At 42.4% G+C, this 144,179-nt stretch overlaps 1 protein-coding gene and 1 non-coding gene across 2 annotated transcripts; both read left to right on the forward strand.

Moving 5' to 3' along the window:
- The first annotated feature begins 19,210 nt into the window (after positions 1–19,210).
- Positions 19,211–102,792, forward strand: LOC139317567 (paxillin-like). The gene is made up of 5 exons (XM_070944663.1): positions 19,211–19,384; positions 32,152–32,325; positions 61,938–62,019; positions 65,707–65,855; positions 102,485–102,792. Exons 1-5 carry the CDS (start codon positions 19,211–19,213, stop codon positions 102,749–102,751), a joined length of 846 nt encoding a protein of 281 aa, XP_070800764.1. The 3' UTR covers positions 102,752–102,792.
- LOC139317770 (U6 spliceosomal RNA) lies at positions 86,775–86,881 on the forward strand. The gene has a single exon (XR_011600473.1). It is a non-coding gene; the product is annotated as a U6 spliceosomal RNA (small nuclear RNA).
- Positions 102,793–144,179: the final 41,387 nt, after the last annotated feature.

A 144,179-nucleotide genomic window follows, 5' to 3' on the forward strand; every position in this document is an offset into this window, starting at 1 on the left:
ACATACATGAAAAAAGGAAAGCATCCATATAGGTTTCACATTCTACAATTTACAGTAAATCACGTGAATTCTAGGAAAGCAAAAGTTAAGGAAAAACGAAACTCAATTCTCCCAGCATCTTCTTCTTCTAGCTGAGAGGCCCACCTCTCCGTTATCAGAGATTACCTCAATCCTCAGGAATGTTATACAAGGAGATGTCTCTGCCTTGCAAGTCTCTGCCTTGCAAACACAGCCTATGTTATGAACAAAGAGAGAGCGAATAGGGCCCTTCAGAGATAATCTAGCTGAACCCGCTTTTCATAGTCACCTGATTCCCACAAGTTGGTTCTGCAATCCGACAGACAGCTTCCTTCCTCTCATGTCCTATCACTCTCTGTCCTTGGCTTATAGTGTAACCTAGGTATTTAACCTGGGGCTTCACCAACTGGGCTTTCTGCCTTGAGGCACGATATCCCTTATCCATTAACAGATGAAGCAGTTGGTTGGTATTGTCCCAACACGTTTCCATCGTTTGCCCAGTTACTAATACATCATCTACATATTGGAGTAGTACATCTCCATCTTCGCAAGGCTGAAAGTCTTCTAGGTCTGAGACTAAGGCTTCACCAAAAAGGGTAGGTGAATTTTTAAAAGGGCGCCATCTCTGACTATTGGGGGCGAGTCGTTGGCCCCCACAGATGGGGTTCGCAACTTGGGCGTCCTCCTGGACTCGCGGCTGTCTTTAGAAGAGCATATGGCGGCCGTGGCCAGGAGGACTTTTTATCAGGTTCGCCTGATTCGCCAGTTGCGTCCCTTTCTGGATCAGGACTCGTTACGCACGGTCACTCATGCCCTTGTCACCTCACGCCTGGATTATTGCAATGCTCTCTACATGGGGCTCCCCTTGAGGAGCACCCGGAGGCTCCAATTGGTCCAGAATGTGGCCGTGCGGGTGGTAACGGGAGCGATGTGGCGCTCCCATGTGACCCCCCTCCTGCGCGAGCTGCACTGGCTCCCAGTGGTCTTCCGGGTGCGCTTCAAGGTTTTGGTTACCACCTTTAGAGCGCTCCATGGCTCAGGACCAGGGTACTTACGAGACCGCCTTCTGCCACCAGTAGCCTCTCACCGACCAGTTCGCTCGCATAGAGAGGGGCTCCTCAGGGTGCCGTCGGCCAAACTGTTGCAGGAAATGAAACGAGACTAGGCCCAGCTCTCCAATGCAGGAAAAAGTTTATTGTGCCCAAAGGCAAACAAAAAGTCTGAACGCCAATGGCTTCTTCTGGCCATGTATTTATACAGTTTAAAGGCAAAATTATTACAGAGAGTGATGCATTTCACACGTAGAAGTTACCCTTTAATCTATCTCTAGGAAAGACATAACAGCCCTGTTCCCACAGGCTCAGGTTTCCAGCTCCGAAGCTCAAGACATAAGAAAAGGAGATAAGGAGCTCAAAGGCACCTCACAAGCAGTAAAGAGGACAGTAAGGAAAGCAGTATTTCTTCTCTAGAATCTACATGACATTTGGGGTGCAATAAACATTAAACAACAGGATGTATCTGTTTAGGGTCAGTTTGCCCTTTTACAATTCTGTACCTACGTCAAATACCGTTTGTCATCTCAGCACTTGGCACGGAAGAGGCACTTCTGTCTTGACCAAAGATTTGGATTTCTAATATTTGAGTTTTATCCCAATATCGAATCTTAGCCTGGCTCATACCCCCCTTTGTGACTCATCTGTTTATCCAGACGAGTCACACCATAGGTCCTCTTCCTGCTGGAGCCGTTTGTAATCCCACATAGCCATCACCTGAGCAGTTGTCTTACGTTCCACCAGCAAGGATAGACTTTTAGAAATAGTCTTAACAAACAGAGGTAAGAGACATGGGAGAAAAATACACCCTACAGCTATTAATCCCACCAGGCCAAAAATGGCCTGCAGGCCAGGTAACTTTGGCCACCATCCTGAAAACATGTCCTGTAAATTAAGACCTTTCCAAGTCTGGACTGGCACATGAGCTATTTCAACCATTTCGCCTGTTATTTCCTTAATAGCCTTTCCGCTTTTATCAACCTCTATACAGCAGTTAATCAAATTAAACTTTCCACATACCCCTCCTTCCTTGGCCAACCTATTCTGCATAATATATGTCCTCGATTTGACACTCTCCCTAGCTAATTGAGTAAGACCTGTTACAGTTTCGTTGGTGATGATTTCAACCACCGCTTGCAGACGAATTAAACGGTTCAGAATGTATATAGGGGTCCAATAGCCATACATGCCATCTTCCACCCATGTAGCTGGTCCATAAACCTCAATAATTCGCTCTGCAGGCCATTCTTCACTTCCCCAACTACGTCGGTTACCTCCAACCCTAACTTTTCCTATTGCAGATGTATCTACATGTCTTCTTTGTCTTAAGTTTCCCACCTCATCAAATACCGAGACACCTAAAACCTGTCGAGTTTTAAGGGGAAGCAAAAAGAATCCTGGGCCAATTATTCCCAGGACACAAGCTCCACACCAAGATTTCGGTAGAACCCCATATGCCATTTTACCACATATCCAGTATAGTCCATCAGGAGCCAGCCATTCAAGGGCCTGATTACCTGGACACTTTAAAAAAGATAACCCGTTTACCTTAAACAGGGCCATTTCATCAGTTCCCTCTGTGGCATTACCTCCTGACCACCATACCTTACTTTCCCATTTTCCTGTACATATGAGGTTTCCTACCTGATGACAGCCTGCCACAATTTTTCTCTGGAAACAGACATTCCTCACCAGACTAGTAGTCAATGTCCAGTCTCCATCCTTACCCTTATTATATGACAGATTACCCTTATGGTCCATTTCTAAGACTTTGGAATAATTTAATTCCTGGGCTTCCCATGGCCATTTCTCTCCCATGTTAGTTCCTCCACATACAAAACAATTCGATACATTCAGAGTGTGGGCTATGTCTTCTGCCAATTTGACAAAGGTATTTGTTACATAGCTAGGGATTCCGGGTATATTCAGCTTCTCCCTTTTCAGATAATATTACAAGGGGACTTCTTCAGGATTTATTACCAAATAATGTACTAGCACCTCCTCTATAATTTTCACGTCACACTCTACCTTACAGCTCATACATAAAACACAATCAATACAGTGAGTGCAACAACAACACTCACACCCACAATTACAAAACCAACACATTTAAAGAAAATTCTCTTGTCTGTTCTTTTGCATCAAAAGGCAGCTTCCAGGGTATCCTAAGCAGGGACTTCTTTCATCTGTAAGAGGTTCACACTCCGCAGCCGGTTGGGGAAATATTAGGGATCGGAACGACTGAGAAATCAAATGGGTCCTGGTTGTCCACAAAACCATTGCTTATATCTGTAAAACACAATAATCAATAAAGCTACTACCCCAATTACTCAAAGTGCCCACACCCAATTTTCCTCCCACATGAATCCGCAATGATCTTCAATCTTTCATCAGGATCCAAGTTCCGGACTAATTCAAGAGAGCAGGTGCTCCATCCTCTTTTTTTTTTTTTAGCTTACAGCGGGTTACATCGGCAGATATACATCAAGGTAACCTATATATAAAATACAAAAGCTTTCTTCAAGCACATTCAAATGTCAGTTCTGTTGGATGTTGTTTGTCCACGGACACTTTCCAGCTGGTGTCAGCTGCTGCTTTGACTCGTGTCCGATGGATCCATGATTTTGATCCTGCAATCTTAATAGCAAGTGGAGAAGTCATAATACCAATAAAAGATCCCTTCCATCTTCCACTTGGTCCCCAGGTTCAAATGAGTGACATTAAGTTACTAATCTAGGGGGTACTTATTCCATCACATATCGTTGGAATCTCTCAATTTGCTTATTAAGTTCTTGTACCATCTCCATATTCCAAACCCCCCCTTTATGACCTAAATCAGGCCACCTAACATACATATTTACCTTATTTACATGGTCGGGTGGAATAAACCTCCAATACCTGTAAACAATCATGCTCAGAAACAGACTCCATAGGCAACAAAGTTGCTGGATTTAATCGGTTAGACACCACCAGACACACCTGTGGATTCTCACTCCTAATTGCCTGATATTTTGTCAGCCTTTGCCCACTAATCCACAAATGTCCCTTAGTATCCAACACAGACTGCTCCTCATGAGGGGAGTGCATGAGTATAGGACAAGAAAAAGTAAGTTTATTACAATTCTGAATCAATTCTGCACTTGCAGCCAGCACCTTCAAACAGTGGGGCCAGCTTTTTTGGCCCCCCCTTTCCACTCAAGAGGTTCCACATTGGCTCCTTTGGTGGCTCATCAAAGCAAAGTTAGGGATCCAATTACGGCAAAAGCCAGCTAATCTTAAAAAGCTTCTCAGTTGTCTTTTTGTTCGGGGCCCTGCCAGCATCAGGACCGCCCTTTTCCGCCCTGGTCCTAAAGCTCGATGACTCTTATATCGTATCCCAAATATCTAACTTTCCTTTTCACCAACTGAGCTTTCTTTCTTGATACCCAATAACCACACTCTAATAACAAATCTAACATCATTGTGCATTCATCTTAGTATTATCCCATCATAAATCCTCTGTCAGTCCTGTTGATCCAAACATCATCAACATATTACAGTATTGTGTCTCCTGGTTGTTGAGGCACATAATACTGTAAGTCTCTAGCTACCGCTATTCCAAACAACGTGGGGGAGGTCTTAAATCCCCGAGACAGCCGAGTCCCAGTATATTGCATTTTCATTCCTGTATAAGGATTCTCCCACTCAAAATGCAAACAGTGACTGGCTTACGGGGTGAATGGGAATTGGAAAGAATGCATCCCTTAAATCAACAACAGAAAACCACTCAGCCCGGGTGGAATTAAACTTAACAGGGTATATGGATTTGACATGGCCGGGTGTAAAGTTACCGTGCCCCGGGCGGTAAGACCCATCTGACTGTTTAATTGGGATAATTGGAGTATTCCAGGAGAACTAAATAGGCACCAAAAACCCCGCTTCCAAATCTCTGAATGCTTTCATAAATAGCACAAATAGCTTCCCAAGAAACGGGACGCTGCCTTCTACTCACAGACGCCACTCCAGGTTTTAGTTCCACCCCCACTGGAGGGTGGCGAGCTGCAAAACCCGGCAGGTTATCCTCAGTGCACATCAAACAACCTCCAAATCTCCTCCGGAGAATGCCTTATGGTCATTCTCTAACTATCTTCATCAAAAGAAATTGTTGCCCCTAATTTGCTCAGCATATCCCTGCCTAGCAATGGAATAGGGCACTCAGGAATGTACAAAAATTCATGCTGGATTTCAGCTTCCTTAAAATCACACATCTCTGATTTCAAGACCTACCACCCCATAATCTGCCCTGATACCCCCTGAACCTGGATTTTATGGGATCCGGGGGGCTGCAATCTGCTTATTTACAACTGATCTTCCTGCTCCCATATTTACCAAAAACGTTCTGTACTGACCCCCTATTTTCATTGTAACTAATGGCTCAGGCGGGGGTTCTTCCAAGCCTGGTCCCCCTTAATCTGACCAAGTCATGTCTGCCAATCCAATACTTTCCGCTTTCTGCTGCCCTGCGCCCTCTCCAAATCCTCTACCAAAACCCCAACCTGAACTTGTCTGTCCAACCTTCTACTCAAACCTCTCCTCTGTCCTCGCTCTCCCCTTCTCCCAGAGAGCTGCCCACGCATCCCTGACCCAAAATCCACTCTTCTCATCCTTCTACTTCTCACCATCTGTCTTGGGCATTCCTTTTCCCAAGTAATTTTATTTCTATACCACCCTTCTCCCGAAGGACTCAGGGCGGTGTACAGCCTATTTTGTTTTAAAAAAACAAGACAAACACCTATTTAAAATAATTAAAAATATTAAATGGATTCGGCTCAATTTAAAACCCCAGAAATTTAAAACATCCAATGTAAAATTATGTTGCTAACCCAGCCTGGCGAAGCAACAGGATCTTGAGTACAGGTTTAATTAAGCGTTGTTAAACCTCCAAAAATTTCCAGAAAAGAAAAAAATAAAAATAAAACGTATTCAGAGCAGAAAGGAGAATGTATCTGCATAGCTTTGATATGTTAATGAAAGAGGCTTCACAGAAAGAGGAGGAGGGGTGGGGGGTGAGAGAAAGGAGAAAAAAGTTTTTTTTTTTAAAAAGCATCTCTTTTCCTCTTTCTTCCCTTCAAAGGAAGGGGGGGGGAGAGAAAAAAAAAACCCTTGCATCCCACTTCGCAGTGCCCCTGCCAACAAACCAGCCTTTTTATTCATCCGTGCCTCCTGCTCTTTCTTCTCCACCTACAGCCCCCACAGCCTCCAAATCATCCTCCTCCTCATCATCCCCCTCTCCCGCACTCTGACTGCTACCTCTAGGCGAATGACTCCCCTTGACTTCACGCCAGGATCACTCATACGCCTCTGATTTCCTCCTCCGCTCCCTCCAGCAGCCCGCTTACTTTTCCTGCCTGCTCAGATACACATAACCCGACTGTTTCAGCCCTACATTGCAATAAATCCTCAGCTTTTTTCAACAGGGCTCTCACCCATTGATCAATATATTGAAATTGATCAGGATATTTATCCTGATTCACTACAATCACTCCCCACAACTTATCCACTGTTCCTTCCCTTAACCATCCCTGAGGGGGAGGGGGTCAGCCCATCTCCCTTTGTGGCCACACATGTTTACATAAGAATTTTAATTGATCCTTTGATCCTTTCGGATAGGAAGGGTTGCTAAAATACTTGTCAAAACCTTTTAACATGCATGCCAACGGAGTATTTGGCACGCTCTGAACCCCATCCCTTCTATCACACTGCCGTCGACTCATAGCCCCGGAAACTCACGGCCACTAATGAGAAATGCGATGGCTTAACCACCCACACAACCTGACATGGACTTCATTAGGGTAGCCACCCCGAGTCCGAGGGAGTGATCAAATCCCTCCGTCTGTCTTCAAATGAGACAGGTACAATTCTTTTACAATATACTCACTTAAAACGCTCCCACTCCGTAGATTCCTGGCCAGGAATTTGTTCAGACCACCTTTCCTGCACCGCAGGGTTCTTGGACTCGATCAGAGCACCGTCGGGGCCATAGGGATGTCGCTGCTGTCTCCCGGAGACGTATCTCCGCGGCGCCTGGAGAATGTTCAGGAGCGACCTCCCAATGGTCCTGAGGGGTCGAAATGGCCCTCAGCGAAATATCGCCTTGCACCTAGTCCCGGCCGGAGTTGCCAGCTGTTGCAGGAAATGAAACGAGACTAGGCCCAGCTCTCCAATGCAGGAAAAAGTTTATTGTGCACAGTTCAAACAGCCCAAAGGCAAACAAAAAGTCTGAACGCCAATGGCTTCTTCTGGCCATGTATTTATACAGTTTAAAGGCAAAATTATTACAGAGAGTGATGCATTTCACACGTAGAAGTTACCCTTTAATCTATCTCTAGGAAAGACATAACAGCCCTGTTCCCACAGGCTCAGGTTTCCAGCTCCGAAGCTCAAGACATAAGAAAAGGAGATAAGGAGCTCAAAGGCACCTCACAAGCAGTAAAGAGGACAGTAAGGAAAGCAGTATTTCTTCTCTAGAATCTACATGACATTTGGGGTGCAATAAACATTAAACAACAGGATGTATCTGTTTAGGGTCAGTTTGCCCTTTTACAATTCTGTACCTACGTCAAATACCGTTTGTCATCTCAGCACTTGGCACGGAAGAGGCACTTCTGTCTTGACCAAAGATTTGGATTTCTAATATTTGAGTTTTATCCCTGTCAAGTATTTGCAAGCCATTGGCACATATATCATACAGATACTAGTGGAGGCAGAAAGTGCCCCCACCCCTATGTGGAGAGGAGGGGCTTACACTGAGTATAAAACCCCCTCTAACCTTTCCACCAAGCTCTCTTTTACGTTTGTTCTCCATGAGACATGATCTTTGATAGGGGTAGCCACACACGCTGTGTGCCCCCTATCCTAATGGATATTAAGACAGCCTTTGTACATAGTTAATATGTTTTGTTATATGAATAAATACATTTATCACATTTATTCATGCATCTGCCTTTGGACTCTTCTATGCTCCTGGGTGTTTCTACGATCCCAATTTCCACAATCCCAATATCGAATCTTAGCCTGGCTCAAAACAATGTCGACTGGCGGCCCCCATGGGGAGACCCTTCTCTGTGGGGGCACCTGCCATATGCAACGAGCTCCCCCTGGAGATACGGAGGATCCAAGACTTACGCATCTTCCGCCGCGCCCTAAAAACATTTTTATTCCAACAGGCTGGTCTGGCCTAACTCTCCCTTTTAAATTGGCTTTTAAATTGGGTTTTAAATGTTTTTTAGATAAATTGGATGTTTTAATTTGTTTTTGAGCCTAAATTATTTAATCTATTTTTAATAGTTTTTTAACTTTTGTATGTCGTTGTATTTTATTTTGGCTGTTCACCGCCCTGAGTCCTTCGGGAGTAGGGCGGTATACAAATATGATAAAATAAATAAATAAATAAATAAAATAAATCCCTGGGGAAGCCTGGTCCAAGCATACTGCCTCTTTCGACCTGTTACTGGGTCTTCCCATTCAAAAGCAAACAGTTTCTTACTGTCTCTATGTATTGAGATGGTAAAGAAGGCATCCTTCAAATCTACCACTGAGAACCAACTGGCCGAGGCTGGAATCAAACTCAAAAGAGTATATGGGTTGGGCATAATAGCATAGATAGTGACCGTGGCCTCATTCACAATGCGTAAGTCTTGAACTGGCCTAAGAGAACCATCAGGTTTTGGTATGGGTAGAATTCGGATGTTCCAAGGGGACTGTATTGTTCTTAGAATGCCTGCTCTTAAATATTTGGTAATATGATCTTGTATTGCCTTTGTAATGGGGCGAGGATAACTTTTCTGCCTAAGACGGACGGGCACTGCTAGAGGCTTCATTTGTATAATTATTGGAGCATGGTGTGCAGCATGTCCTGGTGGGTTATCTTCTGCCCATAACTCCGGTACTTCAAACTCCTGCCAGGTATTGGGGACTTGACCCTCTTGAGCCAACATTACTCACCATATTTCATCTGGGGGGGTGCCTCATTATTAATGACATCTTGTCTTCATCAAAGGACAGAATAGCTCCCATCTTTTTTTTTTTTTTTTTAATTTGATTTATATGCCGCCCTTCTCCGAAGACTCAGGGCGGCTTACAATGTGCTCAGCAATAGCCTTCATCCTTTTGTATATTTATACAAAGTCAGCTTATTGCCCCCACAACTGGGTCCTCAATTTACCTACCTTAGAAAGGATGGAAGGCTGAGTCAACCTTGAGCCTTGGCGAGATTCGAACCCTGCAGTAATTGCAGGCAGCTGGTCTTAATAACCAGCTTAATAACAGGGTGCCTTAAACCCCTGTACTACCAAGGCTCTTCTTACATAGGATGTCACGACCCAGAAGGGAAACCGGACACTCAGGCATATAGAGAAACTGGTGTTCTATATTTCTTCCATCTAGGGAACATTTCAGGGGTTTCAGCATGGGGCGATGATTTATGAAGCCATTAACCCCTTGGATATTTATTACATCATTAGAAAAGGGAGCCAGCAGCTTTGTAATTACAGATCTAGATGCCCCTGTGTCTACTAAGAAGGTTACATTATTGTCCCCCTATTTTCATTTGGACCAAGGGTTCGGGGGGGGGGGGCTTGACTTAACCCTGGTCCCCTTCAGTCTTCAGGCCTCTCATCCACTGTGGCCAGGCCTATGGCTTCCGTCCATTCTTGGAAGCGACTTTGCCCTCTGCCTTGGAACCCATGGGGATGCACTCCTCTTCCCTTTCCTCCTCTCTGAAAATCATCTTTATCTTTCTTTATCTTTTATTGAATTTGTATACCGCCCTACTCCCGAAGGACTCAGGGCGGTGAACAGCCATAGAATAAAACATATAAATACAAAATTTAAAATAGAATAAAACAAATTAAATAATTTGGCTGAACAAATTTAAAACCCCAATAATTTAAAACCAAATTTAAAATTTCCATTTAAAAAGGGGAAAAACTTAGGTCAGGCCAGCTTGATGAAATAAGAATGTCTTGAGCACGTGACGGAAGGTACGCAGATCCGGGATCCTCCGTATCTCCGGGGGGAGCTCGTTCCAGATAGTAGGTGCCCCCACAGAGAAGACTTTCCCCCTGGGGGCCGCCAGTCGACATTGTTTGGCCGACAGCACCCGGAGGAGCCCCTCTCTATGGGAGCGTACTGGTCAGTGGGAGGCTATTGGTGGTAGCAGGCGGTCCCATAAATAACCAGGTCCTAAGCCATGGAGCGCTCTAAAGGTGATAACCAAAACCTTGAAGCACACTCGGAAGACCACTGGGAGCCAGTGCAGCTCGCGCAGGAGAGGCGTTACATGGGAGCGCCATGTTGCTCCCGTCACCACCCGCACGGCCGCACTCTGCGCCAGTTGGAGCCTCCGAGTGCTTCTCAAGGGGAGTCCCATGTAGAGAGCGTTACAATAGTCCAGACGGGAGGTGACGAGGGCATGAGTAACTGTGCGTAAGGAGTCCTGATCTAGAAAGGGACGCAACTGGCGGATCAGGTGAACCTGATGAAAAATCCTCCCGGTCACGGCCGTCTTCTAAAGACAGCTGTGAATCCAGGAGGACACCCAAGTTGTGAGCCCTTTCCATGGGGGCCAATGATTCGCCCCCAATAGTCAGCGATGGCACCAACTGAATATATCGGGACGTCGGAAACCACAGCCACTCGGTCTTGGATGGGTTGAGCCTGAGCCTGTTTCTCCCCATCCAGATCCGTACGGCCTCCAGGCACCGGGACATCACTTCAAGGGCATCGTTGGGGTGGTCTGGGGTGGAGATGTACAGCTGGGTGTCATCAGCGTACTGGTGGTACTCCACCCCGAAACCACGGATGATCTCGCCCAGCGGCTTTACATAAATGTTGAACAAAAGGGGTAAGAGGACCGATCCTTGTGGCACCCCATATATAAGGGGCCTTGGGGTCGACCTCTGCCCCCCTGTCAACACAGACTGCGACTGCTCGGAGAGAAAGGAGGAGAACCACCGTAGTACGGTGCCTCCCACCCCCAACTTTTCCAACCGGTGCAGCATGATACCATGGTCGATGGTATCAAAAGCCGCTGAGAGATCTAACAGGACCAGGACAGAGGAGCACCCCCTGTCCCGAGCCCTCCAGAGATCATCCACCAATGTGACCAATGCCGTTTCCGTGCTGTACCCAGGCCTGAAGCCCGACTGGAATGGATCTAGATACGTCCTTTCATCCAGGTACTGGGGGAGCTGTCGTGCAACCACACTCTCAACAACCTTCACCACAAAGCGAAGGTTGGAGACTGGACGATAGTTAGCCAATACTGCCAGGTCCAGGGAAGGCTTCTTGAGGAGAGGTCTCACCACCGCCTCTTTCAAGGCGGCGGGAAAGACACCCTCGCCCAATGAAGCATTTATAATCCCCTGGAGCCAGCCTTGCGTCACCTCCCGGGAAGCCAGCACTAACCAGGAGGGGCATGGGTCCAACAAACATGTGGTCGCGTTCAGTCTACCCAGAATCCTGTCCACGTCCTCAGGGGTCACAGGATCAAACTCATCCCAGATAACATTCTCAGGACCTGCCTCCGTCATCCCCGCTGGATCTACCCAGTCAGAGTCCAGATCTTCCTGAATCTGAGTGATTTTGTCATACAGATACTGAACAAAATCCTCGGCTCTTCCCTCCAAGGGGTCCTCCCTCGCTTCCTGGTGGAGCAGGGAGCAGGTCACCCTAAACAGGGCGGCTGGGCGATTATCTGATGATGCAATAAAAGCAGCGAAATGGGTGCATTTTGCTGCTTTTATCACCACTAGGTAATTCTTAATATGAGATCTTACCAGTGTCATAGATCATAACCTCCCGAGTCAAATGACCACGACCTCTTCCTCTATTTTGTCCACATCCCAGTCCTTTTATTTTGACTTCAAGTGTCTTGGGACATTCTTGTTGCCAGTGGCCCTTTTCCTTACACCAATTACACCTGTCTCTTTCCCAGGCTTTGGAATTGTTTGACAAAGCAACTGCCAACAACTCAGCCTTGCGTTGCATCCTATCATCCTCCTTCTTTTCCTCCACTTTGTCTCTATTCACATAGACTTTACGTGCGATTTCCATCAATTGGCTCATGCTCATCCCTAAGGTGCCCTCTTGCTTCTGGAGTTTCCGCTTTATGTCCGGGGCACTCTGGGATATGAAGGCCATGGCTAACATGCGGGCATTGTTGGGATCCAGGGGATTGATTGGAGTGTATATCTTATAAGTCTCAACAAGCCTTTGAAAGAAAGCCTCGGGGCTTTCCTCAGTCTCTTGTATTACCAAGGAAGGCTTGGACATGTTTACTGGAGGTTTAGCAGCTTGTTCTAAACCTTGAAGGATCAGTGCCTGATAATCTTGGAGGTAGACCATGTCATTATAGGGGTCCCACTGTGGGTCCCATCTTGGAAACCGTTGGGCTAATATAGCCTAGAGGTTTCCCCCGTCCATGGGTTTTAAAATTTTACCAATGGCACTACTTAATCTCTCTCTCTCTTCACCATTAAGGAGAGTGGTCATCAACTGTTCCAAGTCCTGCCAGGTAGGATTGTGGGTCTTTATAATGACTTTAAACAGGTCCACAACCTCTTGAGGTTTAGCTGACAGTGGTCCATAATGTTGTTTCCAATTTAATAGGTCTGTTGTAGTAAATGGGACGTACTGGAACAGAGGCTGGATCTCTGCCTGGCCCTGACCATCTATGATTCTTTGATCTACTTGATGGAGTGGGGCCAAGAACTGGCTTCTGGTTCAGGCAGCAATGGGAGAAGTCCACTGGGGTGACAGAGGAGGGAATTTACAAGAAGCCCTTTCCAACTTAGGTGTCTCCCTCTGTCCTTCATGCTCTACTGCCTTTTGGACTTGACTATTAGGTGTCTCCTTCTGTTCCTCATGCCTTACTGCCTCTTGGACTTGGCTATTATCATCGTTGACATTTGGCTGTTGTCCTGGTTGATAAAGGGGGGCATATGGAGGGGGATTCTCCTCTTCATAGGGTGAAGTCTTTAAAATAGGTTTCTTTTCAGGGTGACTCTTTCTGACCTGACATTTGGGATTTCCTCTCACTCGAGCCATGCAGACTCGCATGACTTCTATTCGGCATTTGTGAAGTCAGTCAGGGTTCTGTTTCACTACCATTTGCCACTGGTCAATATATTGGTACTGGTTTGGGTGGCCACTTTCTGCGTCTGTTACGATCTGATGTACTTTTGAAATGATGTCAGGGTTAAAACTACCCTCAGGCTTCCACCCCACATTAAATGTTGGCCACTCATTTTCACAGAATTTCTTTAAGTCACCTTGATTGGCCTTGGGTTCTCCATAATCCCCACTGAAACCTTTCTTAAAATTCTTCAACATACATTGAAGAGGTGTTCGGGGAACACTTCCTTTGCCACCCATTTTCTAAGACACTGCCACTGACCTATGGTGTCGGATGTTCCAATGGTCACCAATAGGAACTGCAATGGCTTAACCACCCACACAATTCTAGAGTTTCATTAGGACACGCCGGTTCCATTAGGAAGGGACGTTCCTGGACCCAGGGAGGTGATCAGGCCCCCTCTTCCACTCTCAAGGAGCGGGCCTACAATTCCCACAATACTTGCCTGCAGGCATCTTCTTTTCTCAGCCAGCGTTATTTATAGGCTTGTCTGGATCTTGTCTAGTTCTTGGATCGGTTGGAGCCACCGAGTACCCCAGAGGGGGTTGTCTGCCTCCTTCCAGAGAAAAACTCTCAGTGTCGCCTGAAGGTTGGGCAAGACGGCCTCTCCTGGGCACCGGCTGGTCTGTGCCGTCCTCAGCGAAATATTGCTCCAACTCCTGCCTGGCTCGCCAGAAATGTTGCAGAAAATCAAAGGAGTCAGATTTCGAAATCAAGAAAAGCTTTTATTTTGGCCAAAAAGGTTCAGACAGAAATATAATCATCTAACATCTGAACAAAGTTCTGTTTAAGACACACATTCTTATAGTCTCCAAAGCAGCAAAACACGGAAATATGTGAAATCAGTCCTAATGGCTAGGCCCCTTGTTGCTGGGCAGAAAAGCTGATTCATGCTGATCCATGTGGTTTTTAGTTCTGCATTTTGACATGGAAAGAGAAAGTTTGACTTTTTGAACTCAGCAACTGTCTCTTACAATAACAAGTCAAGGGACCTTTAGAGATCATCCAAGCCAACCCCGTATTATTTCACTCTTATATCCAAATTTCACTTTACATCCTACTTTATAAGGAAACCATGACCCCCCCCCCCCCCCGGCAGCAAGTTGTCTGAATGTAGTTTCTGTGTGACCTCCTTTGGGGGCACCTCACAAACACACACAGAGAGACAGCTTCTTTTTTGCTCCCCTGCCCTGGCAGTGATTACCCACCCACCTCTCCCTTCTTGATCCCACATATCTCACACCAGGAAGGTGTAAGTTAACAGTTATGAGTTAACTGTTAAGGCACCGGATTGCAGCCCTTGGAGCAGTGTTTTTCAGCCTTGGCAACTTGAAGATGTATGGACTTCAACTCCCAGAATCCTTGACTGGGGAATTCTGGGAGTTGAAATCTACAAATCTGCAAGTTGCCAAGCTGAAAAACACTGCCCTGCGGGATGGTGAACCAATCTAACACCAACATTGTCCAAGAGGCCCTTCCCAACTCAATGCTTTCCAGCTGAGTTGGATTTCAGCTCCCATAATTCCCAGCTCATATGCAATGGGAGTGAAAAGCTAGCAGGTCTAGAATGTAGGACTCGAAATGGAAGCTGGTTCTGGATAAATGGATATTATGCAGTGGTGGGATTCAAATAATTTAACATCCGGTTCTCTGCCCTAATGAATGGCTGGGTAGGTGTGGCTGGGTGGTCATGTGACTGGGTGGGCATGGCCAACGTTACCATGCCTGGCCCCGCCTCCTGGCTGCTCGCCTCAAAGGCCTCAACAAGATACAATTTCCCTCTTTATTTACTACTACTGAACATCACTTAACAATGGTGGCAAGGAAAATAAAAAAATGGAGCAAAACTCACTTAAATCTTGCTTAGCAATGGAAATTTTGGCTCAGTTGTGGCCATAAGTCAAGGACTACCCCTAATGAGAATGTAGGATAAGGAGCCTACTTTGCTCACCCCTTTGGGGTGACTTTTAAGAAACATTTCAAGACTTGAAAAATTTTGGGCGCAGGTAGTGGTGGTGTCACCGAAGCGGGTCTGCTGCTCTCCTAGGTTGGTGGGGCAGCTGCGCTCGGCCAAGGGCCACCAGAGGGAGGTGGGGAATCTGAATGAGGGTGGCACTCCTGGCGAGAAGGCCCTTTGGTCACTTCTCACATGAGGAGACGGGATGCTATAAAGCCTCTACGGTCTCGTGTGGTGCTACCCGGCTGCCTCGGGAGCGAGGGGGAATAAAGAGGCTGTCAGCCCCAGCCCTGCGACGGTACTTGGGGCCGCCATTCATGTGAGGATCATCGTTCCGCTGCTGCACGCTTTCACTGACAACCCTTCCTGTGTGCCTGCTGGGTTGTCAGCCCTGAGGCATGCCTCTCACTTCGACTCCCCAGCCGCATGCTAGATGACTTCAGGGGCATGCACTGAAGCAGTTTCTCACCATCCATCACTTTAAGGAAAGATGGAGCAGCACGGAACTGGAGCGGCTTGCGATGGATTGGGGAGGGAGAGGGAGGATACAGGTTAATTGGATAATTGAGTGATTGCACTGGGGTGGAGCTGTATGCTGCTTAAAGGGTGATGGGGAGCATGGAGCGTCAGCTCTAACAAAGATTCCTTTCTGTAACACTTTAAGGTGGTCAGTTAGTACCGATATCAGGATAAACAAACTTGGTTACTGCTTTTGCATGCTGAGGGGTTTTTTTCCATACTTTACAGAACCTGACAGATTGTTGGAGCTCACTTCAAACAGCAATGGCTGAGGGAACTATTCCAGGTCTGGAAGCAGCAGACCTGGAGGAATATGTTGCAGCAACAGAGGTAACTGTGGTGGGCATGCCGGAGGATGGGGCAGAGGCTATGATGGATGTGCAACCAAAGGAATGGCCAGCTGTGGCCCAGGGGCCGTTGGAGGCATCAGAGAGGCTACCTGAAGGCCGCGGGGTCGCTGGGACATGGTGGTTGGGCTCTCTGGAGCATTGCGAGCCCTGGGTCTCGACTGCTGCAGGTCCTGACCTGACACCATCAGGCACACATTTTTCCCAATGGAGGGAGAGGAGAATCTTGGAGGAGGACAACTGGAGCTACTCCACGGCTGTGGGTAGCCAGACCATTGAGGTCCTGCAAGAAATGTATGGGGTTGCTCGGTTCTGGGGTCTGGGGCCAAGTGGTGGTTGGCATGTTACCCCTTCTGCACCCCAGCTTTCGCCTCAACCACACCAACTGGGAGAGAGAGGTGTCCGGTCCCCTGGTGGTGTCCAGCACATTGGGCCTTGACCTCAGCGGGCCTTGACCTCAGTGGGCCTTGACCTCAGCAGGCCTTGACCTCAGCAGGCCTTGACCTCAGCAGTCCGTAGGCCAACCGTGGAACAGGCACGAGTTGGCAGGGAAGGTCGTGGTTTAGGTGGGGAGGGCCTTAGGGGCTACCGAGACCATCAGATGCATCAACCAGTAGCGGGACTGGGACCAGCTCTGCAAGTACTGGGCCGCTGGGACCCAGTGGCTATTAGAGTGACCTTCAATAGAGAGTCAGGGAGGGTGGCTTTGTTTATTGGCCAGGTGTTGAATCACATGGATAGGTATGGACACCTTTATCCCTCCCAGTGGGACCATGTAATAGCAGTAACAATTGTAATGGAGGATGAGGGTGTAGAGTGGGTGGCCAGCCTCTATGGAGAGCGTGCGGTGGAACTGGGGGACCTGGGCCTTTTCCTGGGCGCTCTGCAAGAACGTTTCGAGGATGAGACTGTAGCATTTCAAGCTGAAGGAGACATTTTAGGGATTAGACAAAGGGGTCGGCCTGTTAAAGACTACATCCAGGACTTCCGCTACTTGGCAGGTCGGGTACAGGGCTGGCCTGAGCACTTATTAGTGCACCACTTTAAAGGGGGACTTGACCGAGTACTGAGACAGGTGTGCATGTGCCGAGGCTTACCACACTGGTTGCAGGCATGGTATCAGGCTGCTATAGAATTAGACACTGAGTTTAAGGAGGACCGTTTGCCCAGAATGTGGGTCTCTTGTGCTCCAAAGGGCTCATTTAGGCCTAAAGAACTGGTAGTAAATCAGCCCCTGGAATCAGGAACTAAGGCTCTGGTTACGAGAACGGGGACAGATACTCCGACCAGGCCACAACTCACATGCTTTCGCTGTGGGAAGCTGGGGCATCAGGCGGCAGAGTGTACTACGACGGCCACAAGACCATCACCCGGAACTCCCAGTCTGAAGCAGAGTACCTCTTGGAAATCCATCAAATCCTGGTCGGAGACGTCACGAGGGACTCAGCAAACTACGCCATCGACCCCAGGGAACATGACAGACCCTATGCAGGAGGCTCCAGACATGAGTGGCAGCGAGGAGGATGGGGAGGTAGATCCCATGGTGAGTAACCCCATCCAGCCGTTTGTGATCCCAGTGGTACTTGAGGCTGCTGGGAGACGCAAGTTTACAGCTCTTGTAGACACTGGCTGTACCCGATGCCTCATAAGTGCTGGGGTGGCTGACAGCCTGGGGGTTACTCTGTACCTGTTGGCCCGACCTATTAGATTCCAACAAACGGATGGGTCATTATTGGGGGGGCCGATCTGCCACACGTTATGGGGAGGATGGCCCTAGAGATAGGAGCCCATCGAGAGACATGACGCTTTGTCTTTGTTCCAAAGATAACTGTGGATATAGTACTTGGACTTTCGTGGTTAGATAAGTGGGGCCCCACTATATGGGGGGGGGGTTGCAGGCATCTGAAGCTCAGCATAGGACCCACACCACCGGCACACGAAGACAGATGTTTGTTCCCAGAGCAAATCACCGAAGGGGAGAGGAATAGGATGCCAGTAAACACCACCATGGAAGTGGGTTATCCTGTGGAATACAAAGACCTGCAAGTGATCTTCAATGAACAGGAGTGTGACAACCTACCTCCTCATAGGGCCACTGACTGTGGGATAGAAATCTTCCCTGGGGCTGTTCTCCCGAAACCTAAAATGTACTCAATGAACCCCCAGGAGATGAAAGAAATGAGGACCTATATTGACAAAAACCTAAAGAGGTGGTTTATTCAGCCTGCCAGGTCCAGGGTGGCTGCTCCTGTCCTGTTCAGGGAGAAAAAGGATGGAGGGCTTCGTTTATGTGTGGATTTCAGGGACCTTAATGCAGTTTGTGTAGAGCATCCTTATCCCCTGCCACTCATGAAGGACATTTTGGCCAGGTTAGCAAAGGGTAGGATTTTCACGAAACTGGACCTCCTGGAGGCATACTATAGGGTGAGGATTAGGCCCAGGGATGAGTGGAAGACCATCTTTAACTGTCCCCTGGGTAGTTATCAGTTCAGAGTAATGCCTTTTGGGCTGCAAGGGGCTCCCACCGTGTTCATGCAGCTGACCAATGAGGTGCTGCATGAACACCTGTATAACGGCCCGACCCCCCACAGCCAACGGTGGCGTCGCCTGGCGAGATCTGTCCGCAACTCTTTTATAGTCCTCCTTGGCTTTCTCCAGATACCATCGCACCAACTGATGGATGGCCTGCAACTTGGACAGATAGTCTTTAGCTGCCGGCACCGGGGAGTCAAGTTGCATGAGGGGAAAGAACTGAGGATGATATCCCACATTGGCCAGGAAAGGGGTCGTTTGCGTGGAGGTGTGCTGAGAGTTGTTGAACGCGAACTCTGCTACTGCCAAATAATCCAACCAATTGTCTTGTTGCTGGTTCACGAAGCAGTGCAGGTATTGCTTCAGAATGCCGATAACTTTCTCAGTCCCGCCGTCAGTTTCCGGATGATGTGCCGCCGACAGGCAGATTTTCACATCCAAGGCCATAATCAGCCCTTTCTAAAACTGGGCTGTAAATTGAGCCCCTCTGTCCAATACGACCCTATCAGGTAGGCCGTGCAACTGGAAAACGTGTTGGATAAACATGTGGGTGGTGGCACGATCCCTTGGTAACCCACAACATGGAATGAAATGCGCCATCTTCGTCAGCATGTCCACCACCACAAACACGGTCGTGAATCCAGAAGACAGAGGCATATCCATCAAGAGGTCCATGGAAATGGCACCCCAGGGTCTCTCTGGTGTCGGCAATGGCTGGAGCAGCCCTGGGGCAGGGGCCTCCTGTTACCGACTTGGCCTGTCGGCAGCGAACACAGGACATGACGTAGGCCTGGACATCATGTCGCAATCGGAGCCACCAAAAAGTGCGAGAAACTAGATTCAGTGTCTTAAAGAGGCCGAAGTGCCCCGCCGCAGGATTATCATGGCACTGTGACAAGATAAGTCCCCGGAGCGGCCCCACCGGCACGTATAGCCTGTCGCGGTACCGCAAGAGTTCCTCGGTAAACTTTCATGGAGAGGCGGGCCCTATCTCTTCCTTCCGTTGCTCCACGTAAGCATCGTGCCGCTGCGCTTCCTGTATCTGAGCCCGTAAATCCACTGGTTCCTGAACCACAGAGAAAGACTCTACAGGCAACACTGTCCGGAGCGTAAGCGGGTCTTCGAATGTGGGAATATTCTGGTTTCCGCGAGAGCACATCTGCCCTTTGGTTGCGACCACTGGGGATGTATGTAACGCAAAAATTGAACTGGGCAAAGAAGATGGACCACTGAATCTGGCGTTGGTTCAGTTTCCAGGTGGTCTGCAGGAACTCCAAGTTTTTGTTGTCCATCCAGACTTCAATTTGATGCCGGGCCCCCTCCAGAAGATGTCTCCAGGCCTCAAACGCCGTCTTTTTTTTTATTATTAAAAAGTTTTAACAAGTATTACAGCAATTTTTCCCATCCCTCCTCCCCCCACTTCCCTCCAACCCCCCTCCCCCCACCCCCACCCTAGACTTCCCAGAGCAAAAACAGGGTATAGCATAACAAACATAAGCTAAAATAAGCTAACTTTCTGTAGTCCCCAAACTCCCTCTTGCTCTTTAACTCCCCTTTCAACTAACAAAACATAATTCAAAAAGAAAATATTGGTTTCATTCATAAGCTATTTGGAACTTTTTAGTCTGATATTTGTTTTGAATATAGTCAATCCATCTTCTCCATTCCGATATATATCTTTCGTTTGAATGGTCCTTCAAATACGCTGAGATTATAGCCATCTCTGCTAAGTTCACTACTTTTAGTGTCCATTCTTCAATAGTAGGCAAGTCTTCCTTCTTCCAATACTGTGCCACCAAGAGTCTGGCTGCTGTTATTAAATTTAAAATCAACTTAGTCTCTATAACAGTACAATCTGTAATTATACCTAACAAAAAGAACTGTGGAATAAATTTTATCTTCTTTTTGAGAATATTTTGGATAATCCACCATATTTTTATCCAAAATGCCTTAATTTTTTTACATGTCCACCATATATGATAATACGTGGCATCATCACATTCGCATCTCCAACACTTAGGTTGCAAACTTGGATACATACAGGCTAGCTTTTTGGGATCTAGATGCCATCTATAAAACATTTTATAAAAATTTTCTCTTAGGTTTTGGGCTTGCGTAAACTTTACATTTCTAACCCATATTTTTTCCCACGTTTCCATCATTATTGGTTCTTCAATATTTTGTGCCCACTTTATCATACAGTCCTTAACTAACTCCGTTTCTGAATCTATTTCTACCAATGCATTATACAACCTTTTTATATGCATTTGACTTTGATCTCTAATCTGTTTTACCAAATTCTCCTCATTCTGCAAAATACCAATTTTCTGATCTTCTCTCCATCTAGCTTGCAACTGTACATATTGAAACCATGTTTGAATTATCCTTTCTTCTCTTAGTTGATTCAAAGATTTTAATTGTAGTATACCTCCTTCCTTATTAAGAAGCTCTTTATAAGTAATCACATCTTGTTTTTGCTCTACACTTATATTCTCTATCACGTGTCTGGGTATTGCCCATATTGGTAACTTATAGTTGAATTTATACTGATACTTTTTCCAGACACGCAATAAAGCATTCCTTAATATGTGACTTTTAAAAGCCTTATCCACTTTCTTATCATATAATAAATAAGCATGCCAACCGTAAACCAAATCATATCCCTCAGTATTCAATATTCTTTCTTCTGTTAAGTTCATCCAGTCACTAATTGCTGACAGAGCAGCTGCCTCATAATATAGTCTTAGGTTGGGCATTTTGAGACCTCCTCTTTCACGTATATCCTGCATTATTTTTTGTTTTATTCTCGGTCTCTTCCCTGCCCAGACAAAATTATTAATACCCTTCTGCCATATCTTCAAATTTTCATCTTTTTTAAGTATTGGTATCATTTGAAAAAGAAACAAAAACCTAGGCAAAACATTCATTTTTACTGCTGCTATTCTTCCTAACAAGGATAATTGTAATTTTTTCCAGTTTTCCATCTCTCTCTGTATTTTTTGCCACAACGGATCATAATTATGCTTAAATAATTTCGCATTTGATGTCATAATATAGACCCCTAAATACTTAACTTTTTTTACAATTTCAAATCCTGTTAGTCTTTCTAATTCATCTTTTTGATTTGTAGTCATATTTTTAGTTATTATCTTAGTTTTCCCTGCATTTATTTTAAATCCAGATACTTGTCCATATTGATTATGTCCATTAAACCTACAACCAACTGTAATGGTTGGGTTAAAGTAACAACCAAGTCATCTGCGAATGCTCGTAATCTGTAGTCATACTGCCTAATTTTAATTCCATTTATTTTGTCCGACCCACATATCTTACTTAACAGAAATTCCAAGGTCAAGATAAACAATAATGGAGACAAAGGACATCCTTGTCTCGTTCCTTTTTCTATGTTAAAAGTATCTGTTAAACTACCATTAATTATTATTTGCGCTCTTTGTTTCTGATATATTGCATTAATAGATTGTGTAAAATATTCTCCAAACTGCATCTTTTCTATTATTTTCAATAAGAATTGCCAGTTCAATCGATCAAATGCTTTCTCCGCATCAAGAAATATCAGCACCGCAGGGATTTGGTTGTTCTTCCCCAAATACTCCAATAGGTTAACAACTTGCCTTACATTACTCTTCATTTGTCTACCATTTATAAAACCAGTTTGATCATTATGAATCATTTGTTGCATGACTGTCATTAACCTATTTGCTAGTATTTTAGCAAAAATCTTGTAATCTGTATTTAAAAGTGATATAGGCCTATAATTTTTTGGCTGAGTATGGTCTTGCTCCTCCTTGGGAATCAGAGAAATATAAGCTGTCCTCCAGGATGGGGGTACAACTCCTCCCGATTGTATGTTGGTAAATAATTCTTTGAGTGGTCCCACCATTTCTGACTGCAAGTGTTTATAATAAGCGGCTGTCAAACCATCCGTCCCAGGAGCTTTACCCACTTTCAACTGCTTAATTGCAAGCATAATCTCCTCGGAAGTTATTGGTTGATTTAGACCCTCCCTTTGCTCTTTTGTAATTGTAGGAATATTCTCTTTCTGTAAGTATCTATCTATATCTATACTTTGAATTTTATCACTAGCATACAACCTCGCATAAAATTCTAAAAATGCTTTTTTAATCATATTTTGCTGATAAACCTCTTTACCTTTATATTCTATTTTCTCTATGGTCCGTGACTTTTGTTTTTTCCTTAACAAATATGCTAACCATCTCCCTGGTTTATTAGCATTGCAAAAAGTATTATGTTTAGCATATTGCAAATTAGTTGCGACCTGATCTGCCATTAACATATTAAATTGCCTTCGCAATAAGTTAATTGCCTCTTTTATTTTCTTGTCTACTGGGTTCAATATCAAAGCTTGTTCTTTTTTTTTAATTTCCTCTTCTAAGTCCTTCCTTTTTTTTTCCTGTTTACGTCTATGTTTATTATTCAAATATATCAAAATACCTCTCATATATGCTTAACTTGCATCCCAAACCATTTCCATAGATGTACCCTTATGCATATTTATAATGAAAAATTCTCTCATAAATTTTTTACATTCTTTTACATTTTCCTCATATCTAAACAGATTTTCATTTAACCTCCAAGACCTCTTAAATCCCTTTCCATACTCTAATTCCATCCAAACTGGACTATGATCCGTTAAAACTCTTGGGCAGATCTTCGTCTTCTTCACCCTAGAAAAAAGATCATTAGTAATTAATATAAAATCAATCCTAGAGAAAGATTGATGTCTATCAGAAAAAAAGGTAAAGTCTTTTTCTTCGGGGTTCCTCTCTCGCCAGATATCTCTCAACTCCATATCATCCATCATTTCAAAAAACGATTTTGGCAATCTTGAACGCATTGAGATATTCTGCAAGAGCCCCTTCTTATCTTTTTTAGTGTCCAAAACTCCATTCCAATCGCCCAGTAAAATACATGATTTATAATCCCATTGTAATAACTTGGAATGTAAAAGCTTATAAAATTTTTCCTGTTGTTGGTTCGGTGCATAGACTCCAATTAAAAGTATTTTTTCTCCTTTTATTAAAAGTTCAATTGCTATAAATCTTCCTTGATCATCTGCTTCAATTAATTTGGCAATTAAATCTTTTTTTAGGTATATAACTATACCATTCTTCTTCTCAGGAGCAGATGCAACGAAATGTATACCTAACCTTCCATTTATTAAATATTTTTGATCTTTACTTCTAATATGAGTCTCTTGTAAACAAATTACATCATTTTTAAACTGTTTCAAATAATGAAATATTTTTCTCCTCTTTTGTGGAATATTTACGGGACCGCCTGCTACCACCAATAGCCTCCCACCGACCAGTACGCTCCCATAGAGAGGGGCTCCTCCGGGTGCCGTCGGCCAAACAATGTCGACTGGCGGCCCCCAGGGGGAGAGCCTTCTCTGTGGGGGCACCTACTATCTGGAACGAGCTCCCCCCCGAGATACGGAGGATTCCGGATCTGCGTACCTTCCGTCGCACGCTTAAGACGTTCCTATTCCAGCAAGCCGGTCTGACCTAAACTTTTCCTCTTTTAAATGGGAATTTTAAATTTGGTTTTAAATTATTGGGGTTTTAAAATGGTTCAGCCAAATTTATTTAATTTGTTTTATCTCTATTTTAAATTTTGTATTTATATGTTTTATTTTATGGCTGTTCACCGCCCTGAGTCCTTCGGGAGTAGGGCGGTATACAAATTTAATAAAATAAATAAATAAATAAAATAAAATTTAGGCCATTAACATTCCAAGTCAAAAATCTAGTTGCCATTCTTGGCCCCCTGAAGCTTTTGGAGCATCTGCTGGAAATCTCCATGCATTTTACTTTTTGGTCTTGCTCCTCCCACTGCTTCTGTTTTTGTAGTGTCTTGAATCATCTGAAGTTGCTGCACTCTTAATTCTTCTTGACGCTTGGCTGCCACTCGGGTCTGTCTTTGATCCTTAGGTTCTTCTATCTCCAAGACTTGAACAGTAGTCGAAAGTTGTATTAATTCTTCTTGAGTAATCAAAGCTCCCTTTTGGGCCTGTGCCAACATTTCTTCCTTCTCCCCCTTTCTTGCCCCCTCTGCTTCCGTCTTCCTTCTGGCTTCTGGGGGCTGTGGGCATCCAGCCTTTAGTACATTGGTGTAAAAATCTCTTGCCTTCCACACTGAGTTAAGACAATATCTTTCTCCTGAATAGTTCACCACTAGTCCAGCTGGAACTTCCCATCTGTACTGTATCTGACGGTTTCTCAGTTCTTCCACCAGAAAGGCATAATCCCTTCTGGCTCTCAACATTTTGGGGGGGATCTCTTTCAGTATTAAAACCTCCTGCCCCTGCACTTGAAGTTTATTTTTAAAAGTGACTTGTAGGATTTCATTGCATATTCTCCTTGTTGTAAAATAGACTACAATGTCTCTTGGTAAATGTTTCTGTCTGGCAACCCATGAATTGACACGATAAATTTTGTCAATTTGCCATTCAAGATTTGCTTTTTGATCTCCCATTATCTGTGCAAATGCTTCTGAAAAGATCTCTCTCAAATTCTGTCAAGTATTTGCAAGCCATTGGCACATATATCATACAGACACTAGTGGAGGCAGAAAGTGCCCCCACCCCTATGTGGAGAGGAGGGGCTTACACTGAGTATAAAACCCCCTCTAACCTTTCCACCAAGCTCTCTTTTACGTTTGTTCTCCATGAGACATGATCTTTGATAGGGGTAGTCACACACGCTGTGTGCCCCCTATCCTAATGGATATTAAGACAGCCTTTGTATATAGTTAATATGTTTTGTTATATGAATAAATACATTTATCACATTTATTCATGCATCTGCCTTTGGACTCTTCTATGCTCCTGGGTGTTTCTACGATCCCAATTTCCACAGAATGGTAGCAGAGGGAATGGTAGCAGAACTCCACTCCAGGAGCTGTTGAAAAGGCGAGATGCCCTCCAAAATAACCTGTGAGAGAAGTTCCCCTGTTGTGACCAGAGGCCTTCAACGGAGGAGAACTTCACAGCAGCCCCAGACTGAATCAACGATGGAAAACATTGAAGGGGGTTTCCATCCAGCTACACCCTGGCAGCCAGAGGCTACCCAGATGCAGCAAGAGATCCCAGGGGCCGAGCCAGGCAATGTTGGAGAAGGCTTCTTCAGCTCTGACGAAGAGGGGGCAGAAGGACCAGATGAAAGCCTGGACAGGCAAGTGGCTGAGATGTCAGAAGAGGAGTGCAGAGCAGCGCTCGCCTGCCTCCTGAAGACAAGGGCAGCAGCCAGAGAGAGGCCTGAGGAGGCAGCACCAGAGATGCCTGCCATCCCGGTAAGGACTCCCCTGCGTGATCTCTCCAAGATGGCGCCTGCCGCCAGAGAGACTGCCCCCCACCCAGTTTCCCGCCAAACAAAATGGCCGCCAGGCCACTTCCGGAGGCAACTTCCTCCAAGATGGCTGCTCCCCTGGGCACTTTGCCAGCACCACGAACCAGGCCATCCCCAGCTCCACAGCCCAGGCCTACAAGGCCAGCCAGCCAGTTCAGCATTCCAGCGGCCCAGAGGACCACTCCGAACCCACAAGCCCCTTGCCAGGCCCCGCCTGCCATGGCAAACATCAAAGAGGCCATAGAGGCCCTGGTCGCTGCCCTGCAACTTATGGAGCAACCACCCACTGGCCCCCCCGAGGTCCCAGACCCAGCTGCCCACTCAAGGAGGGCCCCAAATCCAACCTCCCACCTCCGGAGGAACCCAGCTGGACCTGCAGCCTCCCACCCCCCACTGCAGAGGCGCTCACCATTCACTGAATGCTCCACGGAGGCCCAGGCTGAGGCCTCCGCACCTTTCCGGTCCTGCTGGGATGATCCGGAGCTGCAATCCTGCTCCTCTGATGGAGAAGAGGAGATCCAGAGACATTTCCAGGCCTACCCAGCCCATGGACCTCATCTGATGGGCCTCCAGTCTCCAGAAAGATCTCCAGGCCTTCTTCCCACTCCTCCAAGGTTTCCCCGCCACCCAGATGATGTTCGGGCCTACCCTGAAGCTCCAGCCAGACCTGACTTCAGAGCTCAGAGAGGGAGATCGGAGCTCCAACAAGAAAAGGCTTTGGAGCATGCTCCATTTCCTGCATGTGCCCAGTTGCTTCAAACTACAGAAGGACTACAAAAAGGAGCCAGACCTAAGCAATCGATCCCAGGCTTAGGGATCCCAATGCCATTCACAACAGGCTCTTTTCAGCCATTTGAACAACTCCCCATGCAGTTTAATGGCAATAATTTTGTAACTTTGCCAAATAATTTTGAAAAATTACATTTAAGTGGTCAGAATTTTAAAAAATGGTGTAAAGAGATTCAGATAATTCTCTTAAGAGAAAATACTCTGGACATGATCAAAAGACCACCCCCTTTACCTTGGAGCCCTGAAATTGAGTTCCTGCATAAAAGAGCTTACACAACCCTGTTAAGTTCTATAGACACAGCTCTGTATGCCAGTCTTTCAGACGGCCTCACAGCTCAGGAAGTTTGGACTGCCCTATATAATTTGTTCCATAGTGACAATATGGCTGCAACCAGCAGATTGTCAAGAATTTTCCACAACGATAAACTCAAACCTGGTGTCAAAATGGGGGAACATTTGGCAACGCTTAAAGCCATGAGGGATGAGCTTATACAGAGGGGGGAGCCTGTTTCTGAATCCATTTTAATTAGTGTGATGTTGAACTCCCTAGACAAATCCTGGAGTCCCTTTATTATTTCTCTAGAAGGGGTTTCTAGGGAACAAAGAAATATAGAATACTTTTCTGGCCGCTTTATTGAGGAAGATTTAAGGCGCAGAGATGAGGAACAACAAGAAATGAAGGAGGCATATCACAGACCTAGGCCTCAGAGGAGGCGCCAGGACACAAGTGAAAGGATTAATACCCTTCCCACCTGCTTTGACTGTGGCATACAAGGTCACTTTAAAAGGGAGTGCCCTCGCTCTAGGGCCAACACGGCTGGACTTAAGCACAATAAAAATAAAAGAGGCCGTGGAAGAGGGGGAGGTGGTCATAAAGGATACCAATTCTGTAGTGTCGCTAGTGAAAATCACACCTCCCAGGTAAAGGATGCTGAGGGGCTGTGGCTTCTTGATTCAGGTGCATCAACGCATATAGCCAACACGAAGCAACGATTTAAGGTTTTACACCCGCTCAAGTCCTCAGTAAAAGTTGCCACTGGGGACAGGGCAGAGGTAACTGGGGAAGGCGTGATCAATGTGCCTGGTATAGGAGATGTCACAGGGGCACTGTATGTTCCCTCAATCAAGAACAACCTTTTAAGCATCTTAAAATTGACTGAGGATAAAAATGTAAAACTGGTTTTTGAGAAGGGTGGAGGTTATGTTTTCGAAAGTGGGGGTGTTGTTGGCGATATTGTAAAAATCAACAATTTGCCTTATTTTCCCCCAAAAGCAAAGGTCAAAAGGCACAAGAAACCTAACAAGAGGGCTCAGGGAGCTAACGCCCAGATAGAGCAGAAAGCTTCTGTGCCAGCCCCCAGGTGGTCCAAACCCAAGGACCCTGGACCTAAAACCAATGAAGCTTTTAAACCAGCTCCTAGGACATCCAAAGCCATTAAGGCTGAGCCCATTAAGGTCACAACTCCTCAGCCAATCCTGAGGAACTCTAAGGTGACCATTAATCCAGTGCCTACTCTCATTACTGAACAGACCAAGGCTTGTAATGGTAAGATACATAAGGTTGACAAAGTATGCATGGGTAAACCTTTACATTTGGATTGTGCTCATATATTACACCGCAGGCTTGGCCATGCCAGCTTCCCGGTTATTAAGAAAATGCAAGATTTTTCTGATGGGCTTAAGATAAAGAATTGTAATACCTATTTGGAATGTGCCATCTGTAAGGCAGCAAAATCTAAAACTGCTGCTATACCTAAGGTCTCTTCCCGTCGTGCAAGGTACCCTTATCAGCTGGTACACATGGATTTGGTTGGTCCTTTTAGACCCTCCCTTGGTAGGGGGCGTTATTTTTTAACGGTAGTAGATGATTACTCTCGTTATGGCCATGTATTTATTTTAAAGGACAAAACTGAAGTCTTTACCAACTTCAAATATCTTTACAACCAGATCCAAACGCAACACAAGGTGTGCATCGCTCAGGTGCAGAGTGATAGGGGGACTGAGTTTACATCCAAGATTTTTGAAAAGTGGATGAAGGAGAGAGGTATCCTCCATTTTAAATCATCCCCTCGAACTCCGTCCGAGAATGGCATTGTAGAAAGGAGAAATGGCGTGCTGCAGAATGTCATGAACTGCCTACTTGCAGATGCTGACATGAGCCAAGTTTTTTGGGCAGAAGCGGTCAAAATGGCTAATTATCTAGTCAACAGGACGTGGAGTAGTGCCATTAACCAAACCCCATACTTCCTGGTCCATGGAAGGAAACCTAGCCTCTCACACCTGAGAATTTTTGGTTCCTATGCCTGGGTCCATATTCCCAAGCACCTCAGAAGAAAGGGGGGCAAGGCATCAAGGAGGCTCAGATTTATAGGTTATGCAACCGGCAGCAAGGCCTCTAGGTTTGTAGACAAAAATAACCTTGTCATTGTCTCTAGATCAGCTTCCTTTGAGGAGGGGTCAAATTGGTCAAAAATTCATTCCAATGAACCCGGTTATTCCCCTATTAGAAGCGACACTGAACAAGCAGCACCACCTGAAGAGGATGAACCAACAAACTCCAAGCAACTGACCAGCGAAGATCCAGATGGTGATGAATCCCTACCTGACTCTGACGATTCAGACAAGGAATCCCTGGGTGACTTCACACCTCCTGCCTCACCTAAACGACCATATCTTCGCAGCGCCTGGGACAGAGGCCCGCCCCATTTTGATTGGAAAGATACCTCCGGCAGCTCCAATTCTGACACCGATGCTCCGGATGACAATGATGATGGTGAGTAGCAATTTCCCAGACGGTCAAAACGCTCCAATAAAGGGGTGCCACCCAAAAGGTTGGACATTGGCTGTGTTGCCTCGGTCAACAGCGTTACCATGGCCCCTAAAACGTACTCAGATGTCCTCCAGCTTCCCGAGGAAGAACAGCGCAGGTGGAGGGTGGCAATGGAGCGGGAAATGGACAGTCTCAAAAAATTGAAAGTCTTCATCCCCATGGAAGTCCCCAAAAAGAGGAAAGCAATTGGCACCCGTTGGGTCTACAAGGTCAAGCCAATGCCCAACAACAAACTCCTCTATAAGGCCCGGCTGGTAGCACAAGGCTACGCACAGCGCTACTTCCAGGACTTTGATGAAACATACTCCCCCACCGTGAGAGCGGAAAGTGTGAGGGCTGCTTTGGTCACCGCAGCAGCACATGGGGAACACATTTTTCAATTTGATGTGCAAACTGCTTATTTACACGCACATCTAAAACAAGAAATTTACGTCAGAGGTGCCCCTGGATTTCAACGGCAGGAAGGCCACACCTGGCTTCTGAAGAAAAGTTTGTACGGCCTCAAACAATCAGGCAGACTGTGGTACAAATGCCTGACCAAAACTCTCAAATCACTGGGTTTCCATCCATCTCCAGCTGATAAATGTACCTTCACAAGGGATACCAAAGGGGGGCTGGAGAAAGTCCTAGTGTATGTTGATGATCTTTTATATATAGGGCCTGACAAGGGGGGAAGTATTATATTTGCCAGGACCCTACAAAAAAAGTTCACTCTAAAGTCTTTAGGATATGTGGACAAGTACCTAGGCGTACAAATCATCACTACACCAAAAGGTTTTGCTCTCTCCCAAAAGGAAAAGATAGAGGAACTCTTGGTGAAATGTAAAATGGAAGATAGCAAGCCAACGGCTATCCCAATGCAGACCGACTATTATGGATTGGCACACAAGGATAGCCCAGAGTTCCAAAATAATACTCTATTTAGGTCAGTGATCGGCTCATTACTATATATAAGTAACTGGAGCCGTCCAGATATTGCCCTGGCCGTAAACCTGCTATCTAGACAAGTGGAACATCCTACCCAGTCCCACTGGTTGGCCATTAAAAAGCTATTAAGGTATCTCAAGACCACAGCAGATTACGTGCTTCGCTTGGAACCTGAGAATAGAGACAAGGCCCAATTAAAATGCTTCGCGGATGCGGACTGGGCCGGAGATACCAAGACACGCAGGAGTACTTCGGGCTTCTTGGTACTATTAAATGAGGCAAGTGTTGTCTTGTATGTGGGTCAGATACCTGGGTAGATCTGATGGGTACAAGCAGAAAAATCAGGAAGAACCAACCTTGCATCTGGAATTAGGAAGACATTTGCCTACCAAACTTTTTCCCTGTTAGTGAATTTTTAACTGCTGTGGAATCCTTCTCCACCTTCCCTGTCCTTCTGAATTATCACAGAAGGCTGAAGGAGAAATTGCTGACCCTATCTGTTCCTGTAATTTGAATTTAGGCTTAAATTTAGACTTAGGTTTACGTGTAGGGTTAGATTGAGGAGGCTAAAACATATAAAGAACGGTTGCTGGAATTGGATAAGTCTAGTTTAATGAAAAGAATATTCTGAGTTTTAACTCATTTAATCTTTGTTCATTTTAATATTTAATTTTATACTTCTGTTTTTATAATGTAAGCTGCCCAGAGTTGCATGACACTGAGAAGGGTGGCAAATAAATTTAATAAATAAAATAACAAATAAATAAACTGCAGTCCCTGGAAGAATAGAGGAGCAAGAGTCTTTTGGGAGCAGAGATCTTTCATAGAGTCAGTTTGATCTGGTGGTTAAGGTGCTGGCCTAGAAACCAGGGGACAGTGAATTCTAGTCTCACCTTAGCAGTGAAAGTCAGCTGGGTGACTTTGGGCCAATCACCAGGAGACTGTGAGTTCTAGTCCCACCTTGGGTATGAAAATCGGCTGACTGTCTTTGGGACAGTCAGTCTCCCTCAGCCCAGCCCACCTCACATGGTTGTTGTTGTGAGGAAAATAGGAGGAGGAACGTATGTTGGATATGTTCACCATCTTGAATGCTTTGTAAAAATACTAAAGGTGGGAATTACAACAAACAAACAAACAGATTAATAAATAAATACAGGTAGTCCTCGACTTATGACCACAATTGAGTCCAACATTTCTGTTGCTAAGTGAGATATTTGTTCAATGGGGTTTCCCCATTTTACAACCTTTCTTGCCACAGTTGTTAAGTGAATCACTGCAGTTGTTAAATTAGTAACACAGTTGTTAAGCGAATCTGGCTTCCCCATTGACTTTGCTTGTCAGAAGGTCGCAGAAGGCGATCACGTGACCCTGGCACACTGCAACCGTCATAAATATGAGCCAGTTGTCAAGCATCTGAATTTTGATCATGTGACCATAGGGATGCTGCAACGGTCATAAGTTTGAAAAATGGTCGTAAATCACTCTTTTCAGTGAGCTGTAACTTCAAACAGTCACTAAACAAACTGTGAGTCAAGGACTACCTGTAATGTCACCGTCTGATGGTCAATGTGCCGGTTGTTAACGTGGCCTTCTTTCTACCACTTTTTCCTCATCCAGGTGGTAACCGCCTTGGGGAGTACCTGGCACCCGGAGCACTTTGTCTGCACTTACTGCCAGAAGGAGATGGGGGGCAGCAACTTTTTTGAGAAGGATGGTGCCCCCTACTGTGAGAGAGATTACTTTCAGCTTTTCTCTCCCCGCTGTGGATTCTGCAACGAACCCATTCTGGATGTGAGTTTTTTCCCCTACTGCCTGAAAACGTTCGGTGCGGTTTTGAGTAAGTGCCGTGTGTGATCTGTGTGTGGTTTTTCTGAGAGCCCAATCCTGAATGAGAGTTTCAGGGTCTGTTCATTCATTTCACCCTTTTTCCCCTCAACGGTCTGAGCGCTTGATAGCAGTAGAGAGACAGCAGTGCAGTTTCCCTTTTTATTCTCCACCAGGAAGGAAACAGCAGTCAGGAGTGGGTTAACTCTGTCTGTTAGCTGATGGACTGAGTCTGCAAAACTGTTAAGCCACGCCTCTTCCTGTTGCTTGCCAGCTTTTTTAGACTCAGCAAGCTGGACAGACGTGTTTATTAGAGCTGTCCATTTCTGATTGTTTTTTCCTGTAGGAAAACTTCCTTTTTTATTTATTTTAACTTTTCTACTAGCCTTGTATTTTTCTAATTGGTTATTTGGATTCCAGCGTGAAGGGCGACTCAGCCCAAGCCCGCTGAAGGCTGCTGGGGCGGCAGGAGGTCTAGAAGGGATCAATCCAACCTCTGGGTGGTGCTCACGGGTCTGTATTTACGCCCCGAAACACTGATCAGCAAGGGGACTGTTGCTTTTATTTCTTTTATATAGGCCCAATAATCAGGATGCAAGTCATGAGAGTTTAAACAGTATTTATTTCTTGGTTTCTATCATAGGAGAACATCAGGCAAGCTAAGCTCGCAGTCCAGAACATCAGTATATATACACAGAAGGAGGAGTCAAAGGTAAGGAGGAGTCAGTGGATTAACCCCTACATATATATATATATGTATGTATGTATGTATGTATGTACAGATAGTTAGGTATATTCACGTGTGACAAATCCCCCTCTAAAATACCTAACGGTTATCAATTTTACAATTTATATACATATACTTAATTTCGAAGTTAGATAAGCATGTTGTTTAATTGGTAAAGGTTTTGTTAAAATGTCTGCAACTTGTTCATTTATATCACAATGAATAGCTTTAATAAATCCTATATTAGATAACTGTCTGACATGTTTATATTTAATATCTATATGATGCGACCTCTGGCCTATTGCTTCAGATGCTGAAATTTCTATGGCAGCTTTATTGTCTTCATGGATGGTTATGGGATAAATGGGTTCAGACCAGATGTTAGATAGTAGATCGTCAAACCACGTTAAATTATTGGCCGCTTTTGATAGACAAATATATTCCGCTTCAGCTGTGGAGGTTGCAATTAAATTTTGTTCACCAGTGTACCAATATACAGGACAATTGTTTATAAGAAAGACATAACCAGATGTACTTTTTCTGCTTTTTGAATCTCCGGCCCAATCCACATCAGCATAGCATGACAGAATAGGTCTTTCTGAATGAGCAGGTTCTAAGTACAAGCAAACATCAGTGGTGAATTTTAGATATCTAAGGACCCTTTTTATCCCTTCCCAATGATATGTATTAGGATTGCTTACGTGTCTAGACAGAAGGTTAACAGCAAGAGTGGTATCAGGTCTAGTCCAATTAGAAATATATAATAATGAACCAATGACTGATCTGTACAAAGTATTGTCTTTAAATGGATCACCTTCGTTGTTCATGTTTTTTATCAAGTCAGTTTGCATGGGAGTCTCACATGGTTTCGAATCAATCATGTTGCATTTTTGTAAAAGTTCTAATATTTTTTCTTTTTGAGATAATTTGAATCCTCCTTTGGTCTTATCAATTTGAACGCCCAGATATTTATTTACTTTCCCCAAGGTTTTCAACGTAAAATGTTTGCCCAATTTTTCAGCGAATTCATCACATCCATGTTTGTGTTGCCTAAAATATAAAATGTCATCAACATAGATGAGTACATATTCTATGGAATTTTCCCCTTTTTTGATAAAAAAGCATAAATCTGCAAACGTGGCTGAAAAACCCATTTCTCTAAGTATCTTTGCCAAACACTCATACCATCTTTTTCCAGATTGTTTTAATCCGTATAAACTCTTATTTAATAACCAAGTTTCTCCTTTCTGTATATTATTTCCAGGGGGTGCCCTCACATATATTTCTTTGTCAAGGTCAGCATGTAAATAAGCAGTTTGTACATCAAACTGGTACACTTCTAAATTCAGAATGGATGCTATTGTTAGTGCGCTTTTGACACTCTCTGACCTCACTGTGGGAGAATACGTATCTACATAATCATCTGGGAACCGTTGCGCAAACCCTTGAGCCACTAGTCTAGCTTTGTATAAAAATTCATTATTTTCTAGTTCCTTAATTTTGAATATCCATTTAGTTCCAATGGGAGTCTTACCTGCAGGTGGTTTTGCATGTGTATATACATTTAATTCCTTTAAGCTATCCATCTCCCTTTCCATTGCTTGTTCCCACTTGATCTTCTCCTCTTGTGGTAATTTTAGTATTTCCTCATATGTACTGGGTGTTTTATTGTATGCATTGATAGATAGTATGTAGTCTTCTAATCTTTTTGGTACTGTGTTTCTGTTGGATCTGATGGGTCTATTGGGAGGTGCTTCAGCATCATGCATATATCTTGCTTCTTTCTTAGTTAGTGTATCTTTGATGGGGTGATTCCTTTTCCATTCTCTAGTTGTTATCTCTTGGTGTCTGGGTTTGTTAATTTTTTGTGTTTTGGATTCAGTCGCATATGGTATGTGTTTTTTATGTGTGTTTATTGTGTTTTCAGCTTCAGGGCATAATTCATTTAGATGTATTTTGGACCAATTTGCGTGCTCGTGGAATACAGCCGTTCTAGATATTATGAATTTATTATTTTTGTTTATAAATCGGTACCCTTTGGTCCCTGATTCATATCCCATGAATTTTAATCTTTTTGACACTTTATCTCCTTTGCGTCTTAATTGTTTTGGAACATAGACATCAGCAGTGACACCGAATATATGTAGATGACCAATTTTAGGTTTTCTGCCATACATGATTTCGTAAGGTGTTTTGCCAATTACGCTAGACCATAATCTATTTATGGTGTAATTTGAATATGTAAGTGCTTCGGCCCAAAATTTTTTTCCTAGTCCTGCATCATCTAACACACATCTAACCATGGTTTGTAATAAACCGTTTTTGCGTTCTACGACTCCATTCTGGAATGCGGAAAAAGGTGAAGATTTGAAATGGAGTATTCCCTGCATTCTTAGCCAATTGGAAAATTCTTTTGACAAAAATTCTGATCCCCTATCTGTCATTATTTGCTTGATTTTTATATTAATGTTGGGTCTCTACTCTTTTGTGGAATTCTTTAAATTTTTTAAATACTTCGTTTTTCTGATTGAGTGTGTATACGAAGCCATATCTGCTGAAGTCATCTACTATGGTCAGGAAATATCTCTTTCTATACTTAATTGATGGCTTCATGGGACCAACTAGGTCCATATGTACCAGTTGGAAGATTGAATGTGTGGTACGTGTGGCTTTTCTTGGCCTAGGTTTGTTTTTGAGTTTTGAAGATTTGCACACAGAACATTCTAAATAATTTTTACAATTTTTTACTTTTACATCAGCAGAACATTTTAACATTTTTTGAATAACAGGGAAACTGGCATGTCCCAGCTTTCTATGGAGTAAATGTGCTCATTCATCATGCATTGGCTTACCATTGGATATTTTCTCAATAGAAACATTATCATCAGTGTGGTCATTTTTCATGTCATACTCAGTACCTTCATGAATACTCGTCTTATATTTTTTGTTTCCTAATAGTATGTTTGTGTGTGCTGCTTCATCATCTTTTGGGTGAAAGTATGTCAATCCCTCTTTGGTAACAATATTTCCTATATTCCTTTTGTTTTTAGTCATATACACTTTTCCATTCTTGAATGTAATTTCTATCTCCTTTTCTTCACTTAATTTAAGGGTAGCTAATATGTTATGTGGGATTTCAGGAATAAACAATACCCCCTCTATTTTCCCTATGCCTTTGATGTGTGTGTTGCCTATCCCTTTCACTAAGACTTTGTCTTGATTAGCCACCTTAACATGGTAATTCTTTTCCATGAAATCATTGAGTAGTTCCTTATTATTGGTGGTATGGTTAGTGGCTCCAGAGTCAATGAGCCATGTGTTACTTGATTCTGTTTGTGTGGGTTTGTTATCCCCTAGTCCATATAATGATCCATGTCTATCCTCCTTATAATTGTCTCTGTAACTTTTTCTATCTTTTGTGATGGGTGAGTCTCTACGTTTATATCTGTAATCTGGTGAATGTCTGTCTGAGAAGTTAACTCTTCTATCTGACCTCTCCCTGCGATATGATTGGTCCCTATTTCTTGTATGTTTTGGACAGTCTCTCATATAATGGTTCTTTGAACCGCATGTGTGACACTCAGGTGCATATCTACCTCTGCTTTGGAACTCTACCTTCTTTGTAGTCCTACTTTCCCTGTGGCTCATGGAACGTTCCCTTCTCAGATTATCCTCTGATATGAGTTTGTTTGTAAGTGTTTCCAATGATAGGTTCTCCAAACTGAGACTGTCTAACAGGGTTATGTAGTTATCCCAACTAGAATCTAATGAGTTGATTATTATACTTTTTAAGCTCCCCTCTGAAATATTTTCCCCTCTTTGAATAAGCTCAGCTCTGGTGGCAATTAAATTTAAAATATGTTCGCTCATGGGTGTTCCACTTTTTAGTCTGGCAGAGTGAAACTCCCTAGAAATCCTGGTTGTTGTGGCAACACTCTTACTGTGAAACAAGTTAAACAATTTTTGAAATATTTCAGAAACAGTTAAGTTGTGTTCAATGCTAGGGTAAATGCTAGGTGATATAGTGGCAATGATAATATAATAAGCCTTATGATGTAAACAGTCCAGTTCAAAAGTCCAGGGTTTGCTGGGAGGATCATTAATAAAAAATAACATGTTTTCTCTTAAATATATGACTTGGAGCTGTTGACTCCATTCCAATAAGTTTGATCCATCTAGTTTTAATTTTATAAAGTCTGCTGGTAAAGCCCCTGGATTGTGTGAAGAATTACTTACAGTCTGTCGCTGTCCATGGTTTAGGTCTTTAGCGAACTCACAATATGGTGTTGGAATGCTAGAGGTATATCTGTACCGACTTGTGTCTATGTTTTCTTCATTTTTTCTTGTAGAGACGTTCTGCGCATGCCCGGGGCTCATTTTTCTCCAGCAGTCGCCGAGGAAGGATCCTGTGCTCGCGGCTCTTGGGAGAAGGCCCCATTCATCAGGATGTTCTTCTGCCTCGACTCTGGGAGGCCTCAGGTAGTCAATGGTCGCCTGGGAGGTCATTCGAGTCGCCGGGGCATTCCTGCTGCTCTGCTGGTCAGTGAAGTCATCGCGGAGGTTCTGGCGGCTCTGTTCCTCTGCGTGGCTGCAGAACTGGGCCTGGTCTGGATCATCGTCATCGGGATACATTGACTGCTCAGCGTGATGTCTTCTGATCGGTGAGTATGATCTTTTATTTCTGGGTTCTTGAGCGGTTCGCGAGTGCGCCTGGCAGCTGGTTTCGGTGGGTGGCGGTTTGTAAGTCTTTTTACGTGTGGCGGCTTATTTTATGTAGTTTATTTCAGTTTGTTGTTTGTCATTGGTAGGTTTAGTGGGTTTTCTCTGGTCGTCTGGCTGTGGGTCCGGTAATTTTAGTTTTTTTCCAAATGCTGCGGTTAATACTCGCATGGCATTATTGATTTCTAGCGTGGAAGGCGGGCTAGGTGAATCATCCTTTAATAGTTTATCGTTTGTTTCTGTTGTTTGGTAGATGTTTTTTTTGTAGGCCCCGCTTCCCGCCTGGGGATTCGAATGTTGAAATCCCATTGGCTGCTGGTCAGCCATCTTTAATGAGTTTGTCATGCAAGGTGGCCGCCATGAAAAAGGCGTGAAATCGTCGCCGGCTTCATCGTCAGTCATACAGTTAGTATTTGGTTTTCCTACCTCGCTTTTTTCATCTTGGCTGGATTCATCTTCCTCCTCATCTGTCGCTGCTCTGTGATTTTCTATGAGATTGCGGAGTCTCGCTAACAGATTTGGATCGTTCGGGATTACTTCTATCAGTTTAATTATTTTCTTTTTCATGTCATCCTCTTTTTTGATGACTGAGGGAGTATCTTCATTTTTGGTTTGTTGTTCCATGATGTCTGGCAGTATCTCAGTATCGGAAAATCTCTCATCTTTCTCTGCCTTTTCTTTCAGTGTGGTTTCTGTAGGAGTTAGTTGAGCTGCCATTTTTTTTTGAGTGATCTGGTGATAGGTCTTCTTTTACCTTCATCCAGCTTTGGAGTTTCTTGCATCTTTGGATTGGTTGGGCCTTCAAACCATCCTCTGCTACCAATCTGCTGCTTTTATTTCGTTTATATAGGCCCAATAATCAGGATGCAAGTCAGGAGAGTTTGAACAGTATTTATTTCTTGGTTTCTATCATAGAAGAACATCAGGCAAGCTAAGCTCACAGTCCAGAACATCAGTATATATACACAGAAGGAGGAGTCAAAGGTAAGGAGGAGTTAGTGGGAGGGACAATTGATGTGTCAAGGATTAACCCCTACATAGCTTTATACATACATACATACATACATACATACATACATATATATATATATATATATATATATATATATATATATATATATAGGTCTTTGGTTATTCGGGTCTTCTCCCACGTAAAAGACCTGAATAACCAAAGACCTACATACAAACACCCGCGAAAACCTGAGAAAACATATATATATATATATATATATATATGTTTTCTCAGGTTTTCGCGGGTGTTTGTATGTAGGTCTTTGGTTATTCGGGTCTTCTCCCACGTAAAATTGGAAGTGTCTTGGCGACGTTTCGACGAAGTCTCATTCGTCATCTTCAGGCTGGTGTTCTCGGCTTCGTGCTTCCAGGAGCAATGTGAGATCGCAGCTGTCTCTTCCTTTTAACTGCTAGTGGAGGTGTGAGCTGATTGGGTGGGAACTTGGCTGTGTTCTGATTGGGTGGAGGTGTGTTCTGATTGGTTAGGGGCTTGGCTGTGCTCTGATTGGCTGGGGTTGTGTTCTGTTTGGGTGGGGGCTTGGTTGTGCTCAGCTTAGTCTGAGTTGCAGGGGGATTTGAGCTGGTGAGCTGCGTTGTTGTTGTTTGGCTTCGTGTTTGTGGCCGTGCGAGCTCTTCATGGTGGGTGTCAGTCTGCTTCATGTATGGATTGGAGGGGTTTAAAGTGGCTAATGATGCAGCTGCGGTCTGGCTTCTGGTCCTTGGTCGTGGCTCATTATCAGTGTGGGTTTGAGTCTGCTTTCCCCGTGGATGTGTGGTGGTGACATCAGGTGTGGCACTCGTGAGTGTGGGTCTGGTGTCATTCGTCGTGTTAGGGACTCGTTTGTCAATAAGGGCGGGTTTCCAAATGGCTGGTAGGCGGGAGGTATCGTCTCGTTTGTTCATGCTGTGTGGGCGTTTTTCTATCTCAATGGCTTCTCTGATTATTCTGTTGTTAAAGTGTTCAGTTTTGGCGATAGTTCTGGTCTTTTTAAAGTCAATATCATGTCCTGTGGCTTTAAGGTGTTGGACCAGGGAAGAAGTTGGTTCCTCTTTTCTGACTGAGTTCTTGTGTTCTTCTATGCGTGCACTTATTCGTCTGTTGGTTTGTCCGATGTATGTGGTGGGGCAGGCGGTGCATGGGATTTCATATACTCCTTGATTTTCTAACTCAATTTTGTCTTTGGGGTTCCTTAGGATGGTGGATATTTTTCGGTTTGTGCAGAATGCTGTCTTGATGTTATGTTTGTGGAGGATTTTGCTTATTCTGTCTGTGGTGCCTTTTATGTATGGGAGGAGGGCCTTGCCGTTTTCTTGTTCTCTGTCTTGGATTTTAGTGGGGGTTTCTTTTTGGATTAGGTTGGTGATCTTATTTCTTTGGAATCCATTGGATGTGAGTACGTTAGTGAGGGTGTGTAGTTCGGTTTTTAGGTGTTGTTCGTCAGCTAAGCGTTTTGTTCTGGAAATGAGTGTCTTGGCTACAGAGTTGATCTGGGCAGGGTGGTGGTGTGAGAGTGCGTGCAGATAGCGGTTTGTGTGTGTTTTCTTCTGGTATATAGTGTGTCCTAGGGAGCCATTGGATTTTCTGTAGACTAAGACATCCAGGAAGGGAAGTTGGTTGTTCACTTCTGTTTCCATGGTGAACTGTATTTTGGGGTGTAGGCTGTTGAGGTGTGTGAGGAAGTTGTCCAGTTTTTCTTTCCCATGTGGCCAGATTATGAAGGTGTCGTCCACATATCTGAGCCAGAGTTTGGGTTTGTGATCGGATTTTTCTAGAGCTTGGGTTTCAAAGTATTCCATATAGAGGTTGGCAATGACAGGTGAGAGGGGTGATCCCATGGGTGCTCCTTCTGTTTGTTTGTATTTCTGTCCATTATAGATGAAGTATGTGTTGGATAGGCAGTGGTTGGTCAGATCTAAGATGTGCTTGGGGGGGTTATATTTGTTTTGGATAACTGTCAAGGCTTCTTTGATTGGTACTTGGGTGAAGAGGGATATGACATCAAAGCTCACGAGTAGGTCACTGGGCTGTAAGTTTTGTTGCTTTATGATGTCTATGAACTGGAATGAGTTTTTTACGTATGAGGTGATGGATTCTGCATAGGGCTGTAGTTGTTTGGCGAGAAATTTGGCTAGGTTTTGTAGAGGTGAGCCTATGGAGCTGACTATGGGTCTAAGTGGGGTTCCTTCTTTGTGTATCTTGGGGAGACCATAAAGCTTAGGGCATCTGGATGATTTCTCTCTGGGTATGATTCTTTGCTGAATCTCTTCGCTGATGGGGGAGGCTTTTATTTTGGATCTGGTGGTTTTTTCCAGGTAGGTGGTGGGGTCTGTGTTTAGGGGTTTGTATATGGAGTCTTGGAGTAGGTTGGTTAATTTGGTTTGGTAGTCAGATGTGTTCATAACCACCGTGGCATTGCCCTTGTCTGCTGGTAGGATTATTATGCTGGTGTCTTCTTTCAGGTTAAGTAGTGCTGTCTGTTCCTCTTTGGGTAAGTTACTTTTGGGTGGCTTGCTGGTGCAGAGGATATTGGTGATTTCAAGTCTGATTCTGTTTGCATCGTCGGGGTTGATTTTGGTCAGGCTGGTTTCAACTCCGCATATAATGGTTTCAGTGGGGATGCTTTTGGGAGCGACTGCAAAGTTGAATCCTTTGGAAAGGACATTGGTTTCGGCTTTGGTGAGGATCCTATCTGAGATGTTATGCACTGTTTGTTTCATGTGTGGCTGTGAGGGTGGAGGGGATTGTTTCTGGCGTTCTTGTAGTCTTCGGAGTTTGTTGGTGTGTGTGTCTGTCTTGAGGGTGGTCTGTGTTTCGGCTCTCCAGACGGCAAGTTGTTTGGATTTGTCCCAAAGTGCGGGGTGGATCTTGTTGCTGAGTTTGAGGTGAAGTGTGAGGAGATCTTTGTTGATTCGGTCTAGGAGGAATCTTTTTCTGTGGAGTTCATTTCTGATTAGGGCTAGTTCTGTTCTTTTCAGAATGCGTTTGGTGGCTGCAGAGTTGAAGTGGAATTTCAGTTGGAAGCCTGTGGGGATTAAATTTTGATCTCGGCAGTTGCGTAGGAATGCAAGGTCACATAAAATGGAAGCTCTTTGGACTTCGAGTTTTTCATAGGTCCTGGTCAGATGGTGGATTTCCTCCCCGTAGAGGTGGGATATTTGTTTTCTCAGGTTTTCGCGGGTGTTTGTATGTAGGTCTTTGGTTATTCGGGTCTTCTCCCACGTAAAATTGGAAGTGTCTTGGCGACGTTTCGACGAAGTCTCATTCGTCATCTTCAGGCTGGTGTTCTCGGCTTCGTGCTTCCAGGAGCAATGTGAGATCGCAGCTGTCTCTTCCTTTTAACTGCTAGTGGAGGTGTGAGCTGATTGGGTGGGAACTTGGCTGTGTTCTGATTGGGTGGAGGTGTGTTCTGATTGGTTAGGGGCTTGGCTGTGCTCTGATTGGCTGGGGTTGTGTTCTGTTTGGGTGGGGGCTTGGTTGTGCTCAGCTTAGTCTGAGTTGCAGGGGGATTTGAGCTGGTGAGCTGCGTTGTTGTTGTTTGGCTTCGTGTTTGTGGCCGTGCGAGCTCTTCATGGTGGGTGTCAGTCTGCTTCATGTATGGATTGGAGGGGTTTAAAGTGGCTAATGATGCAGCTGCGGTCTGGCTTCTGGTCCTTGGTCGTGGCTCATTATCAGTGTGGGTTTGAGTCTGCTTTCCCCGTGGATGTGTGGTGGTGACATCAGGTGTGGCACTCGTGAGTGTGGGTCTGGTGTCATTCGTCGTGTTAGGGACTCGTTTGTCAATAAGGGCGGGTTTCCAAATGGCTGGTAGGCGGGAGGTATCGTCTCGTTTGTTCATGCTGTGTGGGCGTTTTTCTATCTCAATGGCTTCTCTGATTATTCTGTTGTTAAAGTGTTCAGTTTTGGCGATAGTTCTGGTCTTTTTAAAGTCAATATCATGTCCTGTGGCTTTAAGGTGTTGGACCAGGGAAGAAGTTGGTTCCTCTTTTCTGACTGAGTTCTTGTGTTCTTCTATGCGTGCACTTATTCGTCTGTTGGTTTGTCCGATGTATGTGGTGGGGCAGGCGGTGCATGGGATTTCATATACTCCTTGATTTTCTAACTCAATTTTGTCTTTGGGGTTCCTTAGGATGGTGGATATTTTTCGGTTTGTGCAGAATGCTGTCTTGATGTTATGTTTGTGGAGGATTTTGCTTATTCTGTCTGTGGTGCCTTTTATGTATGGGAGGAGGGCCTTGCCGTTTTCTTGTTCTCTGTCTTGGATTTTAGTGGGGGTTTCTTTTTGGATTAGGTTGGTGAAAGGACATTGGTTTCGGCTTTGGTGAGGATCCTATCTGAGATGTTATGCACTGTTTGTTTCATGTGTGGCTGTGAGGGTGGAGGGGATTGTTTCTGGCGTTCTTGTAGTCTTCGGAGTTTGTTGGTGTGTGTGTCTGTCTTGAGGGTGGTGATCCTCACCAAAGCCGAAACCAATGTCCTTTCCAAAGGATTCAACTTTGCAGTCGCTCCCAAAAGCATCCCCACTGAAACCATTATATGCGGAGTTGAAACCAGCCTGACCAAAATCAACCCCGACGATGCAAACAGAATCAGACTTGAAATCACCAATATCCTCTGCACCAGCAAGCCACCCAAAAGTAACTTACCCAAAGAGGAACAGACAGCACTACTTAACCTGAAAGAAGACACCAGCATAATAATCCTACCAGCAGACAAGGGCAATGCCACGGTGGTTATGAACACATCTGACTACCAAACCAAATTAACCAACCTACTCCAAGACTCCATATACAAACCCCTAAACACAGACCCCACCACCTACCTGGAAAAAACCACCAGATCCAAAATAAAAGCCTCCCCCATCAGCGAAGAGATTCAGCAAAGAATCATACCCAGAGAGAAATCATCCAGATGCCCTAAGCTTTATGGTCTCCCCAAGATACACAAAGAAGGAACCCCACTTAGACCCATAGTCAGCTCCATAGGCTCACCTCTACAAAACCTAGCCAAATTTCTCGCCAAACAACTACAGCCCTATGCAGAATCCATCACCTCATACGTAAAAAACTCATTCCAGTTCATAGACATCATAAAGCAACAAAACTTACAGCCCAGTGACCTACTCGTGAGCTTTGATGTCATATCCCTCTTCACCCAAGTACCAATCAAAGAAGCCTTGACAGTTATCCAAAACAAATATAACCCCCCCAAGCACATCTTAGATCTGACCAACCACTGCCTATCCAACACATACTTCATCTATAATGGACAGAAATACAAACAAACAGAAGGAGCACCCATGGGATCACCCCTCTCACCTGTCATTGCCAACCTCTATATGGAATACTTTGAAACCCAAGCTCTAGAAAAATCCGATCACAAACCCAAACTCTGGCTCAGATATGTGGACGACACCTTCATAATCTGGCCACATGGGAAAGAAAAACTGGACAACTTCCTCACACACCTCAACAGCCTACACCCCAAAATACAGTTCACCATGGAAACAGAAGTGAACAACCAACTTCCCTTCCTGGATGTCTTAGTCTACAGAAAATCCAATGGCTCCCTAGGACACACTATATACCAGAAGAAAACACACACAAACCGCTATCTGCACGCACTCTCACACCACCACCCTGCCCAGATCAACTCTGTAGCCAAGACACTCATTTCCAGAACAAAACGCTTAGCTGACGAACAACACCTAAAAACCGAACTACACACCCTCACTAACGTACTCACATCCAATGGATTCCAAAGAAATAAGATCACCAACCTAATCCAAAAAGAAACCCCCACTAAAATCCAAGACAGAGAACAAGAAAACGGCAAGGCCCTCCTCCCATACATAAAAGGCACCACAGACAGAATAAGCAAAATCCTCCACAAACATAACATCAAGACAGCATTCTGCACAAACCGAAAAATATCCACCATCCTAAGGAACCCCAAAGACAAAATTGAGTTAGAAAATCAAGGAGTATATGAAATCCCATGCACCGCCTGCCCCACCACATACATCGGACAAACCAACAGACGAATAAGTGCACGCATAGAAGAACACAAGAACTCAGTCAGAAAAGAGGAACCAACTTCTTCCCTGGTCCAACACCTTAAAGCCACAGGACATGATATTGACTTTAAAAAGACCAGAACTATCGCCAAAACTGAACACTTTAACAACAGAATAATCAGAGAAGCCATTGAGATAGAAAAACGCCCACACAGCATGAACAAACGAGACGATACCTCCCGCCTACCAGCCATTTGGAAACCCGCCCTTATTGACAAACGAGTCCCTAACACGACGAATGACACCAGACCCACACTCACGAGTGCCACACCTGATGTCACCACCACACATCCACGGGGAAAGCAGACTCAAACCCACACTGATAATGAGCCACGACCAAGGACCAGAAGCCAGACCGCAGCTGCATCATTAGCCACTTTAAACCCCTCCATTCCATACATGAAGCAGACTGACACCCACCATGAAGAGCTCGCACGGCCACAAACACGAAGCCAAACAACAACAACGCAGCTCACCAGCTCAAATCCCCCTGCAACTCAGACTAAGCTGAGCACAACCAAGCCCCCACCCAAACAGAACACAACCCCAGCCAATCAGAGCACAGCCAAGCCCCTAACCAATCAGAACACACCTCCACCCAATCAGAACACAGCCAAGTTCCCACCCAATCAGCTCACACCTCCACTAGCAGTTAAAAGGAAGAGACAGCTGCGATCTCACATTGCTCCTGGAAGCACGAAGCCGAGAACACCAGCCTGAAGATGACGAATGAGACTTCGTCGAAACGTCGCCAAGACACTTCCAATTTTACGTGGGAGAAGACCCGAATAACCAAAGACCTACATACAAACACCCGCGAAAACCTGAGAAAACAAATATCCCACCTCTACGGGGAGGAAATCCACCATCTGACCAGGACCTATGAAAAACTCGAAGTCCAAAGAGCTTCCATTTTATGTGACCTTGCATTCCTACGCAACTGCCGAGATCAAAATTTAATCCCCACAGGCTTCCAACTGAAATTCCACTTCAACTCTGCAGCCACCAAACGCATTCTGAAAAGAACAGAACTAGCCCTAATCAGAAATGAACTCCACAGAAAAAGATTCCTCCTAGACCGAATCAACAAAGATCTCCTCACACTTCACCTCAAACTCAGCAACAAGATCCACCCCGCACTTTGGGACAAATCCAAACAACTTGCCGTCTGGAGAGCCGAAACACAGACCACCCTCAAGACAGACACACACACCAACAAACTCCGAAGACTACAAGAACGCCAGAAACAATCCCCTCCACCCTCACAGCCACACATGAAACAAACAGTGCATAACATCTCAGATAGGATCCTCACCAAAGCCGAAACCAATGTCCTTTCCAAAGGATTCAACTTTGCAGTCGCTCCCAAAAGCATCCCCACTGAAACCATTATATGCGGAGTTGAAACCAGCCTGACCAAAATCAACCCCGACGATGCAAACAGAATCAGACTTGAAATCACCAATATCCTCTGCACCAGCAAGCCACCCAAAAGTAACTTACCCAAAGAGGAACAGACAGCACTACTTAACCTGAAAGAAGACACCAGCATAATAATCCTACCAGCAGACAAGGGCAATGCCACGGTGGTTATGAACACATCTGACTACCAAACCAAATTAACCAACCTACTCCAAGACTCCATATACAAACCCCTAAACACAGACCCCACCACCTACCTGGAAAAAACCACCAGATCCAAAATAAAAGCCTCCCCCATCAGCGAAGAGATTCAGCAAAGAATCATACCCAGAGAGAAATCATCCAGATGCCCTAAGCTTTATGGTCTCCCCAAGATACACAAAGAAGGAACCCCACTTAGACCCATAGTCAGCTCCATAGGCTCACCTCTACAAAACCTAGCCAAATTTCTCGCCAAACAACTACAGCCCTATGCAGAATCCATCACCTCATACGTAAAAAACTCATTCCAGTTCATAGACATCATAAAGCAACAAAACTTACAGCCCAGTGACCTACTCGTGAGCTTTGATGTCATATCCCTCTTCACCCAAGTACCAATCAAAGAAGCCTTGACAGTTATCCAAAACAAATATAACCCCCCCAAGCACATCTTAGATCTGACCAACCACTGCCTATCCAACACATACTTCATCTATAATGGACAGAAATACAAACAAACAGAAGGAGCACCCATGGGATCACCCCTCTCACCTGTCATTGCCAACCTCTATATGGAATACTTTGAAACCCAAGCTCTAGAAAAATCCGATCACAAACCCAAACTCTGGCTCAGATATGTGGACGACACCTTCATAATCTGGCCACATGGGAAAGAAAAACTGGACAACTTCCTCACACACCTCAACAGCCTACACCCCAAAATACAGTTCACCATGGAAACAGAAGTGAACAACCAACTTCCCTTCCTGGATGTCTTAGTCTACAGAAAATCCAATGGCTCCCTAGGACACACTATATACCAGAAGAAAACACACACAAACCGCTATCTGCACGCACTCTCACACCACCACCCTGCCCAGATCAACTCTGTAGCCAAGACACTCATTTCCAGAACAAAACGCTTAGCTGACGAACAACACCTAAAAACCGAACTACACACCCTCACTAACGTACTCACATCCAATGGATTCCAAAGAAATAAGATCACCAACCTAATCCAAAAAGAAACCCCCACTAAAATCCAAGACAGAGAACAAGAAAACGGCAAGGCCCTCCTCCCATACATAAAAGGCACCACAGACAGAATAAGCAAAATCCTCCACAAACATAACATCAAGACAGCATTCTGCACAAACCGAAAAATATCCACCATCCTAAGGAACCCCAAAGACAAAATTGAGTTAGAAAATCAAGGAGTATATGAAATCCCATGCACCGCCTGCCCCACCACATACATCGGACAAACCAACAGACGAATAAGTGCACGCATAGAAGAACACAAGAACTCAGTCAGAAAAGAGGAACCAACTTCTTCCCTGGTCCAACACCTTAAAGCCACAGGACATGATATTGACTTTAAAAAGACCAGAACTATCGCCAAAACTGAACACTTTAACAACAGAATAATCAGAGAAGCCATTGAGATAGAAAAACGCCCACACAGCATGAACAAACGAGACGATACCTCCCGCCTACCAGCCATTTGGAAACCCGCCCTTATTGACAAACGAGTCCCTAACACGACGAATGACACCAGACCCACACTCACGAGTGCCACACCTGATGTCACCACCACACATCCACGGGGAAAGCAGACTCAAACCCACACTGATAATGAGCCACGACCAAGGACCAGAAGCCAGACCGCAGCTGCATCATTAGCCACTTTAAACCCCTCCAATCCATACATGAAGCAGACTGACACCCACCATGAAGAGCTCGCACGGCCACAAACACGAAGCCAAACAACAACAACGCAGCTCACCAGCTCAAATCCCCCTGCAACTCAGACTAAGCTGAGCACAACCAAGCCCCCACCCAAACAGAACACAACCCCAGCCAATCAGAGCACAGCCAAGCCCCTAACCAATCAGAACACACCTCCACCCAATCAGAACACAGCCAAGTTCCCACCCAATCAGCTCACACCTCCACTAGCAGTTAAAAGGAAGAGACAGCTGCGATCTCACATTGCTCCTGGAAGCACGAAGCCGAGAACACCAGCCTGAAGATGACGAATGAGACTTCGTCGAAACGTCGCCAAGACACTTCCAATTTTACGTGGGAGAAGACCCGAATAACCAAAGACCTACATATATATATATATATATATATATATATATATATATATGTGTGTGTGTGTGTGTGTGTGTGTGTGTGTGTGTGTGTACAGATAGTTAGGGACTTGAGGCTTCAGTCCCATTTGCAGACAGACAGCGCCCACGAGCCTGGCTCTGTAGCACTAGCCTACAGGGTGCGCAGGATCGGCACCACAGGAAGCCGATAGAGGCAGTGCCCACAAGCCTGGCTCCGTAGTGCTGACCTCTCAGTGACCATGAGCGGCGAAGAAGCTTCAGAGGGACTGCGGCGGCCATTGTGAACCTCGCGGAGCAGCGGCAGCCATTTTGGAGGCAGCTTGGAGGTATAGCGGCTATTTTGGAAGCCTCATGGAGGCTCGGAGGTTATTATTGGAACCGCAGCTGGCTCTTGGGAGCGAAGTATCTCCTGCTGCTCTATCAAACCGGGTAAGACCAGCACTTGCAGAGGTCGCTGGCATAATTTCTTTCCCTGATTGGGGGAGGGGGGGCATTCACATGCTTGCACTGCAACGCTGGGCCCCTAGATCAACTATCCTGCGCTGTTTGCCTGTGGGGGAGATACTTGGTGTCGAGCCTCGGTTGGGTCTCGCCATCACTGGGGAGGACGACGAGGAGGGGGCAAGCTGCTGGACTCTCCGGGGGCGTGTCATCAGCTGTTTGAGAAGTCTTTACCACTCGCACACAAAACGAAGCAAACTCTTTCATCGGAGATAGGGGGGGCATGGAGTTTGCAGATGACGCTGCCTTGTGATGTAACAGAGGCGCGCTCCTCCTACAGGCCAGCTAGGGGAAGGAGGGATGATGTTGACTGTTTGATTGCTAATTGATTTATTGTGCTCCTCCTACAGGCCTGCTAGAGGAAGGAGGGGTGATGTTAACTGTTTAATTGCCACTTGATTTATTGCTGCGTATATAAAAGGCGCTACACTGCGATTGCGTGTAGCGCTAACTTTAAACCTTGTTTCCGGCTTGTGCCTTTCTCCTGCCTGTGTTTGCTGTGCTGAACCTAATTAAAGGATTGCAACTGCTTTATTCCATTCTGGTGTTGGCTTGTTTCCAGTGCAGTTGGGTGGACTGGCCGAGACTTGGGGGTTGTTTACCCTGCCGTGTTCCCACTTTTATTGGCTGGCATTTATTTCCACTGGGAGTTTGTGGGGCTCAGGGAGCATTAATCTTGGTAGTTTTTTTTTTACTGCCTTTTTTCTCATTGGGCCTATATATATCTTATTACAGAGTTCCACAATGGCCTCTTCAGCTTCAGAGTCTGCCCGATCCAGATCAGGATCAGCAATTACTGGCCATGACAGTGACCCTGGGGAAGGACCTTCTGGTACCGTTTGCCCTGAGGGGAGTAGGGTTCGCTCCAGTACAAGACAGCAATCTTCTAAATATTCTCAAGCTTCCTCAAGTGGGGCTAAAAAAAAGCACACAGCCACTAATGTGCCCACGCACAAAGTGCACAAGGAGTCTGGCAGGAAGGGGAAGAGTCCCCCGAGCAAGGAGGCCCCTAGGCCCCAGATTTCACCTGAGAGGCTTCTGACCCTACCTACTATTCAGGAGGAGGTTCCATCAGCTGCTTGGTCTCCAGATGAGGACACAGCACAGGCACCTGTTTCTGCTAGCAGCAGTGAATTGCTTTTTGGCCCAATGCCTGCCTTGGAGCCATCTGTCCCCACTGAGGAACATCAGATCCAGCACAGAGTTTCCTCTGCTGAGGTACCTTTCAGGCCTACTTCTGCTCCCTTGGGGCCTGCTCAGGCATCTGATCCTCACATTCCTGCCAATTTGTCTGATCTGATTTCTTCTGCCATCAGTCAGGGCATTGAAGCAGGTATGCTATGGCTTTCGGCTACTATGGCTTCCAATTTCTCCAGGGCTCAAACCATCCACCATAGCCATCAGGACCCAGGAGCTTCTTGGTCCTTCCAAGATCTGGAAGGCTATGCAGCTTCTTCCAGCCAGGCCTCCCTCTCAGGGGAAGAGATGCAGCATGATAGCGAGCTTTCAGAGGATGAAGGTCTTATGCCTGACCAGCCAGCCTTTGTTGGCCTTTTCCGGCCTCACCTTTTCCAGTCTTTGCTTTATAAGGCCAAGGTGACAACCCAAGAGGGCACAGTGCAGTCAACTCCTGGTACTGTTTTGGATCCCGCTGATCCAGCGGATCCCTTGTTTGTAGAACCCACAGTTGAATCTGAAGAGGTTCCAGCTCCCAGACTTGTTCTGGATTTGGTGCATCGTCAGTGGGTCTCTTCTGGTTCAGGCCCTCTTCCCAGCAGTTTAGACAGATGTTTCTACAATATTGGTTCGGATATGACTAAGTCTTTACAGGTTCCAGTAGTTGTCCCTCCCATGGCAGCACTGTCATCACAGGCCTCATTACCAGGTCCTCCAGAGGAACACCTGCGTCCAGAGGATAAGAGATCCGAACAAGCTCTGGTCAAGGGTCATCAGGCTTCAGCCTGGTCGGCTAAGGCGACTTCTGCTGCGTCCTTTTTCAACAGAGCCTCATTGCTCTGGTTACGTCAATTGCAGGGCCGTCTGCCAGTCACTGACACCCGCTCACACCAAGATATCAATAAGATCATGGCAGCGGTGGACTTTTCTGCCGATGCGATTCTAACTGTATCTCACGTCTCGGCCAAAGCCATTGGCTCTGCTGTTATGGCTCGTTGCCTCCTGTGGCTTTGCCAGTGGCAGGCTGATGCTAGGACCAAGTGGCGTTTCGCTTCTTCCCCGTATAAAGGGGATAAATTATTTGGAGAAGCTCTTGACCCCATTCTTGTGGAGTCTCGAGACAAACACAAGATTATGCCTAAATTGACCAGACGGGCGGAGGCCTTCCCAGGGCCTTATTTTCATCCTTCTTCCTTTCGGGGAGCGGACAGTGGTTTTGGGGGACAACGTTCACAGAGACCTTTTTCTTTCAGACAGGGCCACGGTCAGGACAGACAGAGCAGACAGGGGCAGCGTTATCCTCCCAAACGGCCCTTTTGGGGGGGAGGGGTCGCCCCTATTGATGATCCAAATGACTGCTTATCCAATCCTCCCATTGGGGGCTGGCTGGCTCTCTTTGCCGACCAGTGGGAGGACTTCACATCGGACTCTTGGGTCAGGGAGACGGTAAGGTTGGGCCTCTCCCTGGAGTTCCTTTCTAGCCCCCCGAGGATTTTTGTCTGCTGTCCCGTTTCTCACGATCGGGTCAGAAGGCTTCTTATAGAGTCAGCCATCAAACACTTACTGGACATTCAGGCTGTTCAACCAGTTCCGGTGGCGGAACACGGTCAGGGATTTTATTCTCGGCTGTTCCTGGTGCAGAAGTCCTTGGGAGGCTGGAGGGCGATTCTCGATCTCAAGTCCTTGAACCAGTACATTATTTACCGCAGGTTCAGGATGCAGTCTCTCCAGACCATCTTGGAGAGTGTCAGGAGGAGCGACCTCCTCACTTTGGTGGATCTTACAGAGGCTTACCTGCATGTCCCCATCCATCCAGGGTTCAGGAAATTCCTCCGGTTTCACTATGCGGGGAAACATTATCAGTACCAGGTGTTGCCCTTCGGCCTGTCCTCTGCTCCAAGGGTGTTTACCAAACTGATGGCTGCCCTGGTAGGCCATCTCCGGACCTTCCCGGTTTGGATACAGTTTTAACTGGATGACGTCCTCATCCAGTCCAGTTCAGAATCCCAAGCCTGGCAGGACCTGAGGGTCACTGTTCAGTTTCTTCAGGACCATGGGTTTTCCGTCAACAGAGCCAAAAGTCATCTGATCCCAACAACTTGCTTGCTCCACCTAGCGGCAATAATCAACATGATGGAATCAAAAGTGTACCTGTCACCGGACCACCAGGCCAGTCTGAAGGAACTGGTAATCCGCATCCTGGAGGATCGTACATCATCCCTGTTTCTTCTTTCTCAACTGTTGGGAAAGATGGTCTCTTGCTTTGGCATCGTTCCTTGGGCCCGTCTCCACAGCAGGGCTCTGCAGTGGTTCCTGCTTCCGTTCCAATGGTCCCGCCAGAGCACGTCTCTTACACGTGTGGTGGTTCCGCCAGAGGTGCTGGCATCCCTTTCTTGGTGGAGGTTGGACGCCATTGCCCAAGGTTGCAGGTTCCGGGAGCCTCACCGCATCATCCTGACTACCGACGCCAGCCTCTTCGGATGGGGAGGCCACCTCAGCTCACACATGACACAAGGTCAGTGGTCCCCGGTAGATCTGACACACAACAGCAACTGGTTGGAGCTCTGAGCTGTTCATCTGGCGCTCCAGAGTTTCACAGATCTTGTGTCAGGGAAGGACATTTTGGTTCTGATGGACAACGTGGCTGCCAAGGCCCACATAAATCAACAAGGGGGGACATGATCCCAGGCTCTCATGCAAGCGCCGAGCACCTGATTCTCTGGGCAGAGTCTCATCTAGCTTCCATCTGGGCGGACCACATTTCGGGAGTGGCGAACATCCAGGCGGACTGGCTCAGTCGGACACAAATAGATCAGGTGGAGTGGCATTTGGACCCGTCTCTGTTCCAGAGGCTGGCAGCACGTTTCGGCCAGCCAGTGGTCGACTTGTTCACCACACGGGAAAACCATCAAATACCGAGGTTCTTCTCCCATTTTCCAAGCCAGTGTTCTGCCCCAGCTACGGACCCCAAAGAACGCAGCACACACAAAGTCCATTCAAACCTTAGTTTACTGAATAAACCAGTCTTTTACAACAATGGCTGTTAATTAATTTCATTAACAGCCACCAAGAATTCAAAGAATAATAACTGAAAGCTTACTATGGTTGGCAGAATGCCCAGAAGCAATTTGCAGGAAGCTGATAAGATAAGCAAGACAAGACACGAAGGTATGTGAACTAAGTTGTTCCCTGCAAATTGCTTCAGTCGGCGTTCCTCCTTAAATAGGCTAAGGGAGTGGCCAATTAGCCCCAAGCCTTACTCTCGAGGAGACCTCCTCCTAAGGAGCCACTCCTGCCTTTTGGCAGCTCTGCGTGCCCGTGCATCGAGAAGAGGCTCCTCCTCTTCGTCCTCTTCACTTAAGAGAGCTTCTGGAGGTTCTGAAGACCCTGGCTGAATCCCTGCCTCTGGCACCACATCTTCTCCAGCCTCCTCATTGTCCGATTCGAGTGCCAGCTGCACAGGCTGCTGGCGCAGCACCACACCAGCCTCCTCGCTGTCTGAATCAGCTACTAGCTGCACAGGCCGCAAACGGGCCACAACACTATCCCTCACTGCAGGGCCCTTCCCTTGAGTCTGTCGATCCAGATGCGGTCGGGACGGGAACTGCTTGTGAAAGGCACGTACAAGATCTGGAGCATGAACAGAGGTTGCATCCTGTTACGGGGGGTTGAGGTTTGTCCCAACGAACCGTGAACCTGTTCACATGCAAATGCACTGGGGCTGAAATGAAACTGACAGAGGAGTCTTGTAAAAATATACTTTACTAGAAACATTAAAAAAAGAACAAATGTCTCTAAAACACATCAATAACTAACACTTATCTTCATTAGCTGAAGCCAGGCCGTCTCTCCAAGTTCCTCTCCTGCAATACTGAAACCAGTCCTCTTAACCCTTTCCAAAGGGAAAGACAAAAGCTAATACAACACTAAGTAGTTTCAGGATTGGTATATCATCGAGGCAGTGGGAAGCGGCAGCATAGGCTTCTCAGCAGTGATGAGTGAGAATGTCCTGTAGAGGGCTTCTGTGAATCAAGTCACCTGTAGAGTTGATCCAATCAGCATCGTGGTTTGAAGCTTCTGGCAGGAAACTTCTAGCAGGGAAATTCTCCAGCTCTTCCTCTTGGTCGTGGCTTCAGCAGCAGCAACAGCAACCACAGCTCAGAGACAACAGCAGATGCTAGCTTGCAGGCATATGCTGGCTTGCATGCTCAGCTCAGCAAAGGCAAGCTCTCTTCTCCTTTCTCTCTGGCTCTCTGGCTCTGAGCTTCAGCTCTAGCTCAGGCATCAGGCAGTGACTTTGTTCCAGCTCTGTCTCTTTACTCAGCTCTCTGAGTCCAGGCTTCTTTGGGCTTCTTGGCTCTCGGCTGTCTTGGCTTGGCTTGCTGAATCACTTTTGGCAGGCAACAAGCTCCTACTTATATAGTGAGTCAGTGAGCAATTAACTAGGGCGGGGGAGGCTTGTAGTTAATTACAAGATGGAGATTGGCCTGTTTGAATCTCTGCAGTTTGTAACTAATCTTATAGTCACAGCAATCCTGGCAATACTCTTGACAATCCCCTTCTCTGTGGCTGTTTGATTCGATTACTAACATACATAATCATTGGATACATGCATACATCATCAATTGGTACATTTCACATAGCCATTGATATTTTACCCAGGAGATAGTGATGTTGTTCACGAGGGAGCGGTTTGGTAAATATATCCACTACCTGTTCCTGTGTTTCACAAAAGATAGTTTTGTTGAAACCTGTTCTTACTAATAGCCTGACATGTTTATGCTTGATGTCAATGTGGCGCGATCTTTGACCTACAGCATTGGCCTCCGATATGTTAACAGCAGTCATGTTGTCCTCATAAATACTTATGGGATACATGGGTTCCCTCCATAAGCTCACCAAAAGGTCATCGAACCAAACTAGGTTATTGGAGGCTTTTGACAAACTCACATATTCAGCTTCCGCTGTGGAAGTTGCAATTAACTTCTGTTTTCCAGAGTACCAATAAATGGGACTACTGTTTAGAAATACAATGTATCCCGAGGTACTCTTTCTGGATCTAACATCCCCAGCCCAATCAGCATCCGAATAACAACCTAGACTCGGTTTTCCTGATATTTTTGGTTCCAATAACAATGAATAATTTACAGTACCCTTTAAGTATCTTAGGACCCTTTTGATTCCATTCCAATGGTACTGTGTGGGATGTTCTGAATGTCTAGATAACACATTTACAGTCAGACTAATGTCTGGCCTTGTCCAATTTGCAATGTACAGCAGTGACCCAATCATGGATTTATAAAGCGTCTTGTTTTCAAAATCCGCACTCTCAGTGTACATATTCTTAAGGAAATCTGTCTGCATAGGGGTATCACATGGTTTAGCTTCTACCATGTTACACTTTTCGATCAACTCTAAGATCTTATCTTGCTGAGAAAGTTGAAACCCCTTCTCAGTTTTAACAAACTGTACCCCTAAGAATTTGTTAATACGGCCTAATGGTTTCAATGCAAAACTTTTGCTCAGGCTGTCTGAGAACTTCTTGTACCTGTCCTCAGACTTACAAATATACAGAATGTCATCCACATACAACAGAATTGTCTCCTTAATATCCTGATGATTTTTAACAAACATGTATTCATCAGCTGATGATGGTAGAAAACCCATTTGTTTTAAATTTTTAGTGAGACACTCATACCATCTCTTACCAGATTGTTTCAGACCATAAAGGCTCTTGTTTAACAGCCAAACATTGTCTTCCCGATGACTTACACCCTGAGGAATTTTTACATACAATTCCTTGTCTAATTGGGTGTGCAAATAAGCGGTCTGTATGTCAAATTGATATACATTTTCACCCTGTATGGTAGCAATAGTGAGAGCTGTTTTCACACTCTCGGGGCACACCATGGGCGAGAAGGTGTCCTCGTAATTGTCGGGAAATCTCTGCAAGAATCCCTGTGCTACTAGCCTCGCCTTATAAATAAAACCTCCATTCTCAATAGGCTTCTTTTTAAAAAGCCATCTGGTGCCAATCACCTTCTTATCCTTGGGTAACCTTGTTGGCATGAATACATCTAATCTTTTCAAGCTTTCTAACTCAGTATCCATAGTGGCGAGCCATTTTTGTCGCTCTCTATCAGGTAAAGCTAGCACATCCTCATACTTCTGAGGTATGGATGGAACTTGGTTAACTGAGGTGACAAAATCTTCATACCTCCTAGGTTTGTTACCTCTGGTAGATCTAACTGGTCTGTCCCTAGGTGCATCATCCACATCAGAATCATCTGATGGATTGTCTTCCTCATGATTTTCATGGTGCATCTCTAAAGCTGGGCGCCCTTCCTTCCAGGCCACCCCCATCTTATGTTTTAGTATCCCCTTCAAGGGTACATGGGATGCACGCTCCTCAGAACTAGATGTATCCCTATCACCAGATAGGTTCTCCGATACATCCTCCGCCTGTCTACTCGAATTACGGGAAGGGTCCTGAGTGAGAATCTCATTGGCATGGATCTTACTCCAATTAGCCCCTTCATAAAAGGTAGCAGACCTCGATATAACTAATTTCCCATTTGGATACATAAACCTAAATGCCTTGGAGCCTGTCTCATAACCAATGAATCTCATCTTAACTGAGATTCGGTCCCCCTTCCTCCTAAGCTCCTTTGGGATATGAACATCAGCCATCACCCCGAAAACATGAAGGTGTGCCAACCTGGGCTTATGGCCATATAGCACCTCGTATGGGGTCTTCTGCACCACGCTAGACCACACTCTGTTCAAGGTGTAATTCGCATACATGACCGCTTCCGCCCAGTATGTAAAGTTTAGTTCAGCGTCCTCTAGGATGCACCGCATCATAGTTTGTAGTATGCCGTTACGTCGTTCTATGACGCCATTTTGAAATGCGGAGTAGGGCGCAGTGAGAAAGGGCGTATCAGGAAAGAACCAACGCCCATTTCAGACCACAAAGCTACTAAAAGGGCATTTCCCATTTTTCATGTTCTGATAGGGTTAGAAATCAAATTAGGATCACTGTGTGTCGTGTTATTTGCAGGGTAAACCCCTGCAACTTTCAATTCCTGAATAGTAGAATGAAGCGGGCAGTACAATAGTTCTTTTTTTTTTAAAGTTTTTTTTATTTTTTAAAACAAACAAACATTTAATACATCAGTCATTCCTTCCGTGTGACATCTCAGTGTTGTCTCCAATCATTCTTCTTTTTGTTTCTTCTTCTGTCTTCGTTCTCATCGGATCAATTACAACAATTCATCACTAACAAAATATTCTGGTTATGGCATTTTTATATATAACTATTAATTTACTTATTTGTATCTCTTTTCTAAACAATAGTAAAATTGATTCCATATCTTAAAGTATTCTGAATCTTCTCTTTCTTTAATCATCAAAGTAAATCTATTCATTTCTTCACAATCTAAATTTTTTTAATTACTTCTCCTTCCAAAGGTATTCTCTCTGCTTTCTAGTGTTGTGCATAAACAATCCTTGCAGCCGTTATTACATGTATAATCAAATAGATATTTTCTTTGCTATTTTTTTCTGGCAGGATACCCAATAGGAACAGTTCTGGTTTTAAATCAATATGTTGTTGTATCATTTCTTCCAGCCATATCTTAATTGTATTCCAATAATTTTTTGCTTCTGGACATGTCCACCACATATGGTAATAAGAACCTGGTAACTGGTGACATTTCCAACTTTTAGCTAACTTATCTTTAAACATTTTTGCCAGTTTCTCAGGGGGCATATGCCATCTATAAAACATTTTATATTGATTTTCCTTATATGCAATGGACATTGTTAATTTATAATTCCTTTCCCATAGCTGTTGCCATTTATCTAGATCTATTGAATGTCCAAAATTCTTTGCCCAGGCTATCATTGTTTCCTTTACTTGCTCCTCCTCCAGTTCAATGCCTAGTAAAAAATTATAGATCTTTTTAATTAATTTATCCACTGTTCCCATGAGTATCCCATCCAACTCTGTTTTTTCTAAGTGAAAACCATATAATTTAACATCTTTTTAATATCTTGTTTGTATCTGCATGTACATATACCAATCCATCTCAATCCTCTGTTCTTCCAGCTCTCGTTTCCCTTTCAAATCCCCTTTATCTGTTAGTAAGTCCTTATATCTAACAATATTTCCAACATTAAAAACATTTGAGTGTATCAAAGCTTCCATTGTTGATAACCATATTGGTATTTTCAGATAATATTTATCTCTGACCTTCTCCCATACCAATAGCAATACATTCCTTATATAATGTCTATGAAAGTATGTACTGTATGTAACTTATTTTTACCATACCATAAAAATGCATGCCATCCCAATTGTAGATCATAACCTTCCAGTGTTAATAATCTGGTATTTCTTTCTTTTTTTTTAATTGAAAAGTTTTATAAGAAATACAAACAATTTTCTCCCCCCCACCCTTTCCACTTCCCCACATAATAGAAATTGTACATTTTCTTATACATAAGAAATCCTACTTATACATGTTTCCCTTAAAGAGAGCATTAAATAAAACATTTTAATTACATTCGGATTTGCTCTTTTTTTCTCCCCTCATTCCACAACAAACCTTCTTCTTCTCCTCCTCCTTTCTTTCCCTTCCCTCCCTCCTCTTCTCTCCTACTTTCTCCTCCCTCCTCTCCTACCTCATCCTACTTCCTTTCCCTTTCCCACACTTCTCTCTTCTTTCCCCCCTTCTCGCCTTCACTCCTACTCCTGTCCCCTTCCCTTCCCTTCCTCCTCTCCTTTCTTCCATTCCTCACCCTCCCTCTCCTCTTCCTACCCCCTCCTCCTCTCTCCTTTCTAACTTCTCTGCTGTGAAATATTTTCCTCCTTTAGTGTCTGAGCAACTCCTATATTCTACTCATAGAATATACTGTCTTCTGCTACAACATTTATCTATTGACCCCTTTCCCCCCCCCCCCATCCCTTATCCCACCCTCCCCACCCACCCCCTGATTTCCCAGAGCAAAAGCAGGGTATAGCATCTAACAAACATATGCTAAAATAAACTAACAAATTATAAAGTTCAAAACTCTCACATGTTCTTTAACTCCCTTGCTCCAATTCATCAACCTCCCTTTTATATATTCTCAAAACCAATTAAATTAAGTTCATTTTTCCTACTTTAAAAGAAAATTTTTTTTCCTTAATGTATAATCCGATACTTTAGCAGTTTTACAAATAGTAAAAATCATGAATAAATTCCATTTCTATACAAACATTACTCCCTAGTGAAATTCTGAATTTAACATTACTCCTCTTCCTTCAAAGAGAAAAAAAAAAGAAAAGAAAAATTTTTCATCTTAAAATCTCACACTTTTTATCTCATATATCTTTAAAAAAAATATAGTCTTATATTAAGCATTTTATAAATCTCTTAATACTATTAAAACACATATTTGTCCGATGCCAATTTCAAAATCCACAGGAAGACATCTTTCTTAATCTTCTGTTCTTCTCTTCTTTCTATATTTTTTCCATTCCTTTTTTTTTATAAATTCTTTCAACAGCCCCCCCAATTTTATTTTTGAAACTTTTAAAATGGTGATTTGAGGTTGATGTTTCTGAGATACTCGCTCTCTTCTTGAGATCACGTTTTCTAACTTGAATTCCCCAGTTCGTCTCTTCTTGCTTGTATAATCATTCAGTCCATTTCTTTGTCCATATAGCCAAAATTTGTTGCCATAAAGATTGTCAGCTTGCAATAAAGAAACTATTTGTTGCTTTTCTGTCATTTGAATGGAAACGTCCACCAAGATCTTTGTTTCAACTGTGCCAGCCAGTCTCTTAATCCTGTCCATCTTCTGATCTTCCAAAAACAAATTCTTCTGAATAATTTCCTGCTGTCCCGCTAACAACTGCTTATATTTTCCCAAGCTATTTTTTGAAAAAGCCCTTTCAATTGTATTCAACAGGGCTGAAGTAAAAGAGTCTAAAAGTTCTTGAAAAGCCTGGACTGTCACGGCTTGGAAATTTGCTGATTCACCAGCCCTATTGTCAGCCATATTTCAGCCACTTTGTATTCATCCAGCTATCTGGACAACAATTCAACTCTTTTCCACACAGTATAAAAACCAGATTTTAGTTAAAGTCAGTACCAAATTCTTTTCCTCAATACCAAATTCTTTCCATGGACGCTTCCCCTTTAAAACTTTCCCTTAGGGTGTAATCCAGTAGCTGTATCACTGTTGCAAACTTTAACAAGCCTTAACAAGCACTTTCCCTGGTAATTTCCTCCTCCCGCCCTCAGGTGCCATTTTCTGCATTTTAAAGCGGAGTTAAAGTGTTACTTGCAAGTTACTTTTGTTTTCTCCTGATTTGCTCTGTCTGCAATCAAAGTACAGATGTTAAAAGTCCCCCCGTTGATTTTCAGCAGATTTTGGTCGCAGCTTCTAGCTCCGCTTTCGCGGAGTCGTTCCTGGTCCGGAGCAGCTTGACAGGCTTCAATAGGGAGCCCACACCCTTTGCGCCCCAGGATTTCTCCTAGCGCACTTGGGGGGCTCTACCTCCGCCTGTCGACTCTTCTCTCTCCCCTTTGCCCGGGGAGAGGGTTCCAAGCCTCCAGACAGCAGTTTTTCGGCTGTTCTGGGGCTTTTACGGAACCAGGAAATGGGCGCTCAAAAAAGAGCGTCTTCAAAGCTTGCGGAGCCAAGCGGAAGTCTATAATCTGGTATTTCTTAATTCAACCCATTCTTTCATCCAAATCAATGCTGCTGCCTGGTAATACAATTCCCAGTTCGGTAACCCAAATCCTCCATGTAGTCTTGTGTCCTGAAGCATTTTTATGCTTATTCTTGCTTTTTTCCCTTGCCATATAAATTTCCTTATTATCTAATTAAGCTGTTGAAAATAAGTCTTTTCAATTTTTATCGGTACTGTCTGAAATATAAATAGTAATCTTGGTAACAATAGTTCTTGATTTATGGCCAAAATTGAGCCCAGAACTACAGTTGTAAATCATGGCGATCATTAAAGAGGTCACCACCTGACTGGAATGGCACAATCAGCCAACTCACCACAGGTCAATTCAACAATTCAATTTAATTATTTAAAATAATTTTTAAAAATTATTTTAATTTTTGTCATTCACATTTCACTTTGTCCCTCTTTTGGCATCCTTTCTTTAATTATTCTATTCCACAATTTCTTGACATTAGTGTAACTCTTGTCCTGCAGCGAGTTGTCCTGTGGCGAGTTGGCTGCAGTGAGTTGTCCTAAACCCACCCGACTGTGCCTGATTTTACCATCTTTTTTTTGGGAGGGGGGAACGGACGTTAAGCCAACTCTGCAGTCTTTAAACAAACACTACACCTTTTTAAGCAAACTCATTTTCTTCCATGGGCATTTTTTGCCAGAAAACTGGAAGTAAATGCCAGCAACCAGCAAACAATAGGATTAGGATTAAAAATTTGCTGCAAAATTCACAGGGAGCTGTTATACAGCAGGAATGGGTTGAAACATAGGAGGTTGAAAAAGAGGGTTGAGCAAGTTAAGAAACCCTGGGAAATGCAGAGCAGCCATAACCATGTTTAGTGCATTTTTGACAGTGGGTTTTTTCCCCATCTTCGGCCTTCCTGTGGTCCATTCAGAAAATGGTGACTGCACTGGACAAGAATTGGCACCCAGAGCACTTCTGCTGTGTTAAGTGTGGGCGGCCCTTCAGAAAGGAAGGTCAGTACAGCAGCTGGCAGGCAGAGATGTTGACTTTGACTGGTTCTATCCTGTTTGGGACTCTTTAGCTCAGGGGTGTCAAACTTGATTTCATTGAGGGTCACATCAGGGTTGTGTTTGACCTTGGAGGGCCGTGTGTGTGTGTGTGTGTGTGGTCATGGTGGGTGTGGCCGGAGGCGGGGGTGGTCATGGTGGACGTTTGACACAGGCTCAAGATGCATTTTTTCCCTTCTTTCTTTCCACAGTTCTTTACTATAACCATTTTCCTGTCTCTTCTACCAGATATTACTGGCAAACATTTATTACTTATTCTTCATACTCCACTAAACTTTTTATTTCTAAAATTTATACCCCAATGTTTAATAGTAAGTTGCTTTTCTAGGCAGAAAAGCTATTTATACGATTATATTTTTATTATTCAACTAATAATAAAAATACAATAGCATAAATAACATGATAATACAATATCTAACAGCAGAGGTAAATTTCCAGGATAGTAAATAGAAATGGCTGTCAGTTATAGATTGTTGATTGTAGATTAAATGGACCTACAGTATGTAAAATCTGGTATTAAACTGTAGTATTAACACAGGATGTTGCTTGTTTTCTATCCAGATCAGGCACTTACTTGAGGCCACATAATTGTAATCCAGTCCAATCCAGTCCTCCTGCAGCACTCTGCTGGCCGAAAATGGGCCGTGCAGAGGCCCCGTGTGTCCCCGCGCGGCCCATTTTTGTCCTCCCTGGCCTTCTGCAGCACTCTGCTGGCCAAAAACAGGCCTTGTGGGGCCTCTGCATGGCCTGTTTTCGGCCAGCAGAGTGCTAAAGGCCCTGGAAGCCAAAAATGGGCTGTGCCTTAAAGGGCCTCCACGCGGCCCATTTTGGCTGGCAGAGGCACCACGGGCCAGTCCTTTGATTTTTCTACGCCAGATTTAAACACCCCTGCTTTAGATGTACCTAGCCCAGGGGTCTGCAACCTTAAACACTCAAAGAGCCATTTGGACCCGTTTCCCACAGAAAAAAAAAACACTGGGAGCCACAAAACCTGGGTGGGCATGGCCAACTCCATGTCACTCACTCCTACCCAGTCACATGACCCCCCCCTAGCCAGGCCTACCCAGCAGGTCATTAGGGCAGAGAACTGGCTGTTAAAAAAACACACCAGGAAGCACAAAACCCTTCTCCCTCTCTCTCTCTCTCTCTCTCTCTCTCTCTCTCTCTCTCTCTCTCCCTCTCTCTGTATCTCTCTCTCCCCCTCTCTCTGTATCTCTCTATGTCTCTCTCTCCCTCTCTCTCTCCCCCTCTCTGTATCTCTCTCCCCCTCTCCCTCTCTTCCCCATCTCTCCCCCTCTCTCTGTACCTCTCTCTCCCCCCTCTCCCTATCTTCCCCCTCTCTCCCCCTCTGTGTGTGTGTGTCTATGTCTCTCTCCCTCCCCCTCCCCTCTCTCTGTATTTCTCTCTCCATCTCTCTATGTCTCTCTCCCTCTCTCTCTATCTTCCCCTCTCTCCCCCCTCTCTCTGTATCTTCCCCTCTCTCCCCCTCTCGCTGTATTTCTCTGTCTCTCTCTCCCCTCTCTCTATATCTCTCTCTCCCTTTCTCTCCCCCACTCTCTGTATCTCTCTCTGTATCTCTCCCACTCTCCCTCTATCTTCCCCCTCTCCCCCTCTCTGTATCTCTCTATGTCTCTCTCTCCCCCCCTCCCTCTCTCTCCACCTCTCTCTGTATCTCTTTCCCTCCTCTCCCTCTCCCTTCCCCTCTCTCCCCCTCTCTGTATCTCTCTGTGTGTGTCTCTCCCTCTCTCCTCTTTCTCCCCATCTCTCTCTCCCCCTCTCCCTCTCTCCCCCTCTCTCTGTATCTCTCTGTGTGTGTGTCTATCTATGTCTCTCTCCCCCCCCTCTATGTGTGTTGTGTGTGTGTGTGTGTGTGTGTGTGTGAGAGAGAGAGAGAGAGAGAGAGAGAGAGAGAGAGAGAGAGAGAGAGAAAGAAAAGGAGTAGCGAAGAGCCCCAAGGAGAGCTTGCTGGGCTTTCCGAGAGTGAGAAGCTCCTTTTCTTTCTTCTTGGCAACTTTTTGGAAATCCGGCCTGGCTGAGGAATGAGCACAAGCCATGGTGGAGGCTTCCCTCCTCCCCCTCCTTCTCTTCTTGCAACCACCTGGCCAGCTATGGCGGGGCTGGGGAGCGTGCGCATGAGCGGGAAGACCCTCCTCAAGCAACCAGCCGGGCTTGGCCAAAGTGCAGGAAAGGCGTGCGTGGGGCGGGCAGCCTCTCGCTTGAGGAGGGTCTTCCCGCTCGTGCGCACGCTCCCCGGCCCCACCACAGCTGGCCAGGGGGTCACAAGAGGAGAAGGAGGGGGAGGGGGAGGAGGGAAGCCTCCACCGCGGCTTGCACTCATTCCTCAGCCAGCCCAGATTTCCAAAAAGTTGCCAAGATGAAAGAAAAGGAGTAGTGAAGAGCCCCAAGGTGAGCTCACTGGGCTTTCCGAGAGAGTGAGAAGAGACACAGAGAAAGTGAAAGACACACACACACACACACACACAGACATAGAGAGAGAGAGACAGAGAGAGAGACAGAGAGAGAGACAGAGAGACAGAGAGATACAGAGAGAGGGGGAGACCGGCTGACGGGTGAGTGTCTTTGGTGAGGGCCCTCCAGCTTTCTCTGAGCCTGACCCCCGGGGTGGGCATGCGAGGTTCAGTGGGGCCAGCCTCTTTTCCCGCTGCCCTGAGCTTAAAGCCATGGCTGGGCACTGCGGGCCCATCCCCCTTTCCGTCGTCCCCTCCTCCCGGATCCCATTCCCACCCTGCCAGCCCTCATTTTAGCTAGGCCGGCGTCAGTCACGGCCGGGTTGGGCCAGTTTCTCGTGGCTAAGGTTGCGCGTCTCCCCAAGTGACCGAGGCACACCCAGCACCAACAAGGGCCGGAAGAAGCTCCAGCAAGAGTGAGGCACTGGAGAATCAGCCCCATCCGCTTCTCCATCCCCCACCGTCACCCTTATCTTCTCAGGCGAGGCAAGGAATGACTGAGAGGGGAGGGCGAGGGGCGTGATCAGCCAGTGATGGGACAGGAAGCTACAGCAGAGGGCCCAAAGAGCTGCATGTGGCTCCAGAGCTGCGGGTTACCGACACCCGACCTAGCCAGATCTGTCAATGGGGTTCAAACTTTTTGCCAGGAATTGACCTCACTTGAGTTACAGGTAGTCCTTGATTTAAAACTGGTAGCTTAGCAACTGTCCGAAGTTACATCCAACCTAAGAAAGGATCCCTTCTGTGCAGGGGTGGGTTCTACTTACCTTTACTACTGGTTCGCAACGGGAGCACGCGCACATGCACAGATCATACCTTATGACATCCGGGCGGGTGGAACCTCCCGCCGCTTTTACTACCAGTTCTCAAGAACCAGACAGAACCGGCAGCAACCCACCACTGCTTCTGTGGTCACATGGCCAAGGTTCGGGAGCTGAGCAATACGGCTGCATTGACAATTGTTTGCAGCATCCTGTGGTCACATGATCATGTTTTACAATGGTTTTGGTGAAAACTGGTACTTAGTTCCGGTTTCCGGCAAAACTGTGCCATAGTGAACCATTGGTTCGCTTAATGACTGCGCATTCATGGTGTTTGCATAATGGTCCTATATTGAGGACCATTTTTGGTCCCTTCCATATTGACTCTCTGTCTCCCTCTGCAGGCTTTCATGAGAAAGACGGGAAGCAGTATTGTCACCAGGACTTTTATGAGCTATTCTCTACTCGCTGTCAAGGGTGCAGCCAGACCATCTTGGAGAACTACATCTCGGCTCTCAACGCCTTGTGGCACCCAGAATGTTTTGTTTGCAGGGTAAGTACCAGCTCTGGGCCAGGGTTGGATTGTGTGCAATCTTGTCAGGATGGCTAGAAAACCAATGATGGGAAATGGCTTTGCAAAGGAGAATAATAAGTAGACCATAACCTACTACTAGATAAAATAGAAAAATGTGGGTTAGACAGCAACACCACCAGATTGATTCGTAACTGGCTGACCAACCGCACTCAACGTCTAGTCCTCAATGGAACTGCATTTACATGGAGGGAAGTATGCAGTGGAGTACCCTAAGGATGTTTTAGGACCAGTGCTCTTCAACATCTTCATCAATGACTTGGACGAGGGGATAGATGGGGAACTCATCAAATTTGCAGATGACACCAAGCTGGCAGGAATAGCCAACACTCCAGAAGATAGGCTCAAGATACAGAAGGATCTTGACAGACTTGAACATTGGGCGCTATCTGTCAAGTATTTGCAAGCCATTGGCACATATATCATACAGACACTAGTGGAGGCAGAAAGTGCCCCCACCCCTATGTGGAGAGGAGGGGCTTACACTGAGTATAAAACCCCCTCTAATCTTTCCACCAAGCTCTCTTTTACGTTTGTTCTCCATGAGACATGATCTTTGATAGGGGTAGTCACACACGCTGTGTGCCCCCTATCCTAATGGATATTAAGACAGCCTTTGTATATAGTTAATATGTTTTGTTATATGAATAAATACATTTATCACATTTATTCATGCATCTGCCTTTGGACTCTTCTATGCTCCTGGGTGTTTCTACGATCCCAATTTCCACAGAATGGTAGCAGAGGAATGGTAGCAGAACTCCACTCCAGGAGCTGTTGAAAAGGTGAGATGCCCTCCAAAATAACCTGTGAGAGAAGCTCCCCTGTTGTGACCAGAGGCCTTCAACGGAGGAGAACTTCACAGCAGCCCCAGACTGAATCAACGATGGAAAACATTGAAGGGGGTTTCCATCCAGCTACACCCTGGCAGCCAGAGGCCACCCAGATGCAGCAAGAGATCCCAGGGGCCGAGCCAGGCAATCTTGGAGAAGGCTTCTTCAGCACTGACGAAGAGGGGGCAGAAGGACAAGATGAAAGCCTGGACAGGCAAGTGGCTGAGATGTCAGAAGAGGAGTGCCGAGCAGCGCTCGCCTTCCTCCTGAAGACAAGGGCAGCAGCCAGAAAGAGGCCTGAGGAGGCAGCACCAGAGATGCCTGCCATCCCGGTAAGGACTCCCCTGCCTGATCTCTCCAAGATGGCGCCTGCCGCCAGAGAGACTCCCCCCCACCCAGTTTCCCACCAAACAAAATGGCCGCCAGGCCACTTCCGGAGGCAACTTCCTCCAAGATGGCTGCTCCCCTGGGCACTTTGCCAGAACCACGAGCCAGGCCATCCCCAGCTCCACAGCCCAGGCCTACAACGCCAGCCAGTCAGTTCAGCATTCCAGCGGCCCAGAGGACCACTCCGAACCCACAAGCCCCTTGCCAGGCCCCGCCTGCCATGGCAAACATCAAAGAGGCCATAGAGGCCCTGGTCACTGCCCTGCAACTTATGGAGCAACCACCCACCGGCCGCCCCGAGGTCCCAGACCCAGCTGCCCACTTAAGGAGGGTCCCAAATCCAACCTCCCACCCCCGGAGGAACCCAGATGGACCTGCAGCCTCCCACCCCCCACTGCAGAGGCGCTCACCATTCACTGAATGCTCCATGGAGGCCCAGGCTGAGGCCCCCGCACCTTTCCGGCCCTGCTGGGATGATCCGGAGCTGCAATCCTGCTCCTCTGATGGAGAAGAGGAGATCCAGAGACATTTCCAGGCCTATCCAGCCCATGGACCTCATCTGATGGGCCTCCAGTCTCCAGAAAGATCTCCAGGCCTTCTTCCCACTCCTCCAAGGTTTCCCCGCCACATCGCTGATGTCCGGACCTATTCTGAGGCTCCAGCCAGACCTGACTTCAGAGCTCAGAGAGGGAGATCGGAGCTCCAACAAGAAAAGGCTTTGGAGCATGCTCCATTTCCTGCACGTGCCCAGTTGCTTCAAACTACAGAAGGACTACAAAAAGGAGCCAGACCTAAGCAATCGATCCCAGGCTTAGGGATCCCAATGCCATTCACAACAGGCTCTTTTCAGCCATTTGAACAACTCCCCATGCAGTTTAATGGCAATAATTTTGTAACTTTGCCAAATATTTTTGAAAAATTACATTTAAGTGGTCAGAATTTTAAAAAATGGTGTAAAGAGATTCAGATAATTCTCTTAAGAGAAAATACTCTGGACATGATCAAAAGACCACCTCCTTTACCTTGGAGCCCTGAAATTGAGTTCCTGCATAAAAGAGCTTACACAACCCTGTTAAGTTCTATAGACACAGCTCTGTATGCCAGTCTTTCAGACGGCCTCACAGCTCAGGAAGTTTGGACTGCCCTATATAATTTGTTCCATAGTGACAATATGGCTGCAACCAGCAGATTGTCAAGAATTTTCCACAACTATAAACTCAAACCTGGTGTCAAAATGGGGGAACATTTGGCAACGCTTAAAGCCATGAGGGATGAGCTTATACAGAGGGGGGAGCCTGTTTCTGAATCCACTTTAATTAGTGTGATGTTGAACTCCCTAGACAAATCCTGGAGTCCCTTTATTATTCTCTAGAAGGGGTTTCTAGGGAACAAAGAAATATAGAATACTTTTCTGGCTGCTTTATTGAGGAAGATTTAAGGCGCAGAGATGAGGAACAACAAGAAATGAAGGAGGCATATCACAGACCTAGGCCTCAGAGGAGGCGCCAGGACACAAGTGAAAGGATTAATACCCTTCCCACCTGCTTTGACTGTGGCATACAAGGTCACTTTAAAAGGGAGTGCCCTCGCTCTAGGGCCAACACGGCTGGACTTAAGCACAATAAAAATAAAAGAGGCCGTGGAAGAGGGGGAGGTGGTCATAAAGGATACCAATTCTGTAGTGTCACTAGTGACAATCACACCTCCCAGGTAAAGGATGCTGAGGGGCTGTGGCTTCTTGATTCAGGTGCATCAACGCATATAGCCAACACGAAGCAACGATTTAAGGCTTTACACCCACTCAAGTCCTCAGTAAAAGTTGCCACTGGAGACAAGGCAGAGGTAACTGGGGAAGGCGTGATCAATGTGCCTGGTATAGGAGATGTCACGGGGGCACTGTATGTTCCCTCAATCAAGAACAACCTTTTAAGCATCTTAAAATTGACTGAGGATAAAAATGTAAAACTGGTTTTTGAGAAGGGTGGAGGTTATGTTTTCAAAAGTGGGGGTGTTGTTGGCGATATTGTAAAAATCAACAATTTGCCTTATTTTTCCCCAAAAGCAAAGGCCAAAAGGCACAAGAAATCTAACAAGAGGGCTCAGGGAGCTAACGCCCAGATAGAGCAGAAAGCTTCTGTGCCAGCCCCCAGGTTGTCCAAACTCAAGGACCCTGGACCTAAAACCAATGAAGCTTTTAAACCAGCTCCTAGGACATCCAAAGCCATTAAGGCTGAGCCCATTAAGGTCACAACTCCTCAGCCAACCCTGAGGAACTCTAAGGTGACCATTAATCCAGTGCCTACTCTCATTACTGAACAGACCAAGGCTTGTAATGGTAAGATACATAAGGTTGACAAAGTATGCATGGGTAAACCTTTACATTTGGATTGTGCTCATATATTACACCGCAGGCTCGGCCATGCCAGCTTCCCAGTTATTAAGAAAATGCAAGATTTTTCTGATGGGCTTAAGATAAAGAATTGTAATACCTATTTGGAATGTGCCATCTGTAAGGCAGCAAAATCTAAAACTGCTGCTATACCTAAGGTCTCTTCCCGTCGTGCAAGGTACCCTTATCAGCTGGTACACATGGATTTGGTTGGTCCTTTTAGACCCTCCCTTGGTAGGGGGCATTATTTTTTAACAGTAGTAGATGATTACTCTCGTTATGGCCATGTATTTATTTTAAAGGACAAAACTGAAGTCTTTACCAACTTCAAATATCTTTACAACCAGATCCAAATGCAACACAAGGTGTGCATCGCTCAGGTGCAGAGTGATAGGGGGACTGAGTTTACATCCAAGACTTTCGAAAAGTGGATGAAGGAGAGAGGTATCCTCCATTTTAAATCATCCCCTCGAACTTCGTCCAAGAATGGCATTGTAGAAAGGAGAAATGGCGTGCTGCAGAATGTCATGAACTGCCTACTTGCAGATGCTGACATGAGCCAAGTTTTTTTGGGCAGAAGCGGTCAAAATGGCTAATTATCTAGTCAACAGGACGTGGAGTAGTGCCATTAACCAAACCCCATACTTCCTGGTCCATGGAAGGAAACCTAGCCTCTCACACCTGAGAATTTTTGGTTCCTATGCCTGGGTCCATATTCCCAAGCACCTCAGAAGAAAGGGGGGCAAGGCATCAAGGAGGCTCAGATTTATAGGTTATGCAACCGGCAGCAAGGCCTCTAGGTTTGTAGACAAAAATAACCTTGTCATTGTCTCTAGATCAGCTTCCTTTGAGGAGGGGTCAAATTGGTCAAAAATTCATTCCAATGAACCCGGTTATTCCCCTATTAGAAGCGACACTGAACAAGCAGCACCACCTGAAGAGGATGAACCAACAAACTCCAAACAACTGACCCGCGAAGATCCGGATGGTGATGAATCCCTACCTGACTCTGACGATTCAGACAAGGAATCCCTGGGTGACTTCACACCTCCTGCCTCACCTAAACGACCATATCTTCACAGCGCCTGGGACAGAGGCCCGCCCCATTTTGATTGGAAAGATACCTCCGGCAGCTCCAATTCTGACACCGATGTTCCGGATGACAATGATGATGGTGAGTGGCAATTTCCCAGACGGTCAAAACGCTCCAATAAAGGGGTGCCACCCAAAAGGTTGGACATTGGCTGTGTTGCCTCGGTCAACAGCGTTACCATGGCCCCTAAAACGTACTCAGATGTCCTCCAGCTTCCCGAGGAAGAACAGCGCAGGTGGAGGGTGGCAATGGAGCGGGAAATGGACAGTCTCAAAAAATTGAAAGTCTTCATCCCCATGGAAGTCCCCAAAAAGAGGAAAGCAATTGGCACCCGTTGGGTCTACAAGGTCAAGCCAATGCCCAACAACAAACTCCTCTATAAGGTCCGGCTGGTAGCACAAGGCTACGCACAGCGCTACTTGCAGGACTTTGATGAAACATACTCCCCCACAGTGAGAGCGGAAAGTGTGAGGGCTGCTTTGGTCACCGCAGCAGCACATGGGGAGCACATTTTTCAATTTGATGTGCAAACTGCTTATTTACACGCACATCTAAAACAAGAAATTTACGTCAGAGGTGCCCCCGGATTTCAACGGCAGGAAGGCCACACCTGGCTTCTGAAGAAAAGTTTGTACGGCCTCAAACAATCAGGCAGACTGTGGTACAAATGCCTGACTAAAACTCTCAAATCACTGGGTTTCCATCCATCTCCAGCTGATAAATGTACCTTCACAAGGGATACCAAAGGCGGGCTGGAGAAAGTCCTAGTGTATGTCGATGACCTTTTATATATAGGGCCTGACAAGGGGGGATGTATTATATTTGCCAGGACCCTACAAAAAAAGTTCACTCTAAAGTCTTTAGGATATGTGGACAAGTACCTAGGCGTACAAATCATCACTACACCAAAAGGTTTTGCTCTCTCCCAAAAGGAAAAGATAGAGGAACTCTTGGTGAAATGTAAAATGGAAGATAGCAAGCCAACGGCTATCCCAATGCAGACCGACTATTATGGATTGGCACACAAGGATAGCCCAGAGTTCCAAAATAATACTCTATTTAGGTCAGTGATCGGCTCATTACTATATATAAGTAACTGGAGCCGTCCAGATATTGCCCTGGCCGTAAACCTGCTATCTAGACAAGTGGAACATCCTACCCAGTCCCACTGGTTGGCCATTAAAAAGCTATTAAGGTATCTCAAGACCACAGCAGATTACGTGCTTCACTTGGAACCTGAGAATAGAGACAAGGCCCAATTAAAATGCTTTGCGGATGCGGACTGGGCCGGAGATACCAAGACACGTAGGAGTACTTCGGGCTTCTTGGTACTATTAAATGAGGCACCCATCCATTGGCATGTGGGGCAACAGAAATTTGTTTCGTGCTCCACCGCTGAGGCCGAATATGCATGCTTATCAGAGGCAGGGAACAATCTGATATGGTTTGATGCCTTAATTTCTAGCATCTGGACACCACCGACTTTGCCCATCCAAATTATAGAAGACAACACCGGGGCCATAGGCATTGTCAAAGCCTATGCGGTGGGAAAAAGGTCCAGACATATTGATATCCACTATCAAAATGTTAGGCAACTAGTAGAGATGGGGTTTATATCTTTATCACATTGTCAGACCAAATATCAAACAGCTGATATTTTCACAAAACCTCTACCAGCAGATAGGCACAAAGATCTGTGTAAAAAGTTATGTCTCGGACTTCCGGTTTCCTTGTCTTCGGCGACGGCGGTGCCTTTTGAAGCTCCGCCAGCCCTGCCGCCTGTAGAGCCGCTTCGAGATGAAGAAGCGGCTCGAAAACTTCTAAATCCACAGGATTGAAGAAGGAGAGATCGCAGGGCACAGGTCGAGCCCCTGTAACCCCCCAGGGAAGTTTCTGGGGAGAGAACAGGCGTGGCTCCCTTCCAACCTGCTGAAACTCCGGGCGACGTGGGACGATTCTGCCTTTGCAGAACAAGCCGGCTGCAGGAAACTTAAAGCGAAAGAACCAGCTTTAATCAACAGCGAAACTACCTGAATCCTGAAACTTGGAAACGCAAGTATTAGCGCTTTGTTGACTTTTCAATCTGAGAAAACGCGAATGAGTGAAAGTGCTTTGAAAAAACATGGCGCTTAGCCTCAGAGTTAACGAGCCAGCGAGTGTGGATTGGTGAAGTTATTTTGCTTTGTTACAAAGTTTCCAAGTTGCTACAAAGTTGCCTTGCTTGTTATAAGAGAAACAATTGGAAAATTTCTCCCTTTCAATATTTGACTTTGCTTTACTTCAACCTTTATTTGATCAAATCTGGGGGACTTTTTTAGAAGTCTTTGTGCAGGAGGGAAAGGAAAAGGAACTTCCCTCTTTAGAAAAACTAGATCACGTGGCAGGATGGCTTCAAAGAAGCAGGAAGGGAAGGCAACAGGGGGGGGATCCCCCACACATAAACATGAAACGCAACTTCCCCCTGCTCAACAGTTACAGACTCAGAAAAAAGAATTTGATGTGGGAGATTTAAAAGAATTTATTTCTAAAACTTTGGACGATAAATTTCAAAAATCTCAACAGGAGATAGATGATAAACTTCAAAAATCACATCAGGGGATAGATGATAAACTTCAAAAATCACACCAGGAATTTATGCAGGAAATTAATGAAGTTAAAGATATGGTGAAACAGAATCAAAACAAGGTGACCAAAAAAATATCAGAAGTGGCATCTGGCCTGGCAGAATTTATTGGGAAAGTTGATTTTAAAGTTGAAGAACTTAAATTAGAAGTTAATGTTAAGATGAAAGACAATGATTATAAAATTGCTGATGTTGACAATAAAATGCAGAGAGTTGAAGACGAGATTGTTATGATACAATTCAGGGCAATGGAGTTCGCTATATGGCTTCGGGGAATTCGAGAGGAGGAAAGACAGGATTTGAGACAAGTTTGTTCTGAGGCCTTGGCCAAGATTCTACAAGTTAATCCTGATGTGGTTTTTCATAAAATAGACAAAATTTACAGAGTGAACTCTTGGGTGGCCAGACAAAGACAATTACCTAGAGATGTGGTCATATATTTTATAGATAGAGAAATAAGAAATGATATCCTGCAAAAATCCTTTTACACTTCTGTACAAGTGGGGGGCTCACGAATTGGAATTTATAAAGAATTGCCTCCTAAAATGCTGAAAGCTAGAAAAGAATTTGGCTTTCTTGTTAAGGAATTGCAAAATTTACAGATACCCTTCCGGTGGGACGCACCAGCTGGGATAATTTTCAGATACAAGGGAGAAAGATGCCGTTTGAATACCGTGGAGAAGGCACAACACTTTTATACTACTATTCTTAAGGAAAGAACACCATCTCCACGTACATCTACAGTTTTGGAGATTAAAGAGAGTGAAGAGAAGCAACCTCAACGAGAATTGCAAGAACAGTCCAAGCAGGAATTAGAAGAAGTGCAAGGTGCAGAAGGAGGTTTTCTGGATGAGCCCTTGCTGGAATCTTCTCCAATTTTGGACTCGGTTCAGATGATTGAAGTTAAGGATCAACGTATAACTAGAGCTCAATCTAAGTTACTTAAACAAAAGCAACAACAACAACAGGAAAGACAAGACAAGGAGGCAGTTAAGAGTACTGCACAAGAGATTGGAGCTATGGGAGGAGCGAGATCGAAGCTTTCGGATGACCTTCAAGTATTTTGCTCTGTGCTCCAGAAAGAGGCTGATGACCTTTAAGTGTTTATCTTGGAATGTTAATGGGTTGAATTCAGCACAGAAAAGGAAGAAATTATTTACATATTTGAAACAATTTAATAATGATATAATTTGTTTACAAGAAACGCATATCACAACTCAAGATCAAAAATATCTGATAAACTCCAAACTAGGAACACATTTTATATCTTCAACTTCGCAAAAAAAGAACGGTGTGGTTATTTATGTAAATAAAAAGTTAACAGCTAAAGTTATAGAAGCAGATGAAGATGGTAGGTTTGTAGCAATTGAATTGCTTACAGCAAATGGCCAAATTCTTCTGATTGGAATTTATGCTCCCAATCAACAACAGGACTATTTCTATAAGATGTTACATACTAAAATACTGCAATGGGATTACAGATCTATTTTAATTATGGGAGACTGGAATGGAGTAATTGATTCTAAATTAGATAAAAAGAGTTTGGCAAAGTCTAGAATCAGACTACCACAGACTTTTTTTGACATGAAAGAAGATATGGAACTAAAAGATGTTTGGAGAATACATAATCCAAAAGAACTGGACTACACTTTCTTTTCTGATAGACACAGATCCTTCTCTAGGATTGACTTTATCTTGTTGTCAGATGATTTACTTGTCAAGACAAAAAGAACAAAGATTTTTCCAAGAACTTTGACTGACCATAGCCCAGTATGGATAGAAATTGAGATGGGTAAAATTGAGAGACGTTCTTGGAGATTAAATGAGAACTTGTTTAGATATGAAAAAAATACAACAGAACTTAAAAAGCATTTGAAAGAATTTTTTGAAATAAATTCGAATAAAGGTACCCCAATTGAAATTGTCTGGGATGCAAGTAAAGCTTATATGAGAGGGGTACTTATCTACATGAACTCTAAACATAGACTGTTTTGACAAAAGAAAAGATTTGAATTGGAAATAGAAATAAAGAATAAAGAACAGTTACTTATTAAAAATCCAACAGATGAAAGAATAAGCAGTGCTATAAAACTTTTGAAAGACCAATTTCAAATGTTTATGGCGGAACAAGTTGCAACAAACTTACAATATGCGAAGCATAATACATTTTGATCTCTGGAGGGCTCGGGACAGGGGTTGTTCCTCTGTTCTGGTCCTGTTAGACCTCTCAGCGGCTTTTGATACCATCGACCATGGTATCATGCTGCACCGGCTGGAAGAGTTGGGGATGGGGGGCACCGTATTACGGTGGTTCTCCTCCTTTCTCTCTGACCGGTCGCAGTTCGTGTTGGCAGGTGGGCAGAGGTCGACCTCAAGGCCTCTTATATGTGGAGTGCCTCAGGGGTCGGTCCTCTCGCCCCTCCTGTTCAACATTTATGTGAAGCCGCTGGGCGAGATCATCCGTGGCTTTGGGGTGAGATACCACCAGTACGCTGATGACACCCAGCTGTACATCTCCACCCCAGGCCACCCCAACGATGCCCTTGAAGTGATGTCCCAGTGCCTGGAGGCTGTGCGGATCTGGATGGGGAGGAACAGGCTCAGGCTCAACCCTTCCAAGACTGAGTGGCTGTGGCTCCCGGCATCCCGATATAGTCAGTTGACTCCATCACTGACTATTGGGGGCGAGTCGTTGGCCCCCACAGAGAGGGCTCGCAATCTGGGAGTCCTCCTGGATAGGCAGCTGTCCTTGGAGGAACATCTGACAGCTGTAACCAGGGGGACCTTTTGTCAGGTTCGCCTGATCCGCCAGTTGTGGCCCTTTCTTGATCGGGATTCCCTGTGCACAGTCACTCATGCCCTCGTCACCTCTCGCCTTGACTACTGCAACGCTCTCTACATGGGGATCCCCTTGAGGAGCACCCGGAGGCTCCAACTGGTCCAGAATGCAGCAGCGCGGGTAGTGACGGGAGCAGCCTGGCGCTCCCATGTAACACCGCTCCTGCGCGAGCTGCACTGGCTCCCAGTGGTCTTCCGGGTGCGCTTCAAGGTGTTGGTTATCACCTTTAAAGCGCTCCATGGCATAGGGCCTAGCTATCTTCGAGACCGCCTGCTGCCACCGACAATCTCCCATCGACCCGTGCGCTCCCACAGAGAGGGCCTCCTCGGGGTGCCATCAGCCAAACAGTGCAGGCTGGTGACCCCCAGGGGGAGGGCCTTCTCTGTGGGGGCACCTACCCTCTGGAATCAATTGCCTCCAGAGATAAGGAGAATCCAAGACCTCGGTGCCTTCCGCCGTGCCCTTAAAACCTTCCTTTTCCAGCAAGCCGGGCTGGCCTAATTTTTTTTAAGTGTTTTTAAGTGTTTTGTTTATTGTTTTTAATTAATGGGGCCAAATTTATATATGTATATTTTAACTGTATTTTAATATTTGTACTTGATGTTTTTACTTGGCTGTTCACCGCCCTGAGTCCTCAGGGAGAAGGGCGGTATACAAATTCAAAATAAAATAAAATAAAATAAAAATAAATTTTGTAACGCTAATAAACCGGGCAGATGGTTGGCTTACACATTGAGGAAAAAACAAAGTATACGGACTATAGATAGTATTGATATTGGAGGGAAAGAAATTTTTCAACAAAAATTAATTAAAGAAGCTTTTGTGGACTATTATACCAAACTATATGCCAAAGAGGAGGTGCAGAATGGACTTATAGAAAAATACTTAAACGATAAAAGAGTTACAAAAATTACTGATCAACAAAAGGAAAGAATGAATTATCCTATAACAGAGGAGGAGATAATAGTAGCAATTAAACAGTTAAAAACAGCCAAAGCTCCTGGTACGGATGGTTTGACCGCAGTGTATTACAAAACTTTGCAAGCTGAAATGGTGGAACAACTTAGAGATTTATTTTGCAATATTCAACAAGGGGGTAAAATACCCCCATCATGGACAACAGCTTACATATCTTTGATACCAAAAGAACAAGTCGGTCCTAAAAAACCAGAGAATTATAGACCAATATCTCTTTTGAATACAGATTATAAAATCTATGCGAAAGTATTAGCCAACAGGTTGATGCCAGTAATCCAAAAGGTGATTCATGAGGATCAAGCGGGATTCATCGAGGGCAGACACATGAAGGACAATGTAAGGCAAGTAATAGATTTATTGGAATATCTTGAGAAGAATAAACAGATTCCTGCAGTGCTGGTCTTTTTGGATGCAGAGAAGGCCTTTGATAGAGTGGATTGGAATTTTCTACTCAAGACTTTAAAAAAGATGAACTTTGGGGATCAATTTATACAGGCGATTTCAGCAATTTATCAAGAGCAAAAGGCACAGATCATTATTAATGGAAGCCTGACAACAGAGTTTAAAATTGAAAAAGGAACAAGACAGGGATGTCCGTTGTCCCCACTTTTATTTATTTTAACACTAGAAGTCTTGTTAAATACAATAAGGGACTCTAATATCTTGAAAGGTATAAAGATTAGGCAAGAGGATTACAGAATAAAGGCATTTGCAGATGATCTGGTTGTTACCCTATCACAACCAATGGAATCAATAATCCTGATGAAGGACATTATACAAGACTATGGTAGAGTTTCAGGTTTTAGACTGAATCCAAAAAAGACTAAAATGATAGTTAAAAACATGACACAAGATCGTAAACATGAGCTTGAAAGGAGGGCAGGTTTTGAGACTGTACCTAAGGTAAAATATCTAGGAGTTCAGGTTGCAGAATCAAACATGAAATTGTTTCAAAATAACTATGAGGTGTTGTGGCGAGAGGTGCAGAAAGACATGGAGACTTGGAAAAAACTGCAGCTGTCTTTACTTGGAAGAATAGCAGCAGTTAAGATGAACATTTTGCCAAGATTTCTTTTTTTGTTTCAAATGATTCCGGTGCTTAAAAGTGATAAACAATTGAAAGTTTGGCAATCTGGAGTGAATAAGTTTGTCTGGAACGAGAAGAAGCCGAGAGTGAAATTGAAAATTATGCAAGATGTTCCAGAAAGAGGAGGTCTTAAACTTCCAAACCTACAGCTATATTATGATGCAGCAGCTTTAACTTTAACAAGTGATTGGTTTGGAAGGAAAAAGACTGGAATATTGAATGCAGAAAGTTTTGATCTTGAATTTGGATGGCATGCTTACTTATTTTACGACGACAAAGTAGATAAAGTATTTAAAAGTCATATACTTAGAGATTCTTTGATGAGAGTTTGGAAGAAGCACCGACTCAAATGGGATTATAAAATACCGTTATGGCTGGATCTTGGTCATACTTTGTGGAATACAAATATAATGTCACTCGGGGGGTTTTTATATAAAGAGGTTCTTTTTACAGATGCGGGCAGATGGCAGCTGAAGACATTGCAGACACTGTTGGATGAAGGGATTAATTTAACTTGGTTACAATATAATCAACTACAATTGAGATGGAAAGAGGACCAAAAAACTGGTATTATGTTGCATGAGGAAGAATTGGTTAGACATATAAGAGAGAAAGGTCCAATGCATATCAAAAGGCTTTATAATGTTTTGCTAGAAAGAGATTCAGAAACTGAATTAGTTAAAGACTGTATGATTAAGTGGGCACAGAATTTTGAAGAACCAGTGATGCTGGAAACATGGGAAAAAATTTGGGTTCAGAATGTTAAATTTACACAGTCGCAGAACCTGAGGGAAAATTTCTACAAAATGTTTTATAGATGGCATTTAGATCCCAAAAAGTTGTCATGTATGTACCCTAATGTTCAGCCAAAATGTTGGAGATGTGAATGTTTGGATGCTACGTATTATCATGTTTGGTGGACCTGTAGGAAAGTTAAGGCTTTTTGGATAAAAATTTGGTGGGTCATGCAGAATGTTTTGAAGAAAAAAATTCAATTTTCTCCACAACTGTTTTTATTGGGTATAGTTAAGGGTTTTACATTGGGTGAAACAAAATTGATATTGTATATGATAACAGCAGCAAGATTGTTGATAGGTAAATATTGGAAGAATGAAGCTTTGCCCACTATTGAGGAATGGACTTTGAAGATGGCCAGTTTTGCAGAGATGGCGAAGATTTCAGCATATTTAAAAGACTGTTCACAAGAGACTTATGAGTGGGAATGGAAAAGGTGGATAGAATATGTTCAGAACAAATATCAAACTAGAAAGTATCAAATAGCTTTTATTTGAAAATAATGTACTAGAAATTTTTTAATGTAATGAGATAAAGAGAAAAATTATACAGGGGAGGGAGGGGTTCAAGTTTATATATAAGTGTTATATTAGGGTTCTTTATGAGTATGAGTATATTATAGGGAAGTCTGGGGGGAGGGGAGGGTTAGGGAGGGTTAGGGAGGTTGGGAAGTTTGGGGGGGTGGGGGGGGAAAAGGGTGAAAATGTAATTGTAAAACTTTTGCAATAAAAAAAATAAAAAGTTATGTCTCACAGGGTAAAATTTGTTGTGCATTGCATTTGTATGTTTGCATGCCATCGGCTCGCAAGGAGGGGAACTGTCAAGTATTTGCAAGCCATTGGCACATATATCATACAGACACTAGTGGAGGCAGAAAGTGCCCCCACCCCTATGTGGAGAGGAGGGGCTTACACTGAGTATAAAACCCCCTCTAACCTTTCCACCAAGCTCTCTTTTACGTTTGTTCTCCATGAGACATGATCTTTGATAGGGGTAGTCACACATGCTGTGTGCCCCCTATCCTAATGGATATTAAGACAGCCTTTGTATATAGTTAATATGTTTTGTTATATGAATAAATACATTTATCACATTTATTCATGCATCTGCCTTTGGACTCTTCTATGCTCCTGGGTGTTTCTACGATCCCAATTTCCACACTATCTAACAAAATGAAATTCAACAATGAAAAAAGCAAGGTTCTACATTTAGGGAAGAAAAACAAAATGCACAGGTACCGTATATGTGGTACCTTGCTCAATAGTAGTAACTGTGAGAGGGACCTTGGAGTCTTAGTGGACAACCATTTAGATATGAGCCAGCAGTGTGCAGCAGCTGCCAAAAAAGCCAACACAGTTCTGGGCTGCATAAACAGAGGGATAGAATCAAGATCACGTGAAGTGTTAATACCACTTTATAATGCCTTGGTAAGGCCACACTTGGAATATTGCATTCAGTTTTGGTCGCCACGATGTAAACAAGATGTTGAGACTCTAGAAAGAGTGCAGAGAAGAGCAACAAAGAAGATTAGGGGACTGGAGGCTAAAACATATGAAGAACGGTTGCAGGAACTGGGTATGTCTAGTTTAAAGAAAATAAGGACTAGGGGAGACATGATAGCAGTGTTCCAATATCTCAGGGGTTGCCACATAGAAGAGGGAGTCAAACTATTCTCCAGAGCACCTGAGGGTAGAACAAGAAGCAATGGGTGGAAACTAATCAAGGAGAGAAGCAACTTAGAACTAAGGAGAAATTTCCTGACAGTTAGAACAATTAATAAGTGGAACAACTTGCCTGCAGAAGTTGTGAATGCTCCAACACTGGAAATTTTTAAGAAGATGTTGGATAACCATTTGTCTGAAGTTGTGTAGGATTTCCTGCCTGGGCAGGGGGTTGGACTAGAAGACCTCCAAGGTCCCTTCCAACTCTTCTATTCCATTCCATTCCATTCCATTCCATTCCATTCCATTCCATTCCATTCCATTCTATTCTATTCTATTCTATTCTATTCTATTCTATTCTATTCTATTCTATTCTATTAATATTTAGTCACTTTGAGTTCTCAAGCTGAAAATGAAACTGACAGGCTGCAGTTCTCCTCTCACTATCTTATTGTTTTAATTTTAATTTTACCCTAGCTACAACTGACAGGGAAACTCTCCATAGGGGCAAATATGTTGGTATCTCTCCTTGTGGCTCTCCCTTGCAAAGGTGATGGGCATTGGGTGAGAATAATAATAATGGTTGCTTCATTGATCATACTTACATTTGCAAGATAAAGAAGACAAAAGTTCAGTGTTAGCTCCTGAAAGTAACCTAGGATTTTACTTATTAAATTTCTCTTAACTTGGCAAAATAACTCAAGTCCTTTGTGCCAGCCGAAGTTGGCTCTGAAATTGGGAGAATGTGGTACCTCCAAGAACCTCATTTTGGGACTTCTCTGCATGTTAAAAGTGTGACTGAGACCTAGCACATCTGGATCTACTCCATGGCTGAGCCTTGAAACAGCTGGGAACCTAGATCTTGATACAGGTTGATTTGAGCCCAAAATTTCTGTTGCTAAATGAGACATTTGTTAAGTGAATTTTGCCCCATGTTATGACCTTTTTTGCCACAGTTGTTAAGTGAATCATGTCAGTGTTGTTAAGGGAATCGGGCTTCCCCATTGACTTTGCTCATCAGAAGGTCGCAAAAGGTGATCACATGACCCCGGGACACTGCAACTGTCATAAATATGTGTTACTTGCCAAGCGTCTGAATTTTGATCATGTGACCATGGGGATGCTGCAATGGTCTTGAGTTTATGACTTTTGCCATGGTTGCTAAGTGACTCACTGCAGCTTTTAAGTGAACTGCATGGCTGTTAAGTGAATCCAGCTTCCCCCCACGATCTTTGCATATTGGAAGTCAGCTGGGAAGGTCCCTAATGGTGACCACATGACCCTGGGATGCTGCAACCATCATATAAATACAGTGCACAAAGTTTGATCACGTGACCATGGGGATGCTGTGATAGTCATAAACACCAGGACTGATTGTAAGTCCCTTTTTTCAGTGTCGTTGTAACTTCAGTCACTAAACAAATGGTTGTTAAGTTGAGGACTACCTGGGGGAGGCGTGGCCAATGTTGCGGCGGCAAGACGGACCCTTTGGGGGCTCCCAAAGAGTCATCGATATCCCCGCTGTCCGAGGGTCCTCTGTGACCTAAGTCGTCCTGTAGGGACGACCAACAAGAGGAGCACATACTGGTCAACCCAGGGAGATTGTAATCTCCCTGGAAAGACCGGAAGAAGCTCCTCAAATCGGACACCGTGGGAAAGCGACCTAGAAGTCGCTGAAAAGCTGGGACGGCTGCAACAAAAGAGAAAGTGAAAAACCAGCCTGTGACAACAAGGTGAGATCAACTTAATTTTATTGATCAGAAAGTTTCTCTTCAATCTACCTGGATGACTGATAGGGTGGAGAAGAGTGGCTGAAAGCGAGGAGTGGGTGTGTACTCACACTCACGTCCGGAAAGTTGGGCGGCAAGGAATGTGTGACTGAGAGCCCATTAAATTCTTACTAATTTTTTACTGAAGAAAAAGAAAAGTTTTGGGGACTGTAAAAATAATTGGATATTAATGCTTTGAATAATAATAATAATAATAATAATAATAATAATAATAATAATAATAATAATAATAATAATAATAATAATAATAATATTGAAGATTATATTATTGAATAATTATACTGCCCTTCGGGAGAAGGGCAGTATAGAAATAAAATAATAATAATAATAATAATAATAATAATAATAATAATAATAATAATAATAATAATAATAATAATAATAATAATAATAATAATAATAATAATAATAATAATAATTTTATTTCTATACTGCCCTTCTCCCGAAGGACTCAGGGCGGTGTACAGCCTATTTAAAACACAAGACAAACATCAATTTAAAATTTAAAATTATTAAATAAATTTGGCTCCATTTAAAACCGCAGAAATTTAAAATACCCCAATTTAAAATTATCATGTCGATAGCCCGGCCTGGCGGAACAACAGGGTCTTCAGTGCACAGCGAAATACCCAGAGGTCGGGGATCTTACGTATTTCCGGGGGCAGTTCATTTCACAGGGCTGGGGCTCCCACAGAGAAGGCCCTCCCCCTGGGTGTCGCCAGCCGACATAACTTGGCCGATGGCACCCTGAGGAGACCCTCTCTGTGGGAGCGAACTGGCCGGTGGGAGGCTATTGGTGGCAGAAGTCGGTCTCGAAGGTACCCGGGTCCTATGCCATGGAGCACTTTAAAGGTGGTAACCAGCACCTTGAATTGCACCCGGAAGACCACTGGGAGCCAGTGCAGCTCGCGCAGGAGGGGTGTCACGCGGGCACAACGAGTTGCGCCCATAACCACCCGCGCGGCCGCATTCTGGACCAGTTGGAGCCTCCGAGTGCTCTTCAAGGGGAGCCCCATGTAGAGAGCATTACAATAGTCCAGCCGGGAGGTGACAAGGGCATGAGTGACCGTGCGCAAGGCGTCCCGGTCCAGAAAGGGCTGCAACTGGCGAATCAGGCGAACCTGATAAAAGGCCCCCCTGGCCACGGCCGTCATATGCTCTTCTAAAGACAGCCGTGTATCCAGGAGGACACCCAGATTGCGAGCCCTCTCTGTGGGGGGCAAAGATTCACCCCCAATAGTCAGCGATGGCACCTGCTGACTATATCGGGACGCCGGAAACCACAGCCACTCAGTCTTGGAGGGGTTGAGTCTGAGCCTGTTCCTCCCCATCCAGACCCGCATGGCCTCCAGGCAGCGAGACATCACATCAAGGGCATCATTGGGGTGGTCTGGGGTGGAGATGTACAGCTGAGTATCATCAGCGTACAGATGACACTTCACCCCAAAACCACGGATGATCTCACCCAGCGGCTTCACATAAATGTTGAACAGAAGGGGCAAGAGGACTGACCCTTGCGGCATTCCCCATGCGAGGTGCCTCGAGGTCGACCTCTGCCCCCCTGCCAACACAAACTGCGAGCGGTCGGAGAGGAAGGAGGAGAACCACCGCAAAACGGTGCCCCCTATTCCTAACCCCCTCAACTGCTGCAGCATGATACCATGGTCGATGGTATCAAAAGCCGCTGAGAGATCTAATAGGACTAGGACAGAGGAGCAACCCCTGTCCCGAGCCCTCCAGAGATCATCCACCAACACGACCAATGCCGTTTCTGTGCTGTACCCCTGCCTGAAGCCCAACTGGCACGGGTCCAGATAGATAGCTTCATCCAGGTGTCGGGGAAGCTGTCATGCCACCACACTCTCAACAACCTTCACCACATGACTGAATGGAATATACATTCCTGTGAATAGATTGTTACAATGCTGATTGCTTATTGATACTTTTGTCTAAAGAAGTGAAAGTACTGAAAGTATTGACCTGTGATAGAAAGTTAACCTTCAGTGCCATCTAGTGGCAGAAGAAAAAGAAAAACATTTTTACTTTGAAGAAAACCTAACAAATAACTGACCTTGACATTTTGGCTAGAAGATAAACAAACCAGCTGTGGAGAGTGGAGCGGAGATTAGACTTTAAATGTGTTTTGGAAATTCCCCTTTTTTTTTTCTGGCTTTGTGGACTGTGATTTTCTTTCTTTCTTTCTTTCTTTCTTTCTTTCTTTCTTTCTTTCTTTCTTTCTTTCTTTGTTTTTGCTGATCAGCTTTGTTTTGGGAACTAAAAAGAAAAAAGAACTTTTAGGTTGTCCTTTTATTTTTTCTATTTTTGGATAGAGACTTTGCACAAAACTGATTGAAATGGATTTTTAAGTATTGTCTTTCCATGGATTAAGACTTGAAGAGTCAGAAGAATTCCTTTCTTTTTTAATTTTTCTTTTTTTGGATTTTTTCATCCCTTTCTTCTTTTATTAAACTGATCTTTTCATGGACTTTTACTTTTGATTTTGTTTTTAAAACTTTACTTCTTATTCTTTTTTGAGACAGTTGGATTAAAAAAAAAATTTCTCCCCCCTTCTAGCTTGCTACTTTTTTATTATTTTTTATTTTTTATATTTTTGAAGGGTAGGGAGAGTCTGAGACTCTTTTTATTTTATTATATGTTATTTTATTTTATTATTACCAATTCAATCATTGGTTGAATTAGGTATTTGAACCATAATTAAACCACAACTGGATTATAAATATTTGGAGAAGTGAAAATGAAGAAATTTACACAGCCAGCTCCTTCAGCAGCAGAAAAAACTTCAGAGATAATGGAATGAAATTTGATGCAATCACTTCTTGATGATATAAAACAGGAATTAAAAGAAATGAAAGTAATCATGGGGAAGAATGAGGAGAGAATCCAAAAAGCAGAAGAAAAAGCAGAAAAGACAGAAAAAAAAAGTTGAGAAATTAAAAGAAAAATTGGTTTTAACAGACAAATCACAAGAAAGAACAATTATCCTGTTGGAAATGGAATGCTCTGAATTCTACTTAAGATTCCAAAACATAGAAGAAGAAAAAGGAGAAAATCTACCAGAGGTGATTGCAGAGATTTTGGCTGAAGTTCTGGAACAACCCAAAGAAAAGATTTTAAATGAGATTGACGAAGCGTTCAGAATATATACTAAATATGCAATAAGGAATAAACTGCCAAGAGAAGTACATGTAATATTTACAAAGAGGGCAATGAAAACAGAGATATTACAAGCAGCAAGGATTACAGCACTGAAACACAAAGATAAAGAACTTGTGGTTCTACGACAAATATCTAGAAGAGTCAGAGATTTGAGGAGAGAATACCAATTCTTAACGAAATTCCTAATATCCAAAGGAGTGAGTTTTAGATGGTTGATACCCTAAGGGATTATGGTGACATGGCAAGATCAAAGACACAGACTTGATTCGATTGAGAAAGCGAAATTATTTTATCAACAATTCTATGGACCAATGAATGGAGATTTGGGAGTGGTAGATGCCACAAAAGAGAAAGATGAAGATAAGGACTGTGAGAAATAAAGAAATTAAGATTATTCCTGTAAAACCGTATAGCCTAAGTTACGCCATTTTAATATCATGTCAAGGCTTTATTTTTTCTGTATAAACTGATTATATAATTTAGCTGACAATTTAAGGAACATGAGAAAGGAATTGTGTGGTTCCTGTGTTCTTGAGAAAGTGTTTATCTAGCAGGAAGTATGCTTCAGGTCAACTTGCCCTCATTAAGAAGGGGAAGTACGCATATGCTGATATTACACGTATAAGCAATATTTTTAAGTAGGGTATTTTTATATATTGGAGTTATGGGGACTTTCCATAAAGGGGATATCATGTGTTTATTTGTTATATAAAGTCTGAAATTGTACTCAAGGGACATGCTTGTATCCTGTAAGGTGTGACCTGAATTTGTATAAAAGACAGCGAGAACGAATGGTAAATTGCTCCCTCACTTTGAGGGGGACCTTTGCAAAGAAATAATTAATAAATTTTATTCTTATCTCTCAACTCTCTGTCGATTATTTTCTGGGTGACAGGCATTTTCTGCATATCACAAGGACAAAGAAGAAAAAGCTAAAGAGGAAAGGGCTCTTAGAGAAGGGGCGAGATCTAAAGACCCATTGGAACAAAGAGAGACCAGGGCGATGAAATTAAAAACTAGTAACAAGTAAACATGGAAGAGGAAGTAAAAGCAATATCCCTAAATGTAAATGGACTGAATGCAGCGATAAAAAGAAATAGATTATTGACTAAATTAAACAGCTTGAAGATAGACATTATATGTCTACACGAAGTGCACATTAGAAAACATTTAAAATTATTACAATACCGAAAATTAGGAGTTCTATTTACGTCATTGATACAACAGAGTGCTCGCTTCGGCAGCAGATATACTAAAATTGGAACGATACAGAGAAGATTAGCATGGCCCCTGCGCAAGGATGACACGCAAATTCGTGAAGTGTTCCATATTTTTAGGAAGAAAAGCAACTTATTTCGACTTTGGAGCAGGGAAAAGAAGCTGTCAGGATCACGATGGAAGTTGGCACACTGAAAACAGAGGTTTTGGCAGAAGCCTCTATGCAGTTAACTGGAAAGCAGCAAATAGACTCTTTCTCGCACACTGTTTCAAGGAAGGAAGTGACTGATTATATAAGCAGGAAGAGTCGAAATGGAGGTTTTGAATTGAAGGAGATAACTTTTAGAAGAGAACAATTTCCAAAGATGCATCAGCCTCAAATCTATATTCAAAAATTTTCGATACAACAGAGTAAAAGAGGTGTGGTATTGTATGTTAAAGAAAAACTAGAACCCAAATTAATTTTTGAAGATGAGGAAGGTAGGATTTTGATGGTGGAAATAAAAATGAACTTTAAACAAATACTCTTGATAGCATTATATGCACCAAATGAAAAACAGGAAGAATTTTATCGGCGATTACACAGGAAAATTGTAGAACTGGACTATGAAAATGTATGTATAATGGGTGATTTCAATGCTGTAACAAATGTAGATTTAGATTACAAAACAATGAAGACAAATAAAAAAGCTAGGAGAACACTGCCAAAGGCCTTCTTTACAATGACAGAAGAACTAAGTATTCAAGATATTTGGAGACAAAAACACCTGAAAGAGAGTCAATATACTTTTTATTCAAATAGACACTTATCATGGTCGAGGATAGATATGATATGAATGTCAACTGGACTTATAGAAGCAGTGCAAGAAGTAAATATTGGCTCTAATATCTGGGCAGACCATAGCCCAATAACAATAATATGGAAAGGGAGGGGACTTCCGGTTGATGCCGCGGGGATACAGACGGGGAAATGGCGAGCTCCACAGAGCTCTGCCAAAACCCCGTCTGCCAAGCTGCCGCCGACAGGTCTTCGGACCTCCCCTGTCTTGAAGGGACAGGGAGACAAGAAGGGACCCCTTGGATGGCCGAGAGGAATGGGCAGGTTCCTCGGGGCCGGAGGCTTTCCCTTCACGCCGGCGGCAGTGGAATGACAGCCATGGCGGCTGTCCCGAAACCGCAGCAACCGGGAACAAAGATCGTGCTGGAGGAGAGGAGGAGAAGCGAGAAGTGGAGAGCAGAGCAGGGAGTTTGAAAGCCGGGTGAGTCGACTTCTGCCCAGGCGGGAACTGCCCGTAAATGCTGGATTACAAAAAGTGTGCCCCAGCCTTAACAGCGGCTGAGAAACATTGGGGCAAAAAGATTCAAATGAATGGTGGAGAAAAGACCTGTTGATAGATAGCGTTAATTATAGACTTTTTGAAATGATTTTATTACAGATTTGGTCATCTTTTTTTTATTTTTTGTGGCTAAATGAGATTGGATTATGTTTGAGAGAGAGGAAGGAGAAGAGGAAATAAATATGCTTTTAAAAGTAAAGATAAAAGACAAACAGAGATGGAAAAGATGGCTGCCAGCTGAAAAGTGAAAGTGTAAATTCCAGACTGCTTGTTACTTGAAAGAGAAACTTTGTTGCCTGTTACTTAAAGTGGATTATTTTGAGAAAAATTTCAAGAGGCTTGACTTTGGACATATAATCTGTGTATTGGAGGATATTGAAGACCAGAAAGAAGAAACTAAATGGAATAATGAAAACTGATTTATTAAGCATGACAACAAGAGAAAAAGGGCGTGGCAACAAAAGAAGAACATGATGATACCATATATGGAATAGTCAATTCAGAATTAACTTTATAGAATTTATAACTTTGAGGACATTGAAATGGAAAATAAATATACTCAGATAGATTGGAGAAGGGAAAAAATGGAATATAAAGTAACAAGATAACAAAATACCATAGTTTTAATTAAATGGATGTAATGGTGTCTGGGAGTTTGATCTTTGAATAATTTTAGGAGATACCTTCCTTCTTCTCTGGGTTCTCTCTCAATTTTATTTTATTTTATTTTTTTCTTTCTTCTTTCTTTTTTTCTTTTGTCCCTTTTCCCCTCTCTATTTTTTCTAATTCTCTTTTCAATTTCTTTTGTTATATTTCTATTCTCTTTCCTATTTTTATTCTTGCTTTTTTTTCTTTTGTTTTTATTTTAACTATTATTAATATTGTTACTATTCTCTTTTTTCACTATTATTTTTTATCTAAGTTGATTTTATGAATATACAACAATTTGAGTAGGAAAAAATGAGTATAAATGATTGAAAATTATGATTTTTGGATGTTTTAATACCTTTTTAAACTTGGAATTTTTAAGTTCTATTTACAGACCTAATAATTTAGAAGAAAATGTTCTCTAAGGTGCTGGATATTAAGAAGAATTAATTACAGATTTAATAATTATAGAAAATTGATTTTAAAGTGATTTAAAATGTTGATATTCACTGGAAATAAATATGGCATGGAGGAGAGAATAGGAGCTAAGATATTTGTCGATATAATTTTTTATTTTAAACCAGTTAAAGATATGGAGGAGAATGGATTTAAAAATGAATATGAGTAATATATTGTGAATTAATTTAAAGTTAAATAATTGTAAGAGATGTAGAAATGGAGGAAAACATAAAGCTGGACAATAATTAAAATAAAATGTTATGAATTAGTTAAACAAATGAAGTTAGGAGTGGAGGGAAACATGATTCTGGAGAACAGTGAAAGTAAAGCTGTGATCTAGTCTTACAAATAAGGTAGGAGTGGAGGAAAGCATCATACTGGAGAACAGTTAAGGCAAAACTGGGAACCAGTTAAAAATAAAAATAAGAGCTAGGAGTGGAGGAAAGCATGGGCTGGAAAATAGCCAAAGTAAAGCTGTGAACCAGCTATTAGAGTTAGGAGTGGAGGAAAGCATACGCTAGGTAACAGTTAAAGCAAAACTGTGAACTAGCCAAAAAATAAAAAGTTAGGAGTGGAGGAAAATATACCTGGAGAGCAACTGAAATACAGTTGTGAACCAGTTAAAAATAGAGGTTGGAGCGGAGGAAAGCATTGCTGGGAAGCAACTATTTAAGTTGTGAACCAGTTTCATAATAGATTTAGGAGGATTGAAGGAGATAACGTTGGTATGCAGTTAAAATTATACTATGAACCAGCTCAAATAAGTAAGGTTAGGAGTGGAGGAAAGCACCGCTGGAAAGCAACTGATTAAGATGCGAACCAGCCAAAAAATAAACTCAGGAGGAAGTGGAGGAGACAATACTGGAGAATAGTTAAGCCAAACTGTGAACCAGTTAAATAAATAGAGATAGAAGTGGCGGAAAACACTGTTGGGAAATAGCTATTTAAATTATGAATCAGTTAAATATTAGACTTTAAAATAAAGTATTTTGGGAGTGACAAATTTTAGATGGAAATGTTGATTGATTTAGAAACAATTAAGAGAGGAGGAAAATATTCTTTGTCAAGATTATGGATACTAGTTGCCATTTAAAAGAGGTACAATATAGACTCGATGTAATAGGTCTTAGAAATGAGGAATATATATGAAATATTGATTGTTAAAATGACAAAGATTTGGAATGATGTCTATTTGGAAATAATTGTTTAGAATTTAGGGTGACATAGTAGAATGTTTAAAATCTAAATGTTTAGAATAAGATTTTTTTTCCCCTTTTTTTCTTTTTTTTAAAGAGGTAAATGGATAAAATTTGGAACAAAATTGGTTGAGGGAATGTGAGTAATTGTATTTACTTTATACCAGATCAAATCCTTGCTCTAAAACAGCGGTTCTCAACCTGGGGGTCGCGACCCCTTTGGGGGTCGAACGACCATTTCACAGGGGTCGCCAAAGCCCTCTCTCGCCCCCCCACATGCCTTCACTCACCCTCTGCCTCTGTTGGATCGCCCGGTCGCCGTTGGCTTACCCCGCCCACTCCCAATCTATTGCTGCCTCCGGAGTCCCAGCTGATGGCTAGAGGGAAAAAAAACTTTAAATTCTTGCTGCGGGGCTTCAAAGAGCTAACTGCAAAGAGGTAAATTCCTGGAGCAGATTTTTTTCCCTCTAGCTGAAAACGCGAAATTGAAAGTAAGCAGGCTGCAACGTGACAAAATGAGGCAGAGAGATTTCTTTTTCTTTTTCCTCACCAAAAAAGGTAGGTGCAAAACTGCAAACAATGGGAAATTTAGGGCAAAAGAGGAAAGTTCCAAGATTTTAAAACACAAAAGAAAAAAAGCTCTATTTAACTAGGGAATTGTAATAATCGAGATACTATTAATTGGTTAAGTTGTGGTTCAGAGGAATATATGGGGGAAATTATTTGGTTTATTATTATTGGTAAATATAATTAATTGATTTGTAAGAAATTGGATTGCATGGAAATAATTGGAATATTCATGTTCATATTGATTAATATACAAAAAAGATAGTTATATAACTAATTGATTTATATTAAAATGTTGAATTTGTATTAAACAACTGTATTACATAATTAATCAATGTGAGGATGGATATAAAAAGATAACAATGCAAAGGGGTATAATATAGAATAGAAGGGAAAAATTGAATTTGATTAAGATTAGAGATGAGGATGAAGGGTAATATTGGTTTTTTTAAAAAATAGATGAGGAATAAATATGGTAAAAAGGAAATATAGAAATTGTAAATTTAATTGAAATGACTAAATACTGTGTTGGAAGAAATATCCTTCTGGGTTCTGCTCCAAGTGAGGAAAAAGACACTGGAAACATGGAGACTGCTTGGAAAGATGGTTTAATGGTGGACAGGATCACATGGCTTGATGGGGCCCATTGTGTTAGTTTCTGTTGCTATTGTGTTGCAAATGTCCTTTGACAAAGGATTGACTTTCTGCCTCTGGCCCATTAACAAAGGGTGGGGGGCAGGAAGGTGGGAGCTGCTTTGTCTGTAAAATATGCTTCTCCATTTCTCATCCAGGTAGGGAAATATAATATTCTGCCTTTTTAATATTTCCCAAAATATTTCATTCTTCTAGGAAAGGGGTGGGTGCTAACCTCCTACAACTGTTTAAATTTGTGAACCGGCCAAATACTCTGTTCAAAGAAAATACGTTGTATGTGTGTTTCTAATTATTGCTATTTATTGCTATTTGTTCTCTTTTATTCTTTAAAGTTTAACAATTCATTCTTTATCTTAATATCTTAATATTTGTTTGGGGTTGGCTTTCTTCTCTTTCATCTTTTTTATTGTACAGCAATCTTTCTCCTCAAACCTACCACCTCTGTCTTTTCTTTCTTACTTACTTTCTCTTCCCCCCTCTTCTTCTCCCTACTTCCTCTTTCTTTCTCTTTCTCCTCCTCTCTTCCTCCTTCTCTTACCTTCACTCCTACTCTAATTTCCCTTCCCTTCCTTCATCCCTCTCTATTGCTGTATCCTTTTATGCATATGGACTACTCAGAGGGCTGAAAAAGTTATTTTTGACTGGTCCTCGCACTTTTGACCAGTCCTCAAACTTACGACTGTCCTCACAATTTACGTATTTGCGCTATCTTGTCACCATGGTGAAGAGAAGCAGTTGTGAAATGAGTGACATGGTTGTTAAGAATGCTGCACAGGCATAAATGTGAGGATGGTCATAAGTGTGAGGACCAGTCAAAAGTGCGAGGACCTGTCAGAAATGACTTTTTTCAGCCCTCTGAGTAGTCCCTATACATATAGCCATGGCCACCCGGTCACATGACCAGCTAGCCACGCCCACCCAGTCACATGACCTCCAAGCCACACCCACAAAATAAGCCACGCCCACAGAACCAGTAGTAAAAAAATTTAGAACCCACCCTTGGTTGGGGGTCACCACAACATGAGGAACTGTATTAAAGGGTCGCGGCATTAGGAAGGTTGAGAACCACTGCTCTAAAAAGATGTATTTTATGTTTTAAGTTTTTTTAAAAAAAAAACTTTTCAAAAAAAAAACAATATGGAAAGAGCAAAAGAAAAAGATAAAATGGACTTTGAATGCAACAATATTAAATGAAAAAGAATTTCAGAAATATGTGGAAAAAGAATTGGAATTTTTTTTAAAAAATAAACAAAAAGGAGGATACATCACTTCAGAATGTATGGGATACAATGAAAGCATATATTAGAGGTCTGGCAATAACATATTTTGGAAAAAAGAACAAAAAGAAATGACAGAAACAAGCAAGATTGGAAGAAGAGTATAAAAGCCTGGAAAAAGAGTTCCAGAAAGATGGTCAAAATAAAAAAATTAAGAAATTGATGGAATCGAAGAAGCATGAAATAACTTTAAATGAACAAGAATCACTAGCAAACCAACTGAGAGCATCGAAACAGAAGTTTTTTGAAAATGCAAATAAACCAGGAAGATGGCTAGCATATAAATTAAGAAAAGAGGAGAAAAAAATCATAAAATATTTGCAAGATGGAGAAGGTGTTGATGTTTTTAGATGCACAGAAAGCTTTTGATAACGTGAACTGGCAGTTTATGATAAAACAATTACAGAATAAAGATTTTGGGGAGAGATTTATAAATACTATAAAAACAATATATGACAGACAATTCGCCAAGATAATGATGAATGGGGAAATGACGGAAAAGATTAATATAATGAAAGGGACTAGACAAGGTTGTCCGTTATCACCACTACTGTTTATCCTGACTCTAAAAGTTTTACATAGAAATATTAGGCGAGATGATGAGATAAAAAGGATGAAAATTTAAAAAAGAGGAGTACAAATTGCAAGCGTTTGCAGATGATTTGGTATTTATTATAGAGGAACCGCAAATAACAGGCCTTAAATTACTAGAACAGATAGAAGGATATGGAAAAGTTTCTGGCTTGAAAATAAATAAAGACAAAACAAAAATCTTGGTGAAAAATACAACAGAAAAACAAAATAGAGAGATAAAAGAAAAGTTAGACATACAAGTGGTGAAGAAAGTCAAATACCTGGGAGTATATTTAACCTCAAGATGTGCAACAATAAAAGAAGAAAACTATTACAAATTAAAACAACAAATTGAAAAAGACTTGGAAAAATGGAAGAATCTCCAGCTATCACTCATGGGACGGATTGCATTGATAAAGATGAACATATTACCAAGATTGCTATTTCTATTTCAAACTGTGCCAATAAAAATTGAAAAGTCATTTTTTCAATCTATATAAATAAAAATGTAAATGTTCATTTGTTCAAAATCGTAAATCTCCGAAAGTTCTTCACCGATTGCTTTGAAATTTTGACACAACGTTGCATTCAAATACGCGTGTGGTTTTATATACCTATATTATATAGATGTCACACCTGTGACAGGTAAAAACATGCTTTCTTGAAAAACAGAGCCATCTGTTGGACGTAAAAGCAACACACGCTATACTAAATATTTTACGATTCCATTTCAGTGTTTCCGATTGCATTGTTAAATTGAATTTTCATAGATTTCGATTTATTTTCATTTTGATTTAATTATTTCGTGCGACATTGCGTTGGAATTGAGCTGTGCCGTATCCCTCTGTAGCTCAGGTCACGCCTACTTTGCCTCCATCCCACCAGTCTTTTCACTCGGTCGATTGGATTCAGACCTGAGTTGCCTTTCTCTATGTTTCTTTTTGGACTTTAACGTTGCAGCACCACAATGGCAGGTGCGAGCCGGATCTTTTCCCCTCAGCGCCGCTGCCGCCAAACCCACAAGCAAAATGGCGGCAAATGTCAACCACCACAAAGCGTCCTCCTGACTAACAGAGTATGCCATACCTTTGGCAGGGACCCCAATGCCGCCTGTGGTGCGGAGAGCTGCGAAGGTGAAGGCAGTTATACCGGCAAGCCGGGAAACCAGCTCTTACACCCGCAGCAAAGTATCCTTGGAGGTGTCCGAAGACAAACCTCCGGAGCCCCAGGAACGCAAACTCACAGACGGCAGCCCGGGCAGAGGCCTCCGCCAATCCCATGATGCGCAGCTCTCCCAATACAAGCACCAAATAGGTAAAAGTCCAAGAAAGCAATTGATTAAGCAACGTTAAAGTCCAAAAAGAAACGTAGAGAAAGGCAACTCAGGTCTGAATCCAATCGACCGAGTGAAAAGACTGGTGGGACGGAGGCAAAGTAGGCGTGACCTGAGCTACAGAGGGACATTATTGGCACTCAGACAAAAAATATTGTATACCCACAAGACTGGGCCACAGCAACGCGTGGCCGGGTACAGCTAGTATCTTAATAAAATAACAAGGAGATTTATATGGCAAGGGAAAAAAGCAAGAATAAGTATGAAAATGCTGCAAGACACGAGAGTACGAGGGGGATTTGGTTTACCAAATTGGGAATTATACTATCAAGCAGCAACATTGACATGGTTGAAGGAATGGATTGAATTAAGAAATACAAGGTTGTTAACATTGGAAGGGCATGATTTACAACTGGGATGGCATGCATTTTTGTGGTATGGTAGAAATAAGATACATACTTTCATATACATTATATAAGAAATGCATTATTATTGGTATGGGAGAAGGTTAGAGATAAATACTATGTGAAAATACAGATATGGTTATCAACAATGGAAGCTTTAATACACCCAAATGTTTTTAATTTTGGAAATATTGTTAGATATAAGGATTTATTAACGGATAAGGGGGAATTGAAAGAGAAACAAGAACTGGAAGAACAGGGGATTGAGACAGATTGTTATATGTATATGCAGATAAAAACAAGATATGAAAAAGATGCTAAGTTACATGGTTTTTATTTGGAAAAGACTGAATTGGACAGGATATTCACAGGAACGGAGGAAAACTTAATTAAAAATTTTTATAATTTTTTGCTGCATATTGAATTGGAGGAGGAACAAGTAAAAGAAAAAATGATAGCATGGGGAAGAAATTTTGGATATTCAATTGACCTTGAAAAATGGCAACAATTATGGGAAAGGAACTATAAATTAACAATGTCCACTACATATAAGGAAAATCAATATAAAATGTTTTATAGATGGCATATGCCACCGGAGAAGTTAGCAAAGATGTTTATGTGAATTATTTTCCAAGGATCTTGCCCAATAACCACAGACACGATTTGTCTCTATTTCAAACATATTTATTTACACCATTTCCTTTTCTTTCAGGTGCACATCTGGAACTGAGCTGGTGGATCCCTGTGCACGGCCTTATGTATGGCGAAGGCGGAGTCAAGCTAAGGAGGGGTCATGGGAAGGGCTAGGTGAGGGAGGAGGGGTCAGTCATGCATTGATATATACATAGTTAGGCATTTACTCATAACAAATCCCCTTCTAAATGCCTAACATTTGGAGTTGATTCCGTACAAGGTATAGCCACTCCTAATTTTGATGTCAGATATGTGTGCTGTCTGCTTGGTAATGATTTTGTCAGAATGTCTGTGACTTGTTCAGAAGTTTCACAATGTACGGCTCTGATGAAACCTACGTTCGATAACTGCCTGACGTGCTTGTGCTTGATGTCGATGTGTCTGGATCTTTGACCTACTGCGTCTGCGTTGGAAATGTCTATGGCTGCTTTATTGTCCTCGTGGATTGTTTTTGGATAAACTGGTTCAGTCCATATTTCAGAGAGCAGGTCATCGAACCACACTAAATTGTTAGCTGCTTTTGACAGGCAGATGTACTCTGCTTCCGCTGTGGATGTGGCAACCAGATTCTGCTTACCGGTGTACCAATGTACCAGGCAATTATTGATGAGAAATATGTAACCAGAGGTGCTTTTTCTGCTCTTGGTATCACCTGCCCAGTCAGCGTCCGCGTAGCAGGTCAGCACGGGTTCTTTGGACTTGGATGGTTCCAGACATAGGTATGCATCTATGCTATGTTTCAGGTACTTAATTATATCATTTTACCCCTTCCCAGTGGTATATTTTGGGTTCACTGACGTGTCTGGATAACAGGTTAACTGCTAAGCTGATATCAGGCCTTGTCCAATTGGCACTATATAGGAGGGATCCAATGACGGATCTGTACAGAGTGTTGTCCTTAAATGACTCCCCCTCTTCGTGCATGTGTTTCAGGAAGTCTGTTTGCATGGGTGTTTCACATGGCTTAGCATCCTTCATGTTACATCTGTGTATAAGTTCTAATATTTTTTCCTTTTGTGATACCCTGAACCCATTCTGTTTTCTCGATTTGCACCCCTAGATATTTGTTGACTCTCCCTAGGGTCTTGAGTGTGAAGTGTTTCCCCAGTTCTTTGGCGAATTCATCGCATTTTCACTTGTGCTGTCCTAAGTACAGGATGTCGTCTACGTAAATGAGTGCGTACTCGACTGATGTGCCCTCCCTCTTGACGAAGAGGCAGAGGTCCGCTGAGGTGACGGTGAAACCCATGTCCCTGAGTGTTTTGGCTAGGCACTCATACCATCTTTTTCCTGACTGCCTTAACCCGTACAGACTTTTGTTTAGTAACCAGGTGTCTCCCACTTTCGTGCCTTTCCCTGGGGGTGCCCTGACATATATTTCTTTGTCTAACTTCACATGGAGGTATGCGGTTTGAATGTCGAATTGATAGACTTCTAGGCCTAAGACGGATGCTATTACTAGGGCGCTTTTGACACTTTCTGCCCTAACTGTAGGTGAATAGGTATCCGTGTAGTCGTCTGGATACCTCTGAGCGAACCCCTGAGCTACGAGCCTAGCCTTGTAGAGGGTCTTGTTGTCTTCAAGCTCCTTAATTTTGAAAACCCATTTTGTACCTATGACTGTTTTATCGGCTGGGACCTTAGAAGGGGTGTACACGTTTAGTTCCCTTAGGCTAGCCATCTCCTTTTCCATAGCTTGTTCCCACCTATCTCTCTCTTCTTGTGGCAGACTGATAATTTCCTCATATGAGTTGGGAGTCATTCTATTTGGGTGTATGGACATGACATAATCTTCAAATCTCTTTGGCATTCTATTTCTGTTGTGCCTTATGGGCCTGTTGGGTCGTGTGTCGGTGTCGTGCATGTATTTGGCTTCTTTCTCTGTGACTGCATCTACCTTAATGATGGGATGGTCTTCCTTCCACCCTTTGGTGGCTATCTCATGGTGTCTTGGTTTTTGCCTTTCTTGTGTATCTGTTTCTAATGTGGTGGGTCTGCTTTCATCCCTTAATTTGTCTATGTCTTCCTGTCTGGTGAGTGTTTCGTTGAGATGTATCTTTGACCAGTTGGTGTTCTCGTGGAACACTGCGGTTCTGGATATGATGAACCTGTTGTCCCTGTCTATGAATCTGTATCCTTTTGTGCCTGGTTCATACCCCATGAATCTTAATCTCTTTGAGACCTTGTCCCCTTTTTGCCTCAACTGTCTGGGGATATGCACATCCGCCGTGACTCCAAATATGTGCAAGTGTGTAATTTTTGGCTTTCGGTTGTACATCACCTCGTATGGTGTTTTCTCTATTACGCTAGACCAGAGCCTGTTCAGCGTATAATTTGAATAGGCGAGTGCTTCTGCCCAGAATGGCTGTCCCAACCCTGCATCCTCTAGGGTGCATCTCATCATTGTTTGTAGGACTCCATTCCTTTTTTCTACGACTCCATTCTGGAACGCGGAAAAAGGAGAAGTCGTGTAGTGTATTATCCCGTGCATCTTTAACCAGTTCGAGAAGTCCCTTGACAGGAACTCAGACCCCCTATCCGTCATTATTTGCCTTATTTTTGTATTGTGTTGCGTCTCCACCCTCTTGTAAAATTCCTTAAATTTTTTAAATACCTCGCTCTTATAGTTAATGGTATACACAAAGCCATAGCGGCTGTAGTCATCTACTATTGTCAGAAAATACTTCTTTTTGTATTTTATAGATGGCTTCATGGGGCCCACAATATCCATGTGTACCAGGTGGAAGATAGAGTTGGTGGTGCGGGTGGCCTTCCTAGGTCTGGGTTTGGTCTTTAGCTTTGATGATTTACATACGGAGCACTCTAAGTAGTTTTTACAGTTTTTTATTTTCAAGTCACTGGTACATTCTGTCATTTTTTGGATGACTGGGAAGCTGGCATGGCCCAACTTTCTATGTAGCAAGTGAGCACAGTCATCGTGAATGGGTTTGCCGATTAACAATTTCCCTCTGTGTGTTGTGCTGTTTTCGGTGGGGTCATCTTCCCTGTCCCCCTCTATCTCGACTTGGGCATTGACTTTATTCTCTGTGTTTTCTAGTTGGGCGATTACTTGGGTCTGGCTATTCCTCTTAGGATGGAGGTATGTTAGCCCTCCATCAATGACTATTTTGCCGATGCTTTCCCTGTCCTTGGTCATGTAGACTTTTCCCTCTTTGAAGGTGGTCTCTATACCCATGTCCTTGCTGAGTTTAAGTGCTGCTAAGATATTGTGGGGTATTTCGGATATGAGCAATACCCCCTCTATCTTGCCTATCCCGCTTATGAACGTGTTTCCTTTCCCTGTTACTAGGACTCTGTTTTGGTTGGCCACCTTAATGTGGTAGTTTTCCTCTGTAAATGAAGTCAGTATCTTCCTGTCATGAGTTGTGTGGTTGGTGGCTCTCGAATCAATGAGCCACGCTTCTCCCTCTCTTGTTTGTGGGTGTGTGTGTGTGTTTTCCCTGATCCCATACATGGATCCTGATCGGCTCTCCCTAGAGCTGTCCCTATTTCCCCTTCTGTCCCTTGGGTTGGGGGAGTCTCTATGCCTATATCTGTTTTCTGATGGGGATCTGTCGGGGAGCCCTGGCTTCCTGCCTTCCCTTTCCCTGTGGTAGGTGTGATCCCTTCCCCTCGAGTTTTTTGGACAATCCCGTTTATAGTGGTTCTTGGAACCACAGGTGAAACACTCTGGGTAGTCTTGGTTCCTGGTTTGGAACTCAACCCTCTTTGTTGGTTTGCTGTCCCTGCGGCTGATGGAGCGGTCCCTCCTTAAGCTGTCTTCTGCTATTATTCTGTTTGTCAGTGACTCAAGTGTGAGGTGGCCTAGGCTTATGCTATCTAGCTGCATTATGAAGTTATCCCAGCTGGAGTCCAGGGAGTTGATGACAATGCTCTTCATACTCTCCTCTGATATGTCCTCCCCCCTTTGTATCAACTCAGCCCTTGTGGCATTCAGGTTTAGTATGTGTTCACCCATGGGAGTTCCTGCCTTGTGTCTAGCTGAGTGGAATTCCCTGGATATCTTGGCTGTGGTGGCAGCGCTTTTACTGTAGAACAAGTTAAATATTTTTTGCTGTATTTCAGACACAGTCAGGTAATGGCTAAGGCTGGGGTATATGCCTGGTGAAATACTTGCTATGACTATATAGTAAGCCCTGTGATATAAGCAGTCTGTTTCTAAAGTCCAAGGTTTTGTGGGGGGGTCATCAATTAAAAACAACATATTCTCCCTTAAAAATAAAATCTGGAGTTGATGATTCCACTGCATAAGGTTTGATCCATCTAACTTAAGAGTGGGAAAGTCAGTTGGTAAATTTACTGAGCTGTGTGGTAAATTACTCACAGTCTGTTGCTGTCCATGGTATCTCAGGTGAGGGAACTCACAATATGGCTTGGGGATGCAGTTTGCGACTCTGTATAGACTTGTATTTATGTTCTCTCCTTCTCTTCTTACAGGAGCCGATTGAGCATGCGCGAAGCCTATTTCGCGCCTGTAGTCGATGGGTGAGTAGCTTGCAGTTGCTGCTCTTAGGCCTCGGCCTAGGCCTACAGTTGGGGGTCCGGACTCACCCCTGGGGTACCCGGCTTCGTCCCTGGAGGCAGGCATCCATCGATGGGCGGCTGGATCCCTGCTGGAAGCTGGAGAGAGGCGAGGAGGCCGTAAGTTGAGGACTTCTGGGATTCGGCGGCGTGGCGGTGGCAGCAGCAAGAGGTCCCGATCCCTGGTCGCTGGTCCCTGGACGTGTGAGGAAGCCTGGCGGAGGTCGCATGGAGGGTGAGTAGCTGGCATGGTCTCCTTCCCTCGGATCTTGTGTTGTCGGTGCGGTGGGTACTGAGTTCGAGTCCTGCCATCGGCATGTCTCGAGTGCAATCGGTGCCCTGCGGTCGTCCTCGTGGAGTGTGGCCCTCGGTTGGAGGATCTGGGGGGGTGTATCATCATCGATGACCCCCTCGTAGTCCCCTTGGCTCGCGGTTGTCTCCCTGCGGTTTGTGGCTGGCACGAGGGGGTTGCGTGCAGGGCCAATTGCGGCTGCTGGGGTCTCGGGTGTCTTTCTGGCTTCGAGCTCGGCAGGCGAGCTCCAGATGCCTTGGTATCTCCCTTCTGGGATGTTTTTGGTTGTTCCCCCATTTGTTTTGGGGTTTCTTTCATTTCGCGCCATTAAATTTGAATCCTGGCTCCCCATTGGTCGGTGGCCATCCCAAGATGGCCGCTGGGAGCATGGCGCGAAACTGGAATTGTTTAGGTCCTGGGTCCCTGCCAGGGGGTATCTTTCCCTTACTGGTCTGGCAGTCTCGTGGTCTTGTTCTTGGGGGCTCATCGCTGCTCCGTGGTCATCTAGCAGGTCCCGGAGTTTCGCGAGGAGCTCCCTCTTGCTGATGGAGGCCTCCATCATTTTCTGTATGGTCTCTTTCAGCTCATCTCTCTCGGGTGATTCATTCCTGGCGTGCCTGGCTGCATTTTCTCTTGGCCTCATGCTTCTGTTCGTCTGGTCCAGGTCTCCCACTTCCATGGCAGTTGGAATTCTGGCTGTGGCGCCTTTGGATTCCTGCAGCTCTGCCATTAGTCTGGTGATGGACCTTGTGTTCATTCTTCCTTCCATTTTAGATATTATTCCTGGTTATTGGGCATAACCATCCTCTGCTACCATCTTGTGAATTATTTTCCAAGGATCTTGCCCAATAACCACAGACACAATTTGTCTCTATTTCAAACATATTTATTTACACCATTTCCTTTTCTTTCAGGTGCACATCTGGAACTGAGCTGGTGGATCCCTGTGCATGGCCTTATGTATGGCGAAGGCGGAGTCAAGGTAAGGAGGGGTCATGGGAAGGGCTAGTTGAGGGAGGAGGGGTCAGTCATGCATTGATATATACATAGTTAGGCATTTACTCATAACATTTTAAAGGTAAATTGGCCAAATGTTGGAAATGCCATCAACTACCAGGATCCTATTATCATATGTGGTGGACATGCCCTGAAGCAAAAATCTATTGGAATAAAATTAAAACCTGGTTGGAAGAAATGATACAGCTATGTATTGAGCTTAAACCAGAGTTGTTCCTATTGGGTATCCTGCCTGAAAAAATTAGTAAGGAAAATACTTACTTGATTATACATGTAATAACAGCTGCAAGAATTGTTTATTCTCAACATTAGAAAGCAGAGAAAATACCTTTGGAAGAAGAAGTAATAAAAAAAAAATTAGATTGTGCAGAAATGAATAGATTAACTTTGATGATTAAAGATAGGGAAGAGTCAAAATATTTTAAGATATGGAATTATTTTTATTGTTGGTTGGAAAAGAGATATAAATGATTAATTTTATAATTATGTATAAAAACTTGATGACTAGAATATGGTTATAGGAATGAATTGTCATAGTGGTTTGGATGAAGATCAAGATAGAAGAAACTTTTGGAAGAAGAATAAAAAGAAGTGAAGAAGATAACATCAAGATGTCACAGGGGAGGGATGATTGATGTACTAAATGTTTGTCTGTCTTAAAAAAAAAGTTGAGGACTACCTGTACAGGTGGCTTTCTTTATTCCCCCATGGTTTGTTCTCTGTTCTAGGAATGCTACACCCCGTTCATGAACGGCAGCTTCTTCAAGCATGGCGGGCGCACCTTCTGTGAAATCCATTACCACAAGCAACACGGTTCACTCTGTTCTGGCTGTGAGAAACCCATCACCGGCCGCTGCATCACCGCCATGGGCCGGAGGTTCCACCCGGAGCATTTTGTCTGCGCCTTCTGCCTCAAGCAGCTCAACAAAGGCACCTTCAAGGAGCAGAACGAGAAGCCCTATTGCCACCCTTGCTTTATCAAGCTCTTCGGGTGACTGGGAGGGGCCCTGACCTTACTGGGGTCAGGCCACGCCTCCTGCTGTGGGAAAAGGAGAGGGCCCATTGTTGGCTTTTGAACAAGCCACACCCACTGCCACGCATGGGGGAAAAACACCTGTGCCTTAAGGGGCTCCACCCTCAACCTGGGAGCCCATCCACCATTGCCAAAAACCACACCTGTAGATCAGAGCTACTTGCAAGCAAGCAATGAAGGAAACAAGTCGGATCTGCTCCTCCCACTCTTCTCAGGAGCCAGGCCTCTGTTCCTGCACAAGCAGCCAAGCATTATCTCCCACCCCATCCCAGGCCACTTTTAAGCCACCATCACACCCTCCAGCACCAGCACTTCTGACAGGAGGCCCTGCCTTAAGCCACATACCCAAGATCAGCTGGTAAGGTCCTCAGGAGACCAGGATTTGATGCAGCCACACCTCTGGTGTCTTTACCCCTAGGTCCAGGTTTATGGGTTGGGGGCCTGGGGGTTGAGCACTCTACCCTACAGCTCTTATTAACCATAAAGCCATCTTGGTGGGAGCTGGCCATATCACATCTAAGGTTCTTTGGAACAGCTGGATATTTTTTTCCTGGTATCTAATTTGTGGAGAGCAGTGGCGCCGTCCAGGTCTATCTGAAAGACCTCTTGATCTCAACCCCCAAATTAATTCAATTGCAACCAAAGATCAACAGTAACTCCTTAGCCGACCTCTATTTTTATCATGTACAAATACAGAACTGTGACCATCCAAACTTTAGTAAAAACTACAACTCCTAGAAGCACCTGCCAACAGAAAGAGGTGCTACAAAGAAGCTTAGGAACACCTGGAGCTTTCCAACTTAGTTTAGGGTTGAACTTTGATGCGTTGAGTGGCTTCTTTGTGAGTCGGGATAGCGTGGGACAGGGGTGTCGATATTTCTAAGGAAGTTGGTGGCACAAGGGCCTTTGTCAACGGTGGGGAGACTGACAAAAGAAACATGGTTGTGCAATGCTGCAGTTTATGCATTTGCATCAGATAACCAGAATGCAAGTTTTGCATTGACCCTGCGGTTATTTTTGTCTCTTTGTGGCCTGTTGTGGAGCTCTGTGGTTTATGGCCTACTGGATTTCCTTGAAAGAGCTTTTGATAAGGGACCAGCTAATATGGAAAAAAAAGGATGCAACAACATGTACTTCCCCCCCTTCAGATTTTTTTTTTCTTGAAAAAATACCACAAATGATGACAACCCTTCTTTTATTTAAAATAAATTACCCGTGGAGAAAGGGAAGGAGAATATGTCACAGCTCGTTATTAGGCTGCATCAGAGCCATTTTTTTATCTTACTGTGTGAACCCCCATGGCGGCTTTTATTATAATACAACGTGGTCGGGATTAAGGAGCACGGGCTCTTCCTTCTGCCACTCAATTTTTATGCCAACTTTTTACCTGCTCACTGCTGTATTATATAATAAAAATAACTTAATTAAAAAAAAGTTATTAGGTCACTTGCTTTTGTGGAGAGACCAACATTTGGATCCCCCCCCCCAAAGTATCTCAGCAAGCTGAAGTAACTGTCTTTAGAGTTGACAATTCTATACCAAGTTTTGGTAATGAGCTTTACTCCTCTGGTATATCTCAGCTTCTCAATCTGCTTTAGCACCTGTTCCCACCCCCCTCTCTGTCCTTTGAGGGCTGGACTTTCTTCTCAGCATGAAAATAAAACCTCTCTCAGATCAGACCCGATTGCAAATTCCCTGAAAAGCTCCCTCAAAGTTTTTTCTTATCTTTTTTTCCTTGTGAGAGAAATAAGGATTATTCCTGTAAAAAGTATACCCTGAGCTGGAAACTTTGGTGGAAGTGTTGCTGCTGAGTGACAAGGAAGAAGAAACTAACTGTAGAATCACGTGGTATCTTAGGCCGCAGAGAAGTTTCTATAATGTTGCAGGACATACATAATTTACAGGAATAAAAATTAATGAAGAGGAGAAGGGGGGATTGAGAGAAATAAGGATTATTCCTGTAAAAAGTATAGCCTAAACTACGCCATTTTAAGTGCCTTATTTTACCTTGTATAACCTGATTATATAACTATACTAAAGGAACATAATAAGAACATGAGAAGAGGAACTGTGTAGTTCCTAAGATGCTTGTTTTGCAGGATACATGATGCATATTTTTGAGGAAACCAATGTTCTGGGTCACTCTGCCCCTTTAAGAAGGGGAAGTACGCACATAATGATACCACGTACATAAGTGGTATTTTTTGTAGGGTATTTCTACTGAAAAGAAAGGGAATTTCCAGGGCGGAACATGTGCCAAATATGTTATATAAGATCTGAAACTGATGCTCTAGGGCAGCGGTTCTCAACCTGGGAGTTGCGACCCCTTTGGGGGTCGAACGGCCATTTCACAGGGGTCACCAAAGCCCTCTCTCGCCCCCCCCACGCCTTCACTCACCCTCACCCTCTGCCTCTGTTGGATTGCCAGTCGCCGGTCGCTTACCCCGCCCACTCCCAATCTATTGCTGCCTCCGGAGTCCCAGCTGATGGATAGAGGGAAAAAAACTTTAAATTCTTGCCGTGGGGCTTCAAAGAGCCGCCCTACAGCTGATCAGTGTTAAAAGAAAACAAATGAATAGACCGGTGCCTGCAAAAATAGAAAAAACAGCCCCTTTCAGCTTCAGCATAGGTTAATTACCATAAATTGATTTGATCAGCCTCCGGACCCTCAGCTGATTTGCTCTCAGCTGTTTTGCGGAGGGCTCTGTTGCTAGCTAGCTGCAAAGAGGTAAATTCCTGGAGCAGATTTTTTTTCCCCTAGCTATGCTGAAAAAGCGAAATTGAAAGTAAAGCAGGGTCTTTGCTGCAATGTGACAAAATGAGGCAGAGAGATTTCTTTTTCTTTTTCCTCACCAAAAAAGGTAGGTGCAAAACGGCAAACAATGGGAAATTTAGGGCAAAAGAGGAGGTTCAAGATTTTAAAACACAAAAGTAAAAAAGCTCTATTTAACTAGGGAATTGTAATAATTGAGATACTATTAATTGTATATTGTGTTGAAAGCAGAAATGGTTAAGTTGTGGTTTGGAGGAATATATGGGGGAAATTATTTGGTTTATTATTATTGGTAAATATAATTAATTGATTTGTAAGAAATTGGATTGCATGGAAATAATTGGAATATGTTCATATTGATTAATATACAAAAAAGATAGTTATATAACTAATTGATTTATATTAAAATGTTGAATTTGTATTAAACAACTGTATTACATAATTACATAATTAACCAATGTGAGGATGGATATAAAAATAGATGACAATGCGAAGGGGTATAATATAGAATAGAAGGGAAAAATTGAATTTGATTAAGATTAGAGATGAGTATGAAGGGTAATATTGGTTTTTTTAAAAAAATAGATGAGGAATAAATATGGTAAAAAGGAAATATAGAAATTGTAAATTTAATTGAAATGACTAAACACTGTGTTGGAAGAAATATCCTTCTGGGTTCTGCTCCAAGTGGGGAAAAAGACACTGGAAACATGGAGACTGCTTGGAAAGATGGTTTAATGGTGGACAGGATCACATGGCTTGAGTTCCTGAACAGAAAAGGGGCAGATACAGTAAATCCTCAGGTTTTTATGTTTTCTCTGGCTTTGAACTTCTTGGGCCCCCGAAAGAGTATCCTGATTGGTTGTCAGACTCCCAGGGGGTGGGGGTCTTAGCTAGCCTTGCTGGCTGATGGTCACATGTGCTTCCCAGGTCACATGCTTCCCAGGTCACGTGTGGTGAGTTTCGGTTGCTAGATGGGGCCCATTGTGTTAGTTTCTGTTGTTGTGGATTTAATAAGACAAACACAACTTTTGGGTTAATCAGAGACAAATTTATATATTGCGCAATAGGTTCAAGGCTCTGTACATGAAGCGTTGAACAAAGACAGAAATTAGGTACAATGGTTTTATACCCTTCTAGACAAAGGATTCTGTTAACTCAGCAATTCATATGGTCATATACATTTATCATTTTTAATTGACATTTCCTAATTACAGAGTTTCTTTGCAAAACAGTCATAATTCTTTTTGTAGATTACTGAAGCATAGATTCAAATCATCTTTTGACGATAGACAACTTTTAACTCATGTGGATCCCCTTGACCTAACCAACCTTTAAGCTGTATGTCATTAGAATGTTCCTTTCTTCTGACAACTTAGAGGCCTCCTAGAGGAACCAAAAGGATTTTGGCTGAGTTTGTACTTTTTCCAACTGGAAAAAGCTAGTTCCTTTTCTTTTTTTTTTTTATTGCAAAAGTTTTACAATTACATTTTCACCCCTTTTTCCCCCCCCACCCCCCCCAAACTTCCCAACCTCCCTAACCCTCCCTAACCCTCCCTAACCCTCCCCTCCCCCCAGACTTCCCTATAATATACTCATAGCTGGTAAAGAAAGATAAAAAAAAAACCCTTAATATGACACTTATGTAAAAACTTGAACCCCTCCCTCCCCTGTATAGTTTTTCTTTTTACCTCATTACATTAAAATATTTCTAATACATTATTTTCAAATAAAAACTATTTGATACTTTCTAGTTTGATATTTGTTCTGAACATATTCTATCCACCTTTTCCATTCCCATTCATAAGTCTCTTGTGAACAATCTTTTAAGTATGCCGAAATCTTCGCCATCTCTGCAAAACTGGCCATCTTCAAAGTCCATTCCTCAATAGTGGGCAAAGCTTCATTTTTTCAATATTTACCTATCAACAATCTTGCTGCTGTTATCATATACAATATCAATTTTGTTTCACCCGATGTAAAACCCTTAGCTATACCCAATAAAAACAATTGTGGAGAGAATTGAATTTTTTTCTTCAAAACATTCTGCATGACCCACCAAATTTTTATCCAAAAAGCCTTAACTTTCCTACAGGTCCACCAAACATGATAATACGTAGCATCCAAACATTCACATCTCCAACATTTTGGCTGAACATTAGGGTACATACATGACAACTTTTTGGGATCTAAATGCCATCTATAAAACATTTTATAGAAATTTTCCCTCAGGTTCTGCGACTGTGTAAATTTAACATTCTGAACCCAAATTTTTTCCCATGTTTCCAACATCACTGATTCTTCAAAATTTTGTGCCCACTTAATCATACAATCTTTAACTAATTCAGTTTCTGAATCCCTTTCTAGCAAAACATTATAAAGCCTTTTGATATGCATTGGACCTTTCTCTTTTATATGTCTAACCAATTCTTCCTCGTGCAACATAATACCAGTTTTTTGGTCCTCTTTCCATCTCAATTGTAATTGATTATATTGTAACCAGGTTAAATTAATCCCTTCGTCCAACAGTGTCTGCAATGTCTTCAGCTGCCATCTGCCCGCATCTGTAAAAAGAACCTCTTTGTATAAAAACCCCCCGAGTGACATTATATTTGTATTCCACAAGGTATGACCAAGATCCAGCCATAGCGGTATTTTATAATCCCATTTGAGTCGGTGCTTCTTCCAAACTCTCATCAAAGAGTCTCTAAGTATATGACTTTTAAATACTTTATCAACTTTGTCATCATAAAATAAGTAAGCATGCCATCCAAATTCAAGATCGAAACTTTCTGCATTCAATATTCCAGCCTTTTTACTTCCAAACCAATCACTTGTTAAAGTTAAAGCTGCTGCATCATAATATAACTGTAGGTTTGGAAGTTTAAGACCTCCTCTTTCTGGAACATCTTGCATAATTTTCAATTTCACTCTCGGCTTTTTCTCGTTCCAGACAAACTTATTGAGTCCAGTTTGCCAAACTTTCAATTGTTTATCACTTTTAAGCACCGGAATCATTTGAAACAAAAAAAGAAATCTTGGCAAAATGTTCATCTTAACTGCTGCTATTCTTCCAAGTAGAGACAGCTGCAGTTTTTTCCAAGTCTCCATGTCTTTCTGCACCTCTCGCCACAACACCTCATAGTTATTTTGAAACAATTTCATGTTTGATTCTGCAACCTGAACTCCTAGATATTTTACCTTAGGTACAATCTCAAAACCTGCCCTCCTTTCAAGCTCATGTTTGCGATCTTGTGTCATATTTTTAGCTATCATTTTAGTCTTTTTTGGATTCAGTCTAAAACCTGAAACTTTACCATAGTCTTGTATAATGTCCTTCATCAGGATTATTGATTCCGTTGGTTGTGATAGGGTAACAACCAGATCATCTGCAAATGCCTTTATTCTGTAATCCTCTTGCCTAATCATTATACCTTTCAAGATATTAGAGTCCCGTATTGTATTTAGCAAGACTTCTAGTGTTAGAATAAATAAAAGTGGGGACAACGGACATCCCTGTCTTGTTCCTTTTTCAATTTTAAACTCTGTTGTCAAACTTCCATTAATAATGATCTGTGCCTTTTGCTCTTGGTAAAATGCTGAAATCGCCTGTATAAATTGATCCCCAAAATCCATCTTTTTTAAAGTCTTTAGTAGAAAATTCCAATCCACTCTATCAAAGGCCTTCTCTGCATCCAAAAAGACCAGCACTGCAGGAATCTGTTTATTCTTCTCAAGATATTCCAATAAATCTATTACTTGCCTTACATTATCCTTCATGTGTCTGCCCTCGATAAATCCCGCTTGATCATCATGAATCACCTTTTGGATTACTGGCATCAACCTGTTGGCTAATACTTTCGCATAGATTTTATAATCTGTATTCAAAAGAGATATTGGTCTATAGTTCTCTGGTTTTTTAGGACCAACTTGTTCTTTTGGTATCAAAGATATGTAAGCTGTTGTCCATGATGGGGGTATTTTACCCCCTTGTTGAATATTGCAAAATAAGTCTCTGAGTTGTTCCACCATTTCAGCTTGCAAAGTTTTTTTTTTTTTTTAATAAAAAAGTTTTATTTTCTGATCAAACAAGTATACAATATAAACAATCATTCATACTATCATCAGAAAAAAAGAAAAAAAAATCAATTTGGTAAACTCAATCTTCAACCCCTCCTCACCACCCCCCACCCCCCGACTTCCCAGAACAAAAACAGGGCATAGATTTCACCAAACATTCGCTAAAATAAACTAGCTAACTGCAAGATTTAATAACTCCCAAGACCCCTTAACTCCCCTTTTACAATTTCATCAACCTCCCTTTATATAAACACAAAGTAACATGTAATCCAATAACTCTAAGAATTTTAAAACCATTAACAAATCTTAAACATTCAAACCTAAAAAAATTTTTCCCCTCCTACTTTTCTCAAAGTTCAGATTTTTTGAAATCTCATAACAAAAAATAAACCTTAGATATTCACTAATTAAATTTCTACATTTTTATAATTAACCATTAGTACATTAACTAGAAAACCAAAAAAGATTAATCAACCATTAATACATCATATTTAAAAATCAATATTCAACTTTATTTTTCCCCCTCAGTAGTTATAACACCTAAAACATAATCAATTTAAACCATGAATAGAACAACTGCAAAGCCAAAAAAAAAAAATTAATCTTCCATTCTTGGTTTCTTATTTTAAAATCTCATAACAAAAAATAAACCTTAGATATTCACTAATTAAATTTCTACATTTTTTAAGTTTCTAAATTTCCCCCCTTCATTATTCCTCCCTCCAATTTTTAAAATTTAAAAGATAATCAACAACATAATTAACCATTAATACATAAACTAAAAAACCAAAAAGGATTAATCAACCATTAGTACATCATATTTAAAAATCAATATTTAACTTTATACTTTTTCCCCCCTCAGTAGTTATAATACCTACAACATAATCATTTTTAACCATGAGTAGAACAACTACAAAGCCAAAAGAAAAGATTAATCTTCCATTCTTGCTTTCTTTTTATATTTTTTCCAATCTTTCTGCATCCCTCCTACTTCTATTTTGAGGAGGTTTTTCATTTTAATTTGAGGTTGATATAACTGCAAAAATTGTCCCCTTTTTAAAAAAGTTTCCTCTGATTTAGAGCCCCCAAATCGCCTCTTCATGCTTATATAAATCAGTTCATTCCTTCGTCTGTAAAACCAAAGTTTGTCAAGAGTTTGTGAAGAAAAGTTCAATTGTTTCTTTTCTATTAAATGTATAGATGCCACTGACAAGTCTCCTTCATCTTCTGAAACTTCGAAAGTCTGGTCATTTACTACTTTTTTCCAAACCAAGTCATAATTTTGAAGGATTCTATCAATTTTTCCGAAAAGAGCAGAGAGTAAGCTCGAAAATTCTTGAGAAAATTCTTCCACCCTCTCTGCTGCAATATCTCCTGAGTTGTCATCATGCTCCGTAGTTGTTTTGATTTCCTCAGTCATTTCTGTTGTTATCCCTTTAAGAATTGCTATTTGGTTACTTATAGCTGCAGTATGATTATTCATGGCTTCTTTTATAAATTCTGTAAGTTCTGCATCAAAATCCTTACAACTCTGTAAATCAGACAACTGTTTTGTTTCTGACACCTCCAAATAGCATCCAGCACTTTCAAGATCTCCTTTCTTAGAAGCCATTTTATTTTAAAGAAATTTTCTTTCTTCCCACAACCATAAAATCATAAAGTCAGAGCCATCCTTTTGAGCAGCATTCAGCAATTTCTTTATAAACAATCTTTTCCCAAACAGCTCTTCAAAATCTATTCCAGCAACTTAAAGCCAGTCTCTGAGCACGAGTCTATTAGCAAAAACTTTTTCTAACTTTCCCTTTTAAAATCGCAACAAAGAAACGCCATCTTAACTTCCAGCTCAGAAAATCCAATTAGAAACATTGTATCCCCGGAGTTAAGTGTTATACTTGCAAAAAGCTTGTCCTCCTGCTTCTGTTCCGCCTGCTTTTTTGAAATCATTTAATCTTCTGTTTGACAGCAGAAATTGGACGCAACACCTAGCTCTGTAAAAAAAAACAGAGTCCCCCCGGATCCGGAGCTTCAGTGGGCTGAACGGGGAGCTCTCACCCTCCTAACCCCTGGAATTAATCCAGGGGTTTTCAGGGAGCTCTACCCTCACCCACCTGCTCTCCTCCCCTTCTTTTCCCGAAGGGGAGATTTTCAAGCCGTTTGACAGCTGATTAACGCTGTCAGAACGGCTCAACGGAATCACGGGGGCGGCGGTCTAAAAAGACCGTCAATGGTGCTGCGGAGCCAACCCGGAAGTCCTCAGCTTGCAAAGTTTTATAATACACTGCGGTCAAACCATCCGTGCCAGGAGCTTTGGCTGTTTTTAGCTGTTTAATTGCTACTATTATCTCCTCCTCTGTTATAGGATAATTCATTCTTTCCTTTTGTTGATCACTAATTTTTGTAACTCTTTTATCGTTTAAATATTTTTCTATAAGTCCATTCTGCACCTCCTCTTTGGCATATAGTTTGGTATAATAGTCCACAAAAGCTTCTTTAATTAATTTTTGTTGAAAAATTTCTTTCCCTCCAATATCAATACTATCAATAGTCCGTATACTTTGTTTTTTCCTCAATGTATAAGCCAACCATCTGCCCGGTTTAGTAGCGTTACAAAATGTATTATGCTTCGCATATTGTAAGTTTGTTGCAACTTGTTCCGCCATAAGCATTTGAAATTGGTCTTTCAAAAGTTTTATAGCACCACTTATTCTTTCATCTGTTGGATTTTTAATAAGTAACTGTTCTTTATTCTTTATTTCTATTTCCAATTCAGATCTTTTCTTTTGTCGAAACAGTCTATGTTTAGAGTTCATGTAAATAAGTACCCCTCTCATATAAGCTTTACTTGCGTCCCACACAATTTCAATTGGGGTACCTTTATTCAAATTTATTTCAAAAAATTCTTTCAGATGCTTTTTAAGTTCTATTGTATTTTTTTCATATCTAAACAAGTTCTCATTTAATCTCCAAGAACGTCTCTCAACCTTATCCATCTCAATTTCTATCCATACTGGGCTATGGTCAGTCAAAATTCTTGGAAAAATCTTTGTTCTTTTTGTCTTAACAAGTAAATCATATGACAACAAAATGAAGTCAATCCTAGAGAAGGATCTGTGTCTGTCAGAAAAAAAAGTGTAGTCCAATTCTTTTGGATTATGTATTCTCCAAACATCTTTTAGTTCCATATCTTCTTTCATGTCGAAAAAGGTCTGTGGTAATCTGATCCTAGACTTTGCCAAACTCTTTTTATCTAATTTAGAATCAATTACTCCATTCCAGTCTCCCATAATTAAAATAGATCTGTAGTCCCATTGCAGTATTTTAGTATGTAACATCTTATAGAAATGGTCCTGTTGTTGATTGGGAGCATAAATTCCAATCAGAAGAATTTGGCCATTTGCTGTAAGCAATTCAATTGCTACAAACCTACCATCTTCATCTGCTTCTATAACTTTAGCTGTTAACTTTTTATTTACATAAATAACCACACCATTCTTTTTTTGCGAAGTTGAAGATATAAAATGTGTTCCTAGTTTGGAGTTTATCAAATATTTTTGATCTTGAGTTGTGATATGCGTTTCTTGTAGACAAATTATATCATTATTAAATTGTTTCAAATATGTAAATAATTTCTTCCTTTTCTGTGCTGAATTCAACCCATTCACATTCCAAGATAAACACTTAAACGTCATCTTCATCTTTCTGGAGCAAAGAGCAGAATAATCGAAGGTCATCCGAAAGCTTCGATCTTGCTCCCCCCATGGCTCCAGTCTCTTGTGCAGTACTCTTAGCTGCCTTCTTGTCTTGTCTTTCCTGTTGTTGTTGTTGCTTTTGTTTAAGTAACTTAGATTGAGCTCGAGTTATACGTTGATCCTGAACTTCGATCATCCGAACCGGGTCCAAGATTGGAGAAGATTCCAGCAAAGGCTCATCCAGAAAACCTCCTTCTGCGCCTTGCATTTCCTCTAGTTCCTGCTTAGACTGTTCTTGCTGTTCTCGTTGAGGTTGCTTCTCATCACTCTCCTTAATCTCCAAAACTGTAGATGTACGTGGGGATGGTGTTCTTTCCTTAAGAATAGTAGTGTAAAAGTGCTCTGCCTTCTCCACGGTATTCAAACGATATCTTTCTCCCTTGTATCTGAAAATTATACCAACTGGGGCGTCCCACCGAAATGGTATCTGTAGATTTTGCAATTCCTTAACAAGAAAGCCAAATTCTTTTCTAGTTTTCAGCATTTTAGGAGGTAATTCTTTATAAATTCCAATTCGTGAGCCCCCCACTTGCACAGAAGTGTAAAAGGATTTTTGCAGGATGTCATTTCTTATTTCTCTATCTGTAAAATATATGACCACATCTCTGGGCAATTGTCTTTGTCTGGCCACCCAAGAATTCACTCTGTAAATTTTATCTATTTTGTGAAAAACCACATCAGGATTAACTTGTAGAATCTTGGCCAGGGCCTCAGAACAAACCTGTCTCAAATCCTGTCTTTCCTCTTCTCGAATTCCTCGAAGCCGTATGGCAAACTCCATTGCCCTGAATTGTAGCATCACAATCTCATTTTCAACTCTTTGCATTTTATTGTCAACATCAGCAATTTTATAATCATTGTCTTTCATCTTAACATTAACTTCTGATTTAAGTTCTTCAACTTTAGAATCAACTTTCATAATAAATTCTGCCAGGCCAGACGCCACTTCTGATATTTTTTTGGTCACCTTGTTTTGATTCTGTTTCACCATATCTTTAACTTCATTAATTTCCTGCATAAATTCCTGATGTGATTTTTGAAGTTTATCATCTATCTCCTGTTGAGATTTTTGAAATTTATCATCCAAAGTTTTAGAAATAAATTCTTTTAAATCTCCCACATCAAAATCTTTTTTCTGAGTCTGTATCTGTTGTGCTGGGGGAGGCTGTGCTTTATGTGTGGGAGATCCACCTCCTGTTGCCTTCCCTTCCTGCTTCTTTGAAGCCATCCTGCCACGTAGGCTAGTTTTTCTGAAGAAGGAAGTTCCTTTTCCTTTCCCTCCTCCACAGAGACTTCTAAAAAAGTCCCCCAGATTTAGTCAAATGAAACTGAAGTAAAGCAAAGTCAAATTTTAGAAAAAGGAATTTTTTCTTTAAATAGAGCAACTTTGTAGCAGCTTTGTAACTTTATAGCAAAGCAGGATGACTTCACAAATCCACTTTCACTAGCTCGTTAACTCAAATGCTGGGCGCCATATTTTTTCAAATCACTTTCACTCACTTGCTTTCTCTTTTGAATTAAAAAGTCAACAAAGTACTAATACTTGCAATTTTCAAATTTCTGGATTCAAGTTAGTATTTCCGCTGCTTGTTAAGGTTGGTTCCTTTCACTTTAAAAGTTTGCTGCTGCCGGCTTGTTCTGCTGAGGGCAGAATCGTCCCACGCCGCCCGGAGTCTCCGCAGGTTGGGAGGCAGCCGCGCCTGTTTTCTCCCCAGAAACAATTCCCTGGGGGGTTACAGGGGCTCAACCTGTACCCTGCTGTCTCTTCTCCTACAATCTTCAAGATTTCGGAGTTTTCGAGCCGCTCCTCGTTCGCGGGGCGGCTCTACAGGCGGCGGGGCTGGCGGTCTTTAAAAAACACCGCCGTCGCCGAAGCTTGCAAACCGGAAGTCCCCAAAGCTAGTTCCTTTTCAACTTGAATCTCCTTTACTGCTCTTATTGATAGATGTTTCAGCATAGGGATTGCACAAGGAATAAAAGCTAGGCCTGCCACAGCCATATTAATCCACCCGGATCCAGGCAACCAAGAAAACCACATGTCAGTTGTTTATAACCTCTGACCTATCTTGGAAGCCCTATCCTGCAATTCCTTGGCAATTTCTCTGACCACACCTGATTTGTTACATGTTCCTGTCCAGTTTGTTGGTAAACACAAATATGCATCCTTTCCACATAAGAAGATTTATGGAAAAGGCATGCACTCAGTAGTTCCTTGCATTAGACCAGACCCCTAAGTCCCTGCCACAAACATTCCTGCCAGTGGTTGCAATGGGACTTCCAGTGAGGGGTCCTTCTGTTTATCTCTGAGAATTGGTCCTTCAAAAAACATATTGAGAGGTAGTATTTCCAGGTGGAAAAAGGATACACAAACCTGATTTAGACTTTAAGTTGAACCAGAGCGGAAATTCTGAAGGTTGAAATGGTCTTGGACAGATTCCATCCACCCCACTTTCCCTTCTTAAAGTTTATTTCTGGTAGCCTTTGTTCTAACCCAGAGTTGTGGTTTGACAGGAACAGCATGATAAGATGCAGGGCTAGCAGATAAACATAAGCAGCATTTCTGACCTAGGATAGGGTCATACTGTTTAACAAGATCTTGACTTTATTCCAAAATCCGTGATATATAGTCTCCTCTATGCAATTGTTGTAGAGGCCCATTTTCCTTATCTATTCCCCCCTCAGCGGGGAATGTCAATAGTGCAACCTTAGGTGGTGGAGTTGACTTAGGTCTAAAGTAAGAACCTCGTGCATAGACAATGCGTGTTTGGCGGTAGCGAACTTGACCTAAAGTGTCTCTACTTGGGGAATCAATGTTCATCTTATGTTCACTTGAGAGTCCTAGTGCGAATAATGTCCAAAGCCATAAACAAATCATAATCAACTATGGTGTGAAGCTCACTACGTCAGGGAGAGGGTTAGTGGTGCATGTGGTTTGGGAAACAGGAGTAGCAATAAAAATCCTAGGTCTACCACAAAAACGTTCCTTATATATGTAAGACAAAATTACTAGCAAGATTAGAAAAACAAGTACCCACAAAACGTACTCCCAAACTTCTAATAACATTAGCATGTGTAAGAAAGAGTTATATTACAGCTAATAATATATATATGTGCAATGTGAAGGTAGTTTCCTCCTGATGAATCTTCCGCTGTGCGTTGAGAATCAGCTTCCGGAGTGATTCAGCAAGGCTGATGATCACCACCGTGCGTTGAGAGCCCGTTGCCGGTAGGACTCAGCAGGGTGTATTCTTCTTAAACTTCCGCACCAATGGCCTGTCAGTTTTTTGTTACCTAGTATCAGTCTCATCCAGTGGATCCAGGATCATCCTCCTAAGATCTTAAAAACACAATTACAAAACCAATACATCTGGGCGAGTGCGCAAAGGAATCTGAGCAGTTGTAGTCCTTTTCAGTTGGGAAACAGCATAGGCAACCACTGAATCCTAAGAAAGAAAAAATACAAAAATAGTCCAGATGATGAAGAACGCTATTCCCACTGGTGGCTGGATCCTTTGGATCATCAACTTCAATGGATTTCCTTGATGAGATTGGGCCCGTTCACTTGGGGTCTAACTTCCGTCCAGTTTGGATTAACATCCAATCATCGTGGTGGAATTTGTGGACTGGAAACTTCAAAGGTGGTGTTTGGGCTAATAGTCCTTGTTTCCTAAAAACTTCAAAATATCTGGACAGGTTATACACATATTGTTTCAATACTTTGTCTCTGGTTTCCAAGGAAGTAATGCATATGCTTCCTGTAGTGAAAACTACTTCAAACAATAGTTCATATGATGATAATCTGTCTAGGTTGGGTAAAACTCTTTTTTTTTTTTTATTGCAAAAGTTTTACAATTACATTTTCACCCCTTTTCCCCCCCCAACCCACCCCAAACTTCCCAACCTCATCCTCCCTAACCCTCCCTTACCCTCCCCTCCCCCCGAACTTCCACACAATATACTCAGATCAAAAGAAAAAACCCCCTTTGTATAAAACTTGAACCCCTCCCTCCCCCTTATAGTTTTTCATCTTCATTACATTAAAATATTTCTATCTTAATATAACATTTTCAAATAAAAGCTATTTGATACTTCCTGGTTTGATATTTGTTCTGAACATAATCTATCCACTTTTTCCATTCCCATTCATAAGTCTCTTGTGAACAGTCTTTTAAATATGCCGAAATCTTCGCCATCTCTGCAAAACTGGCCATCTTCAAAGTCCATTCCTCGATAGTGGGCAAAGCTTCATTTTTCCAGTATTTACCTATCAATAATCTCGCTGCTGTTATCATGTACAATATCAACTTTGTTTCACCCAATGTAAAACCCTTAACTATACCCAATAAAAACAGTTGTGGAGAAAATTGAATTTTTTTCTTCAAAACATTCTGCATAACCCACCAAATTTTTATCCAAAAAGCCTTAACTTTCTTGCAAGTCCACCAAACATGATAATATGTAGCATCTAAACAATCACATCTCCAACATTTTGGCTGAACATTAGGGTACATACACGACAATTTTTTGGGGTCTAAATGCCATCTATAAAACATTTTATAGAAATTTTCCCTCAAATTCTGCGACTGTGTGAATTTAACATTCTGAACCCAAATTTTTTCCCATGTTTCCAACATCACTGGTTCTTCAAAATTTTGTGCCCAGTTAATCATACAGTCTTTAACCAATTCAGTTTCTGAATCCCTTTCTAACAAAACATTATAAAGCCTTTTAATATGCATTGGACCTTTCTCTTTTATATGTCTAACCAATTCTTCCTCATGCAACATAATACCAGTTTTTTGGTCCTCTTTCCATCTCAGTTGAAGTTGATTGTATTGTAACCAAGTTAAGTTAATCCCTTCGTCCAACAGTGTCTCTAATGTCTTCAACTGCCATCTGCCCGCATCTGTAAAAAGAACCTCTTTATATAAACCCCCCCCGAGTGACATTATATTTGTATTCCACATAATATGACCAAGATCCAGCCATAGCGGTATTTTGTAATCCCATTTGAGTCGGTGCTTCTTCCAAACCCTCATCAAAGAGTCTCTAAGTATATGGTTTTTAAATACTTTATCCACTTTGTTCTCATAAAATAAGTAGGCATGCCATCCAAATTCAAGATCAAAACTTTCTATATTCAATATTCCAGTCTTTTTCCTTCCAAACCAATCGCTTGCTTGAGTCAAAGCTGCTGCTTCATAATATAATTGTAGGTTTGGAAGTTTAAGACCTCCCCTTTCTGGAACATCTTGCATAATTTTCAATTTCACTCTCGGCTTTTTCTCATTCCAGACAAACTTATTCAATCCACTTTGCCATTCTTTCAATTGTTTATCACTTTTAAGCACCGGAATCATTTGAAACAAAAAAAGAAATCTTGGCAAAATGTTCATCTTAACTGCTGCTATTCTTCCGAGTAAAGACAGCTGCAGTTTTTTCCAAGTCTCCATATCTTTCTGCACATCTCGCCACAACACCTCATAATTATTTTGAAACAGTTTCATATTTGATTCTGCAACCTGAACTCCTAGATATTTTACCTTTGGTACAATCTCAAAACCTGCCCTCCTTTCAAGCTCGTGTTTACGATCTTGTGTCATATTTTTGACTATCATCTTAGTTTTTTTCTGGTTCAATCTAAAACCTGAAACTTTACCATAGTCTTGTATAATGTCTTTCATCTGGATTATTGATTCCATTGGCTGTGTTAGGGTAACAAGCAGATCATCTGCAAATGCCTTTATTCTGTAATCCTCTTGCCTTATCATTATACCTTTCAAGATATTAGAGTCCCGAATTGTATTTAACAAGACTTCTAGTGTTAAAATAAATAGCAATGGGGATAACGGACATCCCTGTCTTGTTCCTTTTTCAATTTTAAACTCTGTTGTCAAGCTTCCATTAATAATAGGGAGGCTTCCGGTGGCTCCGCAGACGTCGAGGACGGTCTCCATAGACCGCCAGCCACCCGATCTGTAAAAACCGCCCTGACAGCGCTAAACAGCTGTCCGGCGGTTTGAAAAAACTCTCCTTCGGGCAAAGAAGGAGAGGAGAGCCGGAGGGGGTGGGTAGAGCTCCCCAAAAGTCACTGGATTAATTCCAGGGACTCGGAGGGTGAGAGCTCCCCAGTTCACCCCTCCCATCGCTCCGGATCGCTGGTGCCTCTGTCTTCAGAGCAAGACGTCTGCGTCCAATTCTGCCGGCAAACAGTGAGTTTTAATGATTTCCAACAAGGCAGACAGAGCGGAAGCAAGAGTGCAAGCTTTTTAAGAGAAACAGAACTTAACTCTGTGAATACATTGTTGCAAACGGAGCTCTCTGGAGCTGGAGGCTGTGAGGAAGCCTTTGTTATGGGCGGAAGGGAAAGTGAAAGTTTAAAGGAAACTGCTTGTTAATAGCCCTCTGCCTGAAGAGAAAACTGCTGGGTATTGAGTATAGTTTGAAGAGAGGATTGTTTATTTTGGAAAAACTTTGAAATATACTTTCTAAGACTGTTTACAAGATTTTCTGGCTGTAAAAGGAAAACTTTTTTTAAAATAAAATGGCTGCTAAACAACTAAAGCCACCAACTTCTAAAGGGGGAGGAGGTTCCCCTGTAGTGACTCAAAAACAACAACTTCCGGCTGATACACAGTCACAAGACCTTAAAGAATTTATAATGGGTGCCCTGAATAATCAGACAGAAATGATGAAAGAATTTTCAGAGGAGTTAAAGAAACTTACAAGTGTGGTGGAGGAAAAACATGATGAAATAAGAGATGACATTGTTTATGCAGTTTCAGGATTGGCTACTCACATGTTAAAGATTGAGGAGAGAGTGCGGGAAATTGATGATGCCAACTTGGAGCTTGCAACTAAACTAGGAGAGGTTATGATACAGACAGAGAAAGTGGATGATGAGATGGTTATGTTACAATACAGGTCAATGGAATTTGCCCTGAGGCTGAGAGGTTTGAAAGAAAAGAGTGGTGAAAATTTAAAAGATGTTTGCTCCAATGCTTTAGCAGAGCTGATTTCAGAAAGGCCAGAAGATGTGGCAATTCAAATGGACAAAATTTACAGGGTCAATTCCTGGCTGGCAAAACAAAAGCAGCTACCAAGAGATGTGGTGATCTATTTTACAACAAGGAGAGTTAGAAATGACATCTTGCAAGCGTCTTATAGAAATAAGATTAAAGTGGAAGGACAAGAGCTGGTGGTCCTGAAAGAGCTCCCTCCTAAAATGTTAAGAGACAGAAAGCAGTTTGGCTTTTTGGTGAATGAACTAAGAAACCAGCAACTCCAGTACAGATGGGATGTCCCATTTGGGATAATAGTGACATATGCTGGGCAAAGACATCGTTTAAACACAGTTGGAAAGGCAAAAGATTTTTATGCCAATGTTTTAAAGGCTGGAAGGCCACCCTCACCAGGGGGTGCTAGAAAGCAATTGGAAATTACTCAACAAGAGAAAGATGGAGGGCAACCACAAACTTATGCTCAAGTACTAGCTGGAGGAGCTATTCTGGAAGAAGATCCATTATTGAGTGGGGGTCCACCACCAACCCTTGAGTCATTAACGATGATACAGCTGCCAAAAGATCAACGACTGACAAGAGCTACCTATAAACAACATTTGGCACAACAGCCTCAAGATCCAACTCAACAAGCCCAAAAAACACAAGCAGTGGGAGGAGCTAGGCCGAAGTCTAAAATGGCGGAGGAGGTTCAGCTGATGCTCTCAAAGCTTGGAACGCCCAGAGATGGCAAATAAATTTCTATCTTGGAATGTTAACGGTTTAAATTCTCCACAAAAAAGAAAGAAAATATTTCACTATTTGAAGCAATTTCAGAACGATGTTATTTGTTTACAAGAAACGGATATCAAATCCTCAGATCAAAAGTACTTGATAAATTCGAAATTAGGTACACATTTTGTGGCATCAGCACCAGAAAAGAAAAATGGCCTAGTAATATACGTTAAAAGAGGCTTAGTGGCCAATTTAATTGAGGCTGACACTCAAGGTAGATATATTGCAATTGAATTAACAACACAGAGTGGGAAGCTGCTTGTAATTGGAGTATACGCACCTAATCAACAACAAGATAAATTTTACAAACTTTTACATACCAAAATATTACAATGGGACTATAGATCTTTATTTTTAATGGGTGATTGGAATGGGGTATTAGATACCCAGAAAGATAAAAAAAGTCTTTCCAAGATCTCCATGCGTGCCAAGTTGCCTAAATCTTTTTTTGATATTTTGGAGGATATGGAGCTTAGAGACATTTGGAGAGAAAGGAACGTATTGGAGAGCGATTTTACTTTTTTCTCAGATAGGCACCAATCTTTTTCGAGGATTGATTTTATATTAACTACAAACGATCTTTTTTCTAGGGTGAAGAGTACGAAGATATGTCCAAGAACTTTAACTGATCATAGCCTGGTTTGGGTGGAACTAGAGCAGGAGAGAGGGGAAAGGAGGTCTTGGAGGTTAAATGAGAATTTATTCAGATATGAAGATAATTTGTGTGAGCTTAAAAAACAAATGAAAGAATTTTTTATTAATAATATGAACAAAGGAACTTCGATGGAGATGGTATGGGATGCGTGTAAGGCTTATATGAGAGGAACATTAATCTTTTTGAATAATAAATATAGATTAAAACAACAAAATAGACGGAAAGAGATAGAGGAGGAAATTAAAAAGAAAGAACAATAATTGATCAATATGGGAAAGTATCAGGATTTAAAGTTAATTCACATAAGACAAAGATGATAGTTAAAAATATGACTACATTTGAAAGAGACAAACTAGCAAGATTAACAGATTTTGAAATAGTTAAAAAGGTTAAATATCTAGGGGTATACATAGCAGCTTCAAATACAAAATTATACAAAAACAATTATGAGGTACTTTGGCAGAAGGTACAGAAGGATATGGAAAATTGGAAAAAAATACAGTTGTCTTTATTGGGAAGAATTGCAGCAATTAAAATGAATGTTTTACCAAGATTTTTATTTCTGTTCCAAATGATACCTGTGCTTAAGAAAGATGAAAATCTGAGAGAATGGCAGAAAGGTGTTAATACTTTTATTTGGGCTGGGAAAAAACCCAGAATAAAAATGAAAATTATACAAGATACACGGGAAAGAGGGGGTCTTAAAATGCCTAATTTAAGATTATATTATGAAGCAGCGGTTTTATCACAAATCAGTGATTGGTTTAATTTAACTGAGGGGAGAATTTTGAATTTAGAAGGTTATGATTTGTTATATGGATGGCATGCCTATTTGTTATATGATAAAAAAGTGGATAAAGTATTTAAGGTTCATATATTAAGAAATGCTTTGTTAAGGGTTTGGAAAAAATATCAATATAAGCTAAATTATAAGATACCTTTATGGGCAAATCCTAGACATGCAATAGAAAATATAAGTATAGAACAAAAACAGGAGGTGATTACTTATAAAGAGCTTCTTATTATGGAAAGGGGGGTAATGTATTTGAAATCTTTAGATACACTGAGAGAAGAAGGTATAATTTATACATGGTTTCAGTATGGTCAACTTCAAGCTAGATGGAAGGAAGATCAAAAAACTGGCTTTGTGCAAAATGAGGAGAATTTGGTAAAACAAATTAGAGATCAAAAACAAATGCATATTAAAAGGTTGTATAGTGCCTTACTGGAAATAGATTCTGAGATTGAATTGGTTAAAGACTGTATGATTAAATGGGCACAAAATTTTCAAGAGCCAGTAATGATGGAAACTTGGGAAAAGATTTGGATTAGAAATGTGAAATTTACACAAGCACAAAATTTAAGAGAAAATTTTTATAAAATGTTTTATAGATGGCACTTAGATCCTAAAAAATTATCATGTATGTATTCTAATGTGCAAGCTAAATGTTGGAGATGTGACTGTGATGATGCAACTTATTATCATATATGGTGGACTTGTAGAAAAATCAAAGCATTTTGGATAAAGATTTGGTGGGTGATGCAGAATATTTTTAAAAAGAGATTGAAATTTACTCCACAGTTGTTCTTACTGGGTATAACTATGGACTGTACAGTTGCAGAGACTAAATTGATTTTGAACTTGATAACAGCAGCAAGATTGCTGGTAGCACAACATTGGAAGAAGGACTTTTTGCCTACTATTGAAGATTGGATATTGAAAGTAACTAATTTAGCTGAAATGGCTAAAATTTCAGCATATCTGAAGGATCACACACAAGAAAGGTACATACAGGACTGGAGAAGATGGATTGATTATATACAAAATAAGTATCAGACCAAAAAATATCAAATAGCTTATGAATGATTTTTTTTTTATTTGTATAAGTGTTATATAAGTGATATTAGATGTATTATGTTTAAGAAATAGGATTTTATATATGGGGGGTTAAGAAATTTTTTTTATAGGGGTGTTAGTTTAATGATTGGTTATGCAATTTAGATTATTGTTAAAGATCAATAGAAATACCTTGTGTTCTGCTCTGGGAAGTCGGGGAGGGGGAGGGGGGGTTGGGGGGGGTTGGGGGGGGTTGTGGGGAAAATATGTTTGTTTTTAAAACTTTTTCAATAAAAAAAATAATAATAATCTGTGCCTTTTGCTCTTGGTAAATTGCTGAAACCGCCTGTATAAATTGGTCCCCAAAGTCCATCTTTTTTAAAGTCTTTAATAGAAAATTCCAATCCACTCTATCAAAGGCCTTTTCCGCATCCAAAAAGACCAGCACTGCAGGTACCTGTTTATTCCTTTCAAGATATTCCAATAAGTTTATTACTTGCCTTACATTATCCTTCATGTATCTGCCCTCGATAAATCCCGCTTGATCATCATGAATCACCTCTTGGATTACTGGCATCAACCTGTTGGCTAGTACTTTTGCATAAATTTTATAATCAGTATTCAGAAGAGATATTGGTCGATAATTCTCCGGTTTTTTAGGACCTACTTGCTCTTTTGGTATCAAAGAAATATAAGCTGTTGTCCATGATGGGGGTATTTTACCCCCTTGTTGAATATTGCAAAATAAATCTCTAAGTTGTTCCACCATTTCTGCTTGCAAAGTTTTATAATACACTGCAGTCAAACCATCCGTTCCAGGAGCTTTAGCTGTTTTTAGCTGTTTAATTGCTACTATTATCTCCTCTGTTATAGGATAATTCATTCTTTCCTTTTGTTGATCACTAATTTTTGTAACTCTTTTATCGTTTAAATATTTTTCTATAAGTCCATTCTGCATATCATCTTTAGCATATAGTTTAGTATAATAGTCTACAAAAGCTTCTTTAATTAATTTTTGTTGAAAGATTTCTTTTCCTCCAATATCAATACTATCAATAGTCCGTATACTCTGCTTCTTCCTTAATGTATAGGCCAACCATCTGCCCGGTTTATTGGCATTACAAAATGTATTGTGCCTCGCATATTGTAGGTTTGTTGCAACTTGTTCCGCCATAAGCATTTGAAATTGATCTTTCAAAAGTTTTATAGCACCACGTATTCTTTCATCTGTTGGATTTTTAATAAGTAGCTGTTCTTTATTCTTTATTTCTGCTTCCAATTCAGATCTTTTCTTTTGTCGATTCAGTCTATGTTTAGAATTCATATAAATGAGTACCCCTCTCATATAAGCTTTGCTCGCATCCCACACAATTTCAACTGGGGTACCCTTGTTCAAGTTCATTTCAAAAAATTCTTTCAGCTGCTTCTTAAGTTCTGTTATATTTTTTTCATATCTGAACAAGTTTTCATTTAATCTCCATGATCGTCTCTCAATTTTACCCATCTCAATTTCTATCCATACTGGGCTATGGTCGGTCAAAGTTCTTGGAAAAATCTTTGTTCTTTTTATCTTTACAAGTAGATCATCTGACAACAAAATAAAATCAATCCTAGAGAAGGATCTATGTCTATCGGAAAAAAAAGTATAATCCAATTCTTTTGGGTTATGTATTCTCCAAATATCCTTTAATTCCAAATCTTCTTTCATATCAAAAAAAGTCTGTGGTAGTCTGATCCTAGATTTCGCCAAACTCTTTTTATCTAATTTAGAATCAATTACTCCATTCCAATCTCCCATAATTAAAATAGATCTATAGTCCCATTGCAGTATTTTAGTGTGTAGCATTTTATAGAAGTGATCCTGTTGTTGGTTGGGAGCATAAATTCCAATCAAAAGAATTTGGCCATTTACTGTAAGCAATTCAATTGCTATAAACCTACCATCTTCATCTGCTTCTATAATTTTAGCTGTCAATCTTTTGTTTACATAAATAACCACACCATTCTTTTTTTGCAAAGTTGAAGCTATAAAATGTGTTCCTAATTTAGAATTTATCAAGTATTTTTGATCTTGAGTTCTAATATGAGTTTCTTGTAAACAAATTATATCATTATTAAATTGTCTCAAATATGCAAATAATTTCTTCCTTTTCTGTAATGAATTCAACCCATTCACATTCCAAGATAAGCACTTAATTGTCATCTTTATCTTTTTGAAGCGACGAGCAGAATAGCCAAAGATCTTCCGGAATCTTTGGTTTTGCTCCCCCCATGGCTTCAGTCTCTTGTGTAGTACTCTTAGCTCCCTTTTTGTATTGTCTTTCCTGTTGTTGCTTTTCTTTAAGTTGCTTAGATTTTGCACGAGTTATACGCTGGTCTTTGACTTCAACCAACCGAACCGGGTCCAAGATTGGAGAAGATTCTAACAGATGCTCCTCCAGTAAGCCTCCTACAGCACCCTGCATTTCCTCTGGCTCCACCTGCTTAGACTGTTCCTGCAACTCTTGCTGGAGTTGCTTCTTATCACTCTCCTTAATCTCCAGCACTGTAGATGTACGTGGAGATGGTGTTCTTTCTTTAAGAATAGTAGAATAAAAATGCTCCGCCTTCTCAACAGTGTTCAACCGATGTCTTTCTCCATTGTATTTCAAAATTATACCAATTGGGGCATCCCACCGGAATGGTATCTCTTGTTTTTTCAATTCATTTACTAGAAAACCAAAATCTTTTCTAGCTTTCAACATTTTGGGTGGCAATTCTTTATAAACTCCAATTTGAGCCCCCCCCCCTTGCACAGAGGAGAGAAAAGATTGTTGCAGGATATCATTTCTTATTGTTCTGTCTGTAAAATATATCACCACATCTCTAGGCAATTGTCTTTGTCTGGCCACCCAGGAATTCACTCTGTAAATTTTATCTATTTTATAAAAAACCACATCAGGATTAATTTTTAATAACACAGCCAAGGCATCAGCACAAATTTGTCTCAAATCCTGTCTATCATCCTCTCTGATTCCTCTGAGCCTTATAGCAAATTCCATGGCCCTGAATTGCATCATTATAATTTTATTTTCAACTCTCTGCATTTTATCATCAACATCAGAAATTTTATAATCATTGTCCTTAATCTTAACATTGACTTCTGATTTGAATTCTTCCACTTTGGAGTCCACTTTAATAATAAATTCTGCGAGGCCAGATGCCACATCAGATATTTTTTTAGTCACCTTGCCATAATCCTGTTTCACCATATCTTTGATTTCATTAATTTCCTGCATAATTTCCTGTTGAGATTTTTGAAGTTTATCATCTATTTCCTGTTGAGATTTTTGAAATTTATCATCCAAAGCCTGAGAAATAAATTCTTTTAAATTTTCAAAATCAAAATCTTTTTTCTGAGTCTGTTGGGTGGGAGGAAGCTGCAGTTCATGTTTGTGTGTGGGGGATCCCCCCCCTGCTGCCTTTCCTTCCTGCTTCTTTGAAGCCATCCTGCCACGTAAGTTAGATTTTCTGAAAAGGGAAATCCTTTTTCCTTTTCCACCTCCACAAAGACTTCTGAAAAAGTCCCCCAGGTTTAATCAAATAGAAGCTAGACTGAAACAGACTCAGATTTTAAAGAAAGAGTTTTTTTTTTCCTCTTCTCCTGTTCCTCTTTATTGCAGGCAGGGCAACTTTGTAGCAGATCAAAATAGCTTCACAAATCCACTCTCGCTAGCTCGTTAACTCTGCTGCTGGGCGCCATTTTTTTTTCAAATCACTTTCACTCGTTCGTACTTTCTCTTAAGTTAAAAAGACACCAAAGCATTAATACTTGCGATTTCCAAGTTTGAGGGTTCAAGTTGATATTTCCGCTGCTTGTTAAGGTTGGTTTCTTTCAATTTAGATGTTTGCTGCAGCCGGCTTGTTTTGCAGAAAGCAGAATCGTCCCACGCCATCCGGAGTCTGGCAAGTTGAAAGGGAGCCGCGCCTGTTTCCTCCCCAGCCACGATTCTCTGGGGGCTCATAGGGGCTCAACCTGTGCCTTGCCTACTCTCCTCCTGCAATCCTGCGGATTTCGGAGTTTTCAAGCCGCTTCTCGATATCGAAGCGGCTCTACAGGCGGCGGGGCTGGCGGTCCTTAAGAAGAGACCGTCTTCACCGGAGGCCAGCAAACCGGAAGCTCATAGGTTGGGTAAAACTCTTGACACCACTGTTGCTGTAGCATTACTGCAGATAAAAGCTGCAGCCCACCCTGTGAGGTGGTTCACTATGACTAATAAATATTTTACACTCCCCACTTTTGGTAATTCTGTAAAATCCACATGAATACATTGAAATGGTCTTAAAGCTGGTGGTACCTCTTACCCATCTGTTGTTTTCTGACAGCATGTTCATTCACCTTTTTACAAACCAAACATTTGTTTATAATTGATGTTACTAAAGGATATATCCCAATACAACCATAGCTTAGTTTAAAAGTTCATGTACAATAGCTTGAAGTCCCCAATGACTCCACCCATATTTTGCCAAATGATGTCCAGAGACTAAGGGTTACAATGCATTAAGCAATAGCCGTCATAAAGTCAGCTTATTGCCCCCCACAAACTGGGTCCTCAATTCACCTACCTTAGAAAGGATGGAAGGCTGAGTCAACCTTGAGCCTGGTGAGATTCGAATTTACAGTAATTGCAGACAGCTGGTGTTAAATTACAATGCATTTGTCTACTGAGCTATCCAAGCTCCCTGTCCATAGAGCTTAATTTAATGAATACAATTCAAAGGTTTGAGCAGACCAATTTCGCGGCAATTTGTCTCCAGGGGGTGTCCCTCCAAATCAGGTCTTGTTTTTGTATGTAAGCCAATTATTTCAACACCATAATGTTCTCATCCAAGGTGATCCATTGATCTGGTGTTGGTTAAGAACTGTGCTTGATTCAAATTGTGATCTGTAGTTTAAAATCAAATCTGTCTGCTGCATTAAAATTGTTTCATTTTTGTTTAGAATCTTGAATCAGATAACCACCACTGAAGGATAGTTCTGACTTGATGTGGGGTGCTTACAATGAGGGCTCCCCCAAAGGTCAATTTCCTACTTTCTGAGCCAACACCCCTCGTGCAATTCAATGTGTGTGTGTGTGTGTGTGTGTGTGTGTGCCTACAAAGAGACCGAATGGCTTTTCCAAATTTAGCAAACCCAATACAGGAGCCCTGGTTAAAGCCTGTTTCAAATTTTCAAGGCTTCCTCTTTCATGTCCCTCCCATTTCAAACTCCAAGGTCCAGATTCAATTAATTTTGCATAAAATTGTCTTAATTCTTGCTTGTTTATAGATGGAGGCGGAGATGCCACCCCTCCTTTCTATCAGGAGTGATTTTTGTTTACTACTCCTGTCGGGGGGGGGGAAAAAGTCTTTCCCTTTAAAGATTGCTGAAAGGCAGAGCTTACCCTTCCTGAATTCAAAACTCCTGGAATCAGTTTTATTGTTCCTAGTAAGGCAAGCAAGAAACAAACACATCTTTTATTCTTCTTTTGTCATGGAAAATAAGGTGGCGTCTCAGTTTCTTAATGGCCCATTGGTAAAGGTGGGGGCTGAACTCTGCCTGAGTTTCTGCTTATTTTCTTTAGGGGAATTTTCTTGTGCTTTTAATATTGAGCTTCTCAAATCTTCCAACACTCCCTTCACTGATTAAGTGTATTCAAATGCTTTGTTCACTTAATCTGATCTCTGTCAACGAAAAACACCACTTCTCTTCTTTGGATCGGGCAATCTTTAACGCTGTCTTCCCTGCCCATATCACCACTTCTTCCCATTATCACTTGGTTCCGCTCTCACATTCCTTTCTTCCTTCCCCGTCCAAAGGTTATACAACATCCATAACCTTCCAAAAACAAATCACATACCTTCTCCTTTCCATCAATTCTACTTTCTCTAACTCCTTCTTATACAATTCTCCTACCGCTGTCAGCACAAGTCTGTGTAGACAAACTTAAAGGCAACTTTCTGACTTCCCTTAAAACTTCCTCTCTTCCTTCAACTACCGTATATCCTTCTATAAACAAATTAGCTCCTCAGCACCAATTATCTAATCTCCCCGCAAACTGAAGTAAACAAAAACAAGCACACTCTCGAGGCAGAATCCAACACCCTAGACAAAAATGCCACTGAATCTCTCCCACCACACATCGCAATTTCCAACTCATCTCTGTGACAATTCCCAAAAAGGCAGCAGCTTATGCTGCTGACAAACAAACAAATAAACAACAAACAAACATACAAATGAACAAACGTGCCATCTGTTAAGTATGCAGAATGCACGCAGACATAAAAACATTAAGAACAAACAATCTAAATGAGGTATTTTGAATCAATGCTCTGAAATATATTTGGATCAAACTTTAGCCTCAATTCTCTGCCTTTAGTAAAATGCAAGTCAGATTAAAAAAATCTTTCAAAATCATTTCTTTGAGATAGAATAAAAATAAGAATAAAAATAAGTTTATTTCTATACCACCCTTCTCCCGAAGGACTCAAGGCGGTGTACAGCCTATTTTGTTTAAAAAAAAAACAAGACAAACACCAATTTAAAATAATTAAAAATATTAAATGGATTCGGCTCAATTTAAAACCCCAGAAATTTAAAACATCCGATTTAAAATTATGTTGCTAACCCAGCCTGGCGAAACAACAGGATTCTGAGTACAGGTTTAATGAAGCATTTTTAAACCTCCAAAAATTTCCAGAAAAGATAAAATCAAAATTGTATTCAGAGCAGAAAAGCTTTCATATGCAAATTAAAGAGACCAGCAGCAAACAGCATTAGCCGATCACCCACTTCCCCCTCCTTTCTCTGGCTGGTTCTCTGAGAGAAAAAAATTGTTAAAGGAACAAAAAAACCATAGGCCCCCCCTTCTTCGTGCCTCTCATCTCCCAGGGAAAAAGGAGGGGGTGAGAGAAAGGAAAAAAGTTAAAAGGAACTGTTTTTCTCCTACAAAGGAAAAAAGGGGAGGGGGGAAGAGGAAAAAATGTTTTACAGCACGCAACCAAGCCTCGCTTCTCTCTTCCATTCATCATTCTTACAACAAAGCAACACAGTATTATTACTATACTAACATTAGTATTTCTCTAATTTCTCACTTTATCAACACACAGGCTTTTCATATTTGTACTGCAATCAGACCTTGTTTAAACCAATTTCACATACAAAAAAATCCCACCATTACAATCATCTCAAATATCTCCCACAGCCTCAAGCACAAATCTACTTTGCTGGCAGCCACACATATCACAATCAATTCAATTCCATTCAAATTTACACACTATCATTATATATATACATATATATTTAACAGAAATCACACCAAATTGATCAAATCATATTATCTGTTTTCCCATTTAGACAGGCTTTAACCTTTTTACTGCCTGCTAAACCCCGGGAGGGAAGAACAGTAAACAACAGTTCTCTGGCTGTTTAAGAATGTCAGTTTATCAGAAAATTCATAACACTGCAATTAGTTCTTCTCTTACCACACATAAGATTATACACAATACTTAGTTCCTTAATTCCAATACTTAAATACTTAATTCCAGAGACTTCAGGACGCCACCTGGTCCCCCAGGGGGTTGATCAAACCCCACTCTTCCACCCCTTTAAAGAGCAGGCACCTCTAAACAGAGAGACTTTAACTCTCTGATTTATACTTACCTGTTTTCTTTTTCTTTCTTTCTTTCTTTCTTTCTTTCTTTCTTTCTTTCTTTCTTTCTTTCTTTCTTTCTTTCTTTCTTTCTTTCTTTTTTTCTTTTTTTCTTATGTATTTATGTTGAGTCTCTGTCTGATTAACCTTCAAGGATTCTTGACTGGCCTGTCTTCGTCAGCGGGTTTACGGCACCTCCTCACTGAATCTCCATGGACTTCAAAGGAGTCCTAATGGCCGGCCAGTGGATTTTCCTTGGAGAGGCGCCGATTCCCGCTGAGGCAGGCTGTCTGGTAGAACAAAAGTTCTCTGCCTTGTAGTCCCATCTGGGGTGCCATAAATGTTGTGGATTTAATAAGACAAACACAACTTTTGGGTTAATCAGAGACAAATTTATATATTGCGCAATAGGTTCAAGGCTCTGTACATGAAGCGTTGAACAAAGACAGAAATTAGGTACAATGGTTTTATACCCTTCTAGACAAAGGATTCTGTTAACTCAGCAATTCATATGGTCATATACATTTATCATTTTTAATTGACATTTCCTAATTACAGAGTTTCTTTGCAAAACAGTCATAATTCTTTTTGTAGATTACTGAAGCATAGATTCAAATCATCTTTTGACGATAGACAACTTTTAACTCATGTGGATCCCCTTGACCTAACCAACCTTTAAGCTGTATGTCATTAGAATGTTCCTTTCTTCTGACAACTTAGAGGCCTCCTAGAGGAACCAAAAGGATTTTGGCTGAGTTTGTACTTTTTCCAACTGGATGCATTGCTTTTTAGAATAGAGTGAATAGAAAGTTATCCAGTGGTCATCTATCAGAGCCCGCTTCATTACATTACTGTTGCTATTGTGTTGCAAATGTCCTTTGACAAAGGATTGACTTTCTGCCTCTGGCCCATTAACAAAGGGTGGGTGGCAGGAAGGTGGGAGCTGCTTTGTCTGTAAAATATGCTTCTCCATTTCTCATCCAGGGAAATATAATATTCTGCCTTTTTAATATTTCCCAAAATATTTCATTCTTCTAGGAAAGGGGTGGGTGCTAACCTCCTACAACTGTTTAAATTTGTGAACCGGCCAAATACTCTGTTCAAAGAAAATACGTTGTATGTTTGTATGTGTGTTTCTAATTATTGCTATTTATTCCTGTTTGTTCTTTTATTCTTTAAAGTTTAACAATTCATTCTTTATCTTAATATCTTTATATTTGTTTGGGGTTGGCTTTCTTCCCTTTCATCTTTTTTATTGTACAGCAATCTTTCTCCTCAAACCTACCACCTCTGTCTTTCCTTTCCTTCTTACTTTCTCTTCCCCCCCTCTTCTTCTTCTCCCTACTTCCTCTTCCTTTCTCCTTCTCCTCCTCTCTTCCTCCCTCTCTTACCCTCACTCCTACTCTAATTTCCCTTCCCTTCCTTCATCCCTCTCTATTGCTGTATCCTTTTATGCATATGGACTACTCAGAGGGCTGAAAAAGTTATTTTTGACTGGTCCTCGCACTTTTGACCAGTCCTCGAACTTACGACTGTCCTCACAATTTACGTTTTTGCCCTATCTTGTCACCATGGTGAAGAGAAGCAGTTGTGAAATGAGTGACATGGTTGTTAAGAATGCTGCACAGGCATAAATGTGAGGATGGTCATAAGTGTGAGGACCAGTCAAAAGTCCGAGGACCTGTCAGAAATGACTTTTTTCAGCCCTCTGAGTAGTCCCTATACACATAGCCATGGCCACCCGGTCACATGACCAGCTAGCCACGCCCACCCAGTCACATGACCTCCAAGCCACCACCACAAAATAAGCCACACCCACAGAACCGGTAGTAAAAAAATTTAGAACCCACTCCTGGTTGGGGGTCACCACAACATGAGGAACTGTATTAAAGGGTCGCGGCATTAGGAAGGTTGAGAACCACTGCTCTAGGGACTGCTTGTATCCTGTTGTATTGGACTCCTGTATCCTGAAAATTGTATTTAAGATCTGTGAGTAGGGGACCTAATTGCTCCCCTTTCCTTTGGAGGGGAGACACATTGCAAAGTTACAATAAACTGTCTTTGGCCTGTTCATAGTCTCTGTTTTTATTCCTAAAAAGGTAAAGGCTGGTTTCCTGTATACCACACCTTGGGAACCAACCTGACTGCAGACTAATTTCTTATCCTTCTAGGCATAGATCTTTCATCAATGTGTATCCTTCTGGGTTCTGCTCCAAGTGGGGAAAAAGACACTGGAAACATGGAAACTGCTTGGAAAGATGGTTTAATGGTGGACAGGATCACATGGCTTGAGTTCCTGAACAGAAAAGGGCAGATACAGCGAGTCCCCGGGTTTTATGCTTTCTCTGGCTTTGAACTTCTTGGGCCCCCGAAAGAGTATCCTGATTGGTTGTCAGACTCCCAGAGGGTGGGGGTCTTAGCTAGCCTTGCTGGCTGATGTAATCTTCCCAGGTGCCATGTGGTGAGTTTCTGTCTAGATGGGTCCCATTGTGTTAGTTTCTGTTGCTATTGTGTTGCAGATGTCCTTTGACAAAGGATTGGGTTTCTGCTTCTGGCCTATTAACAAAGGGGGGGAGGCAGGAAGGTGGGAGTTGCTTTGTCTTTAAAACATGTTTCTCCATTTCTCAACCAGGGAAACATAATATTCTGCCTTTTTAATATTTCCTAAAATATTTCATTCTTCCAGGAAAGGGGTGGGTGCTAACTTCCTACAAAAGCTTTTCTACCTGGGCACAGGTGAGTGTCCCAAGCAAGGGAAATCCAGGCATTAATTGGGGACCCCCCTCCTTATCTTACCAATCTCTTTATCCTAATTAAGATTCTAAACATACAAAACTTGTAAAGTCCAGCTGCAAAACCTGGTGACTTTCAACCCAAAATTCACATTTCTTTTCTGCTCAAGCATTGGTTTGAAAAGCTCTGCTCCAGAAAAGCTCTAAAGGAGGAAATTATAATACCCCAGTCAGCTAAGGGAGTAGATCTGTGAAATGGGTTTTTAAATTGTTTTTTTAAATTGTTCTTTAAAAAGAATTACTTACATCTACAAGGTTCTTTTTTTGTCACTACCATCCTACCCTGCCAGCAAAAGTATTCCTAATTCTGTCTCCTTGATATGGGGAGATATTTCCAGGTAGAATTCTGAGCCTCTTTAAATCCATCATTCTAGCCCACTCCTACAATTCTCTCTTCCTGATGGAATATAATTTGGGGAAAAATGTGTGATTTTAAGAGGCTCAGTGAAAGTCTCTTTATCTCCACAGTGTGGGTGCACTGGTGGTATGGATTCAGTGTGGATGGGGATACCCCAATGATGTTTGAAGGCTGAAGTCAGAGTTTTGGCATAAGTATCGCCCAGATTGAGAATAATTAAATGGAAATGGTTTTTTAATTTGGTTTTTACACCCACTGCAATGCTCAGGGTGTCTTGTTTCAACTCTCATTTTCTATCCTTACCTTTTCCTTGCCTGCAGTGTTTCTTCCTGTTTCTTGGATGCTAAAAATTCTACATTATTTTACTATTTCTCCAATGCAGTTCCCTGATGCCAGCTGTCTTCCAGATATTTTAGAGAAATTCTTGCGTGATGGCAAAAAAACAAAAACAAAACCCAAGGGTCTGATAGCAACTATTCTAACTAACACGTTGTATTAAAAGTCACAATATTTTGTGAGCTGCAGCAAACTTCATCAGATGCAAAAGGCGGCTAGGCTGATGTAGAATATGTTAATTCAGTGTTTCTCAACCCAGGCAACTTTAAGATGTGTGAACTTCAATTCCCAGAATTCTTCAGCCAGCAAAGAATTCTGGAAGTTGAAGTTCACACATCTTAAAGTTGCCTGGGTTGAGAAAAACTGGTTTAATTAAAGTACAGAAAATGAGTATTAGGTTAAAAAGCATAAATTTAGCTCTATAGCAACCCCAGAGGCCAATGTATAAAATGAACCTGAAGAATACCAGCATTCTGCTGCAGTGTCACAGACGATCCCCAAATTATTAGTGTTAGAGGATCAACAGATCTAGCCCAATAACTCACAGGATAACCAGATAGTCTGTACATTCAGTTTATTCATACATAGAGTATATTTGTTGTGGCCCCGCCCTCTGAGCCTGTCCCATCGGAGGAAGAAAGCTCCGAGCATGAGGAAGAGGAGTCAGCCAGGCCTCCCTCTCCAGGCCCCTCCCCTCTGGCACTGTCTCAGGTGCCGGCCGAGGGAGAGGAGATTAGCAGGGAGACAGGTGGCTCGGATGAGAGCGGAGGAGAAACATCATTCCTGGACGCACGCCTCCGAAGGCGTGATAAACGATTGCAGCAGCTCAGGAGGCATGCTAGGGATTAGAACTGAGTCACTGGACCACACCCCAGAGACTATATAATAGAGGGTGGTGGCCAGTGATCCTTGTGACGAACAAAACTAACCTTGGATAGTCACTAAAGCCTCGTTCGGAACTGCTGGGAGGAATATTTATTGTTGTTGGACGTTTGGAAGCTGAGTATTTATCTTTCTGTTTTTCTGTGGAAATAAAAGCACTTGGCAGACGGCGTGTATATCGCTGCCAAGTTGGAGATAAAGAGCTGGGTGTGTGCCAAGTGCTTCCTTAACCCTCGGCTGGCTGTGTGTGTGTGTGTGTGGATGGGGACAGATCAATATTTCAGGTTCAAGCATGCATTAAGCTCTACGGGGTCATAGCTTGATCTGGCTCTTGGGCCCAGGTGGCAACCTTAAATACCCAAGGGGAGGAGTCAGGGGTGAGGTGAGGTTGAGGGGTGGTGGTCTTGAGTGGTTTAACCCTTACTAGACTGGCATGGGGGACTACACAGGAGTTAGACATTTTAACTGACAAAAACCCCTCTAAATGTCTGACGGATGTGGTCCTTGGGTGCTCACATGTACACACACAATTTTGTCATCAAGTAAGTATGTTGTTTGGGTTGCAATGGTTTGGTGAGTATGTCAGCTGTTTGTTCTTTGGTTTCGCAATGGATGGCTTTGATGAAACCGATTTCTGCAAGTTGTCTGACGTGTTTGTATTTAATGTCTATCTGTCATGATCTCTGCCCAACAGCGTCGGCGTTGGATATTTCAATGGCCGCTTTGTTGTCTTTGTGGATGATGATGGGGTATGATGGTTCTGCCCAGATGTCTTGGAGTAGGTCATCGAACCAGGTCAGGTTGTTAGCGGCTTTGGACATGCACACAAACTCAGCCTCTGTGGTGGAGGTGGCCACTAACTTTTATTTGCCTGTGTACCAATGTATGGGGCTGTTGTTAAGGAAGAAAATGTATCCTGATGTGCTTTTTCTGCTTTTGATGTCCCCTGCCCAGTCTGTGTCCGCGTAGCATGATAGGGTAGGTCCTTTGGAGGTGTCGGGTTCGAGACATAGGTATGCGTCAGAACTATATTTTAAGTACTTGAGTAGCTTCTTGATGGCGTCCCAATGGTACTTGGTGGGTTGGCTGACATGTCTGGATAGTAGGTTGACTGACAGTGCGATATCGGGCCTAGTCCAGTTTGCTATGTATAGCAATGAGCCTATGGTGGATCTGTACAATTGGTTGTCTGTGAATGGTTCTGCCTTGTTGTACATGTGCTTTAGGAAGTCTGCCTGCATGGGTGTCTCACTGGGTTTGGCATCCGACATGTTGCATTTGTTTTTGTTTTGTTTTTGTTTTTTTTTTAATTTGATTTATATGCCGCCCTTCTCCGGAGACTCAGGGCGGCTTACAGTGCATTAAGCAATAGCCTTCATACTTTTGTATATTCTATACAAAGTCAGCTTATTGCCCCCACAACTGGGTCCTCATTTCACCTACCTTAGAAAGGATGGAAGGCTGAGTCAACCTTGAGCCTTGGAGAGATTCGAACCAGCAGAAATTGCAGGCAGCTGTGTTAATAACAGGGTGCGTAAACCACTGTACTATCAAGGCTCTTTGTATAGCAGTTCTGTGATTTTTTCTTTTTGAGAGAGTCGAAAGCCTTTGTCTGTTTTGGTGATGTGCACCCCTAAGTATTTGTCTACTTTTCCCAGGGATTTGAGTGAGAAATGTTTTTTTAGTTCAGTGGCAAATTCATCACATTTGGATTTTTGTTTTCCAATGTATAATATATCATCCACGTAAACAAGAACATTCTCAATCGAATTGTTTTCCTTCCTTACAAAGAAACATTTGTCTGCTGAGGTGGCTGTAAAGCCTATTGAATTGAGGGTCTTTGCTAGGCAGTCATACCATCTTTTACCGGACTGCCTAAGGCCGCATAGACTCTTGTTTAGGAGCCATGTTTTACCTTCTCCATCCTCTACTCCAGGCGGGGCCTTGACATATTTTTTTTTGTCTAACTTGGCGTGCAGGTATGCTGTTTGTACATCGAATTGGTATACTCCAAGTCCCAGAATGGAAGCTATCACTAGGGCGCTCTTAACACTCTCAGCTCTGACGGTTGGGGAATAGGTATCAGTGTAGTCATCTGGGTATTTCTGTGTGAAGCCTTGGGCAACTAGTCTTGCTTTGTATAGTACCTTGTTGTCTTCTAAGGGTTTGATTTTATAAACCCACCTTGTCCCGATTGGTTTCTTGTGTTCTGGTACCTCTTCTGGTGTGTATACTTGTAGGTCCTTGAGGCTGTCCATCTCTTTTGCCATGGCCAGTTTCCATTTTTCTCTCTCCTCCCGAGGCAGATTGAGTACTTCCTCATATGAGTTGGGTGTGATATTGTCTGTTTGTATGGAGATGACGTAGTCCTTGAGCCTTTTTGGTGTTTGATTCCGGTTTGCCCTTATTGGTCTGTCTGGTGGTGTGTTCGTGTCATGCAGGTACCTTGCTTCCTTGTGTGTGAGTTTGTCGAGTTTCAGTGCTTGGTGCCCTTCCTTCCACTCCTTGATTTTGACTCTTTGTTGCTTTCCTTTGTTCGTTTTGTGTTCTCTCGTTTTGTCTAAGTCTTGTTCCCTTTTTTGTCTTTGCATGGTCTGGTCTTTTCCAAATGAAATGTCGTTTGAATGTATTTTAGACCAGTTGGAGTGTTCGTGGAAGTCTGCTGACCTTGACACTATGAATTTGTTGTTGCTGTCGATGAATCTGAAGCCCTTTGTCCCTGGATCGTATCCTACGAACTTTAGTCTCTTGGTGATCTTGTCCCCTTTCCGTCTTAGTTGTTTGGGTATGTGTACGTCGGCAGCAATGCCGAATATGTGTAAATGCGCCAGGCTGGGTTTTCTATTGTACATCACCTCATATGGGGTCTTGTCAATCACACTGGACCATAGTCTGTTTAGTGTGTAGTTGGAGTAGAGTAAGTCTTCTGACCAAAAAGCTTGGCCCATTCCGGCATCTTCCAGGATGCATCTCATCATGGTTTGGAGGACGCCATTTCTGTGTTCTACCGCTCCGTTCTGGAAGGCTGAAAACGGAGATGTGGTGAAGTGCAACATGCCGTGTTCCTTTAGCCACCTTGAGAAGTCCTTGGACATGAACTCAGACCCACGGTCTGTCATGATTTGTTTGACCCTGGTATTATGTTGGACCTCTACCCTTTTGTAGAACTCCTTAAATTTCTGGAATGTTTCATTTTTGTGCTTAAGTGTGTATACGAAACCATAACGGCTATAATCATCTACGATGGTCAAGAAAAATCTTTTTTTGTGTACGATGGAAGGCTTCATTGGGCCTACTAGGTCCATGTGTACTAATTGAAAAATAGAGTCAGTGGTTCACATTGTCTTCTTTGGCCTAGGCTTAACCTTTAACTTTGAGCATTTACAGACAGAACACTCTAGGTAATTGTCACAGCCTTTTATTTTTAAACCGTCAGTACATTCCACCATTCTCTTTACTACCTGGAAACCAATGTGCCCCAGTCATCTGTGGAGGAGATGGGCGCAATTATTGTGGGTGGGTTTCCCAATTGAGAGCGTATCATTCCTAGGTTGCTCACAGTTGCTATCGGCACCTTTGGTAACCTTCTGATTGACCCCCTCTAAATCTCCGGTCTCCCCTTTGTCTTCCTCATGGTTAGGTGTGTCCCCTTCATTGGTTAGGTTTACATTTACGTGTTGTTGTTTATCATTGTTGGGTAGTAGATATGAGAGGCTGCCACTTACTATGACTTCCCCGATACTCTCCCCATTGTTGGACATGAGCACCTTGCCTTCGGTGAACACAATTTTAATATTGGTGTCCCTGCTCAGCTTTATGGTGGCTAATACATTGTATGGTATCTTGGGCACGAACAATACCCCCTCTACTTCACCTATACCCGGTATAAACACATTTCCTTTACCTATTACTCTGGCATTGCTTTGGTTTGCTACCTTGATTGTAAAATCTGCTTTGGTGAAGGAGGTGAATAGTTTGGCATTCTATGCAGTGTGGTTGGTGGCTCCAGAATCTATGAGCCATATGTTTTCTCTCTCCTCCTGGCTAAAAATGAACTCCCTGTTTCTGAAGCCGTACACGGATCCTCTGCTGCTATCCCTGGAACTGTTCCTGCGTTCTCTTCCTCGTCTGGGGCTAGGGGACCCCCTACGTCCTCGCCTGTCTGTGGGCCTATATTCGGGTGAATGCCTCCTCTGATATTTCTGTCTGGAATCTGACCTTTCTCTGTGTTGGTTGTGACCCCCATCTTTGGTGTTTCTGGGGCAATCTCTCCTGAAGTGGTTCCTAGACCCGCATAGGAAACATTTGTGTATGCTATTTATTCTATCCTGAAATTCCACCCTCCTGGCTGGTCTCAGTTCTTTACGTGATAGGCTACGGTCCCTCCTTAAGTTATCTTCAGTGATCAGTCAGTTGGTGATGTTTTCTATGCTTAGACTATCTATTTGTGTGATAAAGTTGTCCCAGCTAAAGTCTAGTGAGTTGATGATGATACTCATCATACTCTCTTCTGTGATTGTTTCAACCATCTGCAGTAGTTTGGCCCTGGTGGCGTTTAGTTTTAACAGATGTTCGCTCATGGATACCCCAGGCCTAAGTCTGGCAGAGTGAAACTCCCTTGATATTCTAGTGGTGGTGGCCCTGCTTCTGCTATAAAACAAACCATAGAGTTTTTGTATTATTTCTGATATGGTCATGTGGTTGCCAATACTGGGGTATATGGCAGGTGTGATACTTGCCAGCAGCAGACAGTAGGCTTTGTGGTGGATACAGTCAGTCTCGAATGTCCATGGCTTACTTGGAGGTTTGGATATCAGGAACAGTACGTTCTCCCTCATAAACAGGATCTGGAGTTGTTGGCTCCACTCCAGGAGGTTTCTTCCATCTATTTGTAGTTTAGGAAAGGCACTTGGGAAAGTCCCTGAGTTGTAAGAGCTGCTGCTTATGGATGGTAGCTGTCCATGGTCCTGAATGTGGGGAAGCTCACAATAGGGAACCGGTATACTAGCAGCTAAGTTAAAAAAACAGGCTGCTATTTTTTTTCCTTCAGTCTCAATAGGCAGGTACTGAGCATGCGCGGAGCTCATTCTTTGCTGAAAGCCGTCGGGTGAGGAGCTCGCTGCCGTGGCTCCTGGGTTTGGGCCCAGGCCTGCCAGGGGAAATCTGGACTTACCCCTGGTGCCTTCGAAATGGGCGGTGGAGGCTTGAACTTGAGCCCAGGTTGCTGGATTCTCTCTTTTTTTTCTTTTTTCTTTTTTTTTTAAAGAAATTTTATTGAATTTATAAACATATATATATTTACATTTCCATTAATATCGGATGTGCAGTGTTTTTAACTATATACAAAATATATTTCTGGTGTCATTTAGGTTACTTTTTGCTTTTATTTAACACACCTTTTTCTCTTCCTTTCATTTTATCATTCATCCACTCACACCACCTTCCCCACATGGTATAGTATTCTGCATTCTCATCATCGTTTATTTCATGGGTTAATTTGGTCATCTCTGCGCACTCCAGTATTTTCCTAGTTATAAGCTCTTCTGGTGGCTGGGTTTTCTCTTTCCAATATTGTGCGTAGGCCAATCTAGCAGCTGTAATTATATGTATTATTAAATGAATCTTTTTCTTTCCATATGGCTTCTTTACTATTCCCAGGAGAAATATTTCCGGTGTCAATTCAATATCTTCCCCAATTATTTCTTGTAACTATCCCCTGATCTTACTCCAATATCCTTTTGCTTCAGAGCATGTCCACCACATTGATCTGTCCCCGTCCCCACACACACACACACAGCCAGTCGAGGGTTAAGGAAACACTTTGGAATGCACCCAGTTCTTATCTCCAACTTGGCAGCGATAGACACACCGTCTGCCAAGTTACTTTATTTTCACAAATAGACAGATAAGATACGAACGTTCAAGAAAGTCCAAACAGAAATAATATTCCTCCCAGCAGTTCCGGACGAGGCTTTAGTGATTCCAAGGTTTTGCTTTGTTCGTCACAAAAGATCCTTGACCACCACTCTCTATTATATAGTCTCTGGGGTGTGGTCTCTGGGGTGTGGTCCAGTGACTCAGTTCTAATCCCTAGCACGCCTCCCAAGCTGCTGCAAACGTTTATCACGCCTTCGGAGGCGTGCGTCCAGGAATGATGTGTCATTATCACTTTGACTCGAATCAGCTGTCTCCTCTCCCTCGGCCGGCACTTGAGACAATGCCAGAGGGGAGGGGCCTGGAGAGGGAGGCCTGGCTGACTCCTCTTCCTCATGCTCGGAGCTTTCTTCCTCCGATGGGACAGGCTCAGAGGGCGGGGCCACAACACACATGTGAAAGAAGGTGCCTTGACCATAGCCACATTTCCAGCAGTTGGGGTGTATGTTAGGATACATCTTTGCTAGCCTAGCCGGGGCTAAATACCACCTGTGTAGCATCTTATAATGGTTTTCCTTATATGTCGCGGCTCTGGTCAATTTAAAGTTCTTATTCCATGCCTCTTCCCATTCATTAAAATTTATGTCATGTCCAATATTTTTCTCCCATGCACTCATTTGATTCTTTGTTATATCCTCAGCTCTGTCTTCATCTAACAGATAATTGTATAATTTAGCCAGGATCTTTTTACCTGTTCCCATCAGGACTTTATCCAACCCATTATATCCTAGTTCTATGCCGCATTGTTCTTTATCTTTCTGATACCTGGATTTTATTTGTAGGTAGGTCCACCAGTCTAACTTTACTCCTTGCTCTCTCAAGGCATCGTTTGATTTAAGGTTTCCTCCTTCATCTAAAATGTCTGTAATTATGCCTAACAGAAAGAACTGTGGAGTAAATTTTATCTTCTTTTTGAGAATATTTTGAATAATCCACCATATTTTTATCCAAAATGCCTTAATTTTTTTACATGTCCACCATATGTGATATATACGTAGCATCATCATATTCACATCTCCAACACTTAGGTTGCTCACTTGGATACATACAGGCTAGCTTTTTAGGATCCAGATGCCATCTATAAAACATTTTATAAAAATTCTCTCTTAAGTTTTGGGCTTGCGTGAGCTTCACATTTCTAACCCATATTTTTTCCCATGTTTCCATCATTATTGGTTCTTCAATATTTTGTGCCCACTTTATCATACAGTCCTTAACTAACTCCGTTTCTGAATCTATTTCTAGCAACGCATTATACAACCTTTTTATATGCATTTGACTTTGATCTCTAATCTGTTTTACCAAGTTCTCCTCATTTTGCAGAAAACCAATTTTCTGATCTTCTCTCCATCTAGCTTGCAACTGTACATATTGAAACCATGTTCAAATTGTCCTTTCTTCTCTTAGTTGATTCAGAGATTTTAATTGTAGTATACCTCTTTCCTTGTTAAGAAGCTCTTTATATGTAATCACATCCTGCCTTTGCTCTACACTTATATTCTCTATCGCGTGTCTGGGTATTGCCCACAATGGTAACTTCTCGTTTAGTTTATACTTGTACTTTTTCCAGACACGCAATAGAGCATTCCTTAATATATGACTTTTAAAAGTCTTGTCCACTTTCTTATCATATAATAAATAAGCATGCCACCCGTAAACCAAATCATATCCCTCAATATTCAATATTCTTTCTTCTGTTAAATTCATCCAATCACTCATTGCTGATAGAACAGCTGCCTCATAATAAAGTCTTAAGTTAGGCATTTTGAGACCTCCTCTTTCACGTGTATCCTGCATTGTTTTTTGTTTTATTCTCGGTCTCTTCCCTGCCCAAACAAAATTATTAATACCCTTCTGCCATATCTTCAAATTCTCATCTTTTTTAAGTATTGGTATCTTTTGAAAAAGAAACAAAAACTTAGGCAAAACATTCATTTTTACTGCTGCTATTCTTCCTAACAAGGATAATTGTAATTTTTTCCAGTTTTCCATCTCTCTCTGTATTTTTTGCCACAATGGATCATAATTATACTTAAATAATTTTGCATTTGATGTCATAATATAGACCCCTAAATACTTAACTTTTTTTACAATTTCAAATCCTGTTAGTCTTTCTAGTTCTTCTTTTTGATTTATAGTCATATTTTTAGTTATTATCTTCGTTTTCCCTGCATTAATTTTAAATCCAGATACTTGTCCATATTGATTAATTATATCCATTAGACCTACAACCGACTGTAATGGTTGGGTTAAAGTAACAACCAAGTCATCTGCGAATGCTCGTAATCTATAGTCATACTGCCTAATCTTAATTCCACTTATTTTGTCGGACCCACGTATCTTACTTAACAAAAATTCCAAAGTCAAAATAAACAATAATGGAGACAAAGGGCATCCTTGTCTTGTTCCTTTTTCTATATTAAAAGTGTCTGTTAAACTACCATTAATTATTATTTGCGCTGTTTCTTTCTGATATATTGCCTTAATAGATTTTGTGAAATGTTCCCCAAACTGCATCTTTTCTATTATTT

Source organism: Pituophis catenifer, unplaced genomic scaffold, assembly GCF_029215685.1.
Source record: "Pituophis catenifer annectens isolate HBS135680 unplaced genomic scaffold, rPitCat1.0.hap2 SCAF_5, whole genome shotgun sequence".
NCBI lineage: Eukaryota > Metazoa > Chordata > Lepidosauria > Squamata > Colubridae > Pituophis > Pituophis catenifer.

What these genes read in the sequence shown, in the direction of transcription:
- LOC139317567 (XM_070944663.1), top strand. Translation starts at nt 19,211, where the DNA reads ATGTCCACCACCACAAACACGGTCGTGAATCCAGAAGACAGAGGCATA. An exon ending in GCAACGAACCCATTCTGGAT is followed by an intron (nt 32,326 to 61,937) that starts GTGAGTTTTTTC and finishes TGGTCCATTCAG; the next exon opens with AAAATGGTGACTGCACTGGA. An exon ending in CAGAATGTTTTGTTTGCAGG is followed by an intron (nt 65,856 to 102,484) that starts GTAAGTACCAGC and finishes TCTCTGTTCTAG; the next exon opens with GAATGCTACACCCCGTTCAT.